This window comes from Vidua macroura, chromosome 28 (genome assembly GCF_024509145.1).
Source record: "Vidua macroura isolate BioBank_ID:100142 chromosome 28, ASM2450914v1, whole genome shotgun sequence".
Lineage (NCBI taxonomy): Eukaryota > Metazoa > Chordata > Aves > Passeriformes > Viduidae > Vidua > Vidua macroura.
This window is the reverse complement of record NC_071598.1, coordinates 2,168,015-2,310,382: the sequence shown is the minus strand read 5'-3', so window position 1 is coordinate 2,310,382 and position 142,368 is coordinate 2,168,015. Positions and strand designations below refer to the sequence as shown.

The following is a 142,368-nucleotide window of genomic DNA, read 5'->3' as shown; positions in this document are numbered from 1 at the left end:
TGGGGACACGGCTCATCAGGGCTCTGCTGCCTAACGGGTTGTGACTGAACTGCTCCTGTGCTCTGTCCCTGAGTGGGAGCATGGGAGGTGAAGTGAGGGCCCAGACAGAGGGGGATGATGCTGAGCTCTGCCTGCCTTCAAGCACCAAACGGGCCCAGGAGCTGTGAAATGGCTGTCTGGGGCTGTTTGCAGAGCCTGGCTCTGGGATCTGCTGGTTTTGTCCTGGCATCCTAAAAAATACAGATGAAACCTTTGGGAACTTGGCCTTGAATGCATGAATTCATCTCAAATGTTAAAGCCAGGCTGGGTGGGCTTGGAGCACCTGGGACAGTGGGAGGTGTCCCTGCCCATGGCAGGGGTGGCACTGGGTGGGATTTAAGGCCCCTGCCCACCCATCCCATTCCATGTTCCATGTTCAGGCTTTTGGAGATGCGTTGGTGCCTGGATGTGGATCCCAAATGGGTGATCCCGGTTCAGGCACAGCTCATTTCTGTCTCTCCAGCTCTGTGGGAGGCTCAGTTTGCTGAGACGGGTGATTGGGCAGCCCTGGGGCCTGGGACTGGTTTGGCTTCTGCTTTCTGAGTTTCACAAAACCCTGGAATGGTTTGGGCTGAAAGGCGAGTTAAATCCCATCCCATCCACCCCTGCCATGGCAGGGACACCTCCCACTGTCCCAGGCTGTTCCAGCCTGGCCTTGGGCACTCCCAGGGATCCAGGGGCAGCCCCAGCTGCTCTGGGAATTCCAGCCCAGCCTCACAGGGAACAATTCCTCCCCAGTATCCCATCCATCCCTGTCCTCTGGCAGTGGGAAGCCATTCCCTGGGTCCTGGCCCTCCACCCCTTGTCCAAAGTCTCTCTCCATCCTTTTCCTTTCTGAGCCCCCTGTCCTGCTCCCACTTGGCTTTTGTCCTTTACCTGGGCAAGGAAAGAAACCCCAAATCAGCTGGATTTGGGAAATCCAGATTCCTCCTGCCACAAACCAGCATTCCACTTATGTCTATTTTTCAGTCTCCCTACCACAAAAATCACTTTTGCTCCACTTTTCCCTCAGTTTCATTGCAGTTCCTCATGGAATGCTGTCCCCTGTGCTGAGCTGGCTCCTGCACTGCTGGAGCTCCCCCAGCCTCACCTGTTTCTGCCCTGGGACTCATGGTTTCCGTGCTATTTCCATTCTTTTTATTTCAGTTTTATTTCAGTGTGTCCCTTCAGCTGCAGGGAGAGCAGAGTTGGTGGCAGTAGGTGGCACTGTCTCAATCCTGCTCGGCCCGAGCTGGGCGTGCGGGGGCTGGAGCCACCGACGGGGGTGGAGGAGCTGGGAATGGGGTGCAGGTGCTGGAAAAGTGGTCCAGGTGATGGAAAAAGGGATTCAGGTGCTGGAAAAGGGGTGCAGGCGATGGGAAAAGGGGTGCAGGAGCTGGGATTGGGGTGCAGGTGATGGGAAAAGGGATTCAGGTGCTGGAAAAGGGGTGCAGGTGATGGGAAAAGGGGTGCAAGTGATGGGAAAGGGGTGCAGGTGATGGGAAAAGGGGTGCAGGTGCTGGGAAAAGGGGTGCAGGTGATGGGAAAGGGGTGCAGGAGCTGGGATTGGGGTGCAGGTGATGGGAAAAGGGATTCAGGTGCTGGAAAAGCGTGCAGGTGATGGGAAAGGGGTACAAGTGATGGGAAAGGGGTGCAGGTGATGGAAAAGGGGTGCAAGTGATGGGAAAGGGGTGCAGGTGATGGAAAAGGGATGCAGGTGATGGGAAAGGGGTGCAGGTGATAGAAAAGGGGTGCAGGTGATGGAAAAGGGGTGCAAGTGATGGGAAAAGGGGTGCAGGTGATGGAAAAGGGATGCAGGTGATGGGAAAGGGGTGCAGGTGATGGAAAAGGGATGCAGGTGATGGGAAAGGGGTGCAGGTGATGGAAAAGGGGATTCAGGTGCTGGGATTGGGGTGCAGGTGATGGGAAAAGGGGTACAGGTGATGGAAAAGGCGTGCAGGTGATGGGAAAGGGGTGCAGGTGGGCTCTGTGGGGCTGCCCAGGGCTCTGCTGTGCCTGAGCTCACCTGGCTGAAAAACAGGGGCTGCTTGGCAGGGCACCAACCCCAGGACTGATCTCCTCACCCCACACGTGTCCTTACCCCATTATTGATCTCCTCACCCCACACGTGTCCTTACCCCATTATTGATCTCCTCACCCCACACGTGTCCTTGTCCCTTTATTGATCTCCTCACCCCACACGTGTCCTTACCCCATTATTGATCTCCTCACCCCACACGTGTCCTTACCCCATTATTGATCTCCTCACCCCACACGTGTCCTTGCCCCATTATTGATCTCCTCAGCCCCACAGGTGTCCTTGCCCCATTATTGATCTCCTCAGCCCCACAGGTGTCCTTGCCCCATTATTGATCTCCTCACCCCACACGTGTCCTTACCCCATTATTGATCTCCTCACCCCACAGGTGTCCTTACCCCATTATTGATCTCCTCACCCCACACGTGTCCTTGTCCCATTATTGATCTCCTCGGCCACACAGGTGTCCTTACCCCATTATTGATCTCCTCACCCCACACGTGTCTTTGCCCCATTATTGATCTCCTCACCCCACACGTGTCCTTACCCCTTTATTGATCTCCTCAGCCCCAGAGGTGTCCTTGCCCCATTATTGATCTCCTCACCCCACACGTGTCCTTACCCCATTATTGATCTCCTCACCCCACACGTGTCTTTGCCCCATTATTGATCTCCTCACCCCACAGGTGTCCTTGCCCCATTATTGATCTCCTGAACCCCACACGTGTCCTTACCCCATTATTGATCTCCTCACCCCACACGTGTCCTTGTCCCATTATTGATCTCCTCAGCCCCACAGGTGTCCTTGCCCCAGAACTGATCTCAGCCCCACACATGTCCTTGTCCCTTTATTGATCTCCTCACCCCACACGTGTCCTTGCCCCTCTGGGCTGTGCCAGAGAGTTCAGCCCAGCTCTGGCAGGGGCTGTGGTTCCCGCAGCACTTCCACATTCTCCTTCCCCCACAGCTGCCCTGGAACTGCAGCAGGATTTTATCCTGGAGATTTGCATTGTGCTGCTTCAAGAAGATTCTTGCCCTCTGTCCTGTTCTGTGGCTTTGCTTCCCTTAGGATAAACAAATAAAGCCTCTATTTCCCTTTATCCCCATAAATAAATTCCAGCTGACTCCCCTGCGGCGCTGCCCTTCAACCTATCATTAGTGATTTTCCTTTTGTTGGTTTTAATTTCAGCCCCCCAAATGCCCTTTTACAGCTGGTGCAACCCCTCAGTGCGTGTTTGACATCCAAACCTTTTCCTGGGCTTATCCTGAATTTATTCCCAGCCATGGGGATGTAGAACTGGAAAATTCGGTGGGGAGTTTGGAGGTGTGACGAATTCATCAACAGGGTTTGATCTCCAAAAATACCAATTCAGCACTGCTGTTATTGGGAGAGGAAAAGCTGATAATCAAAGGGATGGTTGGTAAAACTGAAATTCTTGTTCCCTCCTTTAAAACTCTCTCAGGGGTTTTCAGTCATGTCTTTACTCTGTGTTTTTATTTGTTTTTACAGCAAAGGAGCTCTTGAGGGTACTCCAAATCATTACTGCCAGCAATGAGATTGTCCCAGTCTATTGTTTCCTTGTGAAAATGCTGCAAACTGGGAGAAACCTCCTTCCCCTGCTGAATTCCAGAGATTTCAGACAAAAAGGAGCAATTGTAAATATTATTTTATTTCCTTTGTAGTATTCTATTTTCTTTTAGTGGGAAACCTGGGATCAGGGATTTCCTGAGGGTGGAAACAGTGACTGGCAAAGATCTCCCAGCTGAGGCAAACTGGCACCAGTGAAACTTTTCTTACTGGGACAGGAGAGAATTTCAGGGCAGTTTTGTCACTTTTTTGGGGGGTTTATTTGCACACTTTCAAGGGGGAGCCATGAAAAAATTCCTCTGGGAGATTAAGAAAGCTGAAGGAAGTGGAAATGAAGCCAAATTCTGCACTTGGGAAGGAGATAATCTGCAATCATCTGGCCCAGGGAAGGGAATTTAGTTAATGGGAACAGCAGCTTTGTCCCTGAGTGACAGCGACCTTCAGGGACAGGGGACAGAGATGTCCCAGGGTTTTATCAGCACTGCCCGAGCTGCTTTCCCTACCCAGCACTTCCAGGAGGCTCCTGGAACACACTGGGAATATTTGATGTGGAGCTGGATGGAATTTCAGTCACATGGGAGGGAATTGGGGATCAGGGGTTGCACTTGGGGGATGATTTTTGTGGATTTAGTTCTTCTCTGGGATGGGGTGGCCATGGGAGGGAATTGGGGATAAGGGGCTGCACTTGGGGGATGATTTTGTGGATTTAGTTCATCTCTAACTACCCAGCAAAAATGAAAATGCCATGCAGGAATAGAAAATTGTAGTTTGTGCAGGAGCTTGTTGTGAAGTTATCCTGGAGCAAGATGGGGTTTGAATGTAACAGTAGAGTTATCCCAGAAGGGATCTGGGCAAGGAGCTGCTCCCAGCATTTTAAGGGATGGATTTGGGAACGATGCTGAGTGAAATTACAGTCTTCTCCACTTTGTTTCTTTGTGTTTATTTTGCTGAAATGATGATTTTAAATCCCTTTTTGAACATTAACAGTTCTGTTAATCCAATTATTCCCAATTTAGGGCTTGCTTTGTCCAGCTTCCATCCTCCTCCAACTGAAAAATACTTGAGAACCACTTTTTGTATCTCTTTTTTTGACCTAAGACCACAAAATGTTTATAAAAGGTGATGTGTGAGTGTCAGGGGTGCAGCAAATCTCCAGATTTTTTCATCAGCTCTTGGCCAGCTCCTGCTTTCCTCACACCTTTTGCATTATTGATAATAAAAGCTCAGCCACCAAGTATTAAAACCAGCAAAAAAGGGAGGTTTAATTGCAGAAAGGCCGGAGTCAGCTGAAAATGAATGTGACTTTACAGCTTCCAGTGGCAATTCCAGCCTCCTGCTCCCACATCTACCATCCCAGCTCTGCACAGAGTGAGCAGAGTTCAGGATTTTGTCAGGATTTGGGGGGAAGAACGCAGACTTGAGAGATTATCTTGCAAAAGAAGCCTTAAACACAACAATTTAGCATAAAAAAAAAAGAGTGAAGTTCAGGATTCTGGGAGATTTTCCTCACTCTGCTGAATGCTGGCTTTGCCTGGAAGCTTCAGCACTTGGAGTTTTGCCCAGCTGAAATCTCAGCCTGGTTTGAGAGCTGACAAAACAATACCTGTTAACCATCAGAACGGCCTCGTTTGCTGGGAAACAGAGCAGATCCCTTAAAAATCATGGAAAAACTGACACGGATATGTTAGGGGATTGTGTGGTGGAGAATTCCATGGCCAGAAATGAAATGGAAACCTTTTCTTGCTGATTAAATCCTGGGGTGGGGCAGGCTGGGGGGGACCTGCTGCCCATCCCCTGGGAATGAGCATTCATGGAATCTGGGAATGGTTTGGGTTGGAAAGGACCTAAAAATCATCTTTTTCTACCCCTGCCATGGGCAGGGACACCTCCCACCATCCCAGGGTGCTCCAAGCTGGCCTTGGACACTCCCAGGGATGGAGCAGCCACAGCTCCTCTGGGAATTCCATCCCATCACCCTCATCCTGGGAATTCCTTCCCAGTATCCCATCTGACCCAGTGCTCGCTCCCATTAAAGCCATTCCCCCTCATCCTGACACTATTTCATGCTACACTGCTGAGCACAACTTAAAGCAATGAAATTCCTTTAAATTCTGGAATATTTGCTTTGACCTGAGCCCGTTTTTGGGCTCTGATGGGATTTTCCAGCAGCCCATGTAATTTTATTTATTTGTGTCTGGGCTGTCTCCAGTGGCCAAATCCTGCAGCTCACAGGGGAGGAGCCCCTTCCTTCCCTGCCTCTGATCCCTTCAGGAAATTCAGGTTTTCCCACCAGTTTTGAGGGGAGTTTTCAGAGTTATTTCCCTCTAAACTCCCCCCTCCTGGGGGGTACACAGGGGTTTTTCAAGGCTGCTCTGCTCAGGTGACCTTTGGTGCTCTGCCCTCCCTTGGAATTGTTTGCACCTCTAAGAACTGAATTCCTTTTTTCTCCCTCTGCCCAACTTCTTTTGCCTTCAGAGGAAATATTTCAACTCTCTGTGCACCTTTGAAAATCAACTCTCAAAGGGTTTGATGGCAGCCAGGGAGGGCTGATCTCTGCAGCTCATTCCAGGTTGTTTTACACAACTTTACCTGCTTAAATATGAAATATAACCCAGAAACTGCCATGGGGACGGGTTTGCCTTGGGAAATGCATCATCATTTATTAATCCTCATCAAGGACCAGCCTCCGGCCTGTTTGAGGTGCTGTAAGAGCATTCCAAGGGACTAAAAACCAGTTTTAAGGCTATTCCTCCCAGTTCCAAGTGACTGAAGAGCTTTAAAAGTATTTTCTCACTGGCTCTTCATGTTTGCATTGATCTCACAAGTTCCATTTATTGCTTGTATTTATAATTAGCAGGAAAGACAGAAATTTGCTCCCCGTGTTAAATTATTTCTGTCACTTAAAGAGTTTTGGCCTTAAACTCTGTTATCAAAGACTTTAGGGAACTCTGAAAATGTTTAAGAGAATTGGGAAATGGGTTTTCATCCTCGTGCAAAGACTGTAATTATTTTTGTGGGATGGTTTTGGGTTTTTCCCTGTTTCTCACAGTAATTTTTCTGCTAGCTTTTCACCAAAACTAAGTTGTTGGGTTTTTTTTTCCTAACATTATCACACCTCCATGTGATGTTGGATAAATTCTAGGGTACAATTCTGTGCTGAGGATGTGGAATGGTAAAAATCAGTGTCACAAGGGAGAGCAGGGGATGGAATTTTGTTCCCAGCCTGGAGGGACCCATCAAAGAACCTCTATCTATTGAGTCAGGCTGTGATTAAGAAGTTATCTCTTTACTGGAGACAGAAAAATCTCATTTTTAACTGAGTATTCCTCATCCACAAATGGATTTTTTCTTGTGGCACCAGAGCTCTGCTGGGATTGAGGCACCAGCTTAAAAAAATGAATAAAATCAGCTCTTCTAGTTCATGAACAGACACTGCTGCAGCAAACTGAGGTGAAAGCCAGAGGAAAATCTCCTCTCAGCAGGAACTGTGTGTGTGCAGGGCATGGGGAGGGGTTTTAGGAGAATTTTGGGAGCCCCAGAGGAGCTGTGGCTGCCTCAGAATCCCTGAAGTGGCCAAGGCCAGGATGGAGCAGCCTGGGGTAGAGAAGGAGTCCCTGCCCCTGGCAGAGATGAACTTTAGGGCTCCCAAAGCACTCCTTGATCCTGTGGGAGCTTTGGGTCTGGAACCTGCTGCTCCCTGGGGCCCTTTCCCTGCAGCTCCTCTCCTGGGTGACCTTTAGGGTGACAAATCCATGATTTCCCAACTCCCCTCTGACCGCAGGTGCCGCTGCAGCCGTGCCTGTGGCGCAGCAGCTCCCGCTCCGGGGCAGCTCCTGCCATGCCCAGCTGGCACGGCCTGGGCGAGCCCTGGGTCTGGGCAGCCTTGCCAGGCTTGCAGAGCTCCAGCTGTGCCAGGTGGGATGGCAGGGGACAGCGTGGCTGCGACAGCCTGCTCAGAGACAGAAACGTTCCCAGGCATCGTTCTGGGCAAAGCTCTGAGAAGCTCAGAGAAAAGAACGAAAGCAATTCTTATCTTCAGGCCCTGCGGCTGCTGTTTTGAGCAGTTGTTTCTCATAATGGTTACCAAAGGGTGGTTCCTAATTAACCAATGGGTGACAGGTGTTATTAAGAACCAATCAGGCTCTGAGTGAACGATGTTGGTTATAAATATTGTAATAAAGAGATTATAATAAAGGAATCTTTTATGCCTTCTGAAAAGGCATGGAGTGTGTCGCCTTTCTTCCCGTCCCTGACTCAGTGGTGACAGGGCTGCCCTGGGAGTGTCACCAACACCAGTTCAGCTGTGAGCTGAGCATCCCTCCTGCTCCTGTGGCTGCCAAAGCAGGAAGTCCTGAGACTGCCCCTGTGCATCTCTAATTCTGGCCTAAAAACCCTCACTTGCACAAAAAGATAAACCTGAAGTGAGCTCTGTAAGCACTTATCAAATACCAGTGCTGCTGGCTCAGTGGTTCTCCCCAGAATGGTGATGGCTCAGGTTTGAGCTTTTCTATTTCTCACATTCTGAGCTGCTTTAGTGTGTGGGTCTGGGCTTCACATCAGGGGATGCTGAGCTCTCTGCACAGAGCAGGGAGACAAAACAATTCCTTCTCCAGCTGGGGACCAAGGACAATCAATACAAGTTTCAGGCCCAAGAGCACAAACAACGTGGGCTGAAGAGAGAAAACAAGGAGGATGGGACTGCATGGGCTGAGGCTGTAATTGGACAATGAACTCCAATGTGCAAATGGAGCAGAACTTATAAAAGTGACAGATCCCACGACCTCTGGTCCATTTTGTGACCATTTTGGTTCATCTTGGGTGCAGCCCTGGCTGGGCTCTTGCACTGCCCAAGGTGGATCCATGGAGGAGATCCTTTTAATAAATCCCTGCTTTATTCTTTAGCTCTGTCCAGCCTCTGCTCTAGGCCAGCCTTCCCAAGGCATCAATGGAAGTTATAAATATTTTGTAAATGGGCTCAGAAAAAAAAACCTGCTTTCAGGAGAGACAGTGATCATGGAATTCTGGGATGATTTGGGTGAGAAGGGACCTTAAAATCATCCAGTGCCACCCCTGCCATGGCAGGGACACCTCCCACCATCCCAGAGCGCTCCAAGCCCTGTCCAGCCTGGCCTTGGACACTCTCAGGGATGGGGTATCCATGGATTCTCCAGTGATGATGCAGATAGAACCCACCAGGAGCTCATTGTTTCATTGAGAATTTCAATGCAATAATGAATGATAACAATGAACACCTGATCATCATGTAGAAGTGACAGATTTAAGTCATTGCACTGGGACTCCTCATTAGCCTGAAGACAAGCTGTGCCTAGTGACTGCACTTCAGGATGTATCCCTGGCTCAGGCTCTTTTTGCTGTGGTTTGTGAGGGACAAGAGCCTGCCCAAGAGAAAAATCTGTAACAAACAGGTGAAGGAGCAATTGAGTCCTTTTCTCTTCCCAAATCACAGAGGTTGGGGCTGGATTCTGTCCCTGCACCTTCAGCTGATGCTGGAGCAGCTCCTGCCTTGATTTTTGCCCAGCCAAGCCTGGGAACTGGCTGGAACCCGGGGCTGTGGAGCAGCCAGTGCCCTGCAGCAAGAGTGGGCCACTCCTGGCAGCAAAACTGGCCCAGCCCAGCAGAGGAGAGCACAGCTGGATCAGGGCTGGCCCACAGCTGGATCAGGGCTGGATCAGGGCTGGCCCACAGCTGGATCAGGGCTGGCTCACTGCTGGATCAGGGCTGGCCCACAGCTGGTTCACAGCTGGATCACTGCTGGCCCACAGCTGGCTCACAGCTGAATCACTGCTAGTCAACAGCTGGCCCACAGCTGGATCAGGGCTGGCCCACAGCTGGCTCACAGCTGGATCAGGGCTGGCCCACAGCAGGCTCACTGCTGGATCAGGGCTGCCCCAAACTCCCAGCAGTCAGCAATCCAGTACCACACCCCCACGTGTTCACGAGCAAGGGAAGGCCAGGCTGGGGTGTCCCTGTTTTCCAGGATTCCTGTCCCCAAACAGGGGTGCCAGCAGCTGGAATTTGGTTTTGGAGGGACATTCATCCTGCCCCGTTGGGTTGAACACCAGATGAGCAGCAGGGAAGGAAATCCTTGATAAATTCTTCTAAACTGACAGAACTCATTATTAAATGCAGTGTGCTCTCTGTTATTTTAATATTTTTTAAACTTTTCTACCCTCCTCCCTGGCCAATCCAAGCCTGAATTCATGATTACCTGTCCAATGCTTTGCAAAGCAAAGCAGGAAGGGTTAAGCAGGGCTGGAGATTGATTTTGTGTTTTCAAGCCTGGAGTGTGTGTCAGCAACAAGGGATGGAACTTAATCCTGAATATTCTCCTGGCTGGCAAAGAGAAAAAGGAAAAATCAAAGGTGAGGACATGAGAGCTGTGTGATCTTGCAAGGCAGCTGTAAACTGCTCTTTTTTCTTTAATTAAAAAGAGAAACCTTCCATAGCAGCCCAGAAGAAAAGAGGACTTGGGGGAATGAGTTCTTGTGTGAGTCACTCTCCCAGCAGAGGGAAATGCTGCAGCTTTGAGAAGTGGCTCAGTCCAACAACCTGAGCTTAATTTTGGCTCCCATGAAGGCCCAGGTCAAGCTGGATTTTCCTTTGCAGCACACTCAGTTATTCAAAAAGTGGGAAAATACCTAAATTGAGGTGAGAAAACAGAGTTATTTCCAAAAAAAAAAAAAAAAAAAAAAAAAAAAAGAAAAAGAAAAATCACTTTTTAGTACCCGAAGTTTGGAGCTGCTGCACTTCAGCACCTGGGTCGGATTAACCAAAATATTTCTGACCTGTAGGAAATGATCCCACTTATCTCCAGAGGAGATTGTTGTGGATGTGGCAGGAAAATGGAATTTTTTAAGTCAGTGTAGCAGTTGTAGAATTTGAACAATGGTTTTGTGTATTTCTGCTTTTGCAGCCACTACCATAAATTAGAAGAAGAAATTAAAGATCGTCAGGGCTGCGAATGATCTCAGAGAGAGACAAAACAAAGTCTTGAAGCTTGGGAAAAAAGCAGGAATTTCTGGTTTTCCTTCTTTGCTCAGGTCAGTGCGGGGAGGTGGGAGCAGAGCCCAGAGGTGCTGGTTTGGGCACCACGAAAACCCTGCTGGATTTACAGACCTGAGCAAGCACTGACAATCACAACAATAACTCAATTAATGCACGTGTTAATGGCATTTGGAAAGTGATTTTGGAGCCATGTGCGGCACAGGAGAGAGACGGAAGCTTTTAAAAATGCATGAGGAGCCAGAGCTGCAGGAGCAGATTGTGCTGATGAGGAGGAAAAGCAGTCACCCGTCGGTGTCCTGTGAGCTGGGGCTGTGTCCTCGCGGAGGATTTGTTACATGATCCACCAATTGTTTCTCCAGCCCAGCACAGCTCATTAATAGCTCATTAATCATGCATTAGCCCTCGTTAAATTCCTTTGACTAAATATTGTTCTGGGTGCTGCTGGTGGCCAGGACGTCCGGTGGAAAATCTGCTTTGCCCCCTCCCTTAAATTCATTGGGTGATTCCCCCACCCAGGGTAATCAGGAGGGTAAAACACAATTTTCCTGCTCCTGGGCACCACGGAGGGTTTGGGTTGGGAGGTTCAAGGCTTGTGTAGGAGGAAGGACAGGTCCCGATTCCTCCCACTCCCTGGTTTGGGAAATGTGGGATGCTGAACATCTCAGCTGCAGCAAATCCTGTGACCACACAAGTGCAGCACTGGGTTTAGACAGAATCCTTCTTGTTTGGGCATTTCTAGAAGGAGCAGAGTGGTCTGGAAGATGAGATCCACAGATGCTCCCAGTCGGGACAAGCCACTTAGGACAATTAAAGCAGAGTTTGCAAAAGCAGCTCAATGATGATATTTTTCCCCCTGGAGAGGCACCAGACTGATTTATTTCCTTGCATCATCTGAAAAATGAGAATATCACTCTCTCCAAATAATAATTAGACTCTGCAGTGCCTCAGTGTGGGAGGAATTCTCAGGCAGCTTTGCTGACATTTGGGTGAAGGAGCTCCCAGAGTTCGATGTCACAAGGACACCTCCAGAGGGGATTTGGGGCAGGAATGGCAGGAATGGCACCTCCAGAGGGGATTTGGGGCAGAAATGGCAGCAATGGCACCTCCAGAGGGGATCTGGGGCAGGAATGGCAGGAATGACACCTCCAGAGGGGATTTGGGGCAGGAATGGCAGGAATGACACCTCCAGAGGTGATTTGGGGCAGGAATGGCACCTCCAGAGGGGATCTGGGGCAGGAATGGCAGGAATGACACCTCCAGAGGGGATTTGGGGCAGGAATGGCACCTCCAGAGGGGATCTGGGGCAGGAATGGCAGGAATGACACCTCCAGAGGGGATTTGGGGCAGGAATGGCACCTCCAGAGGGGATTTGGGGCAGAAATGGCAGGAATGGCTCCTCCAGAGGTGATTTGGGGCAGGAATGGCAGAATGACACCTCCAGAGGGGATCTGGGGCAGGAATGACACCTCCAGAGGGGATTTGGGGCAGGAATAGCGGGAACGACACCTCCAGAGGGGTTTTGGGGCAGGAATGGCAGGAATGACACCTCCAGAATGGATTTGGGGCAGGAATGGCACCTCCAGAGGGGATTTGGGGCAGGAATGGCAGAATGACACCTCCAGAGGGGATTTGGGGCAGGAATATGGCTCTGGAAGTTCAGAACCCATGGGGTGGGACAAAGTAGATTCAGCACCAGGTTTTGGTCCAGTTTCACCTTTCTCTGGGACAAGTGATGATGCAGCACTTTGCTCCTCCTGATGGAATGAATTCCCTCCAGCAGGGATCCTGCCATCCCTAATAAACTGGGAAGATGCATTAGGCGTGGAAGGGAACAATGCTTCAGGATTTAAGCAGAGGTGTCTCCTTTAGGGCTTGTGTTGTGCTGTGGGCTGGGTTCCCATGGAACCAATGAGCTCCAAAGTCCCAGTTCAGGAAAAGCCCTGGTGGTGTTTGTAACAAAGTCTGGGATGTGGGAAAGGGGAGAAAACAATGAATGCAAAAACTTCCTCAATTCCTTTTCCCTGAACATCTCTCTGTTGTTTTCATCCTGACTGATGTGGTGATCAGGCGCTCCAGAGACAGAAAATGTTGTTTACAGAGTGGTTGTGTTCAGAATTTCTCCAATTGCCACTTGGCAAAACACAAATGATGAGTCCTCAGCAATTCCATCTAATCAGAACAAAAACAACAACCCAAACACACATTTCACAACACCCCATTGTACTGAAAAATGGGATTTAGAAAGATGATCTCAGATCTCAGGCTGTGAGAGATTATTGCTTGGAAAGACGTTTCTGTTGTTACTTTTCCAGCTCAATAATGTCCTCACATGTTGTGTTTTCCATGTGCTCGTACCAACATTTATTAATTTTGACTTACAGACAATTAATTTCTAGTTCCATTGGACTTTGTGGGGTTGCAGAAATGCTGTTACTGCCCGTTTCAGTGAATGCTGCAATTTACCTTTTCCTAGACAAAGACTCATTAATCTCAGTATTTAATCCTGTGAAATAATGATATGAAACACTCTGAGTAATTATTCCAGCTCCTCCAGTCCTGGCAGTTGCTTCCCATATTTTCCAGACATTATTTTGGGGTTTTTTTTTTGCTTCAGTAAGTTCAGAATTCAGAAACCTTCAGGTGGAGTTGAACAGAAATTTCATTTCAAATTGAGTTTTATGAAAATTCACTTTCCGTCACCTGCGTCTCAAAACATGTCACTCACTGAAATTTCACTTTTAAAACACCAAAGAGCATCGTTGTGGAGAGGAACAGGATGTTTGGAGAGGGGAGGCTTTGAAGGAAGTGTTTTCCTGGTTATTTGAAAGGGGAACACAAGAAGAAAATTGTGGGTTTTTTTTGCTGGGTAAAATGATTTATTTGGTTATCTGAAATAAAAACACAAGAAGAAAGTGGGTTTGAGGCACTCCAAGGTCCAAAATTTCTTATCCAGGCTGGATTATTTTTCCATTTCATTGGGATTTGGCTTGTTGGAGGTCACAGGGGTGGCAAAGTTGGGACTGCTGGGAGCGTCCTGAGGGCTCAGGGTCAGGATTGATTTGTAGCCCTTACAAAGGGCTTTGGGGGCAGCCCAAAGGGCTGGGCTTGTCCATCTCTGCAGGCTCAGCTGGATGAGGATGAAGGAACATTCTGCTACCCTAATTAACACCTGGATTAATGAGATTTTCCAGGGAAGCTGTGGCTGCCCCATCCCTGGAAGTGTCCAAGGCCAGGTTGGAGCACCCTGGGATATTGGGGAGTGTCCCTGCCCAGGGCAGGGTTGGAAAAGATGATTTTCATCTCTTTTCCAACCCAAACCACTCCATGTTTCTATGAATCCTCATTTCCAGTCAAAACCTGCTGTGTTGTTTAGTTCCAGAGGAAATGCTGCTTTTGGGGAGAACCATTGCAAGAACTCAGCATGATCCATAAAACCCCAGCCCCTGGGGCCGCTCCCTGCACCAGCTCCAGCCTGGGGCCAGGCATTTCTGGCTCTCTCCAAGCCTCACTCTGGTGCCTCTGCCCAGGATGAAATGAAATCCTGGGGAGCTCCACAGGGAAGGGATTATTTGGGTCACGATGTCACAGCCGAGGCAGAACTGAAGCAGCCGCAAGGTTTTTCCCTAAGACTCTGGTTGGGGTTTTTGTTTTGATCAAAAGGTTTGGAGTTCTCCAATGGAAAGGCAATCTTTGGGGAAGCTGATTAAAGCCCAGGACTTTTTATAGCTGGCAGGGATGACGCTGGGGCTGCTTTTGGCTGCCTTTGATTTCCCATCCCGAGGGATCCAACGCCCATTCAGGGCTGAGCAATCCCGGTCCTGCTGCTGCTGCTGGGAAATGCTTCCCATCCTTTGCTTTATCCTCTTTTTTTCCTTCAGGGGGCCATGGCAAAGGGTTTTTCCAATTGCATTGTGAGGACAAATCCAATTCTGGGGAGTTTTTCCCCTTTCCCTACTCAGACAAGGAGCTCCCTGGGGGTGGGAGCAAATCCAGTGCTGATCCTCCTCCTCCTGAGTTTGGAACAGCAAAATATTTTCACCACAATGACTCTTGATCTTCCAAACCCACAGGACTTGTTCCTTGGATGTGAAGTGTAAGAAAAAACAACACCAGAATTGTGTTTTTCCCTAATAGCTTAATTTTTTGCCGCTTTTTATATGAATAAAAAAAAAAATCACCCTCTGTTGTGTTGGTGGGTGGTATTTTGGGAAGGAGCACTGGAAGATGATCCTGCTCCCATCCCACCCCCTGCACACCTGGGTGTTGTAATTACAGGTACAGGACAGTCTTTGTTGTTATGGATCAAACACCCCCAGACCCTCTCACTTGGTTTCTGAGCAGAGATTGCCAAGGTTTTCCAGATGGAAACAAAGCCAGAGGTTTCCTGAACTCTCCGTCCTTCCCCATGGTTTCCATGACGAACAGTTTGTGTTTCTCCTGGGAGAAATGTCCCCAAAAGTGACATTTTTGTCCTAATCAGGAACTCCTTCTTCCAGCTGCAGTGCACAGGCCTTTAATTAAACCCCATCCTCTTAATCAAAGCCTCAGCTTTTGGAGATGTCACCTTGTGGAGCTTGATTGGATTTTACTCTGCTGAGGATGGGATCAATTTTTCTCCTGGTTGTTGGCGGAGAGGGTTTTTATTAATAACACAAATGGAAATTGCTCTTGGAAGAGCTCCTCCTCGGGTGGATCTGGCTGCTCGTGCCAGGTCTGTGTTCTTGGCTCTGGAGCTGCTTTGCTGATGCCTTTGGCGTGTTCTGGGCTTGGTTTTCCCTCCATCACTTTCCTGTGCCAGTTCCTCCCCTGTGGAATGCCAGCAGCTCTTCCCTAAACTCAGAACCCAGAAACATGGGATGGGTTGGGTTGGGAGGGACCTTAAACCATCCAGTGCCAACCTGCCACGGCAGGGACACCTCCCACTGTCCCAGGCTGCTCCAACCTGGCCTTGGACACTTCCACAGCTGCTCTGGGAATTCCATCCCAGCCCCTCACAGGGAGGAAATTCTCCCAGATATCCAATCTAAACCTCCCTCCTTCAGTTTAAAGCCCTGCTTTCTTGCCCTATCACCAGGGAGGGACTTTAAACCGTAAGAGACATGGTTTTGATGAAATATTGGGAATTTGCCCTTGCAAAAAGCCCCTCTCCAGCTTCCTTTAGGTCCAGCAGCTTTTCCTAAGCCCCAGTCCCATGGATGCCACCAGGCATCCCTCACAGGCAGTGCTGGGTGTGAACAGCCCCATCCTGGCAGGGTTGCTTGGCTTCAGAGCTCATTTTGCAGCAGCCCAAGGTGAGGGAGATGGAAACCACCCCGACCCCACACCTGACTGTGGGAGCAGCGGGGTCTCCTCGGGTGAGTGGAGGCAGCTGCCCTGCACTAAGTGCCTCTGACACATTGCGTGACTGCCTCTTCCTGCAGCTCCCACTCACTTATGCCCTAAAATATTGATGGGCCACAGCAGCAGCAGCCAGCCCTGGGTGGAGCGAAACTGCTCAGGTAGAAAATGCAGCTCTGCAGCAGATCCGGGAGTGGATGTTCCTCAGGGACACCTGAGGAGTCTCAGGGCTGGGTTACTGATGGCCCAGGTGCTGCTCCCACATCCTCACATTAATGCAGCCCCTTCCCAGCCCTTGGGGGCTCTGGATCCTCCTGCTCTGAGCGGGTTGCGTGGGGTAAATCTGTCCTGTCAGCTCTTCTGGGACACGTTTCTGCTGTAGGGGATGGGAGGGAGCTTTCCTCTCACTCTCTGTAGTAAAACAGCTTTTGTTTGTGGCTGGGGGATGTGTGAGGAGCGAGCACGGCATGGCTGGTGTCCTCAGGATCCAGGCTTGGAGCAATCTGGCACGTGGAAGGTGTCCCTGACCATGGAACTGCAGCATTTTGAGCTCCCAGCCCCCCAAACCAGTCCTGTCCCTCTGGAATTTGACACCCGAACCTCCCCGTGCAGCTGTGGCTGTGCCAGGGCCAATATCTGCAATATGAAAGGAGAAGTGGAGCAGGTTCAGGCATCCTCTGGCTGAAACTGGGGGCCAGAGTCACTGCAGGAGCTCAGGCCTTGGGAACTGGGGGCCACTGCAGAAAAACTGGGGGGCACTGCACAAAAAGAGATTGCCTGGGGCTCTAATCCCATGGTGGCAGAGCTGGGATTTCTCTGCTAAATCTCATTATGTCTCATTCAGCAGCAGGAAATTCCACCTGATTATATCCAGAATTTATTAATTGGGTCAGTGATGGAGATGGCTCCCCAGTGGAGAAAGGCAATGGGCTCCCCCAAATCAGAGAACAGCGAGGTTTAATTATCTCCTTCTTTAATCCTTTCCTTCTGCCAAAGCAAATGTCAGCTATTGATGAACGTTTTGCTGATGATCTGATCATTGGGAAAGGGAAAAAACCCTCCAATGTTTCTGCATTGATCCAATTAGCATTAGGAAGGGAAAGTTGTGGATGCTGCCATAAATTAACTGATTTCGTTGTGATTTGGTTTTCGGGGTGCTGAGCACGGCTTTAGAGATCTGCTCCAAAGGCCAACATTTGAACCTTCACTGATATTTCCATCCAGGAATAAGAATAAATCTATTTTCCCACTGAGGGTCTCTATTTTTGTTGATGAAATATTTAATTTTAGTTGGAGATGAGCACGAAATCGGAGGATGCAAAAATCTGATTATGGCAGGAAAATCTGACAGCAGCCACAACACAGATAAAAAATGGATCCTGATCTTCCAGTTTATTCCAGGAGGAAGAAATTGCAGCTTTTGAAATTATTTTTTTTCAGTTGTGCTCAGATGTGGAACTCTGCACACGCTCTAAACCCACCTGGCTGTGGGGACCTTGCCTTGTGCCTGAAATATCAATGCTGGGTTGGGCTTTTCCATCTCTTTGTCCCTGCTGAGGGCTCATTAAACCGCAGCAAACAATCAATCGGATTGAAATGCTAAATTTGAGAAGAAATTCCGTGGGGGATCCAAACCAGGAAATCCTGGAGGAGCTCCGAGGGAGCAAAGGGCTGGATCCAAACTCCCCTGGAGGGCTCGGGTGTGGCTGGAATTCACAGCAGACTGGAGGCCTTTGGGTCAAATTGGATTTTAAAGGGGAAAAAACCAAGGTTTAATCTGCTTTTGTTCTGTTCTCTTTGGGATTTTTGGGAGATCAGCTCTGGCGCTCAGATCCCACAGAGAAGATCCAAAATGTGGGGGGTGCTGATTGTCAGGGCTCTTCGAAACAGCTTTATTTAAAAGGGAAAATTATTAATGATTTTTTTATTAATTTTTGGTAGCAATAATTAATATTAATAATTGGTACTAATTAATGTTTGTTAGTAGTAATAATAATAGGATAATTATAATAATAATGGCTAAAATCACATTAATTTTTGTGACCACCCACATTTCATTTGATTTATTCATAATCCAGGATCGTGTTGAATTCTCCAATGGAAAGTGCAGGAAAATATTGGCTACTGGTGCAGATCTCAGTCTGCATTAGCCTGGAATTTCCCAGAGTAATCTAAAGGAAATGAATTGGACTTTTAGTGTTTAAATCCTGGTTTTATCTGTCTCATGCTCCATTTCCCCTCTGGTTTCTGGGCACAGCAACACCTCCTCCCCCTGGCTGCTGTTGGATGCCAGATCCTGAGCTCAGCCCTTCCCCTCTCCTGTCCATAACTCTGCAAAAAGGGATTTGATTCCCTGCCTGAGAGGTCTGGGGAGGTTTCCATGCTTCCAATCCATCTTTAACAGCCTTTTAGGAGCCTCTCTGGGGTGCCCTGCCCCTCACATCCCAAAAACCCATTACCAGCATCCCCAGGGACTGAACGCTCAGGGGTCACTCCTGCCCTTCCCAAGCCCCACTGGGGACATTTTAGAGACAAATAAACCCCCAAAAAGCAGATATTTCCTAATGGAAATCATGATTTTGCATCTTACCATCATATTTTTTGTTTTCTTCTCCCCTCAGATTTTCAGTGCTGATCCACTGGGTTGTTTCTGGTTTCAAAGTGTGGTGGCCTCCCAAAGGATGTCCCTGCAGTTCCTTGGGATGATATTTGCCCACGGAAATTGCAAACCTCCAGGCTTTAATAATGCACGGGATTTGTTGCTCTGCAAGCCCTGCTGTAATTATGATAATAAATAGCTGTTGTAGATAAAGCACATCCTGGAAATAAATAGAAATTTCAGTGTAATTTCATTTTGGCTGGGAAAAAAAACACACTGAAGTGCCAGGGATGTCTTTATCCCCTGGTTTATTTGAGGCCCACGAATAAACAAAGCCATTTTTTTTTCAAATGCATGAAAATTGGAGACACAAATCTTATCTTTTAACAACTTCAGTGTGACTTTGTCCCAGGAACCTCCACTTTCCATGTAAAAGGCACAGCAGAGATCAGACAACCTGAATTCTTCTTTCTTCCATGCCTTGGGTCCCAGCTGTGGGTGAAGCACAGCAGCTGGAGTTAATTGGCATTGTGCAATTAAATGCTGCCATAAATTAACTGATGTCTTTGTGATTTGGTTTTCGGGGTGCTGAGCACGGCTTTAGAGATCTGCTCCAAAGGCCAACATTTGAACCTTCACTGACATTTCCATCCAGGAATAAGAATAAATCTATTTTTCCAGTGAGGGTCTGTATTTTTGTTGATGAAATCTTTAATTTTAGTCAGAGATGGGCATGAAATCTGAGGATGCTCTTAATCAAAGCCTCAATGCATTTCAAGTGCTAATTAACACTTTCACTTCATTTGGATAAAATAATCAGGCATGGTCTGAGCTCCACTTATCAATATTAACTTCTGTTTAATTCTGATTTAAAGAGGGCTTTGCTCTGTGAGCGCCACAGCACAGAGAGGAATTATGTGTTTATTACCCATCAGCCTTTCATGAACCACCCTCAAAAATGCAGAATTCCTTTTGAATCAGTGGCGTTTCAAAGCAATCCCTGGATCCCAAGCTCTGGCCCCACAATTCCTTGATTTAAAGGGAATATTTTCATTTTCCCGTGGATCAGTTTCTGCTCAGATCTCAGCACACAATGCCTGGTGCTGCCACCAGAGGTTTCAGAGCTGCACAAGCCACAGGGACAGGTTTTCCTGGAAGTGGGATAAGTCCTGCCCCTCCTTGGGAGGCAGAAAACAGCTCCAGGAAAGGAACTGAAGGTTTGGGATGGGAATCTGAAATAAAGGCTGCTGCTCCCAGGGGGCCTCCCATCATCATTCCTGATCTTAGGGAATGTTCACCCTTCCACAACCTCCATGGAAGCAGTTGTGGGTTTGCAGAGCAGAAATTAAAACCCCTGTGGAGCCTGGGAGAGGGGGAAGAGCCCTGAGGGGAAGGGGGAGCCTTGGATGGGTGCTGTGAAAATTGCCTGGGTGTGCAGGGAGCTGGGGCTGAGCTGCCTCACCTGCTGCTCCTGCCCTTTGGGACGACACCACACTTGAAACCAGAAAGAGCCCAGTGGATCAGCAGCCTTGAAAACCTGAGGAGAGAAGAGAGAAAGGATGCTAAGATGCAAAATCATGATTTCCATTAGGAAATATCTGGGGTTTTGGGGTTTATTTGTCTCAAAATGCCCCCTGGGGCTTAGGAAGGGGAGGAATTCAGAGCAGAATTCAATTTCAGTGTTTGTGGGGCCGGCATCAGCTGCAGCTCCCCTGAGCACCAGGGACTGCCCAGAGCTCGCAGCAGCAGCGCTGGGCTGGGGTGGAAAGGGAGAAATTGGAAATGACCCAGGGCTTGTGTTTCACTGGGAACACTCAGGCACAGCCAGCGCTCTGAGCAGCTCCTGCTGCCCCGTGGGCTCACAGAGGATGCCAGAGAGCAGGGTTAGGTGGAATACTGGGAAGGAATTCCTGCCTGGGAGGGGCAGGGATGGAATTCCCAGTGAGCTGGGGCTGCCCCTGGATCCCTGGCAGTGCCCAAGGCCAGGCTGGAGCAGCCTGGCACAGTGGGAGGGGTCCCTGCCCATGGCAGGGGTGGGATGGGATGAATTTCAGGTCCCTTCAACCCAAACCACTCTGGGATCCCGTGCTGGCCTGAATTCCCACCGTTCTGGGTTCTGTCCTTGCTTCTGCCCGGCTCTGCGGTGGTGCTGGGGGTGGGGGCCCAGCTCTGCTGCTGGGAAATGCTGCAGCTGAATCTGCTTCTGCAAGAAGGGCAAATCCTCTGAGACACAAATCAGATGCTGCACAAAATGCTTCCCTGTACCATGACAATTGTGGATTTATTAATCTATAAATTAACACGGCACTTGTAGAGCAAAGGAAAAATAGTGGAAAGGGGAGAGGCAGACACTTCTCTCCCACAGGTATCAGGCACATGCAGATATTGAATTATTCTACTTATCAAACCAATTTCTGTAATGAAAAATAGTAATAACCACTCTTCAGCAGCCTGTGAGGCTGCTTGCTGACACACTGGGCTTCCTTTAGTTTGCCACTGCTTTAATTCATATTCAGATTATGACAAACCAGACACAACCCAGAGCTCTCTGTCTCCCTTTTATTGGGATAATTTCCCTCAGATAACCATTTATTCCCCAGTTCCTGGTTTGTTTGTTTGTTTGTTTGTTTTCCCCAATTCTTTTGTGCTGTCTGGGTGTTTAGAGGAGAAATGCAGCTTTGAATCCTGGCTCCAGGCACAGATGGAAATAATGGAATAGAAACCACCCCAACCAGAAATCCCCACTCTGGCCCCGAGGGAATGACCCAGACGGGGTCAAACTCCACTCGTGCACCCAAAAAGCTGCTCCTGCTCCTCCCTGCAGGCACTGGAGGTAATTGGGACTGTAATTCCATTAAATGGACATTTCCTTCCTGCCTGTTCGCCTGGGAGCGGGAGGAGTGATGGCCCTGGGAGTAAAATACGACTGAAATTTGCACTTCAGCGGCAGCCAGGAGAAATGGAGCGATGGAGCACAGAGCTGGTGCTGAGTCAGCAGGGCTGGCAGGTGTGAAGTTCTCTTTTCCTGCTGCCGTGAGGGCTTCCAGCCACATCTGTCACAGAAATGGGATGTGCATCTTCTGAGGGGCAGCAGGCTGCTAAAAATAAACCGAAATTCCCAAAGCGGAGCTGCCGCAGCCCCAGGGCTGCTGTCCCTCCTCTCTGCCAGCCCTGAGCAGGCACGGAGCAAACCGGGAGCAAATCTGTAGGATGGCTCATCCCCCTGGTGTAAATGCCAGCATGGTGAAGGATCAGCCACACAGCCTGGAGAGCTTGTAATTAATCTGACAAATCACTTTATTCCTGGAGAATAAAGGCAGGGTGGACACTGAAGTGAGAGCTGTGCTGTTTTCCCCGGGAGGACTGGCTGTGGTTTATTCTGGGACACCAAACAGCAGAGAAAATGTCATTTATGAGCCTGCAGCATTACAGTTTGTACTCACTGTTCAGTTCCTGCTGCTGATGTTTCCATTGCAGCCTGCCTGACCTTGACGAGCAGCACACGGGCTCCAGGCAGCGCTTACCCAGGAAAATGGGATTTTTTCCCAATGCCTGGGGAGCGATGCTGCGACAGTCACAGTAGAGCTCCAGAAATTACCGACCCCTTCATTAGCACGAGAGGCTGCAGGGTGGAGCCTTCCCTTAATTAGTTCGGTTGTTAAGTGCCTGAGATGGTTTGGAGTGGAGAAAGGAGCAGAAAGCAGGAATTAAAGGGGAAAAGGCACAGAAACAAGCCCTGATCTCCAGGGCAGGATAGGCAGAACCGGTGGGATGGAGTTTTTCCAGGGCTCCACACTAAGGTGGGAAAATGCAAAAACTATAAAGGAAATACCTTTAACAAACCCCAAGAATCATCAAGTGAGAAATTCGCTTAAAGTGACAGAATAATCTTGGCGTGTACAGTAAATTACTCCATAAAATCAAGTCCTGGAGGAGCTCTGCTGCTGGTGGTTTATGGTGTCAGAGGGATTTTGTGCTCGCTGCAGCTCTGAGGTGCTGCTGGGGTGATGCAGCAGCTCCAGAACATGGGCAGGACAATCCAGGCTGCAATTCCTCCTCTGCTCTTTGTGCCCTCAGATGAGGCATTAAAAAAAATTAATTTGGTGATTATTGCAATGAATGCAGCAGAAAGAATCAGTCCCAGAGGCAGTGATTTATTTTAGTGACATTTGCTTTATTTATAAATTAGGTTATTTATGATGTCTGGATGTCCAGAGCCTGGTGGAGCTGAAGGGGGGTGGATGTAGAGAGGATTTTGGAAGAAAATCTTGTGGTACCTCTGCAGCCACAGCCTTGGGGCACTGAGCCCATCCCTTGAGCCAGGAAGCACGGGGAGGGTTAAAAATCCTGCTGGAAGTGTAAAATTCAGCCAAACTTCAGTACCCTGAGCCTGGGGATCTTGCACTGGTTTGCTTTTCCTCCTTCCCCTGGAACTCTGGGAGGGAGAAGCTGAATCTCCCTTTTTCCCTGGGCTGGGCTGAGCTGGAAGAGGCCCTGGAGAAGGAGGATCCTGCAGGGCTGGGGCTGTTCCTGAGCCCTCATCCCAGGGATGCTGCAGCCAGTTCCCATTCCAGCCAGGCTGTTCCTGAGCCCTCATCCCAGGGATGCTGCAGCCAGTTCCCATTCCAGCCAGGCTGTTCCTGACCCCTCATCCCAGGGATGCTGCAGCCAGTTCCCATTCCAGCCAGGCTGTTCCTGAGCCCTCATCCCAGGGATGCTGCAGCCAGTTCCCATTCCAGCCAGGCTGTTCCTGACCCCTCATCCCAGGGATGCTGCAGCCAGCCTGTCCCCATTCCAGGCAGGGCTGGGAGGGATTCCCCCCAAAGCCAGGGCAGAGCAGCGGCTGCAGCACCTGCAGCAGCCTCAGGAGTGACTCAGGTGTGCAAGGACAAAACTCCTGCAGAGCTGCAGGAATTCCAACCTGGGAGTGGCTCCTTTGAGGAGAAACCTTGGAGTTTCTTGTTGATTCTGCAGTTGTTGCACCAGGGTCAGGTTTGGTGTTGCTGGCACATTCTGAGGGGATGCTGAGGGTGAAACCCCAAAATAAAAGCAGGTTTCTCTTGCAGGCTTGGCTCTGGCAGGGCCCCTGAGCAGCAAAATCCGTTCCATGTACATTCAAGTGAAATTTTACCCACGCAGAGCAGTTTTCTTGCTGATCCCTGCTGCTGTGTTATTTTTAAATCTTCCTGGTGTCGTGGCAGTGAGGGAGAAGCTGCCTTAATTACTGCAGATAAAATAAATCAGGGGAATCTCATTGCAAATGCAGGGAGTTGAGACGAGCCCAGCTCCAGCTCCCTGAGTCATCCTGCCAATAAGATTATTAATCTGGGTGCCAGGGAACAGGATGCACATTCAGGCACTTTGGGGAGGCATTGCAGGCTTTGGGATGCTTGTGCATCCTGACGGCTGCAGGACCAGACAGATGATGTCATCCTCTCCTGGATGAGAGCTGCCAAAAGGAAGAGATGTGGAAAGGCTCCTAAGAAGGTTTTAAGCCTGGTTTTACTTTGTGGTAAGACAGACTCCCTGCATCCATCACGGGTGTGTATCTTTAGAAATCCTATTTGTGAAATGCAGTTATTGGTAGGAGATCTGGCAGTCCTTGGGTTCAAAGGTGGTTTTTTGCTAATTTGGGTGTGCAAATAAATGAACTTGACTGGAGCAAGGGGTTCAGGGTTAAGGGAATCTGTGTTCATTCCCAATCCTGGTGCTTGGGGAAGTCACCTTCTTTCTGATGGCCTCGCTTTTTGCTCTTTCCCTGTCCCTGAGATGTAATAAACCCCCTGCAGAGCCAGCAGTGGTCCTAAACCGTGTCCTTGAGTCCTGGCACTTGTCCTGACCCAGCATGGAGAGGTTTCCTGAGCTCTTGCATAACCCAGTTTGTCTGGGACCAGGTTTGGGTTCACAGAGCTTTGGATGTTTCAGGGCATCAGCCACCAGGAGGGACGATACATCTGCTGTAAGAACCTTGAGTTTTTTACCCAACTGAATTTCAGGGCCAGGAAAAGCAAGAGAGGGTGGAAAACACAAAGGCTGGAGGCAGCAGTGAGTGTCAGAGTCAGGATCAGCTCTCCTGCTTTGGTCAGTGCTGGAGGTGTGAGAGTCCTGCTGCTCGTCGTGGCAGCAAATTCCAGGAGCCTCCTGCGTTGGGCACCAGCAAATGCCAGCCTGGCCATGGCTGGGTTTCGTGGAATCACAGAATTAAGTTTGGAAAAGCCCTCCCAGCCCACAGAGTCTCAGCTGTGCCCGATGCCCACCTTGGCACTGAGTCCAGCCCTTCCTTGGACACCTCCAGGAATGGGCACTCCAACCCTCCCCGGGCAGTTCCAAGGCCTGAGCACCCTTTCCATGGGGAAATTCCTGCTGCTGCCCACCCTGAGCCTGTCCTGGCCCAGCCTGAGGCCGTTCCCTCTCCTCCTGTCCCTGTTCCCTGGGAGCAGAGCCCGACCCCCCCGGCTGTCCCCTCCTGGCAGGAGTTGTGCAGAGCCAGAAGGTCCCCCCTGAGCCTCCTTTTCTCCAGGCTGAGCCCCTTCCCAGCTCCCTCAGCCTCTCCTGGTGCCCCAGCCCCTTCCCCAGCTCTGTTCCCTTCCCTGGACTCCCCCCAGCCCCTCCATGTCTGTCCTAAATCCAATCTCCTGTAACATCCACAGCTTCTCCTTGCACAGCCACACGTGGATGTCTTCTTGCCTGCTCCTGGTTTTTTATATTTTTTATATTTTTTTTACTGGTTTGTAAGTGTAAATTGTCACTAAGTGTTTTTTTTTTCTTTTTCTTTTTTCTCTTTAGTTGTTTTTTTTTCATTTTCTCCCCTCTCTCCCATGGCTTACAGGAAGTTCCCTCCCATCTGTTCCCTCCATATGTTTCGGATGGCAATTTGCACATTGAGTTAGAATGTGGGGATGGATGGGATGTGGCATTGAAATTAAAAAAAAAAAAAAAAAAAAAAACCAAAAAAAATATTCTCTCTTGGCCAAGTGGGGTTAAGATGCACCCAAAAAAAAAAAAAAAAGAACCCCAAAACAACCCCAAACAAACAAACAAACAAAAAAAAAAAAAAAAAAAAAAAGGACCAAAAAAAAACCCCAAAGAAGCAAGGAAAAAAGCAAGCTTGGTGTTTTTCATGTACCTGCCCGGTTTTTTCACACACCCAGTGCCACCCCTGCCATGGCAGGGACACCTCCCACTGTGCCAGGCTGCTCCAACCTGGCCTTGGACACTTCCAGGGATGCAGGGAAACCAGGGATTGTCTGGGAATTCCATCCCGGGCCCTCCCCACCGTCACAGGAGAGAATTCCTTCCCAATATCCCAAAATCTCTCCTCCTCCAGCTCCATAAGGCTCTGCATATCCAGGCACTGTGAACGCCCCACTGCAGCTGCATTAATTGCAATAATCTCCACACTCGTTTTTAAAAGCCGGGTTGAGGGCAGGGAGTGCCGAGGAACAATGGATGCAGGAGGAGCTGCAGGGGAGGAGCTGCAGCCTGGTTAATTCTGGCCATTTCTGCACCTGCTGCATCCCTCCCGCTGCAGCAGCAGCAGCGATTTTTCTGCAGTGGAACAAGAAAAGCCTCAATCCCCACCCTGCTCCTGCAGGGCCCCAGTGTGCAGCTTTTCCTGCCACTTCAAATGAGGATTTCCACTTGGTGCTGGTGGGAATTTGCTGCTGCCATTCCCTCTCTCAATCCCTCTCATCCCAGCTCAGCCTGGGCCCGTTTCTTTGCTCACATTTTGTTTTCTGAAGCCAGAACCCAGCGGGAGCATTTCCATGTGCTAAAACCCCGGGTGGGGGTAGGATGGAACAGGAGCACAGAGGCAGCCCAATAATTATCCTAATTAGCACCACACAGCCCTGCCAGGAAACCTTCCTGCGCTGGGCTGGCTCCGAGTCCCAGTGAGAAATTTGGGTTTTTGGTGAAATAAAGCCCAGCTTGGGGCCAGGTGCTGCTTCTGCAGGCAGAGTGGGGATTTCTGCTTTAAATTGGGGTAAATTCTCTCATTCTTGGGGTGAGATGCCACTGCAAGCACAAAAAGAGAGACAAAATCCTTCTGGGCACCCCAAACCAGGGAATGAGAAATGGGAATTTGCCCACCAAGAAGCCTCATTTATTTTAAAATAAACAAAAAACCTACTAATATTGCATTAAAAGTGAAAGAAAATTGTGTTGAAAGTGGAAATAAGTTTTTCTTCTGTGGGAAGAACATTTGGGGTTGCTAAAGCCTGTTCTCCTGCTCTTGTTTGCTGAACGCCACCAGTTAATTTGGAGCTCTGTGAAACAGGAGTAGAAAACTGTCTCCAGAACGACTTTTAAAATTCATCTGCATTACAGAAATATAAAAAATAATCTGCATATTCTCTCACTTAAGCACATTTGTCCAAGCCCACAGCCTCTCTCTGGCTGGCCAGGGTGTGAGAATATCTTAAATCTCTTTATTCTCCACCAGGATTTTTCCCCCCTCCCTCCAGAAACCCCACCCATCTCTCTGCAGTATCTGCAGCATGAATTAGAGAGTCCATGGGGACATCTAGGTCAGCATGAGCAGATCTGACATCAGCCTGCAGATGATGCCCACGACCAGCAGTGCTGCAGTTGTTTTTCTTTCCTCCCCCTCCTTGTGCCAGGAAAGAAGAAAACCAAGCCCGATTGTCAGAGGGGAATTGTGAGAAGTGGTGAAGAGCTTTGCACCAGCCCGAGGCCATTCCCTGCTCCGTGAACGCTGCCCGAGGGGATCTGGGGAATGCAGCATTCCCTGGGGTTGGGCTGGGCGCGAGGCACGCTGAGGATGAGGATGGTGCAGAGAGGAAGGACAAGGCTGATAACTCAGGGGTGGAAAAGGAAGGAAATGGGAGCTGAGGATGAGGGTGATGCAGAGAGGAAGACAAAGCTGATAACTCAGGCGGAAGAGGAGGGAGATGGGAGATGAGGATGATGAGGATGATGATGAGGATGCAGAGAGGAAGAGCAGAGGTGATAACTCAGGGGTGGAGGGGAAGATGGGAGCTGAGGATGAGGATGATAAAGATGCAGAGAGGAAGAACAATCTTCCACTCAGGGGTAGAAGAGGAGGGAGATGGGAACTGTGGATGATGAGGATGATGATGAGGATGCAGATGAGGAAAGCTGATAACTCAGGGGCAGAGGAGAAGATGGGAGCTGAGGATGAGGATGATGATGAGCATGGTGCAGAGAGGAAGAACAAAGCTGATAACTCAGGGGTGGAGGAGAAGATGGGAGCTGAGGATGAGGATGATGATGAGCATGGTGCAGAGAGGAAGAACAAAGCTGATAACTCAGGGGCAGAGGAGAAGATGGGAGCTGAGGATGAGGATGATGATGAGCATGGTGCAGAGAGGAAGAACAAAGCTGATAACTCAGGGGTGGAGGAGAAGATGGGAGCTGAGGATGAGGATGATGATGAGCATGGTGCAGAGAGGAAGAACAAAGCTGATAACTCAGGGGCAGAGGAGAAGATGGGAGCTGAGGATGAGGATGATGCAGAGAGGAAGAGTAAAGCTGATAACTTAGGGTGGAGGAGGAAATGGAAGCTGAGGATGATGAAGAGGAGGAGGATGCAGAGAGGAAGAGCAAAGCTGATAACTTGGGGCGAAGAGGAGGGAGTTGGGATCTGAGGATGATGAGGATGCAGAGAGGAAGAGCAAAGATGATAACTTGGGGTGGAGGAGAGGATTGGAGCTGAGGATGATGATGAGATGGTGCAGAGAGGAAGAACAAAGCTGGTAACTCAGGAGTGGAAGGGAGGGAGGTGGGAGCTGAGGATGAGGATGATGATGAGGATGATGAGGATGAAGAGAGGAAGAGCAAAGGTGGTAACTCAGGGGTGGAGGAGAAGCTGGGAGCTGAGGATGTGATGATGAGAACACAGAGAGGATGCAGGATGAGGATGATGCAGAGAGGAAGAGCAAAGCTGACAACCCTGGTGGAAGGGAGGGAGGTGGGAGCTGAGGATGAGGATGATGCAGAGAGGAAGAGCAAAGAGGATAATCAGAATTTTCAGCAGCAGAACAGGGCCAGGCTCAGAGCTTTGGGGGCTTTGCCACCTCCTGAGACTCTCCAGCAGCTCCAGCACTGCTCTGTCTCCTTCCAGCATGGAATTTACCCTGATCCCTAAACCTGCACCAATCCTGCTTCTGTCTCCTCTCTGCCAAGCAGGCCCTGCCACATTTTCATTTTCTTTTCCCCCCAGGTCTGTATATTAAGATACAGTCGGAATTCTCCCATTTCCTGCGCTTTCCCCACCCCAGGGGCTGTCTCCTGCCCCCTTGTGCTATTTTTACAGCACTCCAATTATTCTGGTCCCGATGGATTCCACCCGATGTGTCCTGGGGTAAAGCTGAACTGCAGCTCCCAACTCCAGGGCCCAATTAGACACTGGTGTAATTCCTTACAATTAACCTTAATTTCCCACACTGTGCCTTGGAAGAGCATTTATCCCTCAGGTTGTTGTCAAAGCAGCGGGGAAAGGTTTTGCACAGCTTTGAAGTGAGGTGGGAACCTTTCAGATTTCTGTGTTCCCTGTGGGTGGGAATTGGGTTGTACCTTTAGGATGGGACAGCAAAAAATGGAGGTGAGTGAGAAATTCCTCCCTGGGAGGATGGGAGGGGCTGGATGGAATTCCCAGAGCAGCTGTGGCTGCCCCTGGATCCCTGGCAGTGACCAAGGCCAGGCTGGAGCAGCCTGGCACAGTGGGAGGTGTCCCCTGCCATGGCAGGGGTGGCACTGGCTGGGATTTAAGGTCCCTTCCCACCCAATCATTCCATGGTTCTCATTCTCTGATGAGCTCAAGAGGTGCCTGCATTTGCAGTGACCCTGAATCCCACTGATGGGCCATAAATCTGCCCTGGATTTGGGCACAAATTAATTTTATTGGATTTAAATGTGCATTATTTAATTTTGCAGCATCCAGTTTAGAGCTGCAATTAGAACAAAGTGCCTGGACTTACATGAAGCTTTGAGCCACGCTGAGAACTCTTTGTGTTCTCCTTTTCTTTTTTCTTTTCTTTCTTTTCTTTTCTTTTCTTTTCTTTTCTTTTTTTCTTTTCTTTTCTTTTCTTTTCTTTTCTTTTCTTTTCTCTCTCTCTTCTCTTCTCTTCTCTTCTCTTCTCTTCTCTTCTCTTCTCTTCTCTTCTCTTCTCTTCTCTTCTCTTCTCTTCTCTTCTCTTCTCTTCTCTTCTCTTCTCTTCTTCTTCTCTTCTCTTCTCTTCTCTTCTCTTCTCTTCTCTTCTCTTCTCTTCTCTCTTCTCTTCTCTTCTCTTCTCTTCTCTTCTCTTCTCCTCCTTTTCCACAGCCTGAATCCTCATTAATTAAAACACTTTTTTTTCTGTGAATTCAAAGCAGTTTGTGCTATTAAAGGACTGAATATGGACCAAAGCTGGGCTGAATCCACCCAAAGATTTTCTGTTGATGGGTATGACATGAAGGATCTGATTGGGTTATTAATTAGGTTACTAATTAATGATTTCCTCCTGAAGCTGAAACCCAGGGAAAGCTGGGGGACTCCATGCCAGGCGGGGGAGGTTCATCCCAGAGCTGCTGGGAGCTGCTCTGGAGCTTTTCCTGCTCCAGCAGTGGGAGGGCAGAGATGCCTGAGGATTTCAGCTTTTCTATTTCCATCTATCTGTAATCCTGCAGTTCTTTAGTGCAGAACTCTGAACTCCACACACACTGTGAGCTGCTGCTTCCCACATTTTGGGCAGACACAACAATTCCTCTCCAGGCTGGCAACCAAGGACACCTCACTGCCTCAGGCCCAGAGATGGAAACAAATTGGGGTGGGCAGCAAATTTGGGGTAAATTACTTCATCACCTGAAGCTGGAATTGGGAGATTCACCCCAATATGCAAATGGACCAAACTTACAAAAGTGTGCAAACCCGTGGTCCATTTTTGGGTGTAGCCCTTGGGGGGCTTTGTCTGCCCTAAATGTCCCCTGAAGGCCCTTCAATAAACATAAATGCTTTTGATTCCCTTAGTTTTGTCTGGCCTCTGGTTTCAGGCAGCCCCAAAAGGCAGCAGAGCCCGGCTGGGCTGCAGGCGCTGCTGGGGACTGTGGGTAAAGGACAGGAATAAATCAAACCCAGAGGAATAAATCAAACCCACAGGAGTAAATCAAACCCACAGGGGGATTTCTTAATCAAAGGCCACAGCCCTCCTGTCACCTGCAGGGGACACACCTGGGATGGCATCCAGAGGGACCTTTGTCCCCTGCAGAGTCCCATTAACTTCCCGTGGGCAGAACATTCTGCTGGGGGGAGGTGGCTGCAGCTTTATTTGCTCCTGGAGATGCCTGTAAGTGCTTTCCTTTCTTGTTTGCCTGATTTGAACCCCTTCAGTGCTCGAATGCAGCAAAAGTGACATTTAGGAAGCAAATTGGGCCATAACTCTGAGGTTCTGAAGTCTCCTGGAATAGAGAGCTCTGTGGAAGGACGAGGGGAAAAATTATAATTATTAAATGTTCTGTCAAAAGCCATAAATTTTCACTGCTGTGAGAACACAAATATTGTAAAGTTTCTCTGTGTCTATAAATGCAATAAACTGATTTTTGGTCTTTTTTTTTTTCTCTTCTGGAAATTGCAGCGTGACCTGAGGAAGGTGGAAAGATCAGCTGGAAATTAATCCAAACCTTCTCCCACCTTTTTATTCTGACTATGTTTTAAGTGGGGGAAGTAAAAGCTTTGAATATCATTGTAGAAGAGTTTAATTTTTTTATTTAAATAAGAATCCTGGGGCTCTCAGGCCTGGGGTGAGTTTACCCCACAATAAAAACAGATTATTTAATTTGGAAGCATCCAGTTTATGGTTGCAATTAGAACAAAGTGCCTGGGCTCACCTGGAGCTTCAAGCCATGCTAGGAACTCTTTGTGTTTTGCTTTCATAATTTTTTTATTATTTTATTTTATTTTATTTTATTTTATTTTATTTTATTTTATTTTATTTTATTTTTTATGTTATTTTTTCCATTCCCACATCCTGAATCCTCATTAATGCAAGCACAATGCAAAGAAATTGGTGCTATTAAAGGAATCTACCCAAAGAAGGTGCTCCATGGACAGACACAACATTAAGCCCCTGATTAGGTTATTAATTAGTGATTTCCTCCCAATTATTGAGCTGCAGCTGCAATTGTCCCCAGTACTGAGGGGTTCCAAGGCTCGGGGATGATCCCAGCAGCCCTTCCCGAGCTCCAGGAGGCTCTGGGTGCTTCCCTGGAAATAAAGGAGGATCAACTCAGCCCCAAGAACATCAACTTACCCCCAGGAGCATCAACTCAGCCCCAGGAGCATCAACTGAGCTCCAGGAGCATCAACTCAGCCCCAAGAAATCAATTCAGCCTCAGGAGCCTCATTTCAGCCCTGGGAGCATCAACTCAGCCCCAGGAGCATCAACTCAGCCCCAGGAACATCAAGTCAGTCACGGGAGCTTCAGTTCAGCCCCTCCTGCCCCGGAGCCGGGTCCGGCACAGGCCAGGGGCAGCAAGAGCTGGGGGTGACATCCCAGAGCCACTGCAGACACACCCTCTGACATCCCAGAGCCACTCCAGACACACCCTCTGACATCCCAGAGCCACTCCAGACACATCCCAGAGTCACCTGGAGCCGTTTCTGTTGCAGGGCACTCGGGGAACGGCTCATCCCGGGGTCCGGAGGGGTTTCATGGACTCCGCCTCCCTCTCCAGTTCACCTTTGGAATTAGAGCTGGAGCTGGAGCTGCAGGAGAGGAGAAGCCTCAGCAGCTTCTCCCAGATCCCAAGCCCTGCTCCCTGTGTGCAGTGAGGGCAACCACGAAGCTGGGACTGGAAATTCATCCACAGGAATCCCAGATCCCGGGCAGGCTCAAAGCTGCCCCTCAGTGTTCTGCTTCCCCTCCCAGCTCCACAGCTGAACCTTTTTCTCTCAAGAACTCTTTAATATGAGCAGTTTTCCATTAAAAAAAATGAGCCTGGAATCCATGGGACTGTCTTTCTTTGGCTCAGAGGTCACAAAATTCAATTAAAAGCTGCCCAGCGCTGCAGGAGGGAGCTGGGTTGTGCTCAGAGCACTCCAAGGTGCCTCTGACGTCCTTTACACAAATGTGGAAGCTGTGGAGAGAAGCCCAGGAGGGAACGTGGCCACCCCTGGCATATTCCCGGTAGCCACATTCCCAATGGAAGCATTGCCAGCACCCTGCAGGGGGGAGGAGGGACTGACACCCCCCCAGCTGGGGCTGCTCCTGCTCCTCACTCCGTGGCAGAGTTGAGGCTTTTATGTTTTTACTGCAGCCAAGAAGACTTTGAGCGTGAGGTCCATTTGCATTTTCAGAGCTGAAAAGAAATCAGTTTGGAAGGATTTTTTATCCCCTCTCTGGTCTGAGCCCCTGAGCAGAGAGCTCTGGTAGCTCAAAACTTCTGAAATTGCTTTGAAAATGAGGCCAGATTAACACGAAGCAGCAAAACCCCCCGGGAGGAAAATGTGACATTAATTTGTGGGTTGCGTCACACTCTGATTTCATCACTGCAGGGTTTGGAAGGGGTTGGGAGTTAAATGAAATAGTGGATGTAAAACTTGGCCTCTGCATCGGGGATTCAAGGGCAAGATCAAATCATCTCCCAGCCACTGCCACTTCCAGGCCTGTGGCTGTCACACAGGAGGCAAATCAACCTGAGCTCCATTCAGCCCTAAATAAATTTTCTATTTGAAAGGCTTAGCCAAAGTCTGGGGAGATCTGGGGTTGTCTGGGCTGGTGCTTTCAGTTTAATGCTTGTCAAATCCTAAAGTTAATCAGGCTACTGGGAAGGATAACGTAGTTTCTGACCCCTGAACCCCATCCCTGCTCACAAATGTCTCTGTACTGAGGGTGTCTTTGTCATGGCAGCCGGGTGGATTGATGGGAAACCGGTTAAATTAAAAATCAAAAGGAAAAATAGTGCATCAAAATACAGTAATCATAAAATTCCAGGATGGTTTGGGGTGGGAAGGGAACTTAAATCCCATCCAGTGCCACCCCTGCTATGGGCAGGGACACCTCCCCACTGTCCCCGGGTGCTCCAGCCTGGCCTTGGGCACTGCCAGGGATCCAGGGGCAGCCACAGCTGCTCTGGCAATTCCATCCAGCCCCTCCCAGGGAGGAATTCCATCCCAATATCCCATCTAACCCTGCCTTCCACGTTTAAACCCATTCTCCCTTTTCCTGTCCTTCCATCCCATGTCCAAAAATCTCTCTCCACCTTTCCTGTTGCTCCTTCAGGCCACAATTATGTCACCTCCAACTTCCTCTTCTCCAGGCTGAACATTCCCAATCCATCCTCTGGATGAAGCATTTTGGAATGGTTCTCAATTCCCTCTGACTTTGAATGAGTCAAAGAGAGATTGGGGATTGGGGATGATTCCTCTGGAATTGGGATTGTCAGAACTCCCTGTGCAACCCCCCCCCCCGAGCTACAGGCTGAGCAGCTGAATTGATGATTTTTTTTCCTTCTGACAGATTTTTCCCATTTTTCTCAGCCAAGCTGCTGCAGCTGCTCTCTTTAGCAGGACCCAGGACATGGATTTGTTACCCCAGGCTGTGGAACTGGAGCTGCAGGGTGTAAATCAGCACGGCTGAGGACCTGGGCCACGTTTTTAGGAGGGCAGCCCTGGCCCAGAGTGTCTGTCCCAGACCCAGAGGGCTCAGGAGCCCTGACAGGAGCCTCTCCTCAGGGATTCCAGAGCAAAGGAAGCCAGGCTCCTGGAGCTCTGGCTCCTTGCACACAAAATACTGTCTCATGAGGGAACTGGGTGCTTGGGACATTCACATTCTCTGGACAGACAGACACAATTCTGGTCTCTCAGGAGAGGAAGAGAAACAATAATTATCTCTGCTCCTTTGTTTTTCCCCATGTGGAATGTGGTGTGGAGATTGTTTACCTGAAGTGATGGCTGGGTTGGATTCTGGTGAAGGTTGTCACCCTGTTCTTTTAAAAGTTTCAGAGTTCTTCTAGAAGTTTTTTATACCTTCTGATGTGTACATATTTCTACTAGAGTTCTCACACATGTTCATGTAAATAATGATTATTTTGCATTCTTCTTTGCGAGTAGAGAGAATTAATAGACTGTTGGTTTAACCAGTGTAGTTAGAGAGGTGGCAATTTCATCCTCCAATCCACTGTCACTTTTAGAATTCTATAGATTGCAGAGTCGGAGAATAAAACTCTCTTTTAGTTCTTTTCTTCCCTCTTCTGCCTCTAACGTGCGTGTGTGAGTTATTTCGTGTTGTAGTGCGACAGAAGATTGTTTGGGGTCAGTGACTGATGGGATCCAGCTGTGTTGGACTCTCAGCAGAGCCACGAGTTTGAGTTAGGTAGGTAAGTAAAAGTATGTAGAACAGAATAGTATCTCTTTAAATAGTATATTAATGTAATGTATCATAGTTTTAATAAAGCTATCCTTCAGCCTGCTGAGCTGCAGCCAGACATCAGCATTTCTTCCCTGAGTCGGGGTTTGCCGCATTTTTTACTAGAGGTGCTGATGACATCTCCAAACTCCAGCCAGGCCTGGTCTTTGAACCAGCTCCTAGCCCTGACTCCTTTTTCTGACAAGCTTGGAAAAGCTCCAGAAACACTTAATTAATTGGCTTCATTGGGATCTGCAGGGTTCCTCTGTGTCCTGACCTGAGCTTCTCTCTGCAGCAGCAATAACGTCCTGAAGGGACATTTCCTTCCCCCAGGGGCTGCGGGAGCGCCGTGACCTCCTGCTTCATCCAGAGGATTTTGTGGGTTCCAGTTGGACTTGCCCAGTTCACAGGGGGAGCTGGGACCACTTGGGATCCAAAGCCAGTCCTCAGAGTTATTTTTATTTTTATTTTTATTTTTATTTTTATTTTTATTTTTATTTTTATTTTTATTTTTATTTTTATTTTTATTTTTATTATATTTATTTATGCATGTATTTTTATTTTTATTTAATTTTTTGATGTTTATTTTAATTTTAATTTTGTTTTTGATCTCATTCTATTTTTATTTTTTATTTATTTTTATTTAATTTTTTAAAATGTTTATTTTAATTTTAATTTTAATTCTAATTTTGTTTTTACTTTTTTAGTTTTTCTGTATTTTTATTTTTATTTATCCATGTTCTATTTTAATTTTATTTACCTGTAGCTGGGATAGCCTAAAACACCTGTGTGAGCCTGAGCAAGTGGTTCTTCCACTCAGACGTGATCCTGTATCCTCACGTGCTATAAATCCCCCATTATTATTACAAATAAACTTTCTGGGAGGCCGTAAATGGGATTTTGTGGCTTCTCCCACTCAGCTGGATGCACTAAAGCTCTCTGCTCCATTCCTAAACCTTCCACACTCCCTAAATACCCAAATCCTGGGTTTGTCTGAGCTGGCAAAGCTCTGCCTTCCCCAAAACTGACCTGGGGTGGAACTGGGGCTTAAAAAAAAAACCCCTTGTAATTATTTGGGGAACACAGATAAAAAAAAGAGAATAAGGGACTTGCAGGCAATGCCCAAACCCCTCAAGGGGAAGAATTTTCCCTGCAAATATTGGAAGATAAAAGCAGCGAGCGCTGGGGAGATTTCTGAGTGCTGGGCTCCTGTGGGATGTGCTCAGGGTAATTATTTGTGGGAAATTATTTGTGGAGAATTCTTAAAGCTTGACAGAAGGTCCCATTTGTCTCTCAACAACATCTATCCTATTCTATACCATTTCTAAATCGACATTTCTCATCTCAAAATTTATATACAAATACACACTGCGTGAACCTTCTACCAGGCTTTAAGAATTCTCTACAAATTCATTTACACGATGCGTTTATAAATTCATTTCCCACCATTGTTAATGGCCTGATTTTGGCGGTACCAATATCGAGAAGGGGACGTGCCCTGGCCCGTCTGGGCCCTGCTGCTGGACCAAATGGTGGCAACTGTGGTGTTTTACCCCAGAGACACCTTTGGCTAGCTGGATGTCACAACGGGCGCACGGAGACAAGTCCAGGCAAGCTGGAGCTCAGGTGGCTGCAGGATGGAGCTTCCTCTCGCAGAGGGTCTGCTCCTTGGGTTTCCCGCTGTCGGAGAAGCCTTTAAGGAGATGGTGAAGGAAAGGAGTTGGTTCTGATGGGGGGTTTGATCCAGAGCTTTTATTCTGGCCTGCAGGCCCCTGAATGTAGCAACAGCTCCAAGCAGAACTCCGAATTCAGTCACTGCTCCATCAGAACTCTCCGGACCGCGTGGTTCCCCGCGTGGTTCCTGGGGAGGGGGGAAGGGATGGGGACCCCACCAACCAGGTACGGGAGAGGAGGTCTCAGGGGACAGAGGACACCTGGATGGCCCAGTGCCCCCCGGGGGTGGAGGGCATCCTTTGAATCTGCCAATCATTGGACGCACTCTGGAATTCCAGGAGTGACGGACAGTGCTGGCAGGGGTCAGGGTGGGGAAGGAGCACTGACTGACACACCTGGGAGGACACCTTCAGGAGAGGAGCCGGGCTCAGGGGTGAACCATGAAATCACACCTGATGAGGTGTTGGATGTTCCTCCTCCCCGTTATCAGCAAGTTCAACACCCACGGCTCTTGTCGTGCTTTGTGCTGTTTCATGCTCTGTAAAACGCCTGGTGAGTGATTGGGGGGGTTAATCAGGATGGTTGTACAACGCCCTTGGGTTTAAAAAAACACGGAATAAACTCGCTTTTAAACTAAAAATTGTGGGGAAAAAAGTTAATTTTTATGTATTTTATGCTTTTATAGATTTATATTTATATTATCAATATTATTCATATTTTAATTAAATTTAAATTAATTAAATTATTCATTTTTAATATTTTCAAATAATTATTCTATTTATATTTGTATGTGTATGTGTATTTATATTTATATTATTAATTAATATTTTAATTAAATTTAAATTAATTGAATTATTCATTTAATATATTTATATCTATGTTTATATTTCTATAAATAATTATTTTATTACATTTTAATTAATCAAATTATTTATTTAATATACTTATATCTACATTTTATTGACAGTATATTGATATTGATATTCGATTCCATTTAAAAATTATGCAACTAACTTGCTTTGACAGGACGGGAGGAAGCAGCTGCTTGTTGTTAGAGAAAGGAGCTTGAAATAACAATTAAAAGGAGTAGAGCAGCTTTAATTTCGAGTCCGATTGGAGCACATCAAAATGACTGCAGAGATTGGCATTGCTGTCATATGGACAAGGGCGGGTTTGTGGTGAGCACTGATTCCTGACGGCACGGAGCAGCCCCAGTGACCTCCCCATGGAGAACAGGAGCAGCCCCAGTGACCTCCCCATGGAGAGCACGAGCAGCCCCAGTGACGTCCCCATGGAGAGCAGGAGCAGCCCCAGTGACCTCCCCATGGAGAGCAGGAGCAGCCCCGGTGACCTCCCCATGGAGATCAGGAGCAGCCCCGGTGACCTCCTCACGGAGAGCAGGAGCAGCCCCAGTGACCTCCCCATGGAGAGCAGGAGCAGCCCCAGTGACCTCCCCATGGAGATCAGGAGCAGCCCCGGTGACCTCCTCACGGAGAGCAGGAGCAGCCCCGGTGACCTCCTCACGGAGAGCAGGAGCAGCCCTGGTGACCTCCCCATGGAGAGCAGGAGCAGCCCCAGTGACCTCCCCATGGAGAGCAGGAGCAGCCCCAGTGACCTCCCCATGGAGAGCAGGAACAGCCCCAGTGACCTCCCCATGGAGAGCAGGAGCAGCCCCGGTGACCTCCTCATGGAGAGCAGGAGCAGCCCCAGTGACCTCCCCATGGAGAGCAGGAGCAGCCCCGGTGACCTCCTCATGGAGAGCAGGAGCAGCCCCAGTGAGCTCCTCATGGAGAACAGGAGCAGCCCCGGTGACCTCCCCATGGAGAGCAGGAGCAGCCCTGGTGACCTCCCCATGGAGAGCAGGAGCAGCCCCAGTGACCTCCTCATGGAGAGCAGGAGCAGCCCCAGTGACCTCCCCATGGAGAGCAGGAGCAGCCCCGGTGACCTCCTCATGGAGAGCAGGAGCAGCCCCAGTGAGCTCCTCATGGAGAACAGGAGCAGCCCCGGTGACCTCCTCATGGAGAGCAGGAGCAGCCCCAGTGACCTCCTCATGGAGAGCAGGAGCAGCCCCGGTGACCTCCTCACGGAGAGCAGGAGCAGCTCCAGTGACCTCCCCATGGAGAGCAGGAGCAGCCCCGGTGACCTCCTCATGGAGAGCAGGAGCAGCCCCAGAGATGTCCCCATGGAGAGCAGGAGCAGCCCCTGTGACCTCCCCATGGAGAGAGGGAACAGCCCCAGTGAGCTCCCCATGGAGAGCGGGAGCGATTCCCTCCAGGAATTACAAGTCCATCCACTCCTCGTTTAGCCCTGGCAGCGCTAAGTGGGGGAGAAACGGGAATTTGTCACCTTTCAACTCCTCATCGACCAAAGGAGCTGTGGAAGGGCCTCCACGAGGGCTGAGCAACACCAGGGAGCTCCGAGCCATGTTGGCTCAGATTATCGCAGCAATTTTATGGCCCAGTGGAACCAAAAGGTCCTCATTCCTCATCCCTGCTGCTCCTCAGAGTAAATCAATAAATAACTAACGGCAGGCAATTGAACTCCGTCCCTAATGGATCACTGTCCTCTTATTAAATGGGTACAAACTGAAAATCCAGCAGCAGCTGATCATTAAAAATCATCTTGTCTAAGGGTTGGTTGATGCTGTTGGGCCAGGGACGGGCGAAATGACTTGTGCGATTTCAGAGCGTTTATTCAAAGTACTTCTCTCTTTTGTAGAGAACATGGTGAACATTCATTCCATCAGTCTTAGAGTAAAAACACTTCACCTACTTGGTACACTGGACTCAGGTCAGTGTGGTAGAACATATCTATAAATTATATGAACGGAATGCAAGATAATCAATTGTTTACTTCCTCTCGGACTTTTCCCCAGGCTTAGCCTGGCAGAAATCTTTCTCTTTTCTCTCTGACTGAACTGGGAATATCCACTGTTGGTGGGCCCAGAACTGCTGGGAAATCCAAGACGTAATTTAGGATTATTGTTTGGTGTAAATGTTTGGGATGGATTTTTTTTTTTTCAATGGGTTTGTTCAAGGAGCTTCTGGATGTGGGACTCGAGGCTCTGGTCTGGTTAAAAAGGTGGGATTTGGGCAAAGGCTGGTTTTGATCTTGGAGTTTTTTTCCAGCCTTCGTGAGTCTGTGAAATCCAAGTATCAGTGGGAAGAGTTTTAATGCAAGATAAGGAGTTTTAATGCAAGAGAAGGGTTTCTAATAATGAAAAAGTAAAGCTGTGGGAGGGTGTCTGGAGCCAGGAGAAGGGAAGGAAAAGGATTCTTGGGGTGTCCAAGGAGACACCAGCGTAAAAAGCAAAAAAAACCAATTTCAGGTCTAAATGCTGAAGTCCATCAGTGCTGCAATAATTTGGGGAAATATAATCCTGATAAAATAAGAAATCATTTGCTTTAATTCCTGGCTATAATTTGATTTTCAGCATTTCCATCCAGAAACTTCTGTGTTCAGCTGCTCCTGCCAGGGTTTGATTCTCTGTTCTCCCCTTTGCCCTGTAAATACACGGAAATACACCAAGTCTTTGTTTGGAACATGTTTTATAAATATCTGTATGGATTCACCAGCATTTCCAGGAGGCTCAAATTAGCAAGGGCTGGATCAATGGATGCAGAGCTGAAATTCTGCTGTGCTGTCTCAGAGTTCAGAGCTGGCAGCAAAACCTGCCAGCCAAGTTTGGGATTGAGGGGATATTTCAGAGGAACTGCCCAGTTTGGGGGATTTCAGCTGGAGCAGGAACAGAGCTCAGGTCAAATATCCTCCACTGCAGGGAATTTGTTCTTTCCAAATTTCTTTTGGAATGAAAAATGCTGGGGGAAGTTGTCTAATTTGTTCACCTCTCCAAATCCTGCTGTTTCTTCATGCAAACAAAGCCTGGCTTTGTACTTTTGTCTCTTCCAGAAGAACTGCTCAATCTCTTTAATGAAAAAATAACGGGAAAGCAGCCAACAAAGTGACAAAATTCCCAGTGATTTCTGTGACTCGCTGCCACCAGCACTTGCACCAATCCATCCCAAAGGCTCAGCTCATCCTTGAGGCTCGCTCTCCATCCCCCTGCCACACAGGAATGATGTTTCCCTGCTTTTCTGCAGACAAAGGGGTTGTTGTCTGTGCAGCAGATTTGGGATGGCAGAACTGGCATTGGGAAAATGGGAATTTTGGATGCACATGGCTTCTCCAGACGGTTGTGTTTGGTGACACCCATTTTAATTTCATTAACATTTGATTGTTTTGTGCCGTAATGAAAATATTCTCAGAGCCTGAACCTCACCTCTACCTGGTGGAATCCCAGGTTTTCACTCGATGGGGATTTGCAGGTGGATATTTAGCCAACAATTGAATTTCTAGTAATGATAATGTAAAAGAATGTAAAGGGGGGAGGTGAACATGATTTCACAGGCTGAGCATGTGGTGGGACAGCTTTGCCTGGGGATTGGACAAATCCACAGATGGGCTGTGAAGAGAGGGGAGAACTCTTGGAGAACAGCTCCGAGTGTTGGACAGCAGCTGCTTGTCCTGGCTTGTGAGCTGTGGTCTGGGGGTGTGTGTTGTGTTCCCATCTGTCAGGGGTGGGGCAGTTGTTTCCTGTTCTTTGGGCAGTTTTTTCTTTATCTCTGCCACAGCCAATCCTCCCTCCAGGAGATCTCTGCTGTTAATGGGCCCTTAATTATTAATTATCTTCTGTTCATGGGCCACTGAGTGTCCCTGCATGGCTGACAAAATTCTATCGTCCCATGGGGAGATGCTGTGCCCAGGGGAGGAGCCAAGCATTCCTACCTGGATACAATCTGAGGCCTGGAGCAACAGAGACAGCCTTATCCACTGCATTCCCAGAGGAGCAGCTTTCTGCCCCACTGCATTCCCAGAGGAGCATCTTTGTGCCCACTGCATTCCCAGAGGAGCAGCTTTCTGCCCCACTGCATTCCCAGAGGAGCAGCTTTCTGCCCCACTGCATTCCCAGAGGGAGCCCAGGCCCATCTCCAGCAGCCCTGGAGCTCCAGAGGAAAACTCCAGCCTTGTCCAGGATCCTGCCCCAGCAGAAGCACAGCTGGCACTGCAGGAGGGCTGAGCCCCCATGGAATGGCACTGCTGCCACCACCCTGACCCACAGCATGCCAGGGCCTGCTCTGACTCTGGCAGGGTTTGTTTTGTATTACTTCATTGTTTATTTTATTTTTATTTTTTCCCTAGTAAAGAACTGTTATTCCTATTCCCATATCTTTGCCTGAGAGCCCCTTAATTTCAAAATTGTAATAATTTGGAGGGAGAGGGTTTGCATTTTCCATTCCAGGGGAGGCTCCTGCCTTCCTTAGCAGACACCTGTCTTTCCAAACCCGGACAGTGTTGGACTCCTCCTAAGCCCATCCCCTCCTCTGAGCACAGCTGCTGTCACACAGCTCTCCTCAGCCCTCAAAACCTGTCAGGAGCACCCAAAATCAGGGCAGAGCTGTGTGCTGTCCTACTAATGTGCTGCAGATTTTGGGTTCCCTTCCCTGCCAGTCTCAATCCTGTAAAAACCTCTCTGCGGGCGTGGCAGCCCAGATTCCTGCAGATTGAGCAATTTGGGAGGAAAAGTCATCGCCTGGCGGTGTCCCAGGTTATTTTGGTTGAAAGCTGGAGGTTCCTGGGTGTGAGAGGGAAAATCTCTCCACAGGGTTGGGTGTGGCTCTGACCTTGCTGTGCTTTATGAGTGCAATTGAATAATTGCAGCTTGTTAATAAATGAAGTTTATCACTTGTGACTCCTGCTGGTTTGGAGACCCTGATTTCCCAAATTAGCAGGAGAAATCTGGGAAATTGAAAAGATGTTCCAAGTTTCCTGATGAGAACCACGTAAGAAAAGTGGTGACATCCCCTCTCTTTCCAGGCATGTCGGGTGCCATCAGCCCCGTCCAGACAATTTCCATAATGAGCTTTCTTTCCTCCTCTGTTTTTCCCACTTTTCCTCCCAAGCTTTCCCATCTCTTCGGAACTGTCATTTTAAAGCCAATCCCCTGGAGAGTTTATTTTCAGCGTGGTAAATGTATGTGTAAATATGATGCACACAAGGAAGCTGCAACAGGAAAGGACCCTGAACTGGGGGAAATGTTTAGGTGGGGACTGGATGTGTAAAGATTTAACGAACACACAAAATTTGGAACCATTTCTTTCACAGCAAGAGAAATTCAAGTGCACAGTCAGTTCAAAACACTTTTATTTGGTAGGACCCCAGCCTGCTCAGAGGGAAAATGAAGTTCAGTCCCTACTTAGAGCATTTCAAAGGTAAATGTTGATTTTTGCCCTGCAGGCCTCGCTGTTATTTCTGGAATTTATCACGCAGCTGATTCATGAACTTTAAAATACTTTTGTGTGTATTTGAGAATTAATATTTGGCTGTTGGTGGCTGACTCCTAATTAAAATGTTGTCTCTAAATGCCATTAAGAATATTAATAATTAAAGGAACAGCTGGAGTTGCAGTGTAATGAGTTACAGCAAGGACTCGGCTGCAATGCAGAACGAAGAAAATTCTGTGGAGGGGGATCCCTGATGGATATTTTATTCAGAATTCACTTCATCTCTATGCACAAAGCAGAGTATTTCAGTTCATGCACCTTTGACATCAGGAGGGATTTCCCCCTGTTTTGAGAGAAGGAAATGCCGGTTTTATTTGAGAATAAAAAGTGGTTTAGAAGGTCAGGCTGTGACAATGTGATGCCGTTTGTCCTTTGGGTGGGGGACACAGGTGCTGGTGCACTGCTGTCCCTGCAGGGCTGCCAGGGAGGGGGCAGGGGATGAGGGGGAAGATAAAACTGAGCTTAATTAAAGGCTTAGTCCATGCTGAGCCCCTGCTCCGACTGAGGAATTTCAATTTAAACCTGAAAAACCTCGGGCTGTGCTCAAGGGCAGGCGTGGTCAGGGAAGAGAAGCCTGAGCCTGAGCCCAGGGAAAATCAGCTGGGAGAGGAATCACAGAACCCCCGGAGTGTTTGGGATGGAGGGCACCTTAAAGATCACCACATTCCTATCCCCAAATTCAAACCAAATCTGATTTTCAGGCAGTTTTAGGGGACTGGAATAATATTTGCAGCCAGTGGTTTGGATTTCTGAACCTTTGTCTCCACCAGCAGAGAGTGATGCTAAATAGGATATTTCTCATGGGATAATTCTCATTTTCCAGCCAAGGAAAAGTGCCTGAAATTCAGGAATTGGCTGATTTCCACTCACAAACACAGACACCATGGACACACGTGGAATTCTGCATCAGGGCTCGTCCATTCCTTGAGTTTTCCCTCCCTGTGCCCTGTGCCTGGAGGCTCTGGCAGGACACAGGCGCCTGTTTGGGGGGAAAACGCGAGCCCAGGGGCCAGCTCTGGGGTGTGGGGAGCAATTCCAGCCCGTTCCCATCCCACAGGCTGCCCTTCCACCAGGCAAAGGCTGGAGCGGCTCTGTGACTGTGCCTGGCTGGGCGGGGTTTGCAGCCAAATCGCTGCCAATTAACCGGCCCTGTTCAACGGGAGTGTTGGGAAACGTTTCCATTTGTCGGCTCGGCGTCCACATGCCTTTGATTAATGCAGAAAACAAAGCAAATATTAGAGCAGAACGTACCTGCTGGGTTTGCCTGGCTGATTTTTCATCCATCTCCCCTGGAATCAAGTGCCATAAATTTTCCAAGGAGGTAATTGGAGTGTGCTTCCATTTAATCCTGCCATGATTTTTAACCTTGACATGAAGTTTCTTGATGATGCTTCTCCCCCCCTCCCCGCCCTTTTTCTTTTTTTTTTTCCTGTTGGTTTTTCTTAATTGCTTGTCTTGGCAGCAGGACATTTCAGCTGTCCCAGTGTAATCTCCAGTTCCCTCTGGGAACGTTCCAGCAGAGCTTTCTGCAGAGTCAGCCTTTCTGAAAATAAAGCAGATCCCGAGGTTAACACGGGAGGAGCGTGCCTGGAGGTCACATTGGAAGAGTTTTTTTTGTTCTCAGCATGTAGGAAGGACAAGATTGCCTTGAAATCCCTGTGTACCTTGAAAAGAAAATTATCTTAAAGAATTGCTTGGTTGTTTGAATCTATTTTTTGTTTCTAAAGTTATAGTAGGGGATAGTAATAATAATAGTGATAGATAATGGAATAATCAAAGGTTTCACCTTAAATCCTGAATTTATGTGAAGAATAAATGCTTTTATCCTATTTGGACACATTAAATCACTCTTCTTTGTAAAAATAATCCAGTTATAAAGGTGAGCTGTGTTTAAAAAGGAACGGAGGGTGACCCAGCTCTGAGCAGCACCAACATCCCCAGCTCTGACACCAAACACGATAAAATTCACAAAGAGGAATGCTTTGAGATGAAGCAGCTGCTGTGCCAGGGCTCTCCTCAGCCAGGCTGCTTTGAGACGTTAATCAAGAGATTGGAGGGGTTGGATTTAAGCTGGGAATGTTCTGTGGGAGACTCCCAGGTGTGGGCAGGGCCCTTCTCACTGCAGGCAAATCCTGCTGGGCAGATTCAGGGAACAGCCCTCTGTTTGTCCCAGAGGCACCTGAGAGGGAAGAGGAGCTTGCCCCTGTGTCCCAGAGCATTGGGAATTAACTCCAGCCTGTCCCCACTCCTGCCTCAGGGCTGGGGGAGTTCTTGGACATCAATCCTCCTCCCACTTGCCACAAGACTCTGTGGAGATCAAGAGCTGCAGTGGGATGGGCATTTATTGTCAATAATGAGCATTGCTCAGTGTGGGAGAGGCAATTGCACCTTCCAGGGCCTGAGGGAGCCCCCAGGAAAGGTGGAGAGAAAGATTGGAAGGGATGGAGGGACAGGACATGGGGGAAGGACTTCAGATGGGGAGAGGGGAAGGTTAGATGGGATATTGGGATGGAATTTCTGGCTGGGAGGGTGGGGAGGGGCTGGGATGGAATTCCCAGAGAAGCTGGGGCTGCCCCTGGATCCCTGGCAGTGCCCAAGGCCAGGCTGGAGCAGCCTGGCACAGTGGGAGGTGTCCCTGCCATGGCAGGGGTGGCACTGGGTGATTTTGTGAGAAATGCTACTCACTTCCAAAAATTTTAAAAAGTTTATTAAAACCTTATAAAAAATACAGCAGAAGACTGAACAGAGAAAATATTACAGGGAGTAGAGGACTTTTCCCACCATGTGCTCACCCACACAATGGAGGTTTCACCTTTTAACCCTTTAGCCCTCCCAAAGTTCTGTCCATGGACTCCTTCGCTGTCCAGTGGTGGAGGTCACTTCCTGACACCTGGATTGGAGGGCAGCTGTTGCCATGGTAATGAGCCAACCCTCCCAAATGTCCCAAACCCAGGCCAGCCCATAATAACAATGTGAGGGGGGTAAAACATAACTATAAATCTATAAAACTTCTCCTAACACATATCCATGATATTTGCCTTTTAATTGTGGGAATCTGCCGTGGCATTACTCATCTGTCACAATTTCAAGGTCTCCCCCAGGCCAGGACTCTGTGGCTCCCGGAGTTAAAGCGCCTCAGGAACATGCCAGGCTGGATAATTCGCTGGAGGTGGTGGCTGCCACCCTCCTGCCAGTGACAGTGACACCGCTGTGTCACAGGGTGGGTGGAGCAGGGTGCCAGACACAGCACGGATTGAAGTTCCCCGACAAGGAGCTGGGGATTCACAGTGTGGATAAAACATTTGTGTTTTCTGGGGTGTGACTGGCCAGGCTGGGCATGATGAAGGAATACCTCAGGAAGCTGAATCATTCCTCACAGTGGAGTGATCCCTCACCATCCCCTGCCCAGCTCTGCAGAGGTTTTTGAGGAGCAGATTGAACATTTCATTTGGAATGTCCTGATCTCTGCAGGAGTTTTGGCTTCAGGCTCCTTCGAGGACTCTGACTGGCCCAGGGCTGACAAACCCGATATTTCCAACCCATCTGCTCGGAGCCTTTCCCTTCCTACAGAGCTTGGTGTGCTCCTCCTGTCAGAGCTGAACCACACGTGCCAGGGAAGGTGTGAGGATTCCTGGGAAACCTCTGATCCAGGTGTCTTCCTGCTGGAGCAGCCCCCCTGTTGTACACGCAGGTGACCTCAGTGGGAAGAAATGCTGATGTTGGACTCCAGGAGGCTGAATGATTTATTATAACTATACTGTAATACATTAATCTACTATTTAAAGGAGATACTAAACTACAAACCTACTTGTTCTAACTACCATCTCTAACTCACTCACAACTCGTGACCCTCTCTGAGAGTCCAGCCACAGGTGGGTTGGGTTGGATTGGATTGGATTGGATTGGATTGGATTGGATTGGATTGGATTGGGTTGGATTGGGTTGGGTTGGATTGGATTGGATTGGATTGGCCTGGATTGGCCATCAGGCTCAAACAATCCTCACCAGAGTCCAATCAAGCAATCACCCCAGGTAAACAATTCTTCAAACACATTCCACATGGGAAAAACAAGGAGCAGAAATAGAAATTGTTTTCTCTTTCTTTCTCTTTGTGCACCTCTATGAAAAATCCAGAGAGAGAGAAGAATGTGCCTGCCACACCCCGCAGTCCCAGGAATGTTCAGCCGCTCCTTCCCCTTGTTCTCACAATGTAACCAGCAAAAATGTGCAAAGGAGTTTATGAAATTGAGCTTGGGTGAGCTGAGAAATCGATTCTGGGGTTAAATGAGACGTGTTATTAAAATGAAGTTGGTGTGTGCAGCCCTGGATGGGAATAAATTCAATCAATAATTTAAACAATAGCATTTTTGGTGTGGGAGACAACTGGGAACAACAGAGCTGCTGCTGCTTTGACACTGGGCTGTGTTTGGGAGGATCCAGTCCTGCAGGGAGGATCCAGTCCTGCAGTCCAGACCTGGACTGGAGTAATCCAATCAATAATTTGAACAATGGGATTTGGGGGATCAGGGACAATCAGGAATGATGGAGCTGCTGCTGCTTTGATGCTGGGCTGTGTTTGGGAGGATCTCACCCTGCACAGGCTCTCAGACCTGACTGAAACAATCCAGTAAATAAATCAACAGGGTTTTGGGGTAGGAGACAATCCGGAACGATGGAGCTGCTGCTGCTTTGATGCTGGGCTGTGTTTGGGAGGATCTCACCCTGCACAGGCTCTCAGACCTGACTGGAACAATCCAGTAAATAAATCAACAGGGTTTTGGGGTAGGAGACAATCCGGAACAATGGAGCTGCTGCTGCTTTGATGCTGGGCTGTGTTTGGGAGGATCTCACCCTGCACAGGCTGTCAGACCTGACTGGAATAATCCAGTAAATAATTTAAACAATGGGATTTTGGGGGGGTCAGAGGCAATTGGGAGCAATGGAGCTGCTGCTGCTTTGACACGGGGAGGATCCAGTCCTGCACAGGCTGTTCCTGGGGATGATCCCTGTCTGGATAAGGCTGGAATGAGCAGGGAAGAGCAGATAAAGCTGAGCTCAGGCTTGGGCATCCCTCAGTCATCAGCAGAGCTCTTCAGCAGCGATTTATCCCCGTGAGCTGAGCCCATCCTGACAAGGAGAGGTCACCACGGGGGTCCCTCTGAGCTGGGTTAGAAGCACCCAGGGCCGGCTCCCTGCAGGGGAGGATAATTCCCTCCTGTGGGGATAATTCCCTGCCTGGGCCAGATGGTGAAACTCACAGCTTTGGTTTGCCAGGATTTCCCTCTGCAGGCTCCCCTTGCTGCAGATCAAAAGGACTCCTCGTTGTGTGTTTTAATTTAAATACAGTAATAATAAAATCATTATTGAACTCACAATATTTACTGGTGCCTGCAGATACGATCAGTTCCCAGTATCTCCCTGACATCACACCAAATAAATCCATCCTTGCAGCTCCCTGGGGCCACTGGTTGGAAAACAAAGCTCATGTTGAGGCCCCTTCCCCTTCCCCTTCCCCTTCCCCTTCCCCTTCCCCTTCCCCTTCCCCTTCCCCTTCCCCTTCCCTTTCCCCTTCCCCTTCCCTTTTCCCTTTTTCCCCTTTTCCCTTTTCTTCCCCCAATCAAAAACTCACTGCAGCTTTTGGGTGGATTTTAGGCATTTTTGGAGCAGCTCCCCAAACCTTTCCAGACATTTCTGGTGTCCCAGAGCTGCTGGTACTGAAATCCCCCTTTCCTGCCGGCAGCAGCAGCTCGGGGGTTGTGCTGGGGATGGCTGGAAAGGTCACCCAGGGCCCTGCTGCAGGTCAGCAATTCCCAGAAAAGCTGAGCTTATGGAAAAACCCTCCCATCCTGGGCTTGCAGGTGAACACAACACCAGGCACATCCCAGCTCGGCACTTCCAGGCAAAGGGATTTTACAAAGGTTAATGGGAACAGCTCTGAATCAAACCTAGAGAGCAGCGAGCACCTTCCCTGCTCCCGCCCTGATGCCAACTTCCCTCACAATCCTAAAATTCATGTACAACCCCAAATTCACACACAACCCCAAATTCACACACAACCCCCAAATTCACACACAATCCCAAATTCACACACAACCCCCAAATTCACACATAATCCCAAATTCACACACATTCCCAAATTCACACACAATCCCAAATTCACACACATTCCCAAATTCACACACAACTCCAAATTCACACACAACCCCCAAATTCACACACAATCCCAAATTCACAACCCAAATTCACACACATTCCCAAATTCACAACCCCAAATTCACACACATTCCCAAATTCACAAACAACCCCAAATTCACACACAATCCCAAATTCACACACATTCCCAAATTCACACACAATCCCAAATTCACACACAACCCCCAAATTCACACATAATCCCAAATTCATGAGCAATCCCAAATTCATACACAATCCCAAATTCACACACAATCCCAAATTCATGAGCAATCCCAAATTCACACACAACCCCCAAATTCACACACAACCCCCAAATTCACACAGAATCCCAAATTTGTGAGCAATCCCAAATTCACGCACAAACCCAGATTCTCTCCTTTCCTGTTCTCAGTTTAAACCCTCAAACGTGAGTTTAGTTTAAATACACGTTTTTTATTTAAAACTCCCTGAGAAAGCCATGTGGCCCTGGGATGTGCCTTGGTGGGTGGTACAAACCCGAACTGAACCCTCCTCACTGTGGTCGGGTACTCAAAAACACCTAAATGATTGAATACCATCATAAATATTCTGATTCATCTAAACTCCTTTGATTTGGATTTTGTAAGACTTTTAGTATTTGGTTTTTCAGCTAAAATAGGACATTTCTTCTTATTGCTCACAAAATAATCCCCATACACTTTGAATTATGAATTCCTCTTCATGTCCTTTCAAGTTCCTTTCTCAAGAAGGGTTGAATATATTTATTTTCAGGAGGTTCTGTCCCCACCTGCTCAGGGGTTTAATACAAATTCCCTGCCTGTCCTTGCAGATTGCATTAAGCAGTCTGGGGCTGATGGACTCTTTAATAAAGTGAGTATCAGAGGCAGATTTGATAAAAGACATGCCACTGCTAACGATGCTTAATGAAAATAAAAGCTTTGGGGTTTGGTGTCCTGCCCATCCAGTTAAGTGGGATTGTACTTATTGCCCATCAGGCAGCTCCACACCAGCCCGGGCAGAAAATGGAATTTTAGCGTTCCAGTAAAAATAGAAAACAGGCTGGGGCTGGGGGACAAACAGGAATTGTCAAGGGCACATAAATCCACGGAATTACTGCACTGCCTCCAGCAGGGGTGGGCTGGGGGTGATGTGGCCGGGCAAGGAACAAGTGGATGCTGGAAATATTCCTGCTGCTGGCTGAAGGTTTGATGTGTAACAGAATCCTGGTGTTTTCCCCAGTGTTCCTTACCTGATTCTGGGGAAATGGGGATGCTGGACATGGATTTTCCCTCTTCTCATGAGGTTGTCCTGGCTGGGCAGTCCCCGTGTCTGTGGCAGTTCTAGCTGTGTGACACAGGTACCTCCTGCAGCCCCTTCATCTCCCCCACCCAGAAACCCCAGAGCTTTCTTTGTGTGCTCTGCACATATCCCTGCACAAACAGGAATTAAATCCATGTCAATCCATAAAGCACCTCTGAATCTTTCAAGCCCTGGGGCTCTCCAGAACACAGCAATACTTATGATTTCCAAGAGAAATGTGTTGTTCCGTGACTTTATTCCTTGAGCAGAGAGAGCAGAATTCCTTCCCAAGATCCCATCCATCCCTCTGCCAGTGGAAGCCATGCCCTGTGTCCTGTGCCTCCATCCCTTGTCTCCAGTCCCTCTCCAGGAAATTTTGGAATGGTTTGGGTGGGACTTTAAAAGTTCATAAAAGTCAGCCAGTGCCACCCCTGCCATGGCAGGGACACCTCCCACTGTCCCAGGCTGCTCCAACCTGGACTTGGGCACTGCCAGGGATCCAGGGGCAGCCCCAGCTGCTCTGGGAATTCCATCCCAGCCCCTCCCCACCCTCCCAGCCAGGAATTCCTTCCCAAGATCCCATCCATCCTTGCCCTCTGGCAGTGGAAGCCATTCCCTGTGTCCTGTCCCTCCATCCCTTGTCCAAATCCCTCTCCAGCTCTCCTGGAGCCCCTTCAGGCTCTGAGCTCTCCCTGGAGCCTTCTCCTCTCAGGTGAACATTCCCAGCTCTCCCAGCCCGGCTCCAGAGGGCTCCAGCCCTTCCAGACAGGAATTTGGGTCAGGTGAGAGCTGCTCCCAGGGTGGGTGGATTTGCAGAGCAGAGCCTGGCTGGAGGAGCAGGAGGTGCCCTCAGTGAGAGCCACAGCTCCCGGGAAAATGAGCGGTGCCAGCTGGGATGGCTCCTTCCCAAATCCACAGTGGCAGGACAGGTAGCACCTCCCACCTCATCTGGGGACTCAGGGTGCTCCAAACCCTCAGCTTCCTTCTGAACCTCCCACTCCCTGCCATGGCTGCAGCTCCTGAGGTGGGATTTGTAGAAATAGTTTGCTCAACCTGTCAAAACCCATCTGAGCAAAAAACACAACGTGAGAGACACCCAGAAATCCCATCCTTCCCTCCCTGACGAGACACCAGGCAGAAACTCAACAGTGCCAGAAATTCCCACCTTCCCTAACCCGGAGCAGCTTCCTAACAGGTTTATTTCGGGTGCAGAGAGGCCCATTAATTTTTTAAACCAATCTTGAAGCTTGTCTTCTCCTCCTCCGTGCTGGGAGGGGCTCTGCAGATGGGCAGGAGATGGAGATATGGAAGTGTTGGGGTTTCTTTCCTCCCCTCTCTTCTCCACTTGGACATAATTTGGAATGTCTTTCATAAACGTCTGTGCTACCAGGCACGTTTTAAATAAGTGATGAGGAGCCCCCACTCTTCTGATTGCAGCGTTTCTAATGCTGGCAGTGATTAAGGAAAGGACTCCAAACCCGGGTCAGGGCGGCTTTTAAGGCAAGGAAATGGGACATGAATAAGGAATAGGTGGGAAATGTGATCGTTCTAGGGAAACTAAACCTGTGGTGTTGGTGAGAATTGGAGCTCTGCTCATTTCTGTCCCCACTCAGGCTAAATTTAAAGAGTCTGGGGTCAGGTTTCATCAGTGAGAGAGGGAAGTCTGGCTGCTGCTTTGTGGTGTCTGGATGGATGCTGAGATTTAGTGATAAATGCACCATTAAATCCCCCTCCCTTCCCATTCCCCGTGGGCTTTGTCCTGCCCAGACCCACAGGAATGAAATTCAAGAATAAAACTACTTTTGGCATGAGGGTGTTAATCCAGGACAAATTGTGGCTCAGAAGCTCCAGTGACATCCTGGAATGTTCAGCTCACCCAGGCTCCTGATGTGTCCTAAATCTGACCACTGGACACCCCAAACCTGGAATCTAGTGCTTTTCCTTCATTTTAACCCACCTGTGTTTTGGCCAAAAAAGGGGGAGTTACTCCATGGGGCTGCCTGAGGTTCCCTGTCCTCATTTGCAGCTCTCTTGCTGCTTGTGCTCTGCAGTGGGTCATGAATATTTCAGGATTCTCTTCCATCCGTGCGTGCCTGCAGCACACAGCTGATTGCAGCATGAAAAATTCACAGCAAAGTGCAGCAATCCCGAGCTGGGCTGATGGGGACGAGCGGGGCCCGGGGTCCCACCAAGCCTCCTCTTCTCACGAGCTGCAGCACCAGAGGAAACGGCCTCAAATTGTGCCATTGTGCCGGGTTTTAGGGGAAAATCCATCGTGGAAAGGTTTGATTGTTCAGCCCTAGCAGTGGAGTCACCACTCCTGGAGGCATTGAAATCCTGTGCATGTGGGACTTGGGGACATGGGTGGCACCGCTGGGGACGCTTGGACTCGATGGTTTTGAGGGCTTTTCCAGCCTCAATGATTTTATAATCCTCTCTCTTTCCCTCTTTTTGGGGGCTGGGCCCTGGAGAGTCCTTGGAGCCGTGCAGGTTCTTGGTTTTCCTTTGCAGGGATCACTTCAGGGGTGCTCAAAGATCAATCCCAGCAAAGCACCAGTTACTGGGTGAGGTGTGGACATCAGGGGGTTAATAAATGTGCTTTGGTGTTGTTCCTGTGAGTCCTTCTTGCTGTCAGAGCCTAAAAAACACCACCATGGGCCCCTGTCACGGAATCGCTGAGTTACTGAGGCTGGAAAAACCCTCCAGGGTCATCAAGTCCAGGTTTGGCCAAATCCCACCACACCCATAACCCACATCCCAACCCAGAGACTCTGTCACTGCCCAGGGAAGGGAGTGGGATCCAGAGAAGTCCCCCACAACAGGGATCAAATAAATCAACCCAACCCAGGGGGCTGAGCATCCCCTCTGCAGCCAGAGCAGCCCAGCGAAGGCTCTAAAATTTTAAACATGGGTCAGGGGGGAGGAGCCCAAGTCCTTCTTGTGGACACTCCAAGGTGAATCCTGGGGAACTGAGGCTGGGATGGAGCTCCCAAGATTCCAGGTGAGTGAGCTGAATGTGCGGGGGGTGGGGGGGGGGGGTGGAAAATGTTGGATTTCTGTGCAAATCCAGGCCTTGCTCACAGCTGCCAGGAATGGCAGCACTGGAATGTGGGAGTCAGCCCCTCCCGTGGCACCATCCCACCATGGAAAAGGGATCGTGGCCTTGGGATGTGGCTCCAGGATGTGTGTCCCTTGGGCAGGAGGGGCTTTCCTGCTGTTCCCAGGTGTGTTTGGGGAGGGAAGGTGTCCTGAAGGGTGTGAATTGTGTCCTGAAGGGAATCGTGTCCTGAAGGGAATCGTGTCCTGTCCCAGTACTTCACTGGGAGAGCCCACCACAGGGTTTTTTTAATTCTCTGTTAAATCATCTCATGCTCTGGAGCCCCATCACGCTATGGGGCTGGGCAGGAGGGATTTTTGGGGTGACCTAATTTAGGAGCACGTTCAGGAATTCTCAGCAGCTCTTTACCGCGCCTTTCCCACCACTGGGATCCTGGGATTTTCCTCTCCGTGATGGCTGCAAAATGGAACACGGAAAACACATTACTGCAGTGCACTCCAGGACAGGAAAAAATAGATCCTGGCTGTGGAGCAGCTCATCCCCGTGTCCATGTAAGAACAGCTGTAAAAGGGATGTTTTGTGTGGCTGTGGCCCCAAGCGAACACACCTGAGCTCTGTCCTCACATGTTCTGGCTGGAAATCTCCTCTAGGCTTTCCCAGCACTTCATTCCCCGGTGGAGGAGCACGTTTTTCCTCCATTTCCAAAGTCCTGCTGAAATTGGGTGGGGTTTATAATTTGTCCTGTTACCTGGGGCTGGACACCCAGATCTGTTTCGTCAGGGTGTGACCCAGGGTTCTCCCTCCTCCCGGTGCTGCGGCTCAGCCCAACCCCATGGAAACCACTTTCCTTTCCCTAATGGCTCCTGCAGACACATCCATCAATATTTCAGCCTCTACTGTTTTGCCCTGAGACCTTCTAAAGGCTGGGGCCACGCTTTTTGTGGAATTATTTATGGATCTCGTGTCAGGAGCAGCCTGTTAATCTCTGCCACTTTCCTGAGGGCGGCTTTAGAGGGATGCAGGGACCCGGAGGAACGCTGGGACCTCCTGTTTGCTCAGCCCCAGAGGAGGGCTAGAGGCATCCAGCAGTGCCATACTTGGGAAATTATCATTAAAGGGATGATTAATGGCACTTCTCAGCTGTTATTAAGGAAATTGAAGTGGCTGATGTTCACATTTCAGCTCAGGGTGGGATTCTTGGGGTGTCGGTGCTGGGCCAGGAGTTGGTTGATGATCCTGGTGGGTCCATTCCAACCTGTGATTCTCTGGTTACTGATATTATTATTACTGATATTATTATTACTGATATTATTACTGATATTTCCAGCCAGTGGTACAGGCTGGCATGGACAGAACCAGTTTTTGGCAGCACTGGGGACCATTAAGCCCAGTTTGGTGGCAGACAATGAGCAAGGTGTGAGTTCAGGGACCATCAGCTGGGAAACCTTCACTGTGAATTTTCCCCATGAATTTTCACATCAGTGGGTTCATCCTGCAGCCTTTTATCTCCTCCTTTGTGCAGAAGGTGATGATTTGTGCATTGCTGCACAGAAAATCTGCTGGCACAGGGAAGCAAAATCCTTAATTTCACGTTGCCAGTGCCATGAATTATTCACCTGGACGAGGGCTGCTAAAAAAAGGCTTTGGTTTAAACCTGACTCAGTTAGACCTGGCTCTTGCTGTGAGGAGCTCTGGCCTGGTGTGGAGTCACGTTTGGAGGGTTGGGATCAGTTTATTCCCTGTCTGGTGCCTCCGTGTCTGCAGATCCGACGCTCCCTGGACACAGCCCAAGGTCAGGAGGTGCTGGCGGTGCAGAATTGATCCCTGAGCCGCCTCCTTCCCCACATCCCATTGCCCTCTAACGGCCAGCACGGAATGTGCACAGCAAGAAGAGGCCCCACGGGGCCAAAATCCTCACAAACCATTTCATGAACAACGAAAGAGAGAGGAAACCCCAAGAGTGCCTAGAAAGATAGAGGAAAATTATAAGGCAATATTCAGGTATCAACCCCGAAACAGCAGCTGGACAGATCTTACTAAAAACATATTTGGTCACCCATGTGTGGCTAGATATACAGAGAAAATTGGAGAAATTAGACAATTGGCAGGAAAGGGAATGGGAGGAAGAGAAGCACAGAAAATATACACCAGGAGGGATGAAGAAAAATCAAAGGAAAAGGCCAGAGTAATGTTAGCTGCCATTAGAGAAGGACAAATCTGTTCTTATTGTAAGAAAAATGGACTCTTCAAGAGAATTTGCCCCCAAAGGCAAGGGAACCTGAAGGTTTTTAAGAAAGAGCAAAGAGGGGAGGTAGAAAACTGAAGATGTCTCTGCCTCCTGGGGACAAAATATCATCAAAAACCCTTAATAAAATAAATCCCCAGGATGAAGAATTTAAAAAGTGAGCAATTCCAAGGGTGGGAGAGGAATTCCAGAGGAATTTGCTCTGTTGGGATGCTCTGAATTTCCAGAACTCCCTAAATAGCTTCACAGAGAAGATTGGGTTTGGGGTGCAAAGAGAAAAGGTGTTGGTAGCACCAGCCTCAGGTGCAGATGGAGGGAAAAGTGGGATGAAGAAGGGTGGAAAATTGGAATGGGTTATCCCAGAGAGGCTGTGGATTCCCCATCCCTGGAAATGCCCAAGGCCAGGTTGGACAGGGCTTGGAGCGACCTGGGATAGTGGGAGGTGTTGGCGTTGGAGATGGATAATCCTTCAGGTCCCTTCTGACCCAAACCATTCCAGGATTCTGTGAGTCTGTGAATTCAGAGGTTGAAAAGAAACAAGAAAAAAGACATTTTTGTTTTGCCGTGGAGTGAGGGAGAAGGAGGAGTGGAATATTCAGTCATATCAAAAAAAAACCTAGCAATAAATGGCTTTTTGGGGGGCTGAGAGCAGGGAAAGGTGCAGGCCACGGCAAATTCCAGGTAATTTTGGGATCTTTTCCTCCTGCAGTGGAGGCTTTTGAGCAGCAGATGTCACGTTTGTACAACACAACCAGAGGTTGTAGCTACACACGGAGTAACCAGAGTGTCCTGTGGCAGGAGGGGCTGGAAATCATAACCTGCTCTGGGTGGGAATAAATCAGATATAAAATTATATATAACCTATAGAGAAAATAGAATATTTTCCTGAAGTTTCTACTCCTGCTCACTCTGAAGGAGGATTTTTGATCTCAGTCCTGGGCTCACCCTCTGCTCAGGGCTGGGAATGGAGGAGTTCAGGTATGAGCAGGTCAGGACCTGGTTTTCTGCAGGAAAAGGCAGCCCAGGCTCCCGGTTTGGAGCTGAATCTCAGAAGATAATGAAGAAAAAAAAAAATCTCTAGATTTGCTTCAAATCTCACTACCCTTGGAAAATTCTGGCATGCTCCCAAAGGTTGGAAATCAGGAAGAAATAGATTTGAAGGTGGCAGGAAAGCTGTGTTGGAATATCCTGTCAAGCCTCATTATAAATGGAATTCAGCTTTCCTGGCTGACTTGGCAGGGCTGACAACACCTGGGAATGATCTTTTTGCTGCAAATTGGGAGTTTTAGGGCTCTGGCAATGTCAGAAATGACCCCACTTCACCTTGTTTTTCCTGTGCTTCATGATGGGTTTTAGAGTACACAACAATTACTTCCTGTTCAGACAGAACTTTAATACAGAAATCTTCGTAAATACATTAATTGCAGCTCATAAAAAATAACTTCTGGATTTTTACACCCCAGTCAAACCCAGGTGGAGATTCCAATCTGTTCCTGGCTCAAATAAAGCAGCAGTTATCCAAAGAGGAAGGAAGCTCTGCTCTTCCAGTAACATCCATCCTCATCCAACACAACCTCAAAGGAAGGACTGAAATTCCATCACATCCGTGTTTTGCAGGGAATGGCATCCTCAACAGGGAATTTAAGGACTGTGGAGAGAATCCAGTGCAAAGGATCTTCCCAGAGCCATTCCCAGTGTGTCTCGTTACTTATTCCATGTCCAGCTCAGACCCTGAGGACACAACTTCTCTCCCCAGGGCAGGAAGGATTTGTTTTTCTCCATGACTTGCACATGAAGGAGAAATCTTTGTATTGCTGAGGGCAGAGAGGGCTGGAAAAGATCCAGAACTGGAGCAAAAAAGAAAAGTTTGCAATTCCCAAACCTGCAGCAGCCACACTTTCCCTGCTCCCCTCAGCTCTGGTCCCAGAGGAGCAGAGGAGGAGCAGCCTCATCCTGCAGTGCTGGCCCAGCAGCTGGGGGTGTTCAGCAGCTTTTGTAACTTACTCCCAGTTTACACCTCAGTGCAAGTGGTGACTCTGCTCTGCTTCCCTTGGACAGCAGCTCGATGTCACCACCAGAGCTCCACTGCCTGAAATTCCAAATCTTTCCAAGCAGCTCTCATTCAGTTCTTAAGGAGAAGAGGGAGATGGTCCAGGATACCTTTGCCAAAAGTGGAGGAATCGAGGGATAAATTGTCCCTGGAAACTTCAGGTGTCCCACCCAGCTCTGCTTGGGAAGCCTCAGACCCTGGGATTCATCGGGGGCTTTAAAGCCTGCATGGAAAAGGAGCAGTTAAATCCCGGCAGTCCCAAGGAGTTCCATCCCCAGAGAGTTGTTATTGCTGAATTACCTGGGGTGGAGGTGGGGGTTTGCCTTTGAGCACGGGCACAGGAGGAGCTTTTCTCTCTGGAGCCTGGAACAAAACAGGGTTTAAATGTCACTGGGGTTGTCTGAGCAGCTGCAGAACCTCCCCAGCCCCAGGCACCCTCATCCTGCAGCATTTTCCTGCTGCGAAATCCCAGGAATTCCCATCTGTCCATGTGCAAGGGGCAACAAAATACAAATACAAGGGGGCCAGGTCTGTTTCAGAAAACACTGAGCTATTCCCAAGATTTAAATATCGATATCCAAGCTCACACAATGGGATTTAAATGTGGTTTATAATCGATACATGGGGATATTTTATATTTTATATTTTACATTTTATATTGTCCTGACCCAGTGTTTGTGCAGGCAGCACCCTGCATTTGTGTCACCAGAGTGAAGATGGATTTTACACCCTTGTAGCAGGGGCCTCAAATGCTGAGATGGTGAACATTTGAGGCAGGTATTTCCTTTTAATTAGGATGGTTTGGGTTTATTAATGAGAAATAGAACTATTCCTCTGGGTTCTTACAAATGTAAGACCCACCACATCTCTGCCATACAGGGACCCTCACAGGCACCTGCAGTAGCTAAGTTACTCATCATTTAAATTGTGTTTACACCTGAAATCCCTCTTGGTTTAAACTCCAGCTACTGAGTTGTGCTTCTGATGCCTTGTAGGACTCCCTGCCTGATGAGGGATATTTGTGCAGTTTAGGATTACACGGCCAAAAAGATGAGTCCTACCCTAAAAATCTGTGCTTTGAATAGCTGTGATGTTCAATTTTTCCTTCAAATCACAGTCAGAAACTGCAAATATTAATTGGAATCTGAAAGGGATGTGGGAATCTGCAGGGTTGTACTCACAAACTTCTCCTCCAGGTGGGAAGAGCCGGGTTTGGTGGAAGGAATGGGAGGTGGGGGACCTTTGGGCCTCAGGGCAGGCTGGAAAAAAAACAGAATATAAATCACTTTAACCCTCTGTGTGCACTGTGTGTGCATCCACGTGTTCCTTGGGAATGTACAGGCTGGAGCTGGATATAAAAGTGCTTTAAGGGCCTGGGGGTGCAGGGATGCTGTCTGAGAAAACAGAGCCCGCTCTGGAGTTCAGGGATGTCCCTTTGGGATCAGATTGTCCCCAGAGGTCTCTAAGGGTTTGTGATGTTCCCAAACGCAGTAGGAAAGCAGGGACATTCCCAGAAATACTCACACTCTGACGCTGGGGTTTGTTCTCCTGAGGTGGAGGCACGGGAAGAACTTTCTTATCAATTACCTGCGAACGGGAACGGTCACAAATGGGGTGGAGCCCTTATCTCACCTCCTGCGTTATCTCCTGAGTTATCTCCGGCTGCCCTGCCCTGCCCCGGCTCACTCGGGACCCAGAGCCCGCCCCGTGCCGGCGTTCCCAGCGCTGTCTCCTCAGCGTTTTGGGAATCTCGAGCTGGGATTCCTTTCCTCAGCATTTTGGGAATCTCGTGTTGGAATCCCCAGAACTGTTCCTCCCCTCAGCATTTTGGGAATCTCGTGTTGGAATCCCCAGAACTGTTCCTCCCCTCAGCATTTTGGGAATCTCGTGCTGGGATCCCCAGCGCTGTCCCCTCAGCATTTTGGGAATCTCGTGCTGGGATCCCCAGCGCTGTCCTCTCAGCATTTTGGGAATCTCGTGCTGGGATCCCCAGCGCTGTCCCCTCAGCATTTTGGGAATCTCGTGCTGGGATCCCCAGCGCTGTCCTCTCAGCATTTTGGGAATCTCGTGCTGGGATCCCCAGCGCTGTCCTCTCAGCATTTTGGGAATCTCGTGCTGGGATCCCTCCCCTCAGCATTTTGGGAATCTTGAGCTGGGATTCTCAGCACTGTTCCTCCTCTCAGCATTTTGGGAATCTCGTGCTGGGATCCCCAGCGCTGTCCCCTCAGCATTTTGGGAATCTCGTGCTGGGATCCCCAGCGCTGTCCCCTCAGCATTTTGGGAATCCCATGGAAGTGCAGTCCCTTGGGCTGATGGTTTGAGCCCTGGGGACAGTCCCCAGTTGTCCCTGCTCTCACCTTCTGGGCAGGTGGCACCAGCACAGGCTGTTCTCTGCAGCTCTGCTCCTGATCCACAAACACCTGGTTGGTGGCTCCAGGTCCCCTCCTGGTCTGGTGGCTGTCAAAGATTTCAAATCATGGTCAATTTTAGTTAACTGAAGAAAAAACCTCACAGCTGAAGCCCTGCCTTACACCTGCTGGTGTTTTGTACCCATGTCCTTGATTTCTTTCTTCCCTTTATTCATTTGGGATTGTTAAGGATTTATCAAGAGCTCCATTTCAACTCTTCCATCCCCTCCCAACCATGGGATTTCTGAAACACCTCCACAAACCACATGGACCATCTTCCTGCCTTTCCAGAGTCTCATTCCCCCCACCCTCACTGCAACCTCTGCAGGGATTTCCTGGCTTTGGTTTGTGGGTTTTAGGTGGGTGTGGGAAGGATTTACCTCTTGTGGAAGCCTCGGAAGCGGGTGAGCAGCACAGCTGCAGCTGCAGTGACAGCCAGGACAGCCAGCACCCCGGCAGCCACAGCAATGCCTGGCAGGGACAGAAACAGTCCTTAAACACCAGGGATCACTGAGAGCAGGGACAGAAACAGTCCTTAAACACCAGGGATCACTGAGAGCAGGGACAGAAACAGTTCCTAAACATCAGGAATCACTGAGAGCAGGGACAGAAACATTTCCTGAACTACCAGGGATCACTGAGGGCAGGGACAGAAACATTTCCTGAACCACCAGGGATCACTGAGGGCAGGGACAGTTCCTAAAACACCAGGGAATCACTGAGAGCAGGGACAGAAACAGTTCCTAAACACCAGGAATCACTGAGGGTGGGGACAGAAACAGTTCCTAAACACCAGGAATCACTGAGGGTGGGGACAGAAACAGTTCCTAAAACATCAGGAATCACTGAGAGCAGGGACAGAAACAGTTCCTAAAACACCAGGAATCACTGAGAGCAGGGACAGAAACAGTTCCTAAAACACCAGGAATCACTGAGGGCAGGGACAGAAACAGTTCCTAAAACACCAGGAATCACTGAGGGCAGGGACAGAAACAGTTCCTAAAACACCAGGGAATCGCTGAGGGCAGGGACAGAAACAGTTCCTAAACATCAGGAATCACTGAGAGCAGGGACAGAAACAGTTCCTTAAACACCAGGAATCACTGAGGGCAGGGACAGAAACAGTTCCTAAAACATCATCAGGGACAGAAACAGTTCCTGAAAGAAACAGGGAAGAAACAGTTCTTAGAACATCCCAGACACACTGAGGGTGGGAGACACCCAACAAGATCCACCATTATTAAGAAGTTTCCTATCACCACTGATGACGGAATTTTATTAACTCTGTTTGTTCTCATTTTATGGCTTCTCCTCCTGCCACAAATGGTGATAGAAAGGGATGAATTCCTACTGGTTTTGCCATGTTTGAAGTCAGTTGTTGTTGCCTGAGCTGTCCTTGGGCTAAACAAACCCTGAACAAACACCTAAACCATCCCTGCCCTTTCCATTCACCCTCAAAGATCCTTCCCTGTCCTTCCTCTCCTCTGTCTCAAAGGCTGTTACCCAGACAGGGCTGCAGAACTTCAAACTGTCCTCAAATAAAGTTTCTTTCACAATTTTCAACAAAACTACTCCAAAGCCTCAACCAGAGGTTCAGAGCTAACAATGCCCTGGTGAGGGTGAATAGAGGACAAAAATATTCCATATTATAAATGAAATAAAGTCTTTTTTTTTTCCCTAACACGTGGAAATCTGGACACAAATTATTCTCCCTCAGAGGTGGATCAGTTAAGGATCATGCAGATGACAAATGAACTTGTCCAGCTCCCTCACAGCAAAGCCTCTGAGATCCTGGCTCCACTTTGAAGGGACAGAGAACTCATTATTCCAAGAATAAACAGGAGAAGCCTGTTGCTCTCATCTCCAGGGGGAATCACTTGTCACTTTAGAGAGAAAAACAACTTCTCTACTCATCCCTGCAGGACAGAGAGGTGTTCAGAAATCAGCTCCCTGGAGATACAATGTTGGCAAAGAAACAGGGATTTAGGTTGGATACGAAGAAAAATTTCTTCATGGAAGGGGTTGTCCAGCTCTGGGAGAGGCTGGAGTTCCCATCCTTGGAATTGTTCAAAAAACCTGTGGCTGTGGCAGTTGAGGACACGATTCAGTGCTGCTGGTCTGTGGCTGGGCTTGATGAGCTTAACGATTCCAATTAACAAATGCATGAAGCACTCTGGTGCTGGGCTGTTCCCCTGGAGCAACCCAGCTCCTTCAGATGCCTTTTTGGGCAGATTCACAGAATTCACAGAATCACTGGGTTGGAAGAGGCCTGAAAGATCGAGTCCAACCCAGCCCCAACACCTCAACTAAACCATGGCCCCCAGTGCCACATCCAGCCTTGTTTTAAACATGAGGCTCCTCAGGGGCTACACCCAAAACGGAAGATGGGTCAGAAATTTTCACACTTTTATAAGTTTGTTCCATTGGCATGGTGGGGGTTAATATTCCAATTACAGCTTCATGTGATTAAGTCATTTACCCCAAATTTGCTGCCCACCCCAATTTGTTTCCATCTCTGGGCCCTGAGGCAGTGAGGTGTCCTTGGTTCCCAGCCTGGAGAGGAATTGTTGTGTCTGCCCAAAATGGGGAAGCAGCAGCTCACAGTGTATGTGGAGTTCAGAGTTCTGCACTAAAGAACTGCAGGATTACAGATAGATGGAAAACAGAAAAGCTGAAATCCTCAGGCATCCCTTCCAGCCAGGAAAGGACAGATTCCAAGGTGTGGCACTTACTGGTGAGGGCTGAGGAGCTGTCGCAGTTCGGGGGTGCCCACCCCTCCTCACACTGGCACTGCAGCTCGTGGTCACACACCTGGGGGGCACAGAGCAGGGACAGCCTCAGCTGGAGACACCAGCGAGTCTGGGGCCTCAGAAAGTTTCTGGGTGAGGATGCTGAGAAGTTTTTGCAATCTCTCAGTTTGTTTGGGCTAATATTTAGCACAAAAAGGAGCAGGTTTGGGTGTTAAAGGACAATCCTGATGTCATGCACCTTTTGCTTCTGCGGTGAAAGCTTCACTACAGAGTTAATCTATTTATCTGGAGGTCCCTGAATGGTCAAATATGAGCAAAATTCTCTTCCCCAAACCAGAATAACCTAAAAGAGAAGAGCTGTGATACCATGGCTCAGGGGCAGGGTCAGACACAGGGGCTGTGTCCATCTCCTGGGCAAAAATATTGATGTTACATCAGGTGAGATGTGTTCTCATAAAAAATTTTAAAGTTTCTAACTCCCCAAATTTGACAGGTTTGTATCAATGGCTTAAACACTGTCAGCAAAGAGGTCTGAGGCTGATCTGCATCATTTTCTTGGAGTTTTAAAGTGAATAACATCAAATGCTGGTGTCTTACAGCATGGCCAGAGCACTTGGCAGAGCAGTTGGTGGATCTGAAGACCTCCTCAGCATGGACACACTCCCCATGGCTGCACACCTGCAATGAGAGCAAACCACAGGGATTTGGAGCTTCCAGGACAGGCAGAGTTTGCACTTTATCCTGTGAGGGGATGGAGAACAGCTCTGGAAATCCCTCAGACGCCCTTCAGGAGTGGGAGATGAGGGGTTAGTTTTCCATTTGGGTGTTTTGTAGAAAGGGGAGTGATGGAGATGTGAAGACATCCCTGCTTCCCACTCAATCCCTCATCCCTCCCTTCCAGGTAGGAATATTCAGGGAAGTGACTGGAAACAGCACCCAGTGATGAGGGACTTCAATTATGGGAATAATTAAATACAATAATTAAATGCAATAACACATTAATGATCTCCTAACCCCTCACACAAAGCTGTGTTTCTGCTGCCACACATCTTTGTGTCAGTAAAGGGAATAAGGCAGCAGCCAAGCCTAAGGAAATGGGAATGCTGCCAATTCCTGTTTGCTTTGCTGCTGGGTTGGGATAAAAGTTGGGAAAACAGATCAGCAGAAGTTTGGGATCCACTCAGTCCTCCCTGTTTAAAATCTTCCTTGTACAAGACAGAATTATATAAACAGACTGAAAGAGGGGGAAGAACAAGTTATTGTCCACTCACCATCCCATTCCCACACTTGGTTCCATCCAGGATCATCCCTGGATCCTCCTCTCCACTCCTGGGGAAGCTGCCTTTGCAGGAACTAAAGGACAGCAGGCTCCCATCCCGAGGCATCTCCCTCCCTCCAGAACAGTAGAGCTTTCCACACATTTTGTCTCTGGAAGGAGAACAGGAGCTGTTACCCCAAGGACATGGCCCAGCAAACCCCTCTGAGCTGGTCTCTCCCACAGCCTGAATTCCAAGGAAATGGCTGCAGCAGGGAATGCTGGTGTGGGCAGCTTGGTTTGAGCAGGTGACAGGTTCTTAAATGCTGCTGAGCTTATTCATTCACAGAAATTCATTCACAGAAATGAGCATTTAACTGATATTCCTTCACTTCTGAGATTCAAATTCCCCATCCCAAAATCGCTGGAGTTCCCTGCACACCCTCACACTCATCCTCCCCAGCAGCCCTGCACAGATCTCTGTGCACACCTTTGCTCTCTTGTGGATGCCAGCCTGGGCAGGGAGAGAGAAATGCCAATCATTTCTCACAGTGGCTTGTGAGAAGTTTTAGGGAGCTGTAGGAATGTGATAACTTGTTAGTCTAAACAATCTGCAGGTGGTGTTTTTCCACCTTGCTTTTCTGTTCCTCTCAAGGACGGTGTGTGAGAAAGATGTTTTTATTAACTAACCAATCAAATAGAATGTATCTTATCAGTCTATTTAAGCCAAAGTTTCCTTTCCATAAAGGCTTTTTCTTCTTTTTTACACCATGTCCTCATCTGTTCCTGTGTCATTCTTGGCGCAAGGGTGACACTCTCTCACCTCATGATTTAAATCCACTCTTAGGAATTATTTCCCACACTTTTCAGACAGAACCAGAAGGAACACAGGGCTGTGCCACTAAAACAGGGTTTTCCTGGCTTCTGTCTCCTGATTAGGAGTAGGAATGGCCTCTCTTCCCAAATGCCAGCACGTTCCATACCCCAGTGCTTACTTTTTCTTGCACGGAAGGTGAGTCCCCTGCTCCTTCCTGCAGTATCCGAAATACGCCCCCCTCTCGTTCATGTGGTAGCAGGAGGCTGGGCCATCTGTGGCCTCTGCAGGGGGAAAAAGTGGGATGAGTTTGGGATCTCTGCCTGGCAGAACTGGGAATATTCCAGCTCCTTCCTTTGCTTAGGAAATGGCCTTTCCCAGCCAAGTGTCCATGGGCATAAATTACTTTCTGGCACTTCAGCCTGGAGAAGGGAAATCTCCAGGGAGAGCTCAGAGCCCCTTCCAGGGCCTGAAGGGGCTCCAGAAGAGCTGGAGAGGAACTTGGGGAAAGGGACAGAGGGACAGGACACAGGGAATGGCTTCCACTGCCAGAGGGCAGGGATGGATGGGATATTGGGAAGGAATTCCTGGCTGGGAGGTGAGGAGGGGATGAGAAGGAATTCCTAGAGAAGCTGTGGCTGCCCCTGGATCCCTGGCAGTGCCCAAGGCCAGGCTGGAGCAGCCTGGGACAGTGGAAGGCAGTTGGTGGCACTGGATGGGATTTAAGTCCCCTTTCAGCACAAACCACACCCCAGCTCTATGAAATGAACCACCAAACATGCCAAATTTGGCTGTTAATTTGAAGGACAGACATTTCCTCTTCCTATCTGGCCAAAACCACTTCCCCAGGTCCATTCCAGCTACCTCAGACATGTTCTGTAAAAGACGAATGTGCTCCCCACTTCCCATTTCTGTGGAATCACAGAGCACGCCATGCCCTGAGATCCGGCTCACGAGCTACGACCACTGACAGTGGGAAATATAAAAATCATCATTAATGATGCTACAAGCTGGAGTTTATTTTTGTGGATGGGCTATTCCTGAGGATTTGGGGATGCAGAATTCCCTTCCCTGTCTATCCTGGGCCCAAGACAAGCTGATTTTTCTGGTGGCACGGGGTACTCACGTGGCCCGAAGGCAGCTTTGCACTGGCTGTCACGGGTGGGACAGGTGCCCATGTAGCAATATCCCTCTCCAAGGTTGCAGGGGTGCCCGTTGACCCGGAATCGATCCTCAGGGCAGCTGGAGGAGTGCCCCGTGCACATCTCAGCCAGGTCACAGTCGTCTTTCACCGCCCGGCACACCCAGCCCGACTTCTTGAACTGAGGGAGGGACAAAATGCCACACTCAGCACCCAGCTCCTCCACACTGCTCCAAACCACCCAACTGAGGGCTGAAACCAGCAGGAAAATCTCCTCAGTGCACAGGCTGTGTGAGGAGCAGGATCTGGATCTCACGCCGTGTCCGATGTGTCAGTTCACAGCGTTTGCCTCTTGTGCCACAGCTTTTATTGCCAGGAGAAAACGGCCAAGCAAGGGGCTCGTTTCTCCAGGATGGTGGAAGATTGAGGGAGTTGATGGTGGGGCTTTGGGATGGCCTGGTGGGCAGTGACAGGAGCTGAGGGAATGGCTGGAGCTGTGCCAGGGAGGGTCAGGCTGGAGATCAGGGAAAGGCTGGATTTTGGGAAAGGTTCTTCCCCAGAGGGTGCTGGCACTGCCCAGGCTCCCCAGGGAATGGGCAAGGCCCCGAGGCTGCCAGAGCTCCAGGAGTGTTTGAACAGCGCTGCCAGGGATGCACAGGGTGGGATTCTGGGGTGTCTGTGCAGGGCCTGGGGTTGGATCAGTGATCCCACATGTCCCTTCCAGCCCAGGACATTCCATGATTCCAGGACAGTGCCCTTGTCAGTGCTGTTAAACACAGGGGATCAGTTCTGGTGGAAGGTGAGATCCTGCTTGATCCTAGCAGGGATAAGGAGCTGCAGAGGGGAGGGGTCTCACCTGGCAGGTTTATAGGGGAGGGGAGGGATCTCACCTGGCAGGTTTATAGGGGAGGGGAGGGGTCTCACCTGGCCGGTTTACAGGGGAGGGGTCTCACCTGGCAGTTCTCACAGCAGTCCCCGTGTGCACAGGCAGCTCCCGAGCTCAGCTTGCAGCTCTCGGGGTCACAGCACTCGTTGGTGCACTCCTGGGACAGAAGCAGCAGTCAGAGCTGGGCACAGGGACACCAAGCCACTGTCCCTGGCTGGCATGGAAGTCTGGGACCTGCCCTTGGCTTTGTTGGGGAGCACCTTCCCTAAAATGCCTGGGTTTGGAGGTGGAAGCTGTGCTGGGGTTTGTGCTGCGCTCTGGGGATGGATTTGTCCCACTCTCGGTTCCTCTGTCGCCCCTCCTGACAAAGCAGCGCTTCATCCTTCCCAGCACTCAGCACGTCCCCAGCCGCCCCAGCTCAGCAATTTGATGACCACAATTTCTACTTCAGCAAGATCTGAGTCCACCTCAGGGACTGACAGAAAGCAGCTGCTGTCCAGCCTTTGCCTTTGCCAAGGATTCCCTCGCTCCCAGGTACCTCAGGGGTGCCACAGTCACATTCCTCTCCCTTCTCCACGAATCCGTTCCCGCAGGACGCTGGGGCGATGATGCTGCTCAGCTCTGGCACGTTGGTCAGGCACCTGGGCATGTCAGCCAGCATGAACTTCTCAAAGCTCTGCAGGCTGCAGGAGCTGAACTCCTTGGGGATCACGGAGCTGTGTGGGGAAAACAGGAGGATTTATGGTAGGATTGGCACAGGCAAGGAGCAGAAACACCCCTGGGAGAGAACTGGAACAGGTCACTGTCCCCACAGCTCTGGGGTGTAAACATTTTTCTATAAATAAATTTAACATTTAATGTTAATTTAATTTTGTTAATTTAATGTACATATTACATTTTAAATGTACATAAATAAATAAATAAATGTAAACAAATTAATGTAAAATAAATAAATGTAAATAAATACACATGTAAACAATTTTCTAAATATACAGGGACTAAAGTAGTTTTGGGTTGGGTTTTGTTAATTTAATGTACATATAACATTTTAAACGTTAAATGTACATAAATAAATGTAAAATTAAATAAATAAATGCCAAATAAATAAATAAATGTAAATAAATATGCATATAAACATTTTTCTAAATATGCAGGGACTAAAGTAGTTTTGGGTTGGGTTTTGTTAATTTAATGTACACATAACATTTTAAATGTTAAATGTACATAAATAAATGTAAAATTAAATAAATAGAAATAAATAAATGTAAATAAAAATGCATATAAACATTTTTCTAAATATGCAGGGACTAAAGCAGTTTTGGGTTGGGTTTTGTTAATTTAATGTACACATAACATTTTAAATGTTAAATGTACATAAATAAATGTAAAATAAATAAATAAATAAATAAATAAAAGTAAATAAAAATGCATATAAACATTTTTCTAAATATGCAGAGACTAAAGTAGTTTTGGGTTTGTTTTGTTAATTTAATGTACATATAACATTTTAAATGTTAAGTGTACATAAATAAATGCAAAAATAAATAAATACATGTAAATAAATGTAAAATAAATAAATAAATGTAGATAAATATACATATAAACATTTTTCTAAATATGCAGGGACTAAAGTATTTTGAGTTGGGTTTTTTGTGAGGTTTCTGTCTGGGAATATCCGACGATAGCCTGGGATTTCATCCATTTTTTAAAATGTATTTTATTTTAATAATTTGAATGGAATAATCTCAGTGGGCAGAAACACTGTCCCACCCTGGAGGCTGGCAGCTTGTCCAAACCCCATTTTTGGCCCGTTTTTACCCCAGCCCCACCTGACAGTGTCTGTCATGATGCAGATGTGGTCGCTGCACGAGCAGGCCTCGGTGTCGTGGCTCATGCCCAGGTTGTGTCCCATCTCGTGGGCCATGGTGGCTGCCACTGCAACCTCGTTCCTGTTGTGGTCCTGGGGAGCCAAGGAAAGCTGTTTGTTATTTCCATGTGTGTTTTACAGCAAGCACCAACAACAGAGAAAACAGAAAACACGACAATTTTTCTTCAAGTGGAATTATCCTCATGACGTACAAGGGGTCACGTGGTGCTCAATCCATCCGTGCATCTATTTGGATTATGTTTTATTATTTAATATTTAAAGATATTTATAAATAGAATTATATTTATTTTTTAAAAAGGTATTTATAAAATAGATACCATGGAGGTGTGTGTATCACGTGTTTGCTTTCTTTACCCCCTGCACTTCATTTAAAATAAAATCCCAGAATGGTTTGGGTTGGAGGGGACCTTAAATCCCATCCAGTTCCAGGGCAGGGACACTTTCCTCTACCCCAGGTTGCTCCAAGCCCTGTCCAGCCTGGCCTTGGACACTTCCAGGGTTCTGACTGTCAATTTTTACAGTCTAATAATGAACCAGAGAACTGAAAGTGCCCTAAACCCAACAATATTCACAAAGATTCTTCACTGGCAGAGTGAAAAAACAGAGGAAAGCCTTTAAAAATGAAATAAAAATGAATCAGACCTGAATAATACCTGCAGAGTATAAATCACTGCATATGGATTTGAGGAAGGCCAATCCAATCGTGGTGCCCTCGAAGTCCAGGCCTCTGGAAGGAAGCACAGAGGCACAGTGAGATCAAGGGGGTGCCCAGGATGGGGCTCTGAACTCAGGGGTCTTTTCCAAACCAGGCTGGAGGTTCCATCCCCAGCTCCAGATGGAATCTCACATCTAATCAAATATTTAATATCCCTGTAAATCAAAAAGACAATTTAAGCACTTTTCATTTTAATATTTACTTAAATTCTGTAGTGGTTCATCAGATTTAAAGCATCTGTGGGAGAGTAAAGAGCTCCAAATGCAGCAAAGGGCTGGGGTGAGTCAGGACCGCTGGACACGAGACAGAAAAGCGAGGTCAGTGCTGGTTTAATTTGGCATTTCCCACATTTTTGGGGAAATTTGATTCAACATTCCCCTGGTGAACTTCATGTTATGACTCTTTACACTGCAGTCCCCAGGACACTGAACTTTTGTGAACAAAACCAGAAGAGTCTTAGATGAGAGAAAAGTTCCCATCTCGTGTTTTTGCAGGGATTCTGTTGGAAGGATTGGATGCTGTGTCCTGGCAGGAATTTATTTGTGCTCCATGACAGAAAAAAAAATAAAGTAAAATTTAAAAAGGGAGAACTTGGATTCATTCTTTTGTCCTGGAATTGGTACAAGCCGGTCATGGAATGGGTGAAATCCAGGTCACGTTTGTGCCACTGATTGGTGACAAATTTTAAGGAATAAAAAGTGCCTTGATTGTGTTTGGTGAGTGATTTTTAAGGAATAAAAAATGTCTTGAATGTCTTTGGTGGCCATTTTTTAAGCAATAAAAAGGGTATTGAATGAGTTTGGTGAGTGATTTTTAAGGAATAAAAACAGGAAAGGGAAGGGAAGGGAAGGGAAGGGAAGGGAAGGGAAGGGAAGGGAAGGGAAGGGAAGGGAAGGGAAGGGAAGGGAAGGGAAGGGAAGGGAAGGGAAGGGAAGGGAAGGGAAGGGAAGGGAAGGGAAGGGAAGGGAAGGGAAGGGAAGGGAAGGGAAGGGAAGGGAAGGGAAGGGAAGGGAAGGGAAGGGAAGGGCACCCACGTGATGAGCTGAGCGTTGTCGTTCCTTTTCCTCTTGAGCAGATCCGCCAGGCGCCACTTGGAGAAGGTGTCCAGGGTGAACCCTGCGTTCCTGCTCAGGGGACACTTGTCCCCATCTGTCCACACCTCCAGGCCAACCAGAGCCACGTGGGTGTTGATGGCTTTATAAACCTGCAGCAGAGAATTAATTAAAAATTAATAAAAATTAAACAAATCCTTGTCCTGGTACTCGGTCATTTTTCCACTTCAGTATCCACTCTGGACCTAACAAGCTCTGAATTCCAAAAAAGTCTCACCAAATAAACCAGGAAATCCCATTTCCCACCACATTTCAAACTTTAAAATGGGGTTAAAAGAAATTTGACTCGCCAAAGAAATCAAGAATCAATTTATTCTTTTTGGAACAACCACTCACTTGACAAGTGATTAAAAAATGTCTTAAAGTATTGGTAGAAATAATTGAAGTAGGAGTATAAATAATTAAAGTAGGAATGGAAATAATTCTTATTAAAAATCTCATATCTGAAGGCAAAAACAGGAGAATAAATTACCATGAAGTGTAGCTTTCATTCATTCCTACATGTAATAATGGGAATTGATGATGTTTACTGTAGAAAAATTTATAAACCGCTTGGATTTCAATGGTTTCCAATAGAAAAATATTTTAAATCATTTGGATTTCAATGTCTTTCAACAGAAAGAAATTACAAAACACTTGGATTTCATTGCCACCTGTTTGCTCTCACCGTGTTGATGTAGTTGACTATTCCAAATATCCTTTGTCTTATATTTTTAACATCTTCATCGTATTTCTTGTACTGAAAAGGCAAAGACAGCATGTCAGGAAAAGGAGAGGGGAAAGGGGATTTATCAGGAAATAAACATCCCACAGAAGATTGGTTTGTAAACCATGCCATGTATAAAAATTCATGCTTTATATAAAAAATTACGTTTGATGTAGGATTTTATCAGATGTTGGGTTTCAGTATCAGCCCCTTCCAAAATGTGAATTTCTGTGTAGGGTGCAGAGGAGTTGGGCTCAATGATCCTTGTGGGTCCCTTCCATCTAAGGATTATCCCTTCCAGCTCAGGATATTCCATTAAAAATCAGGATATTCCATTTCAAATCAGGATATTCCATTAAAAATCAGGATATTCCATTTCAAATCAGGATATTCCCTTCCAGCTCAGGATATTCCCTTTTATTCAGAATATTCCCTTCCAAATCAGGATATTCCCTTTTATTCAGAATATTCCCTTCCAGCTCAGGATATTCCCTTCAATTCAGGATATTCCTTTCCAGCTCAGGATATTCCTTTCCAGCTCAGGATATTCCCTTCCAAATCATCAGGATATTCCACAGGACAAGCACTGCAAGGTCTTTTCTGAATTCTTGTCATCTCCAGGTGGGAATTTCGAATTAAATCCTCTTTAGAAATCCCATTTCCCAGCCAGGCTCAGAGTAACCTCGTAGCTCTTGGGAATACAGGTTGGGATACCTGGGAAAGCTCCTGTGGGGCTGATCAAACATGAAATAATAATTCCAAAACTCACCAAAGCGTTGTCTGCAACGACGTAGAGCTCCAGGTACTTCCTTGCTTTCAGGTAGGCTTTCATCTAAAGGAATCATTTATTTAAAATTACTTTCAAGAGCTTTTTCTATCCCAACCTCTGCAGTTTCAAAGCTGTTTATTAATTACTGAGGAGATTTCTTTGGCCAGGTCATTCAGAAGGGACTGGGTTGGGTTTAAAGGATAAGAAGTAGGCTGGATATTTAAATTTTTATTCAGCTATGGAAGGTAAAATAGATATTAAAGGTGCACTGGGCACCTGTTAATAAAGGCAGAAGGGTTTAACTCAGCTGGTGACTCTGAAATCTCAAATCTGGAATATTTTGTTCAGGTTTTTAAGATCTGACCCCACTTCCCTGTATTTAAACAGCTCCTTTGTGAAGGTGCCACCAGACCAAGAGGGATTTGTGCTATTTAGAGTTTTCCAATGGCCACAAATTCCTTTTTGTGATGGGAAAGCCATGTCCTTACCTCTGGATTATTGCTGGACTTGAAGATGTCATTGATGGGGTCACTGGAGTCCTGTTCCCAGGAGTTGTTGACCAGCCCACAGGTTTTGATGGGCTCTTGTTTCAGGGCCTCGTATTTATAAACCACGTGTTCAGCCCTGTCCGAGGCTCCCAGGGGCTCAATGAGGAACTTCTGGCCACGGGTCTCAAAATAGCCACTAAAAAATGGGTTGGAATGTGAGGTTTAGGATCAAGGGAGCATTTATCCCGTGCATATAGACCCTTGGAATATTCCAGCAGCCTGAGGCAGCGGGCAACGCTTTAGAAGCAGAAATTAATTAATTAGTGAGTCAACTGGATGATTTGGGTGCTCTCAGTCAAAAAGAAGCTGGATTAGGAGTTAATTTGATTTAAATTTGGGGGGGGGTTTGCTGACAGAAGTGGTTGAAAAGTGGATTTCGTTCCAGTGGGAAATTCAGAGATGTTTTCATCCTGATTTGAGGTGAAAAGCTGAAATATATTGTAAGGAAGTAAGAGTAACTATTTTCCTCTCTTCTCCCTCTGTTTTTCTTTGGGAAACAAGTTTCCAAAGCCTGAATAAAAGATCACATAACTTCTTTCCTATTGGAACATTTATCCCAGAAGCTGCACATTCTGCTCCCGGGACCCAACCCCTCTCACCTGAGCCCTGTGCAGGTGCTGATGCTTGCCACAGACTCAGCATCACCCTCCACGTGGCCTCCATAGTAACAGTGATCCTGGTGGGAAAAAAAACCCCAGTGTCAGCTTGGGGTGTCCATGGACTGCACTGGATCCAGGGATTCCAGAAAAATTACCTACAAATTACACTGAAGTGCACTACTTGAGGAAATCTCCCATTAGGAGATGCTTAAAAGGAATTTTAGAAGTTCATGACCAATTCCATGTTGGCTGTGGACCCATTATTTTTATCTTTCAACACACAAATTGAGACAAAAACCAACAATTCTGGGCTCTGGTCAAAGCACAGCAGAGAAAAACAAGAATATTCCCACTCCCTGCTCCAAATTAAGCATACCTGCTGGGCTCTGCTCAATTAAGTCCACATCAAATGGTCTCCTTGAGCCCAAATTTCAAGGAAAGGCTCTTTAATTACCCAACAATTAAATGTTTCAGTGAGATTAAATACAAGTATTATATTAAACATGGGTAGAGGAAATGGTTTTGCAACTTAATTGGCTTAAGGATTTAAGGTTTCTGTTTCTGTGTTCAAAGAGACTTCCAAAGTCACTGAGGGCTTGTGGAAAATTTTACTCACAGCATTTTCCTGAATGGAATTCTTAAGAATCTGTATCTAAACCTTCATTCCCTGTGCTTTTTGTTTTCTTGTGGATTTTGGTTTGATATTATCATTTATTTGTCTTCCACCACGAAATGCCAGCTTTGTTACAGGGAAAAAGACATCCACGAAGGGAAAGTTACTGGGGAAAAGCGGAGGATTTATCTCCATCCTTTGGGGATGCAAGAGGAAAAATTCCTGATCACAATCCAGTATCCCCAGGGTAGGAATTCCCTGTTCAGCACAGGTAGGGCTGTTGGAGTTTGTCTTTATCCAGGTTTTTCACTGGATTCATTCAGGGAGTGGAAATAATAATTGGAGCAATCAGGAAAAAAAAAAAAAAAAACCAAAATAATCAACCCAGAGTTATTTATGCACATTTATTTCATTCAGAACCCTCCTAATTGCTCCTAACAAAGAAAATTTGGCTTTGAATTTCAGATTGTGCTGTTAAAACACATCTCACGAGCTTGGAGGAGAACTTCAGGTGGGAGCTTTGGGGAAGATGCGTGCACAGTGAATTAAAAAATCCTTTCTGCAGCAAGTCCCGTTTGTCTGCAGGTGCAGAACGGACTTGTCAGGGCTCAGAGGAGGCAGCTGGGCTCACAGAGCGTGGCTGGAAACGTGATCCGGGAGGAAATGGGGCTTTATCGGGCTCGGGATCTCCCTGGAGGGAGGGCGGAAATCAAGTCACGGGGCTGGGCAGGTGGAGCGAAGTGTACACGGCAGAGTCGGGAGCTTGAAAGCTTTGGGATGGCCCTGGCTCGTGACAAAAGGCTGGAATTCGACCCAGAAACTGTTCAGCAGCCACGGAGGTGGTGCCTTCCTGGAAGCCAAACCCTGGAGCTGATTCCCAACAAGCACAAGTGACCAACCCCAACTTCCCTGTCCCTTCACCCTAAATGGCTTCAAAGCTGGGTTTCAAACCTTTCCTTTCTGTCTCATATCTCCCATTATTTCACAGATCCATGAATCTCATGTGGACCTCAAGATTGGAAGCAAAAGGGAAAAACCCTTCCTGCATTACCTTGATGCGAGGAGTTGTCGTTATTTGTTGGCCGTCAGCAGAATAAAGAGTTTCAGAATAATCCCCAGCCAGGAGATCCCTGCAAGGAGCCAAGCAGTCATGATTCCAAGGAAATTGTTGCCATGTAGAAATGAGGTGATGACACAGCACACCGAATATGTGGGGAATTCAAACAATTACTCAGGTTATTCTTAGTATCGGAGAAACTCGGGAAGCAAAAGCTGCAGGGAGGGGAATTTTGCTTGTTCATAATCCTTACTCAAACGAAAAGACTTTCCTGAAAGAAGAAAGCAGTTAAAGTCTGCTGATTGCATTGGGATGAACTCATCTCCTGGCAGATCTGGATACAAATGTATAATTACATACTGATTTTTTTTTTTTTTTTTTTTGACTCTTTTTACATCTTCCTAAAAGCAGCACATCTGCAGTGACTCCCGTTTGGGCAACTCTCTTCCACTGCCACAATCTCATTTCTCTTCAAAGAACAAAATTTAGTACAACACCATTTCCCTCCCCCCACTTCAAATATTTGGATTAGATTAAAACAGGGGCGAGCAGTTAATTACAGTCTATATTTAACATGAATTGATTATGGCACTACTGTATTTGCACAGCCTCTGGAAAAGCACCCATTAACCCAGACTTGTTGGAGTGTGTGTTCATGTTCTGCTGGAACCAGACTTTCAATTTCCAGGAAGATTTGGCCAATGCCAGGTTATATTTGTTTACTCCAGGTTCAAGAGAAGTAGTGCTAAAGTAAATATCTGTATGAGTTTATCTATCTATCTATCTATCTATCTATCTATCTATCTATCTATCTACTTATTTATCATTTATCTATCTCTATATCTGTCTATAATGTAGGGATATATAAATAGCCACAGAATTATTAAGGTTGGAAAACACCTCCAAGATCATTGAGTCTGTCCTAGGCTCATGGAATGGTTTGAGTGGGAAGGGACCTGAAAGCTCTTCCCCTTCCATGGGCATCCAATGTCCCAGGCTGCTCCAGCCTGGCCTTGGACATTTCCAGGGATCCAGGGGCAGCCCCAGCTCCTCTGGGAATTCCATCCCAGCCCCTCCCCACCCTCACAGGGAGGAATTTCTTCCTACTCTGTAGTTTAAACCCTCTCTTGCTCAGTTTTAAACCATCCCCCTTGTCCTGTCACTCCAGGCTACAATTCTGTAATCCACAGACTCTTCATGGCACAGAAAACTTGTGAAATACTAGAAAAATATTAAATATGCATTGGATTTAACAATTTAGGAAGGAAATGGGGGAGCAGAGGTAGCAGGAGGGGAAGTCCCTCCATCATGGCAATGTCTCATCCCAAGCACTTATTCCACATTCCCAAAACAGTGACAGGATTCTTTCTCTCCCCTCTTCATTCCTTGCCATTGAAATGTTGCATTTACCAAACCACTTCTGTTTCACAGGGCTCCAATTCCTGGGTTTTGGCATCCTGAACACCCTGCAGTGGCTCCCAGTGAGGAATAAGGGCAGAGCTGAACTGAACCTACCGATTTTTTCGGAGCTGCAGCACCACTTCCTCTCCGTTGGCTTTGATCCCGTACTTCACTATGTCATCATATTTGCTCTGTAAACAGATTTAAGTGTCAGAAAATGCTCTGCTGCAGCTCCTGGCCTCACCAGTGGTGTTATTGGAATGCCAGCCGTGCTCTTTTCCTCCTCTTCTTACCAAAAACAAGGATTCTGCCAGGAGCAGGGTAAGTAGCAGGTCACTCTGTTTGAGGGGTTTTAATTAGAGGAGCAAATTTGACTTTGCAAATTCATTTCTGCCTCCATAAGCACAAATCCTGCGTGCTTGGGAAAGGGTTGAGGGGGTGTTTGGGTTCAGACACTTCCATAACACCCTCTGGAATTGCACAGACCATGGCTGCTTTTAATTATTGGTTTAATTTATCCAAGTTAAAGTGTCCACAGGTTCTAAAAACTCTGAGTAGCATCAAACCCTATATCTTTCAGAGACACAAGTTCAGAGATGGCCTTAGGGATTCTCTTCACACTGAGCACACCTCAGCTCCTCCTCACTAACCACCTCTCTTCTCCACATTCTTTCTTTTGGAAGAGCAAGTGTTCGTCCAAATTCTCTTACCCTTGAAACCCAAGGGTATTTTAGCTCCAGAAATCCTTCCCCATCTCCCAGAATCACCCAAGAAATGTCTCCTTTCCTACCTCTGAGCTTGTTCCTACACTTCTCCTGTGCACCGCGTGCAGTTTCTGTGGGTAAATGATTTCATATTGCTCAGCTCCAGGGAACTTCCCTCTGCTGCTTCCTGGGGATTGATGAAAAGACAATTTTAATTTATCAGACACCCAATCTCATGGCTGGCCAGGTGACTCTTTTGGGTTCTTGCAGCACCTCAGGCTCCCCTGCTTTGCCTCCATTGCCTGACCCAACACCAGAGGTTTTCACATCCTGGATTTTGGACGAGTTGCCCTCCCTGGCTACTTCCAGGTGTTGAAACATTTCCTGCAATTCCCTTTGTGTTTCTTCCCCCAGCTCTGAGCAGTTCAAGTCCCAACAGGCCAGCCCAGCCATGCCAGTGCAGCCTTTCCCTCTGCATTTTCCAGTGACATGAATGGATGGATTTGGGTTTGTGGAATGAGCGATCTCCAAACCTTAGCATGTGACAGACAGGCCCAGACTGCCCCTGCATCAGCAAATAAACTTACACAATGCAAGGTTTGCAGCAAGGTTCCTGCTTTGGAAGGCTTTGGCACGTAAATAATTGTGGCAGAACTCTAAGAGAGGGTGGTAATAAATAATTACAACTTTTACCTCTTGAATTGGGTTAAAGGAGGGACAGCAGAAGGTTGGGGGAGACATTTGGGCCAGGTAAAATAATGGGAGATAAGGAGGAAATCAGGAAAATCTTGAAGGTGCAAGGAATGCAGGAGGTTCCTTAAAACCCTTTTGAGTGGTCTCATAGGGTCTGGAGGGGCTGTAAAGAGCTGGGTAAGGAATTGCAAGGCTGATAAAAAGAATTTATTTTTGTTTTCTGCTCTGAAGCTCAGCAAATGCAGAGCAAAGTTAATTTGGGACCTGCCTGCAGGGGTGGGTACACCCTGGAGCTCATCCTGGCAGGTTTTGGGAAAACAGGGTTGGGCAAGGGATGTGTTGGTTTGCACCAAGGCAACAGCAGCTTTTAGATACCCCTGAACTCTTTAATCTCCTACAAAAGGGAATTTCATCTGAATTGGTGAATTCTTGAGGGCCTGTATTTCAAAAATAAACCAGCAACAATAAAAGACCCCTAAGCTGCCCAGAAAGGCAATGAAATCCCACAAAAAACAAAGGAACAGAGCACCTCCTATGGTAATTCCTGCCCCAGGGCCAGGTTTTTCTGGGAGAGTGGCCTCCAATTACTGTAATTTTCTCTCTGGAACAGGAGAGCACATCCTCGTGCAAATTGTGGCAGTAAAACAAACGGATCCATTCTTTTATCACTGATTTATTTGATTCAAGCCTTTCCAAAAGTAATTGCAGAGCAAACCTGGTTGTATCTTGATAAAGCTGTTGATTTAATGGTGCAGAAGGATCCTGTGTCAGCTGAGCTGTTGCACCGAGCACGTGCTGGGAGCAGCTACCAAGTGTAACTTTACTCCTGCCACTCACAACCGTGGTTTATTGGTTTTTTTAGCAATTAATTAGGTTTATTTTCAAAAAAATCTGCTGCTTTTCAGATTTCTCTTCACAGGCCTCAAGTGTGTCCTTGCAGAAATCCCAGGAATATTTCAGGCCTCTTGGAACAGAGATCCCCAATTTTATCTCTCCACACCCTTTGTGCAACTCCAGCCCAGAGAGTTCAAGTTAAGGCAATGTTTAAAGGGAGGCTCAGGACTAAACTCATCCCTTCCCCACAGTCTGATCCAGACAGAATTTCGAGGAAAACTGGTTGGTTTTGTTTGGAATGAATCCTTTCTTCGAGGGAGTTTCTTAATCAGTGCATTGTCTTTGCTACCTTCAGGCTTTGTCTCCAGCTTGAAGGAGGAAAGAAATTCCTTGGGCCTTGTACAACAACTTGCAATAAGGAACAAATAATTGTGTGCTTTTCCAAGGGTCTCAAACAGCAAAAGAATCATTAGGGAGGATTTTATTGACAATGAAATTGTGGTTTTGTCAAGGTAAAAAAGATGACACCCCTTAGTGGTGTGCACATTTTGAGATATTCTGTGCAAAAAAACAAATTATAGATTTGTGCCTGAATGCTAACTGTATGTTTGATTTTGGATATAAATCCTTTACATGTTTGTGCAGGCCAAGCCCTGAAAAATTCCATTCCTTGTTGACAGGAATTAAAAGAAATTGTGGGGAAAAAAAAAAAAAGTGGGTCTGCTCAGGTGGAGTCACATGAATATAACCTGAAGTATTATTCAGACAAATAAAGGGTGATCAGTACTTTAAATCAGGTAATGTTGTAATTGAATTCATACAGAAATCTGTTATTTTATGGCCAAAATGCTGATAAATTGGTGTGATTGGGTGAATTGGCCTCTCACTTGTAGGGTAAGTATTGCTTTAGAGGCTCACAAAACCAACCAGTTGTGGGTCTTTAGGCAATTTATGGCCACTTTTCAAACAAATAAATGCTGCTCTAACTAAAGAATTACAGAGAATTGCTTTGAACAGAAAATTCCAAATATCCCTGACTCCATTTCTTTAACTGGCCATTCGTCCCTATTATCTACCAGTTAATAATTAAAACTTCATAGAGCATTATCCATAGCAAAACTGGTAAAGGACTAAACCAAAAAGTGCAGTACCTTGTTGGAGGAGATGCAGCAGAAGAGCAGAGATGAGGAGGATTTTCATGCTCTGGGGTGATCAAGGCTCCCTGGGGTGGGAATGTGGCGATCCCAGCGTGGCCCTGCCCGGGAGCTGCTCTGGGCTGGGACTGAGAGCAGGACGGGTTCAGCTTTATTCCTGCTCCTGCAGGAGGAAGTGTTTGCTCAAGGTGTTGCACAACACCCAAGTCACAGAGTGTTACAGCAAGGGGAGTTCCTGCTGCTGGGTTTGTGCCCCAAGCATCGGGACAGGGATCGATCGCTGCTTTGGATTGGCTTCCCTAAAAATGGGGAAAAGAAAATGATTAACACCAATAAACCAATAAATCAATAAATCTGGAGATTGGAGCTGTCATTGAATTATAGAATGGTTGGGCTGGTCCTAATTCCATCTATTCATGGCCTGGCTGATAAAAGCCAAAATAAAACCAGTGGAATGTCAAGGAATGGGAGAGTTCCCAGGACGTTTGGGGTAAAACAGGTCAGCAGGGCTGGGGGCGAAGCTGTGCTTTAATTCTGGGTATTTACCCCTGAATCTGCTCAGTGACTCACTGACAGAATAAACACCGAGCAGAGCCTTTGCTGCCCTGTCATCTCTGTTAGTAATGTTTGCTTCAGGCCCGGCTGATTCAATGGAGGAGGCAGAGCAGTGAAAGATCCAGGTGAGCTCTGTCCAATAATATTCCAAAAATCTCTGCCAGAAAAGGACCCCATTGACTCAGTCAGCTGTAACAAAGGAGTGATAAAATTGCTCAGGCTACAGGTGTCAATACAGAACTGCTTTAGAGCAGGTGAACTTTTCATGGGTTAAGATAGGGGTTACAGAGTACAGAGAACTGGGGTGGATCATCTGGATATAAATTTATATTCATATATGGCAGTGTCAGCAAGAAACATGACAAAGTAATTTATATATTCATCATTTATGTTAATTTATAAATGAGTAAATGTATCTGCATACATCTACAGGGGAATTATATCCACAGGAGAATTTTACTGCCATTACTCTTCTCATATAAGCATTAGTAAATAACTATTTCTCTGTTGAAAAGTTTTGATTTTTTGAGCATTTTTCAGCCAAACTTTCCCCTTAGATTTTTGCCCAATCTCCAGACTTTCTGAGACAGACTGGGAGCTGCAAACAGATGGGTTTGTGCTTTTGTTAAGTGTAGGATGGTGTTAATTGATAACAACTTTTGGCAGCTGCTTGTTTGCAACACTTCAGTCAAATATTTCAACTCATGTTGCCATCGCAGGTTAGGAAAGCGGCCTCCAGGGAAAGAATTCATGCAGGATTTGGACATCTCCCTGCTCAGGTGCTCATCTGAGTTGCTCCAAATCAGACAGGAGCTGTGTCATGAAATTTAGTTTCATGCTTTTTAAATTCTGTGCAGATGAAAGATGGACAATTCAGTGTTTTAAATGTTCTATGAATAAAAATAAGCTGGGCATTCTTGGACTGCATCCTTGCCTCGCAAAAAAAATAAATAATTAAGAGAAATAACTGTGAACAACTGGTTTTAAAAGCAAGTGGCTGCTGGCCAAGCGTTGATCTCAGCTCATTCTCTCAGCATGACGCACGTGAAAATGGTGTGTGACCCCCCCATCTCCAGAGTTAATGCTCTTAATAAGCTGTGCTTTCCAGCAGGATGGAAGGGAGAGTTCCATCCCAACACAGGGCTGGCAGGAAGAAGGGAATGTGAGGTGATGAAGATCTTGGGGAGACTTGAAAGGAAATGGGATGTAATTTCCTGTAGTGACTGGAGAAGCTTTTGATGTTTCGGCCCTCGCTTCAGCGATTCTGGAATAATCTGATCCTGGCTTCTTCCCCTGGAGGTGCTCACAGAGGTCTCCCTGAGGTCTCATCTGGCTTGGGGTTTTTTTAGTCCACTAAACAATTGGGCAAAGTTCAAGTGAGCAGTTTTCATGTTCCTACGGGGTAAAATTGGAGGGCAAGTTTGTCTCAACATCTAGTAACTGAATATTGGTGGGTTTGACCCAAGTGCTCCCTGAGCAATTAAAAGAAAGAAGCAAAGGGTGAATTGCATCCCCACGCTGAGGATCTGCACAAGTCCTGCCTGGATTGGAAGTAAAAGGAGAGTTGTATGGGCAGCACTTGGCAGAGCTCAGGACAAATCCAGGCGTGAATCACTCCTCTGCTTCTGCCTTGTCCCAAAGTTCGTGCTGAACAAGATTTGGAAAGGTACTGAAGCACCAAACAGGGATTTTCAGGAGTAACCAAAGTCTCCTCCAGCTGACCCACGTTCAGCCACCCCTGAGACAGAGCTTAGCAGCTGAGGGCCAGGATTGTGCCTGGTTCTGCTCCTGGTTCTGCTGCCCCCATCCACCCCAGCACTGCTCAGCAGCTCTGCCCCAACACCACATCCTGTTCCTCTGGGAGCACGGGCAGGGATGTGGGACTGCACAGGCAGCCACAGCTCTATTGCATCACTGCTCAGTCACCTGCCTTCCTCCTGCCTCCATTCCCTTCTCCCAGCTCCAGCCCAAGCCCTCCTGCAGGTTCTTTTTCTCCAGAGTACAAATAAAAGCACACGGCTTCACCTCTGTGTTCCAGCCCTTTGCTCCCCTTGGCTTCCTCTGTCTATTCCCAGCTGCATTCCAGTGTCCCCACAACCTGCCTCTCCCTGGAGCCCCATCCTTCCTCTCCACTTCCAGAGTGATCCAAAACCCATTGGAGTCAACAGAACACTCTCTGTGGCCTTCCAGGACCTTGGATCCGCTCTTGGATAAGCTCCGTTCCTCTTTAAAACCTCTTCTTTACATAAAGCTTTCCCTTGTTCTTGCCTCTGTTGTCTCACACATTCCCAAAGTGAATAATCCTCCTTTTCCTCAACGACCAGCCCTCAGTGTTTTGCTTTCTGGGGTTCTGTTGAAGGAAATGATCCAATGGTTGTTTTTGACCTGAGTGTTTGGAAAAGTTCTTTCCCTTCCAGCTGTTCATTACCTGCTCCTCAGCTTAAATGCAACACTGGCTCTGTTTGTACTACCAGGCTTTAATATAAAGTAAATATAATCTTTTCTCACTGAAATGATGATTCAAACTACCTTAGTAAGCACCAGCTGAGTTATTTTTGCTGTGTATTTAATCAGGTCACAGTCTGTCATCTGAGCCTGACTAATGAAACCTCACAAATATTTTACATCTCAGCAGCACTTTTTGCCATGAGAAGATCACAGACATATTTGGTGTTACAAGTGTGTGGCTTCCTTCCTTCCTTCCCTTTTCTTTGAAATGAAAGGCCAAAAATCAGTTACTTCATCTTCCCCCTTCGTTAGCTGCGTTTTGCTTAATTATCCTGCCCCAGGGGGATGGAGGCTGTGCAGCTCCAAGCACTGCAGGCTGCAGGGAGTTAACTGAAGGCACGGGACCTTGCCATGGATTTCTCAAGAGTCATGAACTTCTTGTAAGTTCTTAACTCGAATAAAGTGATTTTTTGAAGGTTGAATTCTCCTCAGAACACACCTGCAGCTCATTTCTGGCCGTGGCCCCTGTTGTGTAATTGTGTGCACATGTCCGAGCTGTTTAATGTTCTCCACAGCACAAGTGACAAAGCAGATCATAGTGAATTAAGGGGCCTTTTTTTTTTTGCAGGTGGTGCTTCTGGTATTGTTTATCCTGGTCCTACGTGAGGGCTGGCTCCCTTTTCCCAAGGGACAGGGAATTAATTCTGCCTGCTCCTACGTGGGGTTGAGCACAATTCTCTGCTGGCTAGAATCCACCAGGGCTCTGCTGGCCACGTTCTCAGAGTTCAGAGGGGTGTGGGCCGACCCAGAACCATGGGATGGTCTGGACTGGAAGGGACTTTAAACATCATCCTGCTCCAAACCCACTGCCACGGCAGGGACACCTCCCACTGTGCCAGGCTGCTCCAGCCTGGCCTTGGACACTTCAGGGATCCAGGGGCAGCCCCAGCTCCTCTGGGAATTCCATCCCAGCCCCTCCCCACCCTCACAGGGAGAAATTTCTTCCAAATACCCCATCTAAACCTACTTTCTATCAGCCTGAAGTCATTTCCCCTTCTCCTGCCCTCCAGGGCCCTGTCAATAGTCTCTCCTTGTCCTGTAGGCCCCTACAGTTAATCATGGAAGGCCACCCCAAGGCTTCTCCTCTGCAGGTGAACAATCCCAGCTGTCCCAGCCTGCCCTCCCAGCAGAGCCACTCCATCCCTCTGATCACCCTGGTGCCTCCTCTGGACCCTCTCCAACACCTCCAGGTCCTTCCTGTGCTGGGCCCAGGGCTGCAGCAGCTCCGCAGGTGAGGCCTCACCTGAGTGGATCCAACCCTTGGCCTTCATGAGGCGAATCTGGCCAGGCTGGACGGGGCTTGGAGCACCCTGGGACAGTGGAATGGCAGGGGGTGGCACTGGATGGGCTTTAATGTCACTCCAACCCAGATTATTCCACGATTGTGCCCATCCTCTCCCTCTCTCACCCCCATATTGCCCATGGAAGGCTTTGCCGCTGCTTTCTCCCCACGTGTGGCTCTGCCTGAGTCAGGCCCTGAGCTGCTCTCCGGCCCCTCACAGGAACTCAGGAGAGCAGCCCAGGGCACGCGGTGTTTTGTGTCCTGGCAAACAAGAAAGGGGAAGCAGAACCCTCTCACCTGGGTAACCTCAGTCTCCAGCCCCACGGACTCCGCTCTTCCCACACACCGAGAGCAAACAGAGATCACTTCATTGAGTCATCCCGGCCCGTGCTCGAGGCCAGAACAGAACAAAGGAGTGTCTGTCCAGCCTGGGCTCCCTCTGCAGCACGAGGCTTTTCCTGCCATTGCAATCAGCGACCAAAATCCCCCTGTGGACAGGGAGCCACCAGCTCTCTGCTTGGGATCAGCAGAGAAGGTGCTTGAGGAAAAGAACCCTTCAGGTCCAGGTGTCCATGGTGGGGTGGGACAGCACCTGAGTCACCCCGGGGATTCCTTGACACGGTCCTGTGAGATCTTGGGAACACCTTGCCCAGGGAAGCTGAGGCTGCCCCTGGATCCCTGGAAGTGTCCAAGGCCAGGCTGGACAGGGCTTGGAGCACCCTGGGATGGTGGAAGCTGTCACTGCCCGCACAGGGTGGAAAAAGATGATCTTAAGGTCCCTTCCAGCCCAAACATTGCAGGATTTTAAGATCAGAGGGCACTGAGCAGGTGCAAATGCAGTTAGGCCTCCCTCCCACCTCCCTCTTATTAATAAAAACCAGACCCCAGACTAACAGTACCCGCCTTTAATGTAAAGCTTTATACACTTAAAAGAAACACTTAAACCACTTGGACAATGGGGTGAATTTGAATATTTTGGCCTGTTGGAGTATTCCCATCTTAGGGATGAGGGAACTGTATGTTCAGATGGGGTGGGGTTCTCTGCAGTGCCCACCCAGCCTGGAGGAAGCTCCTGAACCAGAGCTGTGGGCTGTGTGGGACTGAGCTCAGGATGAGCTTCACCCCTTGAGAGGGGACACGGACTCAGGGAGGTGTCTCCCAGCTGGGTTTGCTGGTTTGCCTTTTTACTGAGCTGCTGGTTTGATGTTTCAATGAGAGCAACTCTAATGAAAGCAAAATATATATTGAAAAAAAAAAAACCATGAGAAATGTAAAACTGAAAAAGCAAAGAGAAAAAACTCAAATGGATTATTTGTTTGTTTGTTTGATTGATTGAATCTCCTGGTCCCTGTTGTTTTTGAGGCCTGGTTGATGGCTGTGAAGGTTGGGAGCTGGCAGACCTGAGTCCTGATCTGAACATTCCTTTTCCCAAAGAGGCTGCAAGCTGTCCAAAGACAGGAGGTGAGTTAAGGCAGGTATTTAATCCTGGTTTACTGGAACAGGACTTTGGAGAGGTCAGGACTAAGGCCTCAAAGCCTCACAGGAAGTTTGTAGTGGCATAAGGAATTGTTCTCAGGCCCTAAGTCTTCTCTTCAATGAGGCAGCCTAAGGCCTCCACTGATGATTTTGTGTTGTTTCTGAGCATCTGACAGAAAACTGGTTATAAAGGAAAAAGAAAAATGAGAGGGAAAAAAGATAAGAAAGAAAGAAAGAGAAGAAAGAGAAGAAAGAGAGGGAAGGGAAGGGAAGGGAAGGGAAGGGAAGGGAAGGGAAGGGAAGGGAAGGGAAGGGAAGGGAAGGGAAGGGAAGGGAAGGGAAGGGAAGGGAAGGGAAGGGAAGGGAAGGGAAGGGAAGGGAAGGGAAGGGAAGGGAAGGGAAGGGAAGGGAAGGGAAGGGAAGGGAAGGGAAGGGAAGGGAAGGGAAGGGAAGGGAAGGGAAGGGAAGGGAAGGGGAAAGGGGGAAACGGGGGAGAGGAGACGAGAGGAGACGAGAGGAGACGAGAGGAGACGAGAGGAGACGAGAAGTCCTTGAGTGGAGTAGGTGAGAAATGAAGGTAAATGAGTAGAGATTTGGCCATGGAGGGATCAGTTCTACAGGGACAGCTCCTGGAATCCAAACACCCACAGAAAGTGATGCCTCACCTTGTGATCAGAACTGGTTTCTGTGGCTCACGTTCCTGGGCCACGTCCCCGTGCCCTGGGAGCAGGACAGGCCCCGGGCACCAGAGGAGGAACAAAGGCCAAGCTCAGCCCTGTTTGCTCACTCCACGCACTGTTGTCTTCCATCAGATAAGCCCCTGGCCAGAGGATGGAATATTTCCAGATCCAAATCAGCCAGAAAAGAAGTGAGACTGCGAGACAAACAGCAGAGCTCTCGAGTTTCATCTGTCTGAGGAATGTTCCTGTCATATGATGGGGACCAGGCTGCCATTCCCAGGCACTGGGAGCCTTCTGGTTCCATCCTGCTCCAGGCTGTGCCTCTTGCTGCAGGTGGGTTTTCCTGCAGCAGGATTTTACCCATGAAACAGCACAAGCAAGGGAAACAGCAAAGGGAAATTTAGGTTGGATGTTAGGAAAAAGTTTTTTACTGAAAGAGTGATAAAGTTCTGGAATTGTCTGCTTGGGGAGGTGGTGGAGCCACCATCCCTGGATGTGTTTAACAAAGCCTGGGTGTGGCACTGGGTGCCAGGGTTTAGTTGAGGTGCTGGGGCTGGGTTGGACTCGATGATCTTGAAGGTCTCTTCCAACCCGGTGATTCTGTGAATTCTGATTCTGTGATTCTGTGAAACTGGCAAAGGGGCATGAAGGAATCAGGTGCTGGGAGGAAAAGTCACCCCTGCCCTGCTGTGGCTGGGCTGTGGCTCTGGAACTGCCATGACAGAGAAGTGGGAGGGCTACAGGTGACAGGAGCCAGCCCTGGGGGGACACTCTGGGGGCAAGAGACTGGCAGGTGACAAAATCCTGTGGTGGCTCTCCACAGCCACATGTCCAGAGAGGAGCAGGAGGTTATTCCACTGGCCTGCCCTGTCAGAGAATCAAAAACTTTGCAGCTTTTGCCTTTATTTTACTTTCTAAGCTGGAAGAAAGCCAGGACTTAATGGATGTCATTCAGCCAAAATATATTTACCAGCTTTTCTTGCTTTCCCTGTGACTTTTGGCCAGCTGGAGTATTTTAATTGGAGGCAAAGCAAAGACTGCTTTAAAGTGCTGTGGGTACAGAAGCAGTTTTTAACCAGCCTGTCCAAAGAGTGCCTGTGCTGAGAGCCAGCCCAAGTGTGCACAGGGACACTCCAAAGAAAATCTCCTCCCCAGTTATTACCTGCAGAAGACAAAATTCTGAAAATTAAATGGAGAAAACAAACTTCTAAAAGCATTTAATTGATTTGGCCAGTTTTACAGAATACCAAATTTATGACCTGGTTGCTTTTGAGCTGCAAATCCATTTTTTTTTTCCTGTTATTTTTGCTGTTTCATTGGAGAAAACAATGAACACTGTTTTTACAGGGTAGAGTTAATGAAGGATTTCAAAGAGAAGGCAGGAATTTCACTCCAGCTTCACACATCTCACCAGCACTGCAGGAGATATTCCATGTGCTCCATGGCAGGAATTCCAAGGTCAGTGGCTCGTGCTGTCATTGTCTGTCCTTGTTTTATCCCAGCTCGTGGCCGTGGCTTTGTAAAGCCACCACTCTCCCTCAGCTCGTTTGTTCGAGGTTCTGACAGCAGCAGGAAAGATTCCCAAATCCCTGCTCTGGATGGAGGTGCTGTCAGCAATCAGTGGGCTTGGCAAACAGTGGCAGAGATTTGGGGTGTTTGCTAATCCTGGTCTAACACAGCCATAAAAGCATTAATAAAAATCAGAGAGAAAACCTCAGGAATTCCTTTCCCGCTGCTTCCAGTCCAAAGCAGGGGTGGCTTTGAATTTGCAGCGCTCTGAAGGAGGAATGGCAGAGGCTCTCCTGGATTTGGAACTTTGAATCAAATAAAAAAGGTTGGAAAAGACCTCCAAGATCACCAAATCCCAGCTTCAACCAAATCCCACTATTCTTACAAATTTGCTTGGGTTTTGGACACTTTTTGGATGCTTTTTGGACACTTGTTCCCTTGGTGCCACCACCATCCCTAAACTGAGCTTTTTAAGGGTTTCCTGCTGCCAAGGATGAATTTCTCACATCCAAAAAGCTCATTTTTCACATCCAGCCTATGAACTGGTCCTGTTGGCATTGCCAGCTCAGGGGAAGGGTTATGGAGAACATTCCAGAAGAAGGGTGCAGCCAGGAAACAGTGTCAGGATGAGAGGAAATGGCCTCAAGTTGCCCCAGGAGAGGCTTAGATTGGATATTAGGGAAAATTTCTTCATGGAAAGGGTTGGAAAGCCCTGGAATGGGTGGTAGAGTCCCCATCCCTGGAAAAATTACAAAAATGTGTGGATGTGGCACTGGGGGATGTGGTGCTGGACTTGATCTTAATGGTCTTTCCCAGCCTCAACAATTCCATGATTCAGTGGGCTTTGACTTGTACAGGAAGACAGAATGAAATATCTAAAGAAACCAAAAAAAATATCCAAAGAAACCAAAGAAATATCAAAACCAACCAAAGAAATATCAAAACCAACCAAAGAGACTTTAAAACAAACCCCCCCAAAACCCCCTGAAATTCTGCTGTGAACTTGAACCTGTGGCTCCTCAACCTGAGTTGGAATCCAGAGCCAACTTTTGGAGCCTTCCTGGTGTGTCTGTGTTGATAAGAGAGGAGGAGAATGGCCCAGAGAGGATTAAACCCCTGAGCAAATACCCCAGGCAATCTCTGCCTTTGTGCCTGTGGCCATTCTGGGTTAAACATTTCCAAGCTCCTTTCTTAAAATAGATCAGGAAGAGATTTCTGAGCTCGGATCTGATTCCCACCAAAATTAATGTGGTTTTTTTCCCTCTTGTTTTCAATCATAAAAATGTAAAAAGGACACAGTAACCTTGGAAGCTTTTAAAGTTACAAATCTGAAGCCAGATTTTTTATTTTTTAAAATTTCATAAAACTTCAGGCAAATATTTTTTTAGAAAAATATTTTGGTTTTCTTCCGAGCATCTTGGCTTTGGGCAGTCTTGGGCTAAAGGTGCCAGAATGCTCCAAGAAAAGCTGATTTTGCTCTATTTCCACATTTCCTGGTGCCATGAAGTGGTAAAACAGAGTTAATGAGAAAGAAATATTCAGGAATAAGATGTTTGGAGATGCACTTGCCCAAGCACTTACTAAATGAACCTTGTAACTTTTAAGGACTCTTGTCAGCTATGGAACAGGGGAAAAAGTGAATAAAAATTTTATATTGTTTATTCATGTTACAGGCACCCAATTTCATTAAAGATTCCAGGGTGAGTCAATAAGGACGTGAATAAAAGTGAAAAAATATCAGAGGAAATTCTGTTTTCTTGAATTGCAATAGGTTCTTACTCTTTAATACATAAATAACTCATAGGACTTTATTCCTCAGTGTAAGCTTTGATTTATTTTGCACTTTATTTTATATTTATATTGCATTTAACTTTTTATATATATTTTTATTGCATTTTAAAAGCAAAAAAACCCACTTTTAAAATTTCCTGAGTATGAAATTCTACTGCATGTGATGAAACAGCGTCAGCAAAAGTTCCTCTGTGTGTTTAACCCTTGTGGCTGTCATCATTCAGGAGAATTTGCAATCAAGGGTTGGGATTTGTTATGGCAGTTCCTCAGATCCGGGGATGTGGCACTGGGACCCTTCAAGGGAATTGCTGTGGCTGAGCTCAGAGGGGAGCCAGGCACCAAGAACTGGACTTTGGTCATGTTGGGAAAGGGGCTGATCTGGGACAGCCCCTGAGGAGGGGCCAGCATGGAACCGAAGTGGGAAAAGCCAAGGGATGGTGGAAAAGATGGATCTTCTGGGTAATTTATATCCATATTTGGGAAAACTGATGTGATTTTTCATCCCCAGCTCCCACTGCTTTCTGCGACAGCCAGAGGTGTCATTCCCAGCCACGGAGCTCTCTAAATTCTCTGGTGTCGCACTGGGGCATGAAATAACTCACGCATTCACTTTAGATGTAAAAGGAGGAAAAGAGGAAGTTTTATTTCTGACCTCGTAATATATAGAATTCTAAAAGTGGCAGTGGATTGGAGGTGAAATTGCCACCTCTCCAACCACACTGGTCAAACCAACAGTCCATCAATTCTCTCTTCTTACAAAGGAGAACACAAAACAATCATTATTTACATGAACAGTGTGTGAGAATTGTAGCAGAAGTATGTAAACATCAGAAGGTATAGAAAACTTTCAAAGGAACTTTAAAACTTAAAAGAACAGGGTGACACTCTGGTTTCTGCTCCTTGGAGGTGTTTTCGTCACTGCTGGAGGAGCAGTTTGGTGGTGTGGAGTCACCAAGGCTGCAAATGACCTCCAGGATCATCCCACCCAAGCTTTGCCCAAATCCCTGTTCCAAAGCTCCACGACTCCAAGTTGTTCCAAAGCTCCACATCTGCTCATTTTGATGGCTCCAGCACCACCCTGGGCCAGGCTAAACTTCTCCTCAGTGAAGAGATTTTTCCTAATGCCCAGCCTGAACTCCCCTGGCACAACTGGAGGCTGCTTCTTGTTGGATTAAGCCCTTTTCTGACCTAGACATGGGGCAACTGAGAGGCGTTTTAAAAGCTTTTATTCCATTTTCAGTCTCATGAGAAGGGTGAGACAATACAGATGTTACAATTCACACCATCACAATCAGAAGCCAAATATTTCCTAATTACAATACACTGTAAGCGTGAGTATCCCACACTTCTCCTTGTCCCATCATCTCCTAGAAGAGCCTGACCCCCCCTCAGCACAAAATCTGGTTGCAGAGAGCAGCCTGGATCAATCCAGAGCTCTCAGGACACTCCTGCTCCCAGGGAGTGGTGGATGAACCTGAATTAAGAGTTGATTTCTCTGTCGTTATTCCCTGACCAGCAGGGACACAGAGGGGAAAGAGCCCAGGGTTAAACATTTCCCTTTAACCTCACATAATGAGCTTTTTGTTGGTGTTACTGTCATGTTCTGAGTAATCTCCTGCCCTGGCACCCCACCTGTATCCTGAGGAAAGGAAAAGCCTGTCCTTGGAAGAGCAGGAGCTCAAGTGAACAATGCCAAGCGCTGTCTGTGCTCAGCATCTCCGTAAGAATGGAAAATTCAAACAAAAGCTTTTGTGTGAAGGGTGTGAGAAAGCTCTGTGCCCGTGGTGACGTCTGGAGAGTGAACCCGTGGCAGTTTATCCCATAAACAAAGCAGGAACGTCCCTGCAGGGACATTGGCTGCTCCTGGTCCTTTTTTACGCCCATTAGGGCAGAAATGTCATGGAATCCTGGAATGGTTTGGGCTGGAAGGGACCTCAAAGCCCATCCAATGCCACCCCTGCCACGGGCAGGGACACCTCCCACTGGCCCAGGCTGCTCCAAGCTCCAGCCTGGCCTGAACATCACCTCAGATTGGGGCAGGTTGAGCACCATTGATTATTTTCCCCCATTTTTGACCTTGTGGAGCTGGATTTGGTGTGGGAAATCCAGGACTCTTACACAACTGACCAATAAGATCAAGCAGAAGCTGTTTATTGTTTACACTGCACACACTTTTACAGATTCTACAAACTACTAGGATCACACTGCTTCATTGGTGCCTTTGCCTTGCTCCCTCATTTTCTGCCTCCATTTCTCAGCATCTGTGACTGGTTTCAGTCCAGGTCTTTCACAGTCCCCTGTTATCCAGTTCTTGCAATCCTGGTATTTGATTTCTCAGCTTCTTCGTTCTTATTTTAGCACAGTTTATGTCTTAGCAACCTTGATGAATTCCAGCGTCCTGAGCAAATTCTGATAGGAGCAGTGACAGGCGGCATGGCTGGTGCACACCGAGTTGTTCAGACACATTGCTGCAGCCCGGCATTCCAGGGAATGCTGCAGCCCTCAGTGACCTGCAAGGCCATCCCTGCCCACGGGCAAGCCCTGCACCAGCAGGCACCAGTTACATCAGTGCCTGTCCTGGGCCCTGGACAGGCAGTGGAGCTCACCAGACCTGGACTTACCCTAGAAACCTCATCCCACTGCCAGCTTGCCCTGATAAACCCCCTTGGAATGGCAGCCAGCCTGTGATGGGAGGGAAATGGGCAGGCAGGTCACTCAGAGAACTGCCAAGATAATGACTTCTCCAAACAGCTCTGTTTGTCCTGCAGTTTATCCAGTAAATTGCCCTGTCTGAATGGATTTGATGGGATATGGATCACAGCTTGCAGCATGTCCCCAGCCACCACGTGTGCCCCTGTTTGAACCACAGCAAACCTGAGCCTCAGCAGGTGATATTTGAAATATCTGAAATTTACTCAGCACAGCTCAGAAAATCAGTGCTGAGAGCAAATTGCCATGACAGCGGCACTGGCCAAAAATTTGGGCCATGAGTTCTCTGTCACCTCGTTGTTATTTGCACTGGTTAGAGTTTCTTTGGATTCATAATTCCCTGGAAAAGTTTTGTCAAGAAATAGTGAGGTCATAGAGGTCAGTATCTGTCATTCTTTTTGTTAAAATCTTAAACTTTAAGCCCCACTTCTGTGCCCTTTTTAAACTGAACCTCTGGATTTTATCCTTCCAAAACTTTAAGGAATGGGTGGAGTTATTGTAGGGCATGAAGCATTCAAGAACTTTTTGTTCCAGTCTGGTGTCCTGTGCTCCTGCCTCGTCCTCACAACCACTGCCCATGGGCACACTCACCCAGATGGCAACAGCAGGTCTCTAAAAATCCACTTTTTGGGGGCTGGGATGCATTTCCTGAATGTTTCCTTCCCAGTCCTTGCTCCCATACGTGGCAGGGACACACAAAGGCACCTTCCCTCCCTTTTTCACTCACATTCTGCTCTTTTCTCACATAAACTGAGCTTTTTTCATCACTCTCTGAGGGGAAATATCTGAATTACAACCATTTTTTCCCTGTCTGTGCGTTGGTGCCACCCTGGCACAGAGCTGAGGTGGCAGGGAGCCTTGGGGACACACAGGGGGACACACACCTGTGCTTGGAGGTGCCCAGGGATGAGAACAGGTGTACACAGAGAAGGGATTCATCATTTTCAACCTGAAAGCTCTCATTTCTAGGGCAAAAATAGAATAAATAGCATTTTTCTTCTGATCAGGAATGTGTGTTTAATCCTTTCTGTGAGCATTTCTGAATTTCTCCCTCACCCATCCATGTTTTTCATCCAAGAACAACCAGCTGAGCACCAAACTCCATGTTTTACCCAGGAGACACCACATGTGAGGCTTTGGTAGCAGGCTGCAGCCTGTAAAGACATTTAAAGCAGTTTTGGAGACATTGGCATTTTCCCTGTGACACCAGAGCACTCAGGCTGAGCTACCTCAATTAGCAGTTTAGTAAATGATTAATTGCATGAGCCTGGCCAAGCCATTTTAAAAGCTGCATAAATGTGAATAAATCTGTTTTACAAGGTGGGAAACAGAAGAGCCAAGCAATGCCAGAGCTAAGGGGATGGGCTGTGGAGGGGATAACGTTGGGATTGGTGCTGAATTCCAGGGGCAGGTCCCAGGGGGGATTTGGGAGTGAGGATCAGCAGGGATCACTCGCCGAGTTCCCTGGGAATGCAGAGCCTAAAAGCCAAGGAGGACAAGCCAAGTTTTACTGAGTGGAGGAGGAATTAGGAGAATTAGGAGTGATTCAGAGGCCACATCATCCTTCTCGTGCCCCGAAGTGACAGTGGCATTTCAGGCTTCTCAGCACATCATGCTGTTAAAAATTTAGAAATTGATGTAATGTGAGGATTTCAGTGTGGCTGAAGCGCTTCAGAGAAGTTTTGCAAAACTGAAATTTACTCTTGCAAATATTTTGAACAGCACTCCAGACTGTGAAAGCTTCCCTTTCACACAGGGCTTTGTTCACCATGGACCAGGACAAGGTGAAACAGAGGAAAAGCCCAGGGGGAGAAGCTGAAGTGATGGCAGAGAGTGAACAAAGCCAGGCCCCCGCTCTCCACAGCTCCAAACATTTTTATAAAGTCCTTAAGATAAGGATTGATTGCAGCCCAGGCTGTGAGGCTGAGCTGTGCCAGGTTTCACGTTGCTGACTAATTCCCCTCGCTGGTTCCAAGCCACTGACTCCAGATTTGCGTCATCAAAGGCGCTGAGTCCGAATAAGCGCGGAGGAATCGCGGCTGAAACGTTCCCGGGAGGACTTTGTGTAAGGAGGAGGCTTTGCTGCTCCCAGCTGTACTGATCTGCTCCCATCTCCACACCACAGGCTCAGACCCACCTGCAGCCCCTGGCCCAGGGCAGGATTATCCCTGGTGAGAGGAGAACAAGGGACACCTGTGTCCCGTGGCATCTCCGTGTTCCTCTTGAACGGAGACGAGGAATTGGGCTTGAATAGCTCCTTTAATACCCCTTGAAGTCAGCACTTATTATGACAAGAAGAATCTTGTTTACTTTACCCTCCCTGCATCTTGGGCAATTGTCTCTGGTTTCCTCATTTTGGGTGTCTGACAGTGCTGCCCATTTTCCTGGGGGGGCAGGAAAGAAGTACAGGACATTTCATTCTCCTTTTTGTCACCCTGCTGTCCTTCAATGAGAAATTCTGCTGTTGACAGCTCAGCTCTGCTGTTGTTGATGCAGGAGATCCCATTGCTGTTGTTTGCCAGCATACCTGCTCACTTTTATCTGTCATTTTCAACAGATGCCAGGGTTTTAACCCTTGATTCATATTTTTCCTTTCAGAAAAGCAGATTTCATGCACATCTCACTCTCAGATATTGCAGATTTTCTGATAGCAAACTCTAGGAGTGTTGGTTATTGCAAGGATGACAGAAAAAAATTGTAATTTTACCAGTACCAATTAACAAGTAATTGTACTCCACAGTATCCGTAATTCTCAGTGGATGCCAGGTTTTTAACCCTTGATTCATATATTTTTGTGGCACTTTCAGAAAAGCAGATTTTATGCACATCTCACTCTTAAATATTGCAGATTTTCTGACAGCAAACTCTAGGAGTGTCAGTTATTGCAAGGATGAAAGAACAAAAGTAATTGTACTCCACTGTATCCATAATTCTCAACTCATGCCAGGTTTTTAACCCTTGATTCATATTTTTTGTGGCACTTTCAGAAAAGCAGATTTCCTGCACATCTCAAATGTAAGCATTGCAAATTTTCTGACAGCAAACCCTAAAATTGTCACCTGTTTCAAGGATGAGAGAACAAAATTGTGCTCCATTAGATGCATAATTCTCAATAGATGCCAGGGTTTTAACCCTTGATTCATATTTTTCCTTTCAGAAAAGCAGATTTCATGCATATCTCACTCTTAAATATTGCAGATTTTCTGACAGCAAACTCTAGGAGTGTTGGTTATTGCAAGGATGAAAGAACAAAAGTAACTGTACTCCACTGTATCCATAACTCTCAATGGATGCCAAGTTTTTAACTCTTGATTAATATTTTTCCTGGTGCTTCCAGAAAAGCAGATTTCCTGCACATCTCACCCTTAAATATTGCAAATTTTCTGACACCAAACCCATTGCAAGGCTGAGAGAACAAAACAGGAACACTGAGAAATGACTGCTAAAAATAGAACAGTCGGGAGAGAGGAAGGATGTGGGAGGAAAGGAGATGAAAGAGAGATTATTTCAAAGCTTTTCATGAGGCTTTGAGAACGAGCTGTAAAAACCCTGCACAACAGAAGGTGAGGGCACCTCCTCGGGATGAGTCAATCCAAGGGAGGTTTGTGACCTCAGGGTTGGAGAGAGGTGAATCAGTACCCTTAGAAAAAGCCAAGGAGCCACCGAGTGATGCCTTAGGATTTCAGCTTTTATATTTTCTCTCAGATCCTGTCACTGCCCACCAGCCCATCCCAAACCATCACCATCAACTCCCTCAGCCTTCCAGCGCCCTGGAGAAATGAGCCCTTTGGCTGGCCATTTTCTCCTGGCAATAAAATGGTTTTGTCATTTTTGGGCAGACACAACAGTTCCTCTCCAGGCTGGGAACCAAGGACACCTCACTGCCTCAGGGCCCAGAGATGGAAACAAAAGTGAGGTGTGGGCAGCAAACTTGGGGTCAATGACTTCATCACCTGAAGCTGGAATTGGAAGATTAACCCCCAATATGCCAATGGAACAAACTTATAAAAGTGTGAAACCCGTGACCCATCATCCATTTTTGGGTGTAGCCCCTGGGGGGCTTTGCCCTAAATATCCCTGAAGACCCTTCAATAAATAGAAATGCTTTTTATTCCCTTAATTTTGTCTGGCCTCTGGTTTTAGGTAGCCCCAAAAGGCAGCACCAAGCTCCTGTGCCCTGGCTGTGACAGCGCTCAGAGCTGAGCAGGGACAGCTGATGGCACAGAAGTCGCTTCCCAACTTCCCAGGTGCTCCTGGTTTCTCATTACCCAGGGGGATTTAAAGCCCCCTGGAAAGGTCTCTCCTCCCTAGGATATTTCAGGCATGGAGGGAGGGATTCATTGGCTGAGGGCAAACTTTGGATCATATCATAACACTGTAACACTTAAGCAGAGAAAGCTGAATTTCCAAACTTCAATGGTTTTGTGGAGAGTGGGTTCACCTTAAAGCATAAAATCTTGGATTCCTGGGATGGTTTGGGTTGGAAGGCGTTGGAACCCTGGCTGCTGAGAATTCCAGCCTTTCTGTGCTGACAGACACTGACCCCCAGCAGAACTCTGCATTTGACCTGAGGCCGTGGAGAAGCTTCCAGAATGGAGTGACAGAACTGGGATTGTGGGGCTGGAGTTGGGATAGAAGTGTGTGACATCACATGGTGGGAAATTCAGAGTTTAAGGGTTTAGATTATAGTAATATATATAAAGCAAGATGGAGGTCTTGGGGTGGAGGCTGATCCTTCTTCTACACCTTCTTTTTCTTCTCCTTCTTCTTCACCTCCTTCTCCATGGATTTGGGTGGTTTTGTGTAATTGGATAAAAAAAGTCACATTGCGGGCATGGGTGGTTGGTTATTGGGTTAAAAGTAAAAATATTTTAGATGTCATTTCTTAATTGGACATTTTATCCTTAAAATGCTTTGTAGAGAGAAATAGGGATCCATTTTTAGTTTGTTGGAGTGAAGTGCTGTAGAACTCAGGGTCTGTGAGACTGTGACATAGGTAAGAACTGATAAACATCTGAGTCCAACAAGAAAAACCGTCCCGATTGAATCCTGACCTTGGCAGAGAAAAGAAGCAAAAGAATCCTCAGGGAGGGACCTTAAACCTCATCCCATTCCCCCCCTCCCACAGGCAGAGACACCTCCCACTGCCCCAGGGTGCTCCGAGCCTCAGACACTTGCAGGGATCCAGGGGCAGCTCCTGTGGGAAAGCTGTGCCAGGCCATAAACCAGAGATAAAGGTGAGCGCAGGGCAGAGCTCAGGATCCAGCCCTCCCTCTGTCCCAGAGTGTCCTGTGAGCGAGACGTCACTGGCATTTCTGTTCTAACAGCATTTTTATTACCTGCTGATTAGGGCTAGACGGGAACTGCTGGTTCCTGATGATCCCATGTTCCACAAACCCTCCCTGGAACAGCTGTTGGACTACGTTTGGGAAATGTGTGAAAATCACATTAAATTTAAATAATTTCTTATTCATATTTGGTTCAGCTGCCTCAAGGAACAGGGAATACTGGAGCAGAGAAAATCCCCTTTGAGCAATTAGTGTGTGGTTACAGTACAAACCCCTTAAAGGTCTTTCCAACCTAAATAATTCCATTTTTCCATGTTAGTGCTCAGCTGTTTCAGTAGGTTGGGACAGGTGATTTCCTTGGGGACTGAGGATTGGAGCTTGTACTTTCAGAGGTGGCTTGAAAATGCCTTTTTTTTGTCTTATAATACCTGTGGAAGGGGATCTGAAGGGGTGCAGGCTGCCCTCACTGTAAGCTCTGGTTTTGATATTGCATGGATTAATTAATGAGGGTATGGATTAATTAATGAGAGGTGGTGTCTTCCAGCAGGTCTGCAAGAACAGGAAAAAGAACAAAGTGAAACCTCCTCTCTCCATTGGCCATTCAATGTCAGAAGGGTGGCTCAGGGTGTGTACAGGGGCAGGGCACAGCTGGGTCCCCTCGGTGTCACCATGCCAGGTACCTGTCCCATCATTGTCCCCTCGGTGTCTCTGTGCCAGGTACCTGTCCCAGCCTTGTCCCTGGGTTGTCCCCATGCCGGGTACCCATTCCAGCCTTGTCCCCAGGTTGTCCCATCCCTGTGCCAGATACCTGTCCCAGCATTGCCCCCATCATTGTCCCCGTGCTGGGTACCTGTCCAAGCCTTGTCCCCGAGTTGTCCCCGTGCTGAGTACTTGTCCCAGTATTGTCCCCATCATTGTCCCCGTGCTGGGTACCCATCCCATCATTGTCCCCGTGACGGGTACCTGTCCCAGCCTTGTCCCCGGGTTGTCCCCGTGCCGGGGCCCTGTCCCATCATTGTCCCCAGGTTGTCCCTATGCCGGGTACCCATCCCAGCATTGTCCCCGGGTTGTCCCCGTGCCGGGGCCCTGTCCTGCCGTTGTCCCCTCGTTGTCCCCGTGGCGGGGCCGTGTCCCGGCGCTCGGCAGGATGGAACTCGCCCGGAGCTGTGCGCTGTGCGTTGCTGCCATCCAGAGCCTGCTCAGGTGAGCTGCACTCGGGGCTGTTCCTCTGCTGCTCCCGCACCTGCCAGGTGAAGGCAGGGAATGAGAAATGCCATAAATAAGGGGTGAGGTCCCAAATTAGCTTCAGTTCCCAGCCACAGCTGGAGCTGCCTCTGCCACACCTGGAGCAGGAACGGTTTCATGTTGTATTTTCTTTGTTCTCTCCTCCCCCAGCCTGGCTTCAGTGAGGGAAGTGCGATCTCATCAAAGAGAACTGCAGGAGATCCCTGCTCAAAGATTTGCATTTTTATCACCTTATTATCAAATGTCTCATTAATTTTAAATGTATTATTAAATGTAAATTAAATATCTCTTATTATTCAATGTATTATTATTAAATGTGTGAAAAGCAGGATTAATTCTGGCTGCTGGTTCTGGAAGTGGTGAGGGAAGGGAAGGGAAGGGAAGGGAAGGGAAGGGAAGGGAAGGGAAGGGAAGGGAAGGGAAGGGAAGGGAAGGGAAGGGAAGGGAAGGGAAGGGAAGGGAAGGGAAGCCAAGGGAAGCCAAGGGAAGCCAAGGGAAGCCAAGGGAAGCCCAGATTTACTACTGGTGTCATTCCATGAAACTTCTGTGCTTTGGTCCATCCCTGCACGTGCCCCTCGTCCTCACGGTGGCCTGTGCACGTTCCCGTGGCATTCCTGGTAATCCTGGAGCTCAGAAAATCTCTGTGGGCCCAGCGAGCCCCGCATCTGCCCGGGAGGGTGGATCCAGCACTAACTGCTCCTCCTGCCGTGTCTAATCAATGTTTTGGGAATTCACAACGCCAGAGCCCACAGGAGGGAGCCAAATACTTTGTTCTCAAGGAAGAAGCAAATCACCTTTGTGTTCAGTGTCTTCATCGGATGTTCAGAGGTGAAAAGGAGGAAAAAACGATGGCAACATTCAAAAACATCAGTGCAGCTTCATATAGAGAGAAATCAGATTTATCCTGGAGATTACCTGAAAGAATTCAGGGACAAAAGATCATCCCGAGACATTTTATACAATCACACCATGGAACCGTGGAATCCCAGAACGGTTTGGATGGGAAGGGACCTTAAACCTGTCGGGTGCCACCCCTGCCACGGGCAGGGACACGTCCCACTGTCCCAGGTGGAGAAAGGAGGGCTGGGAGGGCTGCTTTCCAGAGGCAGGGAAAGCAGCCTGGGATCTGGGAACCTCCTCCTGTGCCTTGTTTTTATTTTTTCCTCTAAACAAAGCTTCAGTTTGGTTTGTGGCTGTTGCTGGATGAAGAAATAAAAAGCAAGGAAAGCTTTCAACAGGCTAAAAATAAACTGTTATTGTCATTTTTAATGAATATTTCACAGAAGGATGGGATTTTTTCAGCTTCACTGGAAACACCAGGCACAATTTTTCCATATTAAAAGAAATCCATTTTTTATTTTTTTTTTTTGATTCCGTGAGTTTTTGTGCTGCTTGCTGATATCTGACATTGCTTTGGGATCACACTTCGAGAAGAGCTTGGGCACACATTTGCTTTTGCTTTGGGATGGAGGGACCTTTCCCAGCTCAAAAACTGATCCCTTTTATCTGCATCCCAAAGTGATAACAGCAAGGGACGATCTATCCATCAGCCCCCAGCTGGGATAACCACAAGGAGACCTGTTCTTGTTTGCTGTCGCCATTAAAGAGGTGATTGGAGCTGGAAGTTGGCAAACCTCACTCTTCCCTCCCATCTCCCTGAGTAATGCCTGAGTAAGTGGGATTTAATTCCAAATCCATATTTCCTGAAGTGGATGGAAAATGGGATCGTGCCTCTCACAGATTATGCTGGAGAACAGCAAAAGCATCCCGGCTCCTCCAGGAACACAGCACATCCACGGGATGCTGGGGAGACAAAACAAAGGGTGTTTCATCCATTTGATCAGTGATAATGAACTCATTTGGGACGGCCAAAGTACCCCCACACACAAAAATGCACCAGAACAAACAACGAGGGAATATTCTGTACATAATTCAGAACAGCCACGGGATGGAAAAGAAAATAGACATGTCCTGGGCAATGTTTTTTCATATGTACAAGGAATACATTCCTTTCCCCTGTGCTGGAGTTATGAATTTGTCAGGGTTCACGTTTTTCCTTTTATTATTTCTCATCCTTAAAGGTCATCAGGCTCTAAAAGCTGGGCCTGGCTGTGTCTCTGCTCTAATCCAGCAAACCCCACATGGCCAAGGACTCAACCCCCTGAATGGGACCAGATGGATCCTCCTGCTCTGCCTCAGGTTCTGGGGTGAGGACTCAACCCCCTGAACAGGACCAGATGAATCCTCCTGCTCTGCCTCAGGTTCTGGGGTGAGTGGCAGGATGGATTCTGTGAACAGCAGGGCTGGGATTTCATGGGATACATGGCATCGTTCATGGCAGAATTGTGGGATGTCCTGAGCTGGAAGGGACTCCTGGGATCATTAATTCTGCACAGACATCCTAAACTCCCACCCTGTGCATCCCTGGCAGCGCTGTTCAAACACTCCTGGAGCTCTGGCAGCCTCAGGGCCTTGCCCATTCCCTGGGGAGCCTGGGCAGTGCCAGCACCCTCTGGGGAAGAACCTTTCCCAAAATCCAACCTTTCCCTGATCTCCAGCCTGACCCTCCCTGGCACAGCTCCAGCCATTCCCTCAGCTCCTCTCACTGCCCACCAGGCCATGCCAAAGCCCCACCATCAACTCCCTCAATCTTCCACCATCCTGGAGAAACGAGCCCCTTGCTTGGCCGTTTTCTCCTGGCAATAAAAGCTGTGGCACAAGAGGCAAACGCTGTGAACTGACACATCGGACACGGCGTGAGATCCAGATCCTGCTCCTCACACAGCCTGTGCACTGAGGAGATTTTCCTGCTGGTTTCAGCCCTCAGTTGGGTGGTTTGGAGCAGTGTGGAGGAGCTGGGTGCTGAGTGTGGCATTTTGTCCCTCCCTCAGTTCAAGAAGTCGGGCTGGGTGTGCCGGGCAGTGAAAGACGACTGTGACCTGGCTGAGATGTGCACGGGGCACTCCTCCAGCTGCCCTGAGGATCCATTCCAGGTGAAAAGGGAGCTGTGTAAAACCAGGCCTTGCTGCTGCTCCAGGAAAAGCCCTGGATTAACCACATTTTACCAATTCAGTGCTGGCCAAGGGTGATTTGCTGTAGATGAAGTTCCTTTGCTGAGACTAAAAAAGGTTCCAGGGTGCAAGGCCCCATTCTTCCCCAAATGCCTCAGTCCTACAGATCCAGCCTGGGGAGGTGACACAATTGGTGGCTTTGCCTTGGAGCTCCATCTCCACTCTTTATATTCCACTCTGTCACCACTTGTCCACTGATTTTTTTTTTTTTTTTTTTTGAACATTCCCAGTGGACATTAAGACAATTTTTAGGAAAATGTGGGTGCTTTGGGGATCTCCACAAAGGCCAGACCTCCCAACTTGCTCAGGTCCCCTGTGCTGCTCCTGTTTGTAACTTTAGCCTGGAGTAAACCCTCTTTACTGAACCTTTTGTGAGCCCCAAAGTCCTCCCCTCTGAGTGGGAGGGAGGAAAAGGGTTGTTAAGCCCCTTGTGTGGTTTGGTTGTACATTTTTCCTAAATATAACTCACTGATTTTGCCTTCAGCTCCCTGCTGGAAGCTCTTCTGTGCTGAGGGTGACACAGGTGAGATTGATCTGCAGGCACTTCCAGCCATCCCCAGCAGTGCAAGATCCATCCCTGTGCCACTGGAGTTTGGTTTGTGGTGCTGGAGGGGGAATCCACATTTTCCAGCGAGGTCTGGATGCAGCCCTGGACCCCTGGCACAGCCTGGGTTTGCTCAAATCCCTTCTGGAGAGAAATCCATGCTGTGCCGCCCTTCACTTGTTATTAATCATCTGCCTGAGTCAGAACTCGTAACCCTGAGCCTCTGCTCTGACAGCAGATAACGTGAGCAGCCTTACAAGAAAGAGCTTGTGTAAGAGGAGGAGGGATTTGGGAACCTTTTGGCTGAGTTGATTTGTCCAAACAATGCCTTGGACCTGAAAGTTTCAGGGAAATGGCACCTTCTAGCCCAAAAAAACTAGCTGGGAACTAAAACTGGCGCTGAAATCCCTTCCCAACCTCTGGAATGGCTGAACTCAGGTTTAATAGTGAATCCCAGGTCCAGGAGTCTCCAGCTTGTTATGATTTACAGGGAGACACAAACCGGAGAGGGAATCGTGTTCCTGTGAGCGGGGTCATGTTTGTTATTTGAAGCCAGCTAGAATGTGCTGTAATTCATTTGCTTCATTGTTCTGGGGTTTGTTTGCCCTCCTTTTTTTATTTTATTCTCTTTCCCCAAAGCAAAAGCAAACACTTGCACTGCTGTGTGAGGGACTGGGAACGTCCCATCCCCTGGAGGCACCAATAAGACCAAGATTAATTTTTATCCTGACTCTACAGAGCCAGAATCCCAAAAGACATCAGTTGGGGAGCCACATCGGGCTTTTTTCCCAGTTTAAGGAATAACAAGGTGTGTCCAGGCCTAAAATAACCCTTTTATTGCAGTTCTAGAGCACAAAACCAGGCTCAACCCTTCTTGCTTTGGTTTTGAGGCCCTCCAAGTGAAACCATGGCTGGCCCAGGTGTGGATATTGGACAGTCTCTGATTTTTTATGGAACGTCCCCATGGAAGAACTGGGGATCATAAAGGACATTAAAGCCAACTTTCAGCTGATGGCAAAATGCCCCAAGAGCTCAAGAATTGGCCCCGAATTGGTCACAGCTGAAGAAGAGATTTGAGTTGTAGCTACACAGGGAAGGGAATTGGCTGGAAATGGGGTTTGTGCTTCCAAAGTGGGGGATCCATCCATGTGCTGAAAGGGTCTTTGCTCCTGGGAATCTCAGATATTTCAGTGACGAGGGGGAGGCAGGGAAGCTTCTGGTCCCCCCCATCATCTGTTGGGAGACTGGGACTAAAACACAGCCAAAGTCACTCAGAAAACTGGCGACAGCAACTAAATTTGGGTTGATTTTCTCCCGTTTTGGTTTAAAACTGGTGAAGCTCTTCAGAAGTTTCTCCTGTGCTTTAGAATTTGGGGTTGGAAGGAGGTGGAAAATGGGAAGTCAGCAAGGAGAGGAAAGAGTTCTGCCTAAATCCCCCAGATTAATTGTTGGACTTCTCTGCGGGGTTTAAGTCCATGGTTACAACTAAAAGCTTTTCTACTGGAGGCCGACATGTGAGATAGGAAGATGATCCAAAGCATCAAAAAAGAGGATGGATTAAATGGAGAATAAAATGGGAAAGAAATGAGGAACTTTTGTGGTTGCGTGCTAGGAGCTTTGGAAAATCATGCTCAAATTGGAAGCATGTGCTCTAGAAAGTTACAACATAGGTATTGCAAAAAATGCATTTTTCCCAGAGGAAGGGGAGGAATTGGGATTCAGAATTATGAAATGGTCTGGGGCACAGCTCTGGCCTTCTGCACAGGAGAGCAAACTGTGGCTGGAGATCGTGGAGGCGATGGACCAGCACAGAAGGTAACCTGGGCAACTCCAGTGGGCAGGTGGCATCACTTCCACGACATAGGAGAGAACTGGGATGGAGAAGGACTCGAGCTCAGGGCTCAAGGGGGAAATTCCTGGTCTAATTCAGACTTTAGAGACACCCCCAGTGTCTGTTTGAGTCCCTGCTGAGGCTGGGAGTGGCTCCCACACAAAGGAGGTTCAAATGATTGTGGTTATTCCTTTGGTTCCCTGTTTGCAGGAAACTTCCTGCCTGGGGACAGGGGATGTATCAGCGAGGAGGGAGGGAGCTGGGGCCTTGTGGATGCAGAAATCCATGGCTGGGAAGGGCCCTCCCCCCTCCCCTCCTTCGTGTCCAAGAAACGGCCAAACTCAGCATTTCCAGCTCCAGAACCAATCCTGTGCTAAAATTTGGAGGGACTTGTAGCAAGTTCCAGGCAGGAGGATTGAGGAAGGAGGAGAGAATCCAGAGCTGGATCTGGAGATTAAAACCATGACTTGGGAACATCTGGAAGGGGCTCTCCCATCCCGTCCCCATGAGCAGAGCTGGAGCAGGAGCTCCTGTCCGTGTCTCTGTCCAGCACTTCCCTCCCAGCACAGATATTCCTGCTGTGCTCTAACAGCCAGAATTCCCAGGTAATTTTTGGTGTTAAAAACACCACAGGAGGTTGTGTCCTTGCTATTCCCAACCTGGAAGAGGCAGCTGAGTTGGGAGGAATGGAAATTTGAAAGCGAATTGGAGAGATTTCCTGGAGAAATACACATTTCAGGATGTACAGTGGGGTCATGGAACCCCAGGTTTGGGTGGGAAGGGACCTTAAATTCATCCAGTTCCATCCAGAGACACTTTCCACTGTCCCAGGCTGCTCCAAACCGTGTCCAGCCTGGCCTTGAACACTTCCAGAGATCCAGGGGCAGCTCCTCTGGGAATTCCATCCCAGCCCCTTCCCCCCTCACAGGGAGGAATTTCTTTCCCATATCTCATCACCAGCTCATGTAAATCAGCATTTCTCCAGTGGAAAAGGGACCTCAGCTCAACTCCAGGCCATGTGGGCTCTTCCAACTCAAAAACCTTAAAAATGAAGCTGGTGGAGGTTTTTGGGGGAAGTGACAGAGTGGAAAATGGGGAGGGAAATACAATCCTGGGCAGGCAGTGGAAAAGGGAGGAAAAGAACCAAGGAAACAGGCAGAGACCAAAGGAAAAGGATGGAAAAGTGAGAGGTGCTCAGGTACAACAGCAGGAGAAGAGCTTTGCCACGCGTTCAGTGGAGCTGATGCCATGAAAAAGTAAAATACTTTTAATTAGGAATCAAAAATAGAGCAGTTAATAAGGAGGGAGTTCATTTAATTGGAATGTTCAAAGTTCTGAGGGTGAATTATGGTCACAGACTCTGCAGCATCCTGGCTGGCGGCTCAGGTATTGCTACAAATTAATTTAAATTCTTCCACTTTATCCCTGGGAGCAAATCTACCTTGGGAGCGACCTCCAGGCCTTGGACTCGTTGAGGAATCCAGGAATTCGCTGTGATTCCCATCCCCAGATGGCTGCTCCCAACCCTGGCTTCAGGATTTTCCACCCTGAGCCCAAGTCCAAGGCTGGGTCCAGGTCTTTCTAATTTTAGCCCTGTGGAATTCCTAGAAGCCAGTCAGAATTGACTTTCACACAAGAATCTCCTTTGTTTACACACCCGGCTTCTCTGTGCAGTCAACAAAACCTGGTTTTTATTAAGTTCCCCTGGAAAAATCAAAAGAAGAAAAGAGAGAGACATTTAAAATTAAGGGAAAAAATGCTTGGTTTGAGTGTTTGGGTGAAATCTGGGGGCGGGATGTTGGTGAACTCAGAATGTTAATGAGAGATCAAAGCTTTTTTTTTTATAATGTAAAGGTTCTCAAATTTCATAGAGTTTTCTAAGCTGAGACTATCAGAGGAATCCAGGTGGGAAGGGACATGTGCAGGGTTCTAATCTCACATAAAAAGGATAAACTGAAGAGTTGCTCAGGTGGAATTCCAAGTTCAAGGTGAAATTTGATTTTTCCTTGTTTTCTGTGACCCGTGTGCCTTTTGCTCTAGCTTTAACTTGGAGTCAATATATTCACATTAATGTGATTTATCTGCCTCAATCCCTCTTAAACAGTGGGTTTTTCATGTGGCTCCTCCCAGATGGATAAAAAGGAAGGATAGAGGAGAATTCCCAAGGATCTGCCTGGCTGCATAAACCAGGAATTTAAATCCTGTTACATTGGGTAAATGAGCACAGATGGCAGAAATCAATGGGGTGGATCATGATGGGATCATGGGATTAAAGATCATCCCATTCCCACCCCTGCCATGGCAGGGACACCTCCCACTGTCCCAGGCTGCTCCAAGCCCTGTCCAGCCTGGCCTTGGACACTTCCAGGGATGGGGCAGCTATTCCATTGATCCACAGGAAGCAAGAAAAGGAGAAAAACAAAAACAAAACAAACAAAAAAAACCCAAATCAACCAATGGAATTATCATTCCCAAATCTCCAGGTTGACACTGGGATCAGCCTCTCTGGCCACACCATTCCAGGGCAGGGATTTGCTGTTTCCACTTTCCCTCGTGGAAGTGAAATGAGCTGGGGCAGAGCAGTGCTGGGGAAGGGCTGGGAGGGAGGGAGGAAATAAAGAAAATAAAGCACTGGAGGAGAAGATTTCAAATCCAGACAGAGAAAATGCAGTTTGGTTTAAAGCTGGTGATTCCCATCTGGGCTGCTGGAGCATTACCTGAGTTAAAGTTTCACTTTGGGGCAGCCACAAATGTTCCTTTTGTGACATCAACAACTAACGATCAATTACCTGTGTGTGCCTAATTGCAGGGGTCACACTCAGTGCTGGGCTTTCATTTTCCACCCAGCTGTTATTTCTATCTCTTTTATTTCCCCTTTCTCCTTCAGCAATGGCATTTGCATTCCTTTTAGCCAAATACCAAGGTTAAACTAAAAATAGTCCTGCCCATCAGTTTTAGATTAGGCCTAGAGCAGGCCCAGCTTTACAGTAAACGTGTGTGTCAGGATTGCTGCTGCTCTGCCAGGAGCTGCTCCAGTTTCAGGAATGAGATTAATGGGCTTTTTAACATCATCTGAAGGCATTTTTGATTGCCAAGTGGTGGCTGCTATTAATAATTGCATGAATCCACCTTCTCTCAGGAAAAATGAGGCTATTTAGGAATGGTTTCCTTTCCTGAAGCTGAGGAGGGCTTGAAACTTGTGCCATTCTCTGCAAAAGCAGCAGCACATCCCCAGATCCCAGTTCCTTTGAAATAATGCTTCTTTTAATGCTGGAAGTGTCCAAGGGCAGCTGGGACAGGGCTTGGAGCAACCTGGGACAGTGGAAAATGTCCCTGACCATGGCAGGGGAGGGGTGGGATGATTTTTAATGTCCCTTCCAGCCCAAACCTTTCTGGGATTCTGGGATCTTCTGATTGTGGGATTCTGGGATTTTCTGATTCTGGGATTCTGGAGATTTTCTGATTCTGGGATTTTCTGATTCTGAGATTCTCTGATTCTGGGTTTCTCTGATTCTGGGATTCTCTGATTCCCTGATTCTGGGATTCCCTGATTCTGTGATTCTCTGATTCTGGAATTCTGGAATTTTCTGATTCTGAGATTCTCTGATTCTGGAATTCTGGAGATTTTCTGATTCTGGGATTCTCTGATTCTGGGATTTTCTGATTCCCTGATTCCGGGATTCTCTGATTCTGGGATTCCGGAATTCTCTGTTTCCCTGATTCCCTGATTCTGGGATTCTCTGAGTCTCTGATTCTGGGATTCTCTGATTCTGGGATTCCCTGATTCCCTGATTCTGGGATTCTCTGATTTTAGGATTTTCTGATTCCCTGATTCTGGGATTCTCTGATTCTGGGATTTTCTGATTCTGGGATTCTCTGATTCCCTGATTCTCTGATTCCGGGATTCTCTGATTCCCTCATTCTGGGAATTTCTGATTCCCTGATTCTGTGATTCTCTGATTCTGGGATTTTCTGATTCCCTGATTCTGGGATTCTCTGATTCTGGGATTTTCTGATTCTCTGATTCTCTGATTCTGGGATTTTCTGATTCCCTGATTCTGGGATTTTCTGATTCTCTGATTCTGGGATTCTGGGATTCTCTAAATCTCTGATTCTATGTAACACCTTTGTGTTCACCAGGTTTGAATCTCTCTCTTTAATATTTGTGAATCTGAGTCACCTACTGCAGGTTTATAAATATTCCTGTGCTTTTTCCCAGTGAAAGCACAGATTTGGTGGTTTGGAAGCCCAAACATCCGCAGGGCTGGATGTTAAATTTTAAACTTTCTGTACCAACAAACTCTAACTCCCAAGAGAACACTACATTTGACCTAAAACTGTAGAGAAAGCTTCCAAAATTAATTGACAGCACTAAGATTACAAGTGTAGAGTCAATTAAAAATATGTAATATCACAGAGTAAAAAACTTAGAGTTCAAAGTTTTAGAATATAGTAATATATAGAAAGCAAGATAAAAATGTTAGGGCAAAAACTTGTCCTTCTTCTTAACCTTCTTCCTTCTTCTCCGTGGGGTTGGGTGGGATTTTATAATTAAACAAAAAAGTCTGCATTGCAGACTTCGGGTAATTAGTTATTGAGTTAAAAATAAAAATAATTTCAGTGTCATTTCTTAATTAAATAGTTTAACCTTAAAAACCTTATAAAAATAAAAATTGTTATATATGCTATTACTGTATATTATATATATTATAACCATATATATGGTTAACTATAAAAATAGTTAACCATTTTACACTTCGTTAATAAAATACTCCAAAACTCACTACTGTGAGACTATAACATAAATTTAAAAAATAAACATCTAACTATAAAAATAGTTAACCATTTTATACCTTGTTAATAAAATACTACAAAACTCATTACCATGAGACTATAACATAAATTTTTAAAAATAAACATCTAACTATAAAAATAGTTAACCATTTTATACCTTGTTAATAAAATACTACAGAACTCACTACCCTGAGACTATAACATAAATTTAAAAAAAATAAACGTCTAAACCTAAATGCAAAATCCTATCTCAGGAACTTCAATCCCAACCTCAACAAAAATAAAAAATAAAATTAAAAAAAAATTAAAAATTAAAAATAAAAAAAATTAAAAATTAAAAAATAAAAATAAAAAATTAAAAATTAAAAAATAAAAATAAAAAATAAAAAATAAAGAATAAAAATTAAAATAAAAATAAAAAATTAAAATAAAAAATTAAAAAATTAAAAATTTAAGATAGAAATAAAAAATAAAAATAAAAAAAAGAATAAAAATAAAAATAAAAAATACAAATAAAAAAATTAACAAAAAATTTAAATATATATAAAAATTAAAAATTAATAAAAAATTAATTTTAAAAAAATTAAAAATGTAAAAACCCAAAACCCAACAGCTGGAGCCAGGAGGTTCCATAAGGAAGTGCTAATCCTCCCTCTTCCAGAGTGCAGGGGTTCAAAGGAAGGTGTCACCAGGTGTAGTCCCCCAATGGAACTAAAACCAGCTCTAATTCTGAAAGCAGACTCTCCTTCAAAGGCCCACGGGCCCGGAAGGCCGAAATCCATGGCAGGGGATGGGTTTCAAAGCTCTTTCAAAGCTCTCCGTGTCCAAAGGACGAGGTTATTTTTGATCCCCGTGGCTGAGAGGAAAGCTGGAACGTGGCTCTGGGATAAAGGGGCTCTGTGAGGCCCCAGGGAGCGCCAGCCCCCTCCTCGCCCCTCGGTTTCTGCTCTGGCCTCTCCCGGCAGCTGGAACTCAAACAATCCCACCTTGGTGCTCTGGCACCCAGGGAAAGGAGAGTGAGAGATCCTCCTGCTCCTCTGGGATGTGTTTCGGCCCACCACGGTGTTAACCCCAAAAACACCATCCCAAAGCAGCAGCTGGGATGAAACAACATCCCCTCAGCACCCCGTGCACGTTCAGTGGCAGCAGCTCTCTCCACAGAGAGCAGGCACAGCTTTCCCAGGCACTGGCCTGGCGAGGGCTGCGAGATCAGAGAAAAGAAAGAAACAATTCTTAGCTCCACTTGCTGCACCTGCAGTTGGGCACACGTGGATTGTGTCACGGGGATTTGTTTACCAAAGGGCGATTTCTTAATTGGACACTGGACGGTGTTGGGATTGATTGACCAATTAAGTCAAAGCTGTGTCGGGCTGGCTGTAAGGGTTACTGAGTTTCTTAATGAGTATAGAATAATATAATATAAGATGATATAATAAAGCAATTGATCAACCTTCTACAATCATGGAGTCAATGCTAATTATTACCTGGCTGGGGGCTTACAGCGACATGTTCTGCTCTCCAGACAGCCAAAATGTTCATTCCCCTAAAACCAGGGCATAAACCATCCTCGGGGCAGCTCTTGGCTCTTTGGAAAGGGCTGAAACATCCCTGATGCAGAATTTTGGCTGAATATGTTAAATGAACAGAGCTCCAGAGGGTCCAGGCTGAGTGTGGAGAGGCGAGTCTGGGCTCTGCTCGCTGTGCTTTCTCACAGATCCTAAAGAGAGACAGGAAAATGTGCCCAGCTGTGGGAACCCAGGACACCCCTCTGGCTGCCCTGGCTGGCTCCAGACCTTGGCACGAAGTCAAAACTACCTGTGGCTTCGATTTTAGCCCGTGGAAAAAACTGCCAGCTTTGTGTGAGGAATTACAAGCCACAAGGGTTTGAGCAGTGTGGGAGTTGAGTTAACACAGGGTGGAAAAGTAGAATTTTGGGGTTTTTAGAATGGGGTTCAGGGGACAAGATGGGGGGATTTGGGTGTGTCCTGACTTCCTTCTCCTTCTCCTTGCCCTCCATGTCTTGCTGTGCTGGTGACACTTTTCTGTTGGTTTCAGGTACAGACACAGTGCCCAACATCAATGACAGATATTGGCACGTTATTGTAACCACGGCACACGGAGTTTTGGGTATAAAATGTGAACACTGCCCTGAGGGCAGACAGAATGCCATGGCCGAGCTGCTGGACAGAGCTCAGCAGGGCAGAGAGAGAATGTTCTAGAGAAGGGAAAAGAAACACCCTTGAGAAGCCGACCCTGCGCATTCAGACTCCTCCTTTGGCTGCTCGGGCTGGGAAATGAGGACTTTTACACTCTTGGGGTCACCTCGACACCCAGACCCCGAGACCCAACATTTACTGGTGTGGCTGTAAAACTTCGTCTCCTTTCAGTGGCCTTGGCTGAGGGCAGAGGAGGTGTCAGAAATGTGGGGCTGGGACAAAGTCTGGGAGATGTTCCCTTGCTCTCCTGGTTATTTTAAATCTCCTGCAGCCTTCCTTTCACTGAGGTGCAGGGTGTTTCCACAGGTACTTGCTAAAAGATGTAATTAAATGTATTCCAGTGTAATGGGCCACGTGGAAATCTGTGAATGGATTTCTCAACAACAAATGCACTGCAGAGCCCAAAGAGCCTGTCCAAAATCCTGTCTGGGACTGTCTGACCTGTTCTGCATCCTCCTTCCCTCTGAGGCTGCTCCTGGACCCAGCCAGAGCCTTTAAAACCTTAACATTTGTATTTTGAGTCAATTCATGTCATACCTTTGTGATCCTCAGTCCTTCCAGTGTGTGTTTTTATCCAGGGCCTGGTAATATCGATTATTGAGGGGTTAGAAAGAAATGCCAATGATTGATCAATACATTTTAAATATTCAGGCAATTCCTTCCCTGGCAGTGCTTCCAGCAATGTGTTTATGAGCAGTAATGACTTATGGAAGGATGTGTTCAAATCAGGAATGAATATTTCTATTTTTAACATCCTCTTCCTCAGTTTTTAACCTTTTACAAATCACTTCTCCATGCAACTGCAATATAAAACAGGGCTGAGATAATTTCCAGTCAAAATCACCTCCTGTCATTTGTCCTGGGATGAGCTGAAATATTCTGTGAAATGGAGCTTTTAAGGAATTCCCCACTTCCTTTGGCTGGGAGGAAGGGAAGTTGTAAATTGGATTTTGGAGCTGTTCAGCTCTGGAGCTTTTAAAACATTTAGTGGAGGTTAAAAAAAGAGTTTTGGTGTGGAGTTATTGTGATTGTTTTTGCATCCACTTTGCATCTATTTCTTCCTTAGGGGAATGGAATGAGAGCAGAGAAGAAAAGTCACAAAATTAATTTATGTTGCAAAGTTCTTCTGCTACAATAGGAGCAGGAAAAAATGACCTTAAAGAAAACAGTTCCTGAAAAAGGAGAAATCTTTCCATTCATTCAGGATCCAACGTGTGTTTGCTCATGTACTGCCCACAGCTGACGTTTTCTCTTAGCAAATTACCAGTGACATTTAATTCAAAGTAAAAGGAGCCCAGGGGTCTAAAAATAACCCCAAACCACAGGAGAACAAAGTACTTGTTTGCCTCTAACCCAGGGCAGCACCAAAACACACTCTGGGAATGACAGGGGGGTCAAATATCTGGATCTGGGAAAAATCTCTGCACCTTTCTGGGACCATTTGCTCATTTGTGGTACCTTGGGCTGGGTCATTTAAGGGCTGGAAATGTTGGTGTCACACAGCACTGGCTCCAGGAGTTTCAGGCATTAAATTCCATTTTCGGTCTTGTTTGAATCTTTCCTTGCATTCTGGAGGGAGGATTTGGTGTCCTGGAGAACTGGAGACGTTCCTCCATGTCCTTACCTGTGCACAGGGAGTTCTGCCTTGTGTTTATAGGGATTAATTCCAGCCCTGTTACATCTCACAGGATCACAGCTAAGTGCTGAAATAGATTCTTTGTCTCTTTTTTCCTCCATCTCTAAAAAAACCCAGCTGATTTCTAAAAAAAATCACAGCAAAGTCTGGGAGAGACTCTCTTGTTTATGTTAAATCTCCTGCAGCCTTGCCTTTCCTCACTGAGGTGCAGGATGTTTCCACAGGTACTTGCTAAAAGATGTGAGTAATTAAATGTATTCCAGTGGAATGGGCCACGTGGGAATCTGTGAATGGATTTCTCAACAATAAATGCACTGCAGAGCCCAAAGAGCCTGTCCAAAATCCTGTCTGGGATCCTCTGAGGCTGCTCCTGGACCCAGCCAGAGCCTTTAACATTTGTACCCTGGGAGGGTGGGGAAGGGCTGGGATGGAATTCCCAGAGGAGCTGGGGCTGCCCCTGGATCCCTGGCAGTGCCCAAGGCCAGCTTGGAGCAGCCTGGCACAGTAGGAGATGTCCCTGCCATGGCAGGGGTGGCACTGGGTGGGATTTAATGTCCCTTCCAAACAAACCATTCCAGGATTCTGTGATCCACCCATCCCTGTTTTTAAGGAGTGAGGTGCAGTGTCAATCCTTTGTGATTCCTCAAAGGCACCCCCAAAGGGGGGCTGCTCTGTTGGCAGGGAAGGAATGAGACCCCGACCACTTCCATAACCTTGGTCTTAATCCTCGTTTGATTTCTGAGCCTGGTCTGAATTTGAAACCTCAGTTCTCTCTGACTTTTCCCATTGCCTGTTCGTTAGAGAATGGGATCAGCCAGCACCATGGGAGGGCGTTGGTTAAATTCCCAATTCCTCCTGGATGCAGAATCCATTATCAAGAGGATAAGGGAAGAGGAAACCTTGTGTTGTGTGGGATGAGCATCCCAGCCTGGAGACACGGAGCTTGGACCAGCTCCACCTTGAACTGGAACCTGCACCACGGACCAATGGCAGCGGATCCCCGGCGGATCTCGAGTTCTGAGTTCCTGCAGAACATCCTCTTCCACGTCCTGCAACACCTCATTGCAGGTTTGATGCACAAGGAATTTCCTGCTGGTCGCATCTAACCAGCCGGCAGAGCCTTTCCCATTGCAGGACCAGGAATGTTTAGGTTGAATTACGGGGGATATTGAGTTATGGGAATTCTGCCAAACCTCTGTAATGTCCCTGCCCCTGGATTCAGGATGTGGATGTTGTCCATTTGAGAGGCTCCACATGCCACAGCATATTCCAAAGTGCCGTGGAATGGAGCTGCAGGCGTCTCTTCCCAAAGGGATCAGCCAGTCCTTGGTCATTTTAACCCCTGGCCTTTGGTAATCGTTGTTTGTGGATCAGATTTTCCTTGGCCCGTTCTCCTGTGGGATGTGAGAGTGGTTGGTGTCTCCAGCCCAGCTCAGGCTGTGTCTGGCTGCTTCTATTCCACAATCCAGATGTTTGTTTGACCATAGGCATTTTACAAAAGCCTAAACCAAATAAATACCCGATCCTATCCCTTCACCTCCCTCTGGATTGAGCATTCCCAGAGTGTTATTGAGGTTAATGAGGGTTTTCCTCTCTTCAGCAGCAAACTCAGATCCATAGCAGGGTGGGACACCGCTGGCCCAGCAGACCCAGATCCATCTGGGGGTCCTTGGGACCCTCTCCCAGTGCCCCAGGCACGGCTGATGGAAGGGACCAGGGGGTCGGGATGAAAGCCACCCCTCCAGAGCCTGGGATGTGCAGCACAGGGAGCAAAACCAGAGAGAAAACAGCCCCTTCCCTTCCTCCTCTGCCCCCTTCCCACCACCAACCACCATTTACAGAGATGATTGTTAATGAGTTGATTTGTAGCTCCATCCGTGGAACTTCCAAACAAGCTTTTCCCTGGCAGATTCCTTTGAAATACCGAGTGGTTTTTAAATGGGAAAAATGAACCGAGAGCTTTTACATTTGTGTCCTGTTGTTGTTTATAATCAGGGCTGGCAGAAACGTCAGCTCCTAATGCTTCGCCCACTGCTCTTCCACAGGATTATTCATCCCAGGAGTGGGGATGGGAGGCAAAGAGGCTTCTGTGATGCTTGTTTTGTAACCTTCTATTTTTAAAAGGGACACGGTCCAGAACCAAACCGTGTGGGTTTAACTCAGCCCAAATCACCTTGTTCCTGCTCCCAGGACCTTTGTTCCTGCTCCCAGGCCCTGAGTGCATGGCTAAAACAACCTGAGCTGTGCTCCCAGGGAATCCCTGGGGGCATTCTGCTGCCCCTCCAGCCAAGCTGAGCAGGGATCAGAATGCTCTCCATCATCTTCCTGTTTGCTGGAAAGTTCAGTGAAGTGAATTGGGACTTGCTTTGAAGTCTGGCTGTGTAAACAAACATATTGAGAGAATTATTTACCACCACGACTTTTAGGAATTTGCAGAACTCCAAGCTATTCAAAACACACTTCTGTCACTTTAATATTGTTTATAAATGTCTCCAAGAGCTCCCGGGACAAATCAGGCCCCGGTGACAGAAGGCAGTGGTCACCAGACAGGGTCACTGAGGTGGGCACGAATGGGAGAGGCACCAGGCTGGTGAGATGAAGTCACACTGTTAATGAGCTGCGGGCTCGTTAATGCAGCTCTTTCCCAGGAGTGCTTCCCATTGGGAAACTCTTCTGGTGGCTACACTTGGAGCCCCAGCAGCCTCCAGATTCCATCCCCTGGCTGCCAGCACCAGGTGAATCTGTGCAGAGCCAGCTGTCCTTGGGAGCTCAGGGACACGAGTGGTGTGTGCTTTGATATCCCCCCGGAGGACGTGGTGGGGCTACTCCCAGAGCTTTGAGCGCCTTGCTGTTGCCTCTGGAAAGAGAATAATCCCTGTTTTCCGGGCTGGAAGGGTTATTTTTCTGGGATTTGTGCTCTCTGGCAGCTCACAGCCCTTGTGAACAGAGTCTCCTTGACAAATAACTCATTGGAGGTTCTTGCTCCAGGCAGCTCCATGGCCCTTCTACACCTGGTAATTATCCCCAGCAGCACCATCTGCACTGGGGCTTAATGGCTGGGCTTTCAATTTATCTTTAAATTACACCTTGGAGTAAGGAACATGCCGGGCATTGTGGGGATGCTGTGGGGAGGATGGAGTGCGATGTCTGCGGTGACACAGAGTGACACAGAGCAGCCACTGCCCTGCCCCTGCGCCAGGCAGGCGGGATGGCGCTTCCTTGGCAGGCAGGGAGAGGCACGAGAAGCCAATTAAGGGAATCTGGAACAAATCCTCCCCAGAGGAGCTGCTGATGTGATGGTGACTGGGCCAGCAGAGCAGCCACTGGAGCTCATCAAAGACCTGGGGTTATTGAGTTAAAAACTACTAAAGGTGAATTTTCACCTGCAGCTGATAAGGAGATGGATGCTCTGCCTAATTACCCTGCTGGTTTGGAATAAAGAGATAAGCTTTCATGGATCTGCAGTTCAGTGGGATAGAGCCTCTGCACTGATGATCTCAGAGGTCTTTTCCAGCCTAATCTGTGATTCTGGGAATCTGTCACCAACATCTTGCACTTATCTGGCTTTAGTTGGGCTGGGAGCTGCTTCAGCTGCAGAGGGAGGGACAGAACATCCAGAGCTGATGGCACAGGAGTAAAACTGGGCCTCCTTCCTGGCTTCCACCAAGCTGCTGGGACCCTGCCCTGTGCTTCAGCATTAAATCCCAGTGTAGAGGTGCTCAGTTTGCTTTTGCTGTGATGGGGAAGGGACAAATACTGGGGTAGAGAAAGAAAGAGTGATTTCAATAAATGACCTCTGACCCTCTTCCATTCCTTCATGAGTTTAACACCCACTTCCTCCTCTGAGAGAGGAGACAAACACTCCAGCAGCTCATGAAATGAGCTCATCAAATGATCATTTGAAAGGAAAAAGAGGGAAAACAGAGTTAAAAATTTAGAGATCTGTTTACACCTGTACTAGGTACAGGTCCTGGTTTTTCCCTCAGTGGAAATGGAATCAGCTTTTCAACTCCTTATTATTTTAAATAATAGCACAAGACTTGTCTTTGAGCAGGGAAATATCCATCTACAGAGATATACCCAGGTGCAGGGAATATCCATCTGCAGGGAATATCCAACTGCAGGGAATGTCCAGGCTGTTAAATATCCAACAGCAGGAAATTTTCCAACTGTGAGGAATATGCAGCTGCAGGGAAATGTCCCACTGCAGGGAAAATCCAGTTCCAGGGGAATATTCAGCTGTGGGGAATGTCCAACTGCAGGGACTGTCCAACTTCTGTTAAATATCCAGCTGCAGGGAAAATCCAGTTGCAGGGAATATCCACTGCAGGGAATACCTGACTGCAGGGATATCCACAATATTCCCCACAGGGATAACCTGTGGGGAATATTCAGCTGTGGGGAATGTCCAACTGCAGGGAATGTCCAAGTTGTTAAATATCCAACTGCAGGGAATATCCAATTGCTGTTAAATATCCAACTGCTGTTAAATATCCAACTGCAGGGAATATCCAGCTGCAGGGAAAATCCAGTTGCAGGGAATATCCACTGCAGGGAATACCTGACTGCAGGGATATCCACAATATTCCCCACAGGGATAACCTGTGGGGAATATTCAGCTGTGGGGAATGTCCAACTGCAGGGAATGTCCAAGCTGTTAAATATCCAACTGCAGGGAATATCCAACTGCTGTTAAATATCCAGCTGCAGGGAATATCCAACTGCAGGAATATATCCAACTGCAGGGGTATATCCAGCTGTGGGGAATATCCAGCTGCCGGGAGATATTCAAGAGCAGGGAATACCCAACTGCTTCCACTCAGCAGTGTCTGCAAATTGAGCCATTCATTGTCTTGGTTTGCATTATGGATTTAAACAACTGGTCCAGAATAACCAGGGGCTGTTTCTCATTTCCCTTTCTGCCAGGAATCACAACCATCCCTCCCTGAGTGCAGCCTGGAGAAGGTTGGAGAGAGCCAGGGACACGTCAGGGCAACCCTTGCCTAAGTGTGAAAGGTGAGTTTAGGACATACCTGGAACAGCTGTCAAAAAATGGCTTTTGGAATTGACAAAATTCATCAGTTTAAAAAAATTTGTGGGGTTGATGCTTTTGTGACTTCTTCCAAACTAGGAAAGAAACACCTACATCCAGCTTGCCACCTCCCAAAATGATTTCCAAGACTGGAAAGGAGAACTGAAGCAGAGAATATTTACAAGGGCCCGGAGTGCCAGGATGAGGGGAATGGCTTCCCACTGAGAAAGAGGGTTAGATGGGATATTAGGGAAAAATCCTTCCCTGTGACGATGGTGAGGGGGTGGGGTGGAATTCCCAGAGCAGCTGGGACTGCCCCTGGATCCCTGGAAGTGCCCAAGGCCAGGTTGGAGAGGGCTTGGAGCAGCCTGGGACAGTGGGAGGTGTCCCTGCCCAGGGCAGGGGGTGGCACTGGGTGACTTTAAGGTCCCTTCCCACCCAAACCATTCCATGATCCTGTGAAATAACTCCCGTCCATCACAAGACCCCTTTCAGGAAAGGAAACATTTTAGCTTTTTTCCCAAGGATTTCCAAGCTTGCTTGGAAGGAACAGCAGCCCTTTACCAGGCAATTCCATTTGTGCCTCTGCCAATTTAACAACAAAGGATAAAGAGATCAATCCGATGCCTGGGTGTGCAAATTCTCCCTGGAATTCTCCAATTCTGAGGGATGAGTTAATTTTCTTTTCCTTTCCAGTGCCACTCCAGGCATCGCATGACGAGGCACATCTGCTCCGTGACTCATGGAAAGGGAACATCCCATGCGTGCCAGCGGCACAGGCTGCCTCGCACTCAACCTTTGGGAAGCTTTTTGGAGGCCCAGTTATGCAAGAAATAAAAGGGGACAAATTCATGCCAGGGAAGAACTTTGAAAGCTGCAATTTGGCCTGGAAAAATAGCCAACATCAAAATATTAATAATGAGACCGTGCTCCTGCTGACAGTCCTGGAGACAAGAATTCTCTGTGAATCCAAAACCAGCTTCTCCCGGCCTCACTCCTGTGGATCTTTGCCCTTACACATGGAAAACCCTCAGTGGAGGGGGTGGAGGAAGGGATTGGAAAGGATTTGGAAAATGTAATGTCCTGATATTTGGGTTTCATTGAATGGAGATGCCAAGCCTTTAAAAGCAGGGTGAGGACATTGATGGCTGAGCCCAAGGGATCCCACGGGGAAAGAGGAGGGAAGAAAAGAGGGGCCATTGATGTGTCCATAGAATTAATGAATTATTAAGGGTGGAAAAGGCCTCCAAGAGGGGTTATTGATGTGTCCATAGAATTAAAGAATTATTAAGATTGGAAAAGGCCTCCAAGAGGGGTTATTGATATCTCCATAGAATTAAAGAATTATTAAGTGTGGTAAAGACCTCCAAGAGGCATTATTGATATCTCCATTGAATTAAAGAATTCTTAAGGGTGGTAAAGACCTCCAAGAGGGATTATTGATAACTCCATAAAATTATAAAATCATCAAGAGTGGAAAAGATGGAAAAGAACTCCAAGATCGTCAAGTCCAAGCATTGACCAAATCCCACCATTCCCACTAATCATGAATTGCCACAACTGCTCATTTTTTGTTCAACACTTCCAGGGGTGGAGAGCCTGTTCCAATGCTTGACCACTCTTCCAGTGAAGAAATATTCCCTGACATCCAACCTGAAGCTCGCACGGCACAACTCGAGGCCCGTTTCCCCTTGTCCCATCCAACATGCTGGTTGAGGTGCCAAGAAAGCAGCAGGAATTTTCCTTTTGCAATCCATAGGATTGTGAGGATGTCCCTTTAGGCCTCCCAGCATCCAGCTGAAGGGAATGACATCTGTGCCATCTGGAATTGTCAATTTAATGCTGCAGGATTCTGGGATAAGGAATTCTAGGCAGTCTGCCCTGGCATTCCTTGGAATTTGCAGGGCTTTAAAGCAGTTGTGCAATAAAGAGGGAAATAGGAACGATTTGAAAGGGAGTTTCATCAGCTGGAGGCTGGGCAATACAGCACAGAGAGCCATGGAAGTCCTGGATCTGCTGCATTTGGCTGGACTTTGGGATTAGTGTTCTTTTTTTTTTTTTTCCCAAATTGTTCCTCTTCAAGTTGTGCTCCAAGGCTTCCGAAGGGGTAAAAGCACCTCATGCAGTAAAAGTTTCTGACCCAGTGTCACCAGTGGAGCTCTGCTGCTTCCACCAGCTGAAATCTTGGCCTTTTTTGTGTTTTCCTGACCTTTCTCATGATTCCTGATTGTTGGATGATGACAATATATTCCTTCCTTTTTCTGTGAGTGCCCCGCCATGGCTTTTGTTCTCCTTTGGACAAATGAAAATTTGGAATGGAATTAATCACTGGCAGTGCAGATCTCTTGGGACAGGGGAGGGGATTCCTCCAGGGAGGGAGAGCAGTTATAGGGTCATGGAATGATTTCAGTTGGAAAAGACCTTTAAGATCATCGAGGCCAACCTTTAACCCAGCACTTGGGTGGCCAAGTCCACCCTTAATCCGTGTCCCCAAGCTCCAGGTTGAGCTGAATCTGTGCGTGAATCCCATGAATCCCCATCCCTCCCGGAGAAAGCGGATTTATGGAGTCTGTCCCTACCATCCTGTGCTCCAACACCGACATCTGGGGACATCAGCGAGCTCTTGGTGGCATTGCTGGTGGGAATGGCAAAAGCAGAGGGAAACTGGGGAGTTTGAGAGCTGGGACTCCCTTCCTCTTCCAAGGCAAGACACAAAGTTGGGCGCCGAGTAATTTGCTGAAGTAATTTGGGGAGTTCTTCACCTTCTCCTGCCATAGGTGAGTTTGAACGTTCTGATGTTTGAATATTCTCATGTTTGAAAGTTCTAATTTGGGGTTTATTTTAACACCCTCCCAGCAGAGCTCTCTCCTATTCAAGTATTTAAATGCAATTTGTTGTAAAACACACCCTGCTTTTCTGGACCTGTTTAGGAAGGGGGTTTTATCTAGCTGAGTTGTTCCCAGCAGGACTTTTAATTTTTAATGAACTATTTTAACAGCTCTAATGATTATTAGCCAGAAGCCGTGGGTGAAGCAACTCCACCACCCCTGTGCCAGCCTCTGCCTGAAGCTAAAGCTCAGTTTAAGCCCCCAGCACCGAGGACTTGCCCTGCTCAGACCCTCCTCGGAGGCACCCAGGCGTCGTTCCCACGTCATTGGAAAGAGGAGGGGAATATTGTGATTGGCAAGGTGCCAGCTCTTCCCAGCAGAAGCCGTGGGATGATTGCCTTTTGTTTAAATGTCAGAGGATCAGGGACATCCGAGGGAAGAAATGGCCTTTTAGATCATCAAAATCTGCATCACAACTGGTGCAAAACTGAGGAAAAGCAACGCGAGCATCGGGAATATCCTGTTGGAATGGCCATGACTCAGCAGCTCTGCCTGGCATCCCAACCCATCCCAGGGAGGGCACAGGGCATGGAGCATTCCCTGCAGGGCTGTGCTGAGCACACACCAGGCCACATTTCATATTTCACCGTCAGGATAAAGTGAATTATGTCAGGAATTACAGGAGGAAACCTGGAGGCCAAGCTGATCCCAGTTCTTAAAGCAACTGAACCAAAACCTGGATATCAAAGATTTCCCAGCAGCTCCTGCAGCACAACCAGTTCAGCTCTGCTTCTGGGATATTCCATAGGGAATATCTTCTGTTCTGGGATATTCTATAGGGAATATCTTCTGTTTCTGGGATATTCTATAGGGAATATTGTCTTCTTTGGGGATATTCCATAGGGAATATCTTCTGCTTCCAGGATATTCTATAGGGAATATCTTCTGTTCTAGGATATTCCATAGGGAATAACATCATCTTCTGGAATATTCCATAGGGAATATCTTCTGTTTCTGGGATATTCTACAGGAAATATTGTCTTCTTTTGGGATATTCCATAGGGAATATCTTCTGCTTCTGGGATATTCTATAGGGAATATTGTCTTCTTTGGGGATATTCTATAGGGAATATGGTCTTCTTCTGCGATATTCTGTAGGGAATATCTTCTGCTTCCAGGATATTCCATAGGGAATATCTTCTTCTTCTGGGATATTCCATAGGGAATATCTTCTGCTTCTGGAATATTCCATAGGAAATATGGTCTTCTTCTGGAATAATCCATAGGGAATATGGTCTTCTTCTGGGATATTCCATAGGGAATATCTTCTGCTTCCAGGATATTCCAGAGGGAATATCTTCTGCTTCTGGGATATCTATAGGGAATATCTTCTGTTCTGCGATATTCCATAGGGAATATTTTCTGTTTCTGGGATATTTCATAGGGAATATTGTCTTCTTCTGGGATATTCCATAGGGAATATCTTCTGTTCTGGGATATTCTATAGGGAATATTTTCTGCTTCTGGGATATTCTATAGGGAATATCTTCTGTTCTGGGATATTCCATAGGGAATATTTTCTGTTTCTGGGATATTCCATAGGGAATATTGTCTTCTTCTGGGATATTCCATAGGGAATATCTTCTGTTCTGGGATATTCTATAGGGAATATTTTCTGCTTCTGGAATATTCTATAGGGAATATCTTCTGTTCTAGGATATTCCATAGGGAATATCATCGTCTTCTGGAATATTCCATAGGGAATATCTTCTGTTTCTGGGATATTCTATAGGGAATATTGTCTTCTTTTGGGATATTCCATAGGGAATATCTTCTGCTTCTGCGATATTCCATAGGGAATATCTTCTTCTTCTGGGATATTCCATAGGGAATATCTTCTTCTTCTGGGATATTCCATAGGGGAATATTGTCTTCTTCTGGGATATTCCATAGGGAATATCTTCTGCTTCTGCGATATTCTGTAGGGAATATCTTCTGCTTCCAGGATATTCCATAGGGAATATCTTCTTCTTCTGGGATATTCCATAGGGAATATTGTCTTCTTCTGGGATATTCCATAGGGAATATCTTCTGTTCTGGGATATTCCATAGGGGAATATCATCGTCTTCTGGAATATTCTATAGGGAATATCTTCTGTTTCTGGGATATTCTATAGGGAATATCTTCTGTTTCTGGGATATTCATAGGGAATATCTTTTGCATCTGGGGATGTTCCATAGGTTGCAGGCATAAACCTTGGCTCCCTCCTGCCAAGCCCTGCATAAACATTTTGCAAGAGTCTGAATCTTCTCCAAGGCGCCTAAAACAAGCCAGGGAAGGAGTTGGACAGGGCAAGAATTGATAGTTCCTGTCCACAAGCAGAAAAACAGGCAGAGGAGGAGGAAGTGGTTTGCCAAAAATCTCAGTGTGTAACTGGGGGTGACAAGCAGATCCCCCAAAGCCCAACCCAATGCTTTCAAAGAGATCAGAGCCTCAGATTCTGTCAACTCAGGTGTGCAGTGGGGAGGACAACAAAGTCTGAGAGGGAACTGAGTGTGAGGGTGCAGACTTAGTCAGGTTTTATTGCCCCTTTGGAAAAACATGACCAGATATTGCTGTGGCAGTGCTGAGTGCTGGGTTTGTGAGTGTTGAGTGCTGGATTTGTGAGTGTTGACTGTTGGATTTGTGAGCTTTGAGTGGGCTCAAAAAACCTCCCTTTGGAATCCCTGCCTTCACAGATCGTTTCAGACTCATCCATGGAATTTTTGCTGCCCCCAGTCCTGCTTTTCTTCCTCACTCCTGCCCCTCCCCTCAAAGCTCCCTTCACCTTGACACGTACAGGGGACTCTCAGGCTTGAATTCCTGACGAAATCCTTGGACATTCACTATTTCAATTCATTATTCCATTCATTCTGATCCAGCCTGGACAACCAACCTCCTGTTCAGCTGCTTCAATGCACGTTTTTCTTGGGAAGGAGGATGGACTTCCTGCAAAGTGATTCATAGGTCACTGCCTAAGCTGTGCTGATTATCCCAAAGGCTCCTTCCTTCCCAGCCCCGTTCATTACACTCAGAGTGACATTGAAGGCTCTGTGGTAAATATTGGATGACTGGAAAGTCGGGGATTGTAGCTGCTTTGGGAGCTTTTCCATTATTTCAGGCTTTCAAATGTTCCAGCTTGGTCCTCCTGTCCCGCAGTGGGAGCTGTGGGAGCCGAGGGTTTGTGGGATCTGCAGGAGGAGCTGATGGCTCTGCCAGCCTGGGAGAAAGTCTGGGATACAGGGATGGTTCTCACCCCGAATCTCTGGGATCACAGCCCTGCCAAGAGGGGGTTTTCTAGAGGGGATGGGAGGTGGTGGAGTTGCCCATGGAAGTGGTGGGGTCACCACCTCTGGCAGTGCTCAAACATGTGGGGTGGGCACTTGGGGACATGGCTGATGGCTGGACTCCATGATCCCAAAAACCTTTTCCAGCCTTAACGATCCCACGTTTCTGTGGTGCTGAGGAGGTTTTTTTTCCTGCTCTGTCCCTTGCATTCCCGTCCTTATCACAGCAGTGATTTCCCTCCCCTGCCTCATCCCTGATAATGCCAACATTGTCGAGCACCCTTTCCAAGAGTGGCAGCATTTGAGTCACAGCCCTGCTGAATCAGAGCCCTTTCCTCCCTTTCCAGGGCTGTCTTCTTCCCATCCTCAGCAGCGCTGCCAGCTCAGGGACAGCAGGAAGCCTTGTTTTACAACAGGAGTTTAAAGGGACAAAAAACCGACAAAAAAAAAAAAAAAAAAAAAAAAAAAAAAAAAAAAAAAAAAAAAAAAAAAAAAAATTCCGAAAGCAAGGCTAGAAAAGCGAAGCATTGCTGCCTCTTTGTGCATTCCTCCCCCTTCCTGCTGCGAGTCAGGAGTGAGGAAACCCAAGGAAATGTCCGAGGGTTTAATTTGAGCAAGTCACCAGGGAACATCCCCCAGGAAGGGGTGAGGGCTGGGTCAGCAGCTCAGGGTGCTCCCCTGTCAGCGGGGAACTCCTGCCGGTCTGTCTGTCTCGTCTGTCTGTCTGTCTGTCTGTCTGCCAGTGGGATTCCTGTCCCTCCTTCCTGCTCTGGGTGGATACCGGGCAGCAGAGTTCCCATAGGCAGCCATGGAATGGGAGAGGAGAGGAGAGGAGAGGAGAGGAGAGGAGAGGAGAGGAGAGGAGAGGAGAGGAGAGGAGAGGAGAGGAGAGGAGAGGAGAGGAGAGGAGAGGAGAGGAGTGGAGAGGAGAGGAGAGGAGAGGAGAGGAGAGGAGAGGAGAGGAGAGGAGAGGAGAGGAGAGGAGAGGAGAGGAGAGGAGAGGAGAGGAGTGGAGAGGAGAGGAGAGGAGAGGAGAGGAGAGGAGAGGAGAGGAGAGGAGAGGAGAGGAGAGGAGAGGAGAGGAGGAGGAGAGGAGAGGGAGAGGAGAGGGATCAGTGGTAAATATGGTAATGGAGAGAAAAAAAAGGAGGAAATAGAAAGGGAGAAAGAAAAAGAGAGAAAGAGAGAAGAGAGAGAGAGAGAAAGAGAGAAAGAGAAAGAGAGCAGAAAGAAAGAAAGAAAGAAAGAAAGAAAGAAAGAAAGAAAGAAGAAAAGAAAGAAAGAAAGAAAGAAAGAAAGAAAGAAAGGAAAGAAAGAAAGAAAGAAAGAAAGAAAGAAAGAAAGAGAAAGAAAGAAAGAAAGAAAGAAAGAAAGAAAGAAAGAAAGAAAGAAAAGAGAAGAAAGAAAGAAAGAAAGAAAGAAGAAAGAAAGAAAGAAAAGAAAGAAAGAAGAAAGAAAGAAAGAAAGAAAGAAAGAAAGAAGAAGAAGAAAGAAAGGAAAGGAAAGGAAAGGAAAGGAAGAAAGGAAAGGAAAGGAAAGGAAAGGAAAGGAAAGGAAAGGAAAAGGAAAGGGAAAGGAAAGGAAAAGGAAAGGAAAGGAAAAGGAAAGGAAAGGAAAGGAAAGGAAGGAAAGGAAAGGAAAGGAAAGGAAAGGAAAGGAAAGGAAAGGAAAAGGAAAGAGGAAAGGAAAGGAAAGGAAAGGAAAGGAAAGGGAAAGGAAAGGAAAGGAAGGAAGGAAAGCGAAAGGAAAGGAAAGGAACAGAAAGGAAAGGAAAGGAAAGGAAAGGAAAGGAAGAAGGAAAGGAAAGGAAAGAGAAAGGAAAGGAAAGGAAAGGAAAGGAAAGGAAGGAAAGGAAAGGAAAGGAAAGGGCACAAGGGATGAAGGCAGCCTCCAAATGGTCCAGAGATTGGTTATCAGGCATAAAACATGGAATGGTTTGGGTTGGAAAGGACCTTAAAACTCATCCCATTTACACATTCCACCATCCCAGGCTGCTCCAAGCCCTCCAGCCCGGCCTGGACACTTGCAGGGATCCAGGGGCAGCCACAGCTCCTCTGGAATTCTGTTGCCAGCACAGACCCACGGCTGGGACCTTGGGGGACTGGGGAGTCCCTGGACAAAAGAGAGGATCTCTACGGTCTCTTCCCACCCAAACCTCTCCAGGATTCCATGACCATCCAGCGTGGGAGCACTGGGAATCTGCAGGTTCTGAGGGGAGGCTGATGGAGAGGGGAGGAAATGGGACCCAGGGATGATGCAGGAGGCCCAGGAGGTGACACAGTGGTGACATCAGCACACAAAGCACAGACAGGGGCTGCAGGGGACGCAGGCTGGGGGTTGTTTGTAAACATCCTGCCCAGAAAGAATCCTGCTTTTCCAGCTATTTCATTGTGAAACGGTCCCTGCCGTCATCTCCCCAAATAACAAATGTTCACCCTGTGACTGACCCCCCACTGGCAATCAGCATTTTGGCAAACATTTTTAGGGTCACTGCCCCTTCCCTAAAGTTGTGGTTGTTATTACAACTCAAGTTTTTAATAGCTTTTAATGCATCCTTTTTTAACCACTTCTCCAACAATTCAAAGGAAATCCTCATAAACTCCCCGTCAGCAAGAGGGGGTTGGGTGGATTATCCAGACACATTTTATTGCTTTATTTACTTTAAAAGCTGTGGTCACCAATGGCTGGAAAGCCACGAGCAGGATTTTCCTGGGATGCTCAGCTGCCTGCCTCAGTTACTCTCAGCTTTCTGTGCTTATTTCTGTGTCTGGACTGAAATAGCTCCCTATTTTTATTTCCTTAGAACTTGTAGACAATGGAAAGGGTCTGCTTTTAAATCCAGGGGTAGGAGATGTGAATATTTGAGGATTTAGAGCTCCTTTTTCATTCCAGTCTGAGCAGTGACTCTCAGGAGCTTTACCAGTGACTTATCTCCAAAATAAACTGTTCCTGCACTGCTTCCCACTGGGCAGGGTTATCAATACTCATTAAATTGTCTTATAATTAGAAATTGCCCACATTTAGTGTTCATAAGCCTGGCAGGACTCCCTTGCCAGAGGTTAAGGACAGGCACTCACCTTCCTGCTCAAAAATTGTGATTTGGCCCTAAAGTAGAAGAAATCCAAATTTATCCTCATGGGCAGCTCAGGAAGAGCTCGAGGTTCAGTTGAGTTTGTGTCACTGAGGTGCCATCAGTCCCTAATCACCCCCTGCTTTGGGGTTTGGTGTCCAGTTTTGAGGCTGGGCACTCAAATCCCTCAAACTTAGCACTTTGAGATGCCTTTTGATGGAAACAATTCGAATTATAATACCTGGATCTGGGATGGGGCTTCCTACAAATGGGATTCAAAGTGTTTCATGGTGGAGCAACCTGGGAGAGTGAAAGGTCCCCCTGCCCAGGGCTGGGCTGGGATGGGGTTTAAGGATGGGATTTGAGGTCCCTTCCCACTCAAACCATTCTGGAATTCCAAGATTCTGTGTTTAAATTCCTTAAACAAATCCCTGCCACAGCCTTGCTCCAAGCTCTCCGAGGCCACAGGGCACAAAGCTTGTGCTTGCAGCAGGAGTGACTCAGCCAAAATACGAGGAGAAACATCCCAAAAATAAAGAAACAAAGTTTGCAGAAGAAGTTCCACTTCACAGAAGTTTACAGTGAATTTATTGCCTCTCCAGAGCAAATTCCAGCCCCAGCAGGAATGCACAGGCCTAGCAGAAAATGCTTCTGGAAATGACAGAGACAAAACCACTCTGGTCTTGGAAGAGGGGCCTGGAATTGACCTGGAGTTCCCCTCTGGCTCAGCTTTTTCTGAATATCCCCATTTATCCATGGGAAACGAAGGCAGGGAGCAGGGAAAGGCCATGGCCAACGTCACAAAGCAAAACTGCAAAGTAGGCTTTGGGTTTCTTCTCTGGGGGGGCAAGAAAAAAGAGGGAAAATAAACAAAGCAGAGAAAGCAAAGTAAATAAAAGATTCATTCCAAGCTTTCTCTGACTCTTCATCCAAGGCTTCCCTGCATTTTTCAGATGTATTTGAAAGGGATATGTTCTTTCAGTTCAAGAGTTTATCAAAGCCAGCTTATCTTCTACTTGAGTCTCTCAAAATCTCCAGGTCTGGATCAGAATATCCACATATGCCAGAATTAGAGGGAATGCTGGTCCTGGCAGTGTCAGTGGTTCTCACTCATTTAGGAGCAATCTCAGCCCAAGGGTGCAATAATTTAGTTCAAGAGCTCTGTTCTCACATAGAGGCTCCAGTCACTGTCCTCCTCCAGCTTTAGGAGTTAAAATCCAGACAAACCCTGCTGGTTTGAACTGGTTTTCAGCCAGAAATCACTGGTGAGACTGGGCTCAGACAAGGCAGATACTCCCTCTGTACCCAAGCCTAGTGTAAGCGTGCAGCTTATAAAGAATTAATTGAGATAAAAACTCTCTCCCACTGAATCCCAGATTCTTTGGATGTGGAGGGGAAAGCAAGAGGATTTTGTTCCTTGGATGAAATTCCTGCTGAGATGAACCCAAACCAACCCCCAGATGCAGAGGGGGAAGTGAAAAGAGAGGCCCAGCCTGGTCCCCTCGCCTGGATCTGGTTCCAAATCCAGCTCTTCCTCACCCCTGTGATGGGTTAAACCAGAGAATTCCAGGCTGTGGGACTGGGAGAAGCTTCCTTTGATACTTTCTTCTCTCATCTCCTTGTATAAACTGGAGTTTTGACACTAAATTGAAACCACGCACGCAAGGCCTGCTTGACAGGAGGTTTTCATGTTTTCACCAGAGAACAGCAAACCCAGTCTGATCTGTAAACAAAGACCGTCAGCTCCTTGTCAAAAAAAAAAAAAATCATAATCATAAACTGGAAAATAATCAGGTTTTGGTGCAAAGTCATAATTTTCCATGGGAAAACCTCCAAAATTCCATGGCAGTGTATGTCAGCTGGATAAAGGAGATCCAGGCCAGCTCCAAACCAGCTCACACCGGTACCAGTGAGGGCCAGGACTGGCTGTATCAACTCAGCATCAACTCCTCTGGCCTTGTTTACACCAGAAATCAGCCTCCTATTAAATCCACATTGGACAATGGCTCTGCTCCCTCTTTCCCTTTGCCTCTGGCCAATGTCTTCCCAAAAGCATGATGGATTTAGTGATCCGAGCAGCTCTTCGTGTCCCCTGCTGCCTCGGGGTCAGATATGGCCAGTGGAAGGCAGCCAGGGGAGCTGGGTGGGCTTTGGGGTCCCTTCCAACCCAAACCATCCCAGACTTTTCTGGGTTTATGGAGTTGGTGAAGAAAATTTACGGTTTTTACCCCACTGAAGAGCTGAATTCTGCCCCCAGTCCCTTCCCTGCAGCTTCTCCAGAGCAGAGAATCAGCAGAAGGACTGACCCAGGGATTTTCCTTGGGTTGGAACACGGAGCTGCCAATATCCCTGTGTGGGGAATCTAAACCTGCCTCATTTTCAGCCCCTCAGGAGGGACCTGTGTGAGGAAAGGACCCAGATCTCCACCAGCTCCCATCACTAAACAACAAAGTGATGTTTTCTCCGTGTAAGAAATTGGGTCTTGGGTTTTAGGGATTTTTTAAGGGATTCTTTAGGGATTTTTGGGGGGATTTTTGTAGGGGGTTTTTAAGGGATTTTTTAGGGGTTTTTTGGGGGATTCCAGCGAGCATTTCCCTCTGTCTTGGCCAGCCCTGTGCCTGTAAATGCTGCGATTAGGCACAGAGAGCAGAGGATGGAAGATTTTCCTCTTGACCTTTGCGAGCAGCAGAAAGGCTCCTGTTGGTGCTGCTGGAGGCTGCAGGCATCATTGTTCCAGAGAGAAATCCCTCTGGCCCATCCTGGTGGATACTGGTGGTGTTTGCTTAAGGAAACGGGGTCATCACCGGGGTTATTTTTATTGGGTGCCATCGTTTTTAGCATCCCCACGTCAATGTGTGTCACTAACAATGACTTGTAAAAGGATACAGGGGTTGCTAAGGAAACCTCTGCAACACCAGAGCCAAACAAAAAACAGAGCAGAGGCCGCCGAGGGCCTGGGCCTGCAAAGCCTCACCCACTCAGCCAGCAAAACCTTTTCTTTTTCAAGCTGGGAGATGCTCGACCTGCTGCCTTTTGGGGCTGCCTGAAACCAGAGGCCAGGCAAAATTAAGGGAATCAAAAGCATTTATATTTATTGAAGGGTCTTCAGGGACATTTAGGGCAGACAAAGCCCCCCAGGGGCTACACCCAAAAATGGACTCACGGGTTTGCACACTTTTGTAAGTTTGGTCCATTTGCATTTGGGGTGAATCTCCCAATTCCAGCTTCAGGTGATGAAGTCATTGAGCCCAAGTTTGCTGCCCCCAACTCACTTTTGTTTCCCTGTCTGGGCCCTGAGGCAGTGAGGTGTCCTTGGTTGCCAGCCTGGAGAGGAATTGTTGTGTCTGCCCCAAATGGGGAAGCAGCAGTTCACCCTGAGTATGGAATTCAGAGTTACACACTGAAGAACTGCAGGATTACAGATAGATGGAAAATAGAAAAGCTGAAATCCTCAGGCATCAGACCCTGACTGGGGAAAAGTTTTTGTGGCAGAGACTCCTCCAAGTGTTGTGTGCTGCCCAGATGAATGCAGCAGCAGGAGCACAGAGCTATTTCTGGGCTCTGCTGATCATTAATTGTCAAAAGCAGCCCTGGAATCTCTGTTGGGATATTTAATTTCACTGGGAGAACAGGAAACAACAATGGCCTTCAATCCCTGCTAATCTGCAGGAAATGCAGGGCAGATCAGCCACCTGCAGGCACCGATGGCCCCAGGACGTGCCCAGGTGCCCCAGGGGGTTCCAGAGGCTGGGACATCTCCAGGGAATCTGCTGGGGGTTTCTGCCATGGATTCTGGACTGGGGGTGGGGGGAATCAAGGGATTATTTCCAAAGAATGCCAGCCCAGCCTTGCAGGAGTTCTGCAGAGAGGCTCTGACATCCCAGAATCAGGGAATTCTGGAATGGTTTGGGTTGGAAGGGATCTTAAAAGTCACCCCCTGCCATGGCAGGGACACCTCCCACTGTCCCAGGCTGCTCCAGCCTGACCTTGGGCACTGCCAGGGATCCAGGGGCTCCTCTGGGAATTCCATCCCAGCCCCTCCCCACCCTCAGAGGGAAGAATTCCTTCCCAATATACCACCCCCCCTTTCCCAGTGGGAAGCCATTCCCTGTGTCCTGTTCCTCCATCCCTTGTCCCTCTCCAGCTCTCCTGGAGCCCCTTCAGGCTCTGAGCTCTCCCTGGAGCCTTCTCCTCTCCAGGTGAACATTCCCAGCTCTCCCATCTCAGCTCCAGAGGGGCTCCAGCTCCCTGTGGCCTTCTCTGGATTTATTCCACCAGGTCCATTTCCCTGTGAAAGAGAAACCATGATACTAACTCAGCAGACACTTTCCTCCATGAAAAATCCTGGTTTTCCAGGGGCCAGGAACTCTGACCCCCCCACAGTGACTGCACAGGCCTGAGAGCTGGTCCCACGAGGACCCAAGAGCACAAATTCCACTCAAACCTTGTCCTGGTGAGATCCCTGCAGCTCCATGAGCATGTCCTGCAGGACATCCCTCACCTCCAGGAGCTCCCCCAGCAGCAAACACAGGGTTTGTAACAAAGCACAGGAATTCAGAGTTGGAATACTATGGAAATTAGCTCAGACAGGAGTGGGGAGCCCTGCAACGTCAGGATTTTGTTAAAATCAACAGGGCCTTGGAACTGCTGGAATTTAACACCAAAAGAAGCATTTCAAAGTCAAATCCCCACGAAGTTTCTGGTGATGAAGGAACAGCTTCACTCCACTCCAGGGAGTTCCAGCACTTCAGTGGAGCTGAGATTTTTAAACCAGTTCAGTTAAAGGGCTGCAAATTGCTGAGTAAATATTGATTCTTCCACTCCAGCCCAACTCAGATTGAGCCAGGAAGGAGAAAACTCAGCCTATCTGGGATAAAACACCAAAAGAACAGTGCCCACAATAAATTTGTGTCGGTTGCAGTGAAGAGCTGTGAGATTTGTAGATTAAAGGTCTCCCTTGTGAGCGTTTGCACGGAACCCAGGACAATGGGACCAGGATTACAGGGTGTTACCATGACACAAACGAGACACAGCACGGAGGACAACAAGGGTTACCATGGAAACAGCTGATAAATGGGCACATGCACAAAAAAATTGGCTTAATTTGCTTGTTTAAGTGGGAGGGGAACTGTTTTGATCCCGCTTAATTGCAGCTGATCTCCTTTAATTGCATTTTCTTCCATCAAGTCCAGTGTCACTGCCAGAGCAGCAGCTCCAGTGATGTTTGTCAGGGGGAAACTGAGGCAAGGATGGATAGCTGGGGGGATTCCCAGCTTTTTTGAGTTCTCCCTGCTCGGATTTAACCCTTCCAGAGGAGAGAGTGGCTCAGGAAAATTCCAAACAACAAATGGATTCTGGGAAAAAGGGTTTGCTCACCTGCTTTGCCTGAGGGGGAATAAAATCAAGTTTTGGAGAGGGGGGGTTTGTCTTCTCCTAAATGTCCTTCCCAAGGTGCTAATGCTGATTCTGAGGCTCAGGGAAACGAGCTCTGCTTGGAGCAGGGCGGAAAAGCAGCAGCCAAGTGTGGAGAATCAAAAACCTGATTGGAATAAGAGCGACCAGATTGTGGGGCCTTGAAATAGAACGGCCACTAATGCAATTAAAACGGGCTCATTAAGGGCATTAAGATGCACAGAGGAAATTCTCCTCTGGTTTTATACCCAAGGTGCTGAAGGTGAAAGGAGCAGGGCCCAGCAAAGCTGCACTTTTGGGTTGGGGGCATGAGGAAGGTTCAGGCATTCCCTGGAAGGTTTGGAAATTTCGGGAGGTTGAGCACGGGAGAGGCTCTGGAATGAGCACCAGGAATGCTCAAATCCCAGAGCAGATCCACGGGGCAGCTGCACAAAGCGTCCAAAGGGAGCAGGATGCACCTGGGGAGAGTCCTTCAGCAGCCCAGGGTAGGGAAATGCCCAAAGGGAGCAGGGAAATGGCCAAAGGGAGCAGGGAAATGCTCAAAAAGAGCAGGGAAATGTCCAAAGGAGCAGGGAAACGTCCAAAAGGAGCAGGGAAATGCCCAAAGGGAGCAGGAAAATGGCCAAAGGGAGCAGGGAAATGTCAAAATGGAGCAGGGAAATGTCAAAAGGGAGCAGGGAAATGTCAAAATGGAGCAGGGAAATGTCCAAAGGGAGTAAGGAAATGTCCAAAAGGAGCAGGGAAATGGCCAAAGGGAGTAAGGAAATGTCCAAAAGGAGCAGGGAAATGGCCAAAGGGAGCAGGGAAATGTCCAAAGGGAGCAGGGAAATGTCAAAATGGAGCAGGGAAATGTCCAAAGGGAGCAGGGAAATGTCAAAATGGAGCAGGGAAATGTCCAAAGGGAGTAAGGAAATGTCCAAAAGGAGCAGGGAAATGGCCAAAGGGAGCAGGGAAATGTCCAAAGGGAGCAGGGAAATGGCCAAAGGGAGCAGGGAAATGTCCAAAGGGAGTAAGGAAATGTCCAAAAGGAGCAGGGAAATGCCCAAAGGGAGCAGGGAAATGGCCAAAGGGAGCAGGGAAATGTCCAAAGGGAGTAGGGAAATGTCCAAAGGGAGCAGGGAAATGTCAAAATGGAGCAGGGAAATGTCCAAAGGGTACAGGGAAATGTCCAAAGGGAGCAGGGAAATGTCCAGAGGGTACAGGGAAATGTCCAAAGGGAGCAGGGAAATGTCCAAAGGAGCAGGGAAATGTCCAAAGGGTACAGGGAAATGTCCAAAGGGAGCAGGGAAATGCTCAAAAGGGAGCAGGGAAATGCCCAAAGGGAGCAGGGAAATGGCCAAAAGGAGTAAGGAAATGGCCAAATCCAGCAGGGAAATTTCCAAATGGAGCAGGGAAGTGTCCAAAGGGAGCAGGGAAATGGCCAAAAGGAGCAGGGAAATGTCCAAAGGGGGCAGGGAAATGTCCAAAGGGAGCAGGGAAATGCCCAAAGGGAGCAGGGAAATGTCCAAAGGGAGCAGGGAAATGTCCAAAGGGAGCAGGGAAATGTCAAAAGGAGCAGGGAAATGCCCAAAGGGGGCAGGGAAATGGCCAAAGGGAGTAAGGAAATGGCCAAAGGGAGCAGGGAAAGGGCTCTGTCCTGTGGTGGCTGCTCTGGAAAAAAAGTGAATTGAGCTCTGCAGAACCCACCTGCAAGGAATTTCCTTCCCAGACTCCTTCTGTGGATGCCTCCTACCAAATTATCCCCTCAATCCATCTCCCTTTCAGCACACATTGTTCGGTTTCAGCAGTTGGAGTGGGGATGACATTTTTTTGGACTCTGGGATGGCATTACCAGCATGGCTGTCCTAACATTTTTCCAAGCTTTGAAAAACAAACCAAATGAAAGAATTCCCATTACACATTCTGCTTTCTGCACTGCAGAGGATTAAAACACATGCCCTGGATGTCTTAATTAACTCCTTCCCTCATTTGAAGGGCTCCTTCCAGCTCCCTGAACAGGGATGGATTTCACCTCACTGAGCTGGAATTCTGCCACGGATATCTCTCCAGGCAGGATCACACCTCAGGCCACCAGAGGATTTACAAACTCCAGGATTTCAGCTGCACAAAGGGAGAAGCAAATGGTGAGGAAAGGAGCAGGAAACGGGAGCTGGGAGCTGGAAAAGTCTCCTTGTTGGGAATGTTTCTGTCTGGAGGTGTCGTGGTCACCTCTGCAGGTGGGACAAACACATCACACTCACTTGTACCCACACCCAGGCGCCAAAAATCCCATTCCAGGGAATTCCCATTCCAAATATTTCCATTCTCTGGCTCCAGAGGGGTTCCAGCTCTCTGTGGCCTCCTCTGGATTTATTCCAACAGGTCCATTTCCCTGTGAAAGAGAAACCAGAATATTAACTCAGCAGATACTTGCCTCCATTCCCATTGCAAATATTCCCATTCCCAGTGGAGGGGTTGGGTTTTACACAGAGTGTTCCACATCCAGGAGCAGCCACAAGGGATTGGGAAGCCACATGGGATTTAATTCCAAATTAAAAGTTCTGATTCCTCTTGCGCAGAGCCAACGGCACTTGTCCCACCAGAGCCCTCCTCACAGCTGCCCAAGGAAGATTTTGGAAAGTTTTTTGGACCTTGTAGAGCTGCTGGGACATTCTGTTTTCCCAGGATTGCTGTTGTAATTCCCAAAAGCAGTGGGATAAGTGGTTTCATTCTCAGGACATCATTCTCACACTTTAAAGCAGTGCACTCTCTGTGGAACTCTGAAATATTTGGTTCCTGTGCTCTTCTTCTTTCCTTCTGGAAAGGAAATCTTAAAAAAACCCAAACAGTCCATTTCCAGTCACAGTGGAAGTGGTTTCTTACTAAGATAAATAAATAGCTGTGAGAATAGAAAAGCCTGAGCCATCCCCGTCCCACCCCAGGGGTTTGTGTGCAGCAGCACAGAACTCCAGCTTCAATCTGCCCCAGGGAGGAGGAACCTCCTGGGGAAGATTTAGGCAGCAACCAGAAAAGTCCATCCCCAGCTTCCTGAAAATAACGTTGGAGCATCGTGGGATTGTTCAGGTTGGAGAAGACCTTGAACACCACGGTGTCCAGCCATCCCCCAGCACTGCCAGGGCCACCATGGAATGTCCCCAAGTGCCACATCCACCTGCTAAATCCCTCCAGGGAGGGGCACTCCAACCCTCCCCGGGCAGTTCCAAGGCCTGAGCACCCTTTCCATGGGGAAATTCCTGCTGATGTCCACCCTGAGCCTGCCCTGGCCCAGCCTGAGGCCGTTCCCTCTCCTCCTGTCCCTGTTCCCTGGGAGCAGAGCCTGACCCCCCCGGCTGTCCCCTCCTAGCAGGAGTTGTGCAGAGCCACAAGGTCCCTCCTGAGCCTCCTTTTCTCCAGGCTGAGCCCCTTCCCAGCTCCCTCAGCCTCTCCTGGGGGTCCTGCCCCTTCCCCAGCTCCTTCTCCCAACTTTCCTGCTGAATCCTTTTCCTGTTCCTCCTGTTTTATGATGTAACTTCATTGTCTGGAAACAAGAGATGAATCCCAAGGATTTTCCTTCTCCTCCCAGCTGTGATGTGCTGTTTTCTTATGGAAAGCCAAGAGCCAAAAACAATTCTAGATACTCTGGTAGGGTTCAGTCTTAGGGTTTTTCACTGAGAAACCAAAATATTGTGAATGCAAGGATGGGAATGTAGCTGGAACCATTTCCAAAGGGAGGCCCAATCATGTTAAACGAGTGGATAACCAGGAGGTTTTTATAATTGCCTCAATTATGGATGAACCACATGCAGTTTGCATTTGAAAGGAGATTAAAGACATGCTCTGGGTTCAGACATCATCACACGCTGGTGGCATTGCTTGGTATGACAGAAACCTTCAGTCCTGAAGGCTTTACAAAAGTTCCCAGGATTTTGGGGGACATTACATGAAATTCCTGCTGCTTCCAAGGGCTCCTTGCACAGCCCAGCATGTGAGGACTGGCTGAAGAGGAAGATGACTCCAGACTTGCCAGAGTCCCGGGAAGGAGCGACCTTCTGGATTCCAGAGGAACCCCAGGATTCAGAGGGAAGAATGAGAAACCCAGACTGGAAAAAGAAAATTTGTTCAAGAGAGGAATTAAAGCAATTCCTGCCCGTCCCTGTGAGCAGGAGCTCCCGCTTGAAGGAGGTGTGCAAAGGCAGGGACTCAAGGTGGGAGGTGCTGTCTGTGCTCCTTCACACCTGAGAAGGTGACAAGGTGACAGCAGAGGGTGAAAAACCCCAGCTGGAACAGAAACCAGGCAGAAAATAGCAGTGGCATTGACAAAAATCCCAAATTTAAATCTTAATCCCAGCACCTCAGTTTTATATCATTATAAACCACATTTCTATAATTTCAAAACACCCATCTCACTGGGGGGTGTGCTGACCCCCAGCCTGCTGGGATCATTGCACGGGCTCAGGGTGGGAAATGGGATCCTCAGGGTGCTGCCCTCCAGGTAGGAAATGGGATCCTCAGGCTCAGCCTTTCCCTGGGGTGCCCTGGATGAGCCCACTCCCTTCCAGTGACCTTTCCTGCAGCGGATTTGGGATATTCAGAAGCCCTGGATGGGTCAGAGCTGTTCATCCCTGCAGCCAGGGAGCTGGGACCCAGCCAACTCCAAGCAACTCCAAGCAACTTTTTCACTGGGTTTTGTTTTTGCTGTTTTCCTTTTTTTTTTTTTTTTTTTTTTTTTTTTTTTTTTTTCCCTGCACTAAGTGCGATGCCAAGAGATTAGAAACGACAATCGGCCCCGGGAGGCAGAGGCAGGCCAGCAGAGGAGTGCCTGGAAAAACAGAGGGAGCCCCTGGCTGCCCTGCAGAGCCTGCCCGGGTTCAGGGGCCAAGGGCTTCTCAGCCTCCGCAGGGTGGGGGACGCCCCGGTGCCGGGGTTCTCTGCACCGAGCACGATCCCACGGACCCCACCTCTGCTGCCAGTGGGAAGAGAGAGCTCCAGCAGCCTCTGACGTGGGAAGTGACGGGGATGGGACAGGGCTGAGGGCAGCCCCAGCTGCCTCTAAGTGATTTCCCAGCTGGGGAGCAGCAGAGGCCACGGCCACTGGAGCTGTTCCGTGGCTCTGAGAGCTGGAGCGGCTTCCAAGGGATTCCCAATTCCAGGGGTGCTCCCTGGTGTCTGTGGGAGCCCCAGCTCCCAGCACCTCCTCGGGGGAATTGTTTTGGTAAGGCTCCAGAGAGCACCCAGGGAAGTGGAGATTTTAAGATGCCATTTTTGTTATTTGTTTAAGATTTTTTTTTTTTTTTTTTTTTTTATTTTTTTTTTTTTTTTTTTTTTTTGGTGATGCTGACTTTGCCACGTTCACTTCTATTTAATCTTCTGGGGGGAACAATCTGGGGAAAATCTCATTTTAAACCTTCTGGAGCTCATGGGGACATGGGATGGGGGCTGAAGAGCCTTTACTGTGAGGGGGGTGAGGGGCTGGGATGGAATTCCCAGAGGAGCTGGGGCTGCCCCTGGATCCCTGGCAGTGCCCAAGGCCAGGCTGGAGCAGCCTGGCACAGTGGGAGGTGTCCCTGCCACGGCAGGGGTGGCACTGGGTGGGATTTAACATCCCCATCCACCCAAACCATTGCAGGGGTCTGGATTCTAACCATGGTCTTCTCTGTACAAACCAGTAAATCCCAAACTGCACAAACCCTCCTCGTTCCCATGGATTTGTACAGGTGGAGCTTCCAACAAAAAGCCTGAGGAAATTCTGCCCTGAAGAAAAGTGTTCTGTGGGCCAAGAACTTTTGGAGGAACCTTTTAATGAGCTCAGGAGAAACACTCCAACACCAAAAACCCACAAAACTGCACTTTTCACTGAAATCCTCTCCTCTCAGCAAAATATCTTTGCATTTCTTGCATTTCTACCTTCTAAACCCCAGCCCTTCTGCTGGGGGCAGTCCCAGAGCTCTGAGCTGAGCTGGAGTTCAGGAATCTCTGTCCTTGTCTAAACTTTGCTCTGCAGGCCGTGTTTGTGAGTTGTCTGCAGAGGAGCTGGGAATCAATGGGGCATTGTTCAATCAATAATAAAAGCCAGACACCACCAGGTTCCTTTTTATCCTTTTTCCCCTTCGGAGACCCTGTATCAAAATTCCTGCTGGCTACCAGGAATCGTCCTCCTCTCTGGGGCAGAATTAAACTCAGCAAATGAATTCCCACTGACACCCCTTAGAGCACGTGAGGAAAGCTGTGGCGTCACGTGAAACACACATGTAAATATGGAAACACACATGTAAATATGGAAATGTAAATATGGAAACACACATGTAACTATGGAAACACACATGTAAATATGGAAACGCACATGTAAATATGGAAACACAAATGTAAATATGGAAACGCACATGTAAATATGGAAACACACATGTAAATATGGAAACACACATGTAAATATGGAAACACACATGTAAATATGGAAACGCACATGTAAATATGGAAACGCAAATGTAAATATGGAAACACACATGTAAATATGGAAACGCACATGTAAATATGGAAACACAAATGTAACAATGGAAACACACATGTAAATATGGAAACGCACATGTAAATATGGAAATGCAAATGTAAATATGGAAACACAAATGTAACAATGGAAACACACATGTAAATATGGAAACGCACATGTAAATATGGAAACACACATGTAAATATGGAAACGCACATGTAAATATGGAAACACACATGTAAATATGGAAACACACATGTAAATATGGAAACGCACATGTAAATATGGAAACACACATGTAAATATGGAAACACACATGTAACTATGGAAACACACATGTAAATATGGAAATGCAAATGTAACTATGGAAACACAAATGTAAATATGGAAACACAAATGTAAATATGGAAACACAAATGTAAATATGGAAACGCAAATGTAACTATGGAAACACACATGTAAATATGGAAACACACATGTAACTATGGAAACACACATGTAAATATGGAAATGCAAATGTAAATATGGAAACACACATGTAACTATGGAAACACACATGTAAATATGGAAACACACATGTAAATATGGAAATGCAAATGTAAATATGGAAACACACATGTAACTATGGAAACACACATGTAAATATGGAAACACACATGTAACTATGGAAACACACATGTAAATATGGAGACACACATGTAAATATGGAAACACACATGTAAATGATTTTGCTTTGTAAAATGGGATTTTGGTGGGATTTAAACACTTTTCTGGTCGTGCTGGAGGAAGCTGTAATTAACCCCTGTCAGGGGGATATATAGAAGTTCTCTCCATGTATATTTTGATATATTTTGCTTCATAATAGAAAAGAATTAAACAACCTTTTTTGGGCCACTTCACCTGTGCTGGAGAGGCAGATTTAAGGTGTTTCCTCCTCCTCACAATTTATCCCAGTTCCAGAGTGAGGAGTGGCTCTGTGCCATTGGAAATGTTCTGATTTTACCCCTCCTTGTGCAAAATCCAAAGGAAATTTGCTGCTCCATCATCCCTGGGTTTCCTTCTGGTTGCTGACACTGGGCTCCATCAACCCTGAAAACACCAGGACCAAATCAGGGTTACACAGGAGGAAAAATTTAATTTTTTCTTAATTTTAATTTAATTTCCTAGATTTGAATTTAATGTTTAAGGAAAAATTCCCTGAGATTGTTCAAAAATGAGGAGTTATGACACTGTGGGACACGGCTGAGTGGGCAGGGTGGGATTTGGCCAAAGAGATCTCAGAGATCTCTTCCAACCTCAATGATTTGGTGATTCTCCAAAGGGAATTAAACCTCAGATCTTCCCAAAATCCTCTTCCTGAGCAGCATAACTGGGGATAAACCCATTGCCTCTTGTCATTCCAGGAAATTCACGTTTTTTTAATGAAATCATTTTCTTTTTGAATCAAAGTCCAAATGTTCAGCCTTTCCCCTGGGTTTTTTTTGGTTTTTCCACACGTTCCTGGGTGAGGCCCCCCCCCGTGCCCATCCCCGTCAGCTTCAGCCTCCTCATTAATTCATGGCATTGATGAGATTTAATGGGAAAAGGCTCTAAGAAAACACAGGATCACCTCTTGGAATGGGAGATAAGTGACATTAGGGATGAAATGGTCCATAAATCATCTGTATCTGCACGGCTGGATGGGGTTAAAGGATCCAGGTCACAGACAAAAGGACAAATCTCCACCTTGGCAATGCTCAAACACTCAGGAAGAGCAGCTGAGCCACCCCAAATCCACCTGAGGGTGGGCAGCAGGTGAGAAATGAGGCCAGGAGGGCAAATTTGGCTGGATTGGATAAAATTCCAGCAGGTGTTCACAACCTCAGGAGGATGGATATGGCTGAAACCTGGAATATCTGTAAATCCTGACAGAAATCCCACCTGGAGCTTGGGTTTGGGGTTTTCATTACAGAAACCTCCTTCGAGGCTGTGCGGGATTGAGGTTGAAGTGGGAGACAGAATGAAATATCTGGTTTAAAAAAAAAAAAAAACAGATTAAAAATGGGATGTTCAGGGGTTAAATCCACATTTCCAGTCTTGGTTGGATCGTTCTCACAGAACTGGGAATTTATGGCAGGTTTTAGTTGGGAAAACTCCAGCCAAGGCTGGAAGTATCTGCTCTGTTTTCCCCCATCTCCCCCTATAGCAGCTGGGATTTAAACCCCTGTGCTCTGGAGAATCCCAGCTCTCCAGAATATCTCTGCATCGTGGAAGGCAAGGAGGAAAAGGAGTTTTAAACAAAAATACTCTGGAAACAGCAAAAAAGAGGCTCTGTGGCTGAACTCCTCAAGCCAGGCTGTGTGGACTGAGGTGGAAAGTCCTGCTCCAAGGAATTGGGAGCAGCCTGTGCTGGAAGCTTCCCCAGGAGCTCTGCCCCATTCCCAGCCCTGCTCCCAACCCTGCTCTGAGGCTGGGAGCTGTTGAGAGTGCTCTGGAGCATCCCCAGGAATCCAGGAGAGGAAAAATTCCAAACTGGGGCTTCCCAGTCCTGCCAGGGACAGATCCCTGTCACAGTTCCTGACTGGGGCTGAAACAATTCCTGACTGGGGCTGACACAATTCCACACTGGGGCTGAAACAATTCCTGAGAGGGGATGAAACAATTCCTGACTGGGGCTGACACAATTCCACACTGGGGGTGAAACAATTCCTGAGAGGGGATGAAACAATTCCAAACTGGGGCTGAAACAATTCCTGACTGGGACTGAAACAATTCCTGACTGGGGCTGAAACAATTCCAAACTGGGGCTGAAACAATTCCTGACTAGGGCTGAAACAATTCCAAACTGGGGCTGAAACAATTCCTGACTGGGGCTGAAACAATTCCAAACTGGGATTGAAACAATTCCAAACTGGGGCTGAAACAATTCCTGACTGGGGCTGACACAATTCCACAATGGGGCTGAAATAATTCCTGACTGGGACTGAAACAATTCCTGACAGGGGATTAAACAATTCCACACTGGGGCTGAAACAATTCCTGACTGGGGCTGAAACAATTCCAAACTGGGGCTGAAACAATTCCTGACAGGGGATTAAACAATTCCACACTGGGGCTGAAACAATTCCTGACTGGGGCTGAAACAATTCCTGACTGGGGCTGACACAATTCCAAACTGGGGCTGAAACAATTCCTGACTAGGGCTGAAACAATTCCTTACTGGGACTGAAACAATTCCCGACAGGGGCTGAAACAATTCCAAAC

The 142,368-nt window shown here is 47.5% G+C and overlaps 1 protein-coding gene and 1 long non-coding RNA gene across 5 annotated transcripts; one reads left to right on the top strand and one right to left on the bottom strand.

The window, feature by feature from the left end:
• Positions 1-57,133: 57,133 nt before the first annotated feature.
• ADAM28 (ADAM metallopeptidase domain 28) lies at positions 57,134-84,721 on the bottom strand. 3 transcript variants are annotated; one of them, XM_054000561.1, is made up of 25 exons: positions 84,165-84,721; positions 79,856-80,157; positions 77,264-77,364; positions 76,588-76,664; positions 75,067-75,145; positions 73,403-73,479; positions 72,744-72,939; positions 72,256-72,318; positions 71,448-71,519; positions 70,703-70,872; positions 69,596-69,680; positions 68,895-69,025; positions 67,604-67,781; positions 67,133-67,222; positions 66,165-66,360; positions 65,220-65,322; positions 64,241-64,397; positions 63,567-63,647; positions 62,952-63,030; positions 60,600-60,690; positions 60,169-60,268; positions 59,336-59,398; positions 58,993-59,070; positions 58,112-58,174; positions 57,134-58,034 (listed from the first exon to the last, which is right to left on the bottom strand). In XM_054000561.1, exons 2-25 carry the CDS (start codon positions 79,902-79,904, stop codon positions 58,002-58,004), a joined length of 2,412 nt encoding a protein of 803 aa, XP_053856536.1. In that variant the 5' UTR covers positions 79,905-80,157; positions 84,165-84,721; the 3' UTR covers positions 57,134-58,001. The 3 variants fall into 3 exon arrangements, with proteins under 3 accessions (XP_053856536.1, XP_053856537.1, XP_053856535.1); XM_054000562.1 differs by having other exon boundaries at positions 84,330-84,347; XM_054000560.1 differs by lacking the exon at positions 84,165-84,721 and adding an exon at positions 83,889-83,968.
• An 858-nt stretch (positions 84,722-85,579) lies between these two features.
• Positions 85,580-98,349, top strand: LOC128820067 (uncharacterized). 2 transcript variants are annotated; one of them, XR_008440810.1, is made up of 4 exons: positions 85,580-85,664; positions 86,492-86,692; positions 87,707-87,817; positions 98,204-98,349. It is a non-coding gene; the product is annotated as an uncharacterized LOC128820067 (long non-coding RNA). The 2 variants fall into 2 exon arrangements; XR_008440809.1 differs by lacking the exon at positions 98,204-98,349 and having other exon boundaries at positions 87,707-89,529.
• Positions 98,350-142,368: the final 44,019 nt, after the last annotated feature.

What these genes read in the sequence shown, in the direction of transcription:
- ADAM28 (XM_054000561.1), bottom strand. Translation starts at nt 79,904, where the DNA reads ATGAAAATCCTCCTCATCTCTGCTCTTCTGCTGCATCTCCTCCAACAA. An exon ending in GCTGCATCTCCTCCAACAAG is followed by an intron (nt 77,365 to 79,855) that starts GTACTGCACTTT and finishes ATCAATCCCCAG; the next exon opens with GAAGCAGCAGAGGGAAGTTC. An exon ending in AGTCCAGCAATAATCCAGAG is followed by an intron (nt 72,319 to 72,743) that starts GTAAGGACATGG and finishes TGATTCCTTTAG; the next exon opens with ATGAAAGCCTACCTGAAAGC.